We start from the raw sequence: 127,143 nt of genomic DNA, 5'->3' as shown, positions 1-127,143 counted from the left end.
GTTGTTCTTTTGTAAGATATACCCTCAATATAATGAATAGACTTTTCTTTATTCATGTTGGCCTCAAAATCTCCCCGTCTCCGCCGAAGTATTGCCTTGAATATCAAAGTATTAATGATAAAACTTATCACTTATCTTTTCATTCCTCGTCGAATAATGATCTTGTAGAAATATTGGAAGATGCGTTTCGGGAAGATACGTTAATCTTCCCCACTACTTCATTTATTGCAAAGTCCACACGTTTCCCTTCTGCGAAGTTCAAACGTTTTCTGCTTTTGTGTACCATTCCTGTTTCCAATGAATCGGAAATACATCCATTATTTTAATGGCGGTGCGACGATTGGAGGTTTCTCTACATCGGTGCTCGCTTCCACATGTTTCCATGTGGCATCCCTTCGACAGTCGATCTTGCTTTTTGCGGATTTCGAAGCGTCATTTCGATACGGGTCGTCGGTTGTCCTTAGCCTTCAACCGTCGTCTTATACCTAAGGCTATTTAAAGCCTTCGTGGGTACTCTCCATCTATCCTGACTTCTCAAGATGATTTGCTAAAGTGTCAAAGCAACCTTTCGTCCTTCGGCCTGCCTCCGTATTCCTCGTACTCCAACGACAGCTCTATCCATTTACGAACAAGTGAGTTTTTGATTTCTCATCTCTTTCCCCTCTTCCCCCCAAGTAAACTGCACGGTAGTTATACTTGGGGTTTAGTTTGTGGTCTGTCGGAAGCTTTAGAAAACTAGGGTTTCCCCATTGTTCTTTGTTGTTTATTTACAGTAACGATACGGCTGTTTTTTTTGTTGTTTTGCATAGTAGCTCCCAAGATCAACCCGGACTTTATCGAGCAAAATCTCGTAAGAATAGCGTTAAAGTCGGTGGTGATTGGGGCCGGTGCGGTGGTTTCAACTAGTGAATCCTCAGCGTAAGGCGGCTACTGGCGGTGAATCTTCAAGTCGGTTCCTTGACTTGTTGATGCCGTCCCTGCTCCTCCTTTGCCGAAGTGGCCGCTCGTCTTTCCCGGGAAGATCTTGATCACTCCGTTGCCGATGGTCCTTGCCGGCAATCCTGCTTGGTGAGCTTTGTCGGTGCATCCCTGAAGAAGACTCTTCCGGCATCCGAGGCAATTATGTTGGCGTCCGGGTGAAGGTGTGGTCCAAGCAGGTGCTGCTCCTATTTCTAACTCTAGTGCTTGTTTGGCATCCTCCTCCTCTCCTTCGAGTTGGAGGATTTTGCCACCGAGGAACGCCGTTGGGTGACAAGTGATGAAGCTCAGCCTTTGCTTGGTGTAGTTCATCCTTCTCATCCTTCGCATGAATTAGTGTCAAACGAGTTTGACGGAGGCGTTGGAATGGTGTGCTGCTGCTCGAATGACACGGGAGCGCAGTTCTTTCCAAACTTCCGGATGAAGTCTTTACTGAAGTCACTTTGGTGATGTAAGTCTTTCTTCATTATCCTCTGATGTTGAAAAATTACTTTTCGCTCCTCGCTAACTCGAAAGTTGTTTGCGGGAGTCTTGCTATAGTAACTTCCACAACCAAGTGGGAGCGGTTACTAGACTCGATAGGTTGAGCAATGAAGTTTCTAGGCTTCGGGAAATCTGCGAAGCTAAAGATGTTGAGATTGCTCGCCTTCGGAATCTAGCTTGGGAGGTGGCGGAGAAAAGAATTCGATGATTGGTCGTCTTCGGTCGGATTTGGATGATGCCGGGGAGAAGATCCGGCGGCTGGAGGCGGGCAGTTGGAAAGTTTGGAGCTAAAGGATCTGAAACATTACCCGAAAGGCAAGCTGTCGTTCACTTTGCCCGATCCCTTCAAGCGATGTTCCACAGGCTGCGTCTTCAAGTATTTACACGGTAAGCCTTTTGTTGATATGCTGAAATTGTGGGAGGATTTTCCACCGATATCGAATCCTTATTTTGTAATCCTCATTTCTTCTCTTCTTTTCCTTAACTCCTCACCAATGGTTGACTCATATGTTTGTTCTAGCAAAGTCGCGTCGATCTTGTATAACTTGTTTGATCCCTGCTAATGACTTTCTTCTTTGATCAAAGATTGTATTCAGCTCTTGTAATTATTTTGATGCAGCCTCTTTGGATCTTACGGAGAAATAAGAATTACTTTATCTTTGAACTTTGCTAGCCACTTGAATCGCCGTTGCATTAGGTCTTAGTTATGTCGAAACAATGCCTACACTTAAGGATTTCCGGAGAAATACAATAAGTGCGAGAAGGAACTCACTCGGGTTTTAAACCGATGCCTTATACTTAAGGATTTCCGGAGAAATACAATAAGTCGAGAAGGAACTCACTCGGGTTTTAAACCGATGCCTTATACTTAAGGATTTCCGGAGAAATACAATAAGTCTGAGAAGAAACTCACTCGGGTTTTAAACCGATGCCTTATACTTAAGGATAATTCAAAAATTCAATAAGTCTCGAAGGAACTCACTCGGGTATCAAACCGACGCCTTGCAAAAGGAACTCACTCGGATTTTCATCCGATGCCCGACTTAAGAAAGTTTGAAATAATTTTCCATATAGCGTTGAAGTGTTGAAGGACCCACACGAATTTTCATCCGATGCCTTATAGTTGGATCTTGTTCTTGAATGTGGTGTATGATGCCCCCCAATCAAAAGATAGTTTGTTGAAAACCAAAAAAAGCATTGATTGAGTTGAAAATGATTACATCACAAACAAAATCGAAATCATCCTCAAGGATAAAACTTTTTGAGATGCCTAGCATTCCACGAGCGATCCAACTCTTTACGGGAATCAATGTTCTTGACCTGTAAGCTCCTGAACCGACCGGTTTCACAACCATATAAGGTCCTTCCCGGGAAGGGTCCAACTTTCTTTGGTGTGCGGGTCGGAAGCTGGGTGTTTCTCAACACCAAATCCCGGCTAAGTACAGGCGATTCTTCACTCGAGTATTATAATGAGGCGCTATCCTTCTTTGATAATGTTGAGTTCGTGCTATTGCCTTTGCCGAACTTCGTCCAACAAATCAAGACTATCAAGCGAGTCCTTGTTCATTTTCTTTTTCCTCGAACTCACGATCCCGTCGTCCCCGCCATTATCTCCACGGGTGCCAATGCTTCGGATCCATATGCCAATCTGAAAGGAGTTTCTCCTGTGGGTGTTCGAACCGTAGTTCTATAAGCCCACAGTACATTATGTAGTTCTTCGACCCAAGAAGCTTTGTCGGCTTCGAGTCTTCTCTTTATTCCCTCCGGTAGTGTTCGGTTAGTAACCTCTACCTGGCCATTGCTTTGGGGGTATGCCACTGAGGACATACGATGCTCGATCATATATGTTCCACAGAATTGCTCAAATTGTGGACAGTCGAGCTGAGTACCATGGTCGGTGACAATTATCTTTGGAATCCCAAAGCGATATATGATTGATTCAAGCACAAATTTCTCCACTTTTTTCTCGGTAATTGTCGCCGGTGCACTGGCTTCTACCCATTTTGTGAAGTAATCAATTGCTACTATCGAGATATTCCCGTCCGCTTTGATGCCTTGGTGAATTTGCCCATGATATCAACTCCCCACATTGCAAAGGGAATAGGATTTAGAATTGAAGTCATAATTTCCGCCGGGCGCTTAAATCTTGTAGCATGAATTTGTGATTACTACATCGACGAACGTAGTCCATAGCAGCCTCTTGGATCTTGAGGCCAATATAACCCAAGTCTTAGAATTTTGTGGGCCGGGCTCTGCCACCCATGTGAGCGCCACAAATTCCTTCATGAACCTCAGCCAAAGCTGATTTTGCTCCTTCGGGGCCTATACATCTCATAAGGGGTCCAGCATAAGATCTTTTGTATAGTCTCCCATTCCGAATGACAAATCTAGTTGATCGAATCTTGATCAACCTTGCCTCTCTTGGATCCTCGGGTAACTTGTCATCTCTTAGATATTCAATTATTGGATCCATCCGGCAAACGTTCTGCTTCAATATAAGAAATTTCTTTCTCATGATAACTTGGAAAAGTTACCTCTTCAATGTAGACCGAAGGGTCTAGATTCTTTTCCTTGGCATTGGCTAGTCGGGATAGCTCATCTTGCCACTAAATTTTCATTCCTCGAAATCCGAGATATCTTCAAATTCGGAATTGGTTCCGAAATGCCTGCACTATCTCCCGATATTTTTGCAAGCGCGGTTCCTTAATGCCATACTCCCCCTGGACTTGGTTGACTATAAGTGCAGAGTCACTATAAATAGTAACATCTGCAATAGCTAATGCCTTTGACAACCGAAGTCCTGCTATCGGGCCTCATATTCCACTTCGTTATTACTTGCATCAAATGCGAATCTCAAAGCATATCGAATAATAAATCCTGCTGGACTTTTTAATAGAATTCCAGCGCTTTGCTCCATCTTTATTACTCGAACCATCCACATATACCTCCCAAGTGGTTGGTATAATGGGATCTTCAATGGTGGGTTCCATCAGTGCGATAGTTTCTACTACAAAGTCGGCTAATGCACGAGCCTTGATTGCGATCCTGGGCTTAAAGCTCACTTGGAACTCACTTAGCTCAACCGACCAGGATACCATCCTTCCGGACAAATCAGGTTTGTTAAGAACTTTACTAAGAGGAAAAGTTGTAAATACCTCAATTGGATGAGCACGAAAATATGGCCTTAGCTTCTGGCGGCCATCATGAGAGCTGAGCACTGCTTTTCAATCTGCGAATATCTCGTCTCCACATCTAGCAACACGTGGCTTACATAGTAAATCGGCCATCTGTTTCTTATCTTTCTCCCGAACAAGTCTTGCCCGACCTTGACCAAAGGGATATCGCTAGATATAGCTGTAATATTTCCCCCTTCTCCTGGCTCGGACGGATCGGTGGTTGTCCAAGTGCTTCTTTTAATTCCTCGAAAGCTTTACGGCACTCTTCATCCACTTTGCTTCCTTATTGCCCTTCAGGTCTTTAAGTGCCTTAAAGAAAGGCAAACATTTTCTCCAGGACTTGGAGATAAATCGATTTAAGGCAACGCAACTCTCCCTGTCAAACATTGTACATCCCGAACGGTTTTGGGAGCCTCCATATCAATCGAGCTTGTATTTTGGCAGGATTAGCCTCAATTCCCCTCTGTGATACCATGAAACCCAAGAATTTGCCCGAGGAGACTCCAAAGGCACATTTTTCGGGGTTCAACTTCATTTGATGTTTCCTCGATCTTGAGAAAACCTCGATCAAATCTGCAATGTGATTTGCTTTTGTAAAGCTTTTCACCAGCATGTCGTCAACATATGCTTCAACATTCTTTCCTATCAGCTCTTTGAAAATCTTGTTGACGGCCCTCTGATATGTTGCTCCTGCATTTTTCAGGCCAAAAGGCATGACCTTGTAATAATAGCTTTCACGATCAGTCATGAAAGCCGTATACTTCTCATCCTCCTTATTCATAAGGATCTGATTATACTACTGAGTAGGCATCCATGAAACTTAAAGTTTCATATCCTGCTGATAGCATCTATCAAGAGGTCAATCCGAAGCAACGGGTAGCAATCTTTTGGGCAAGCTTTATTTAGATCCGTATAGTCTGTACACATCCTCCACTTCCCATTCACCTTTTTCACCATCACCACGTTGGCCAACCAAGTTGGGCACTCGATTGGTTCTATGAAACCAGAATTCTTAAGTTTTTCAACTTTGTTCCGAACGGCTTCATACTTTTCAATAGAAAAATTTCTTCTTTTACCTGTATCACTTGGTTTCGCCTTAGGGTCTATCCGAGTTTGTGCTCTGCAATGGCCCTATCGATCCCCGGCATGTCCTCGGCAGACCATGCGAATACATCCTTATTCTGTTGAAGAAATAACTTCAACTCATCTTTAAACTCTTCCACTGTTCGGACCCGACATAAGTAATCTTTTTCTCATCCTCGGTACACAGCTGGATTTGCTCCGATTTCTCCACTGGTTCGGGCCTTTGCATCTCTGTCTCTTCCCGATCATCTCGAACTTCTATGGGGAGGGCGGTAACCTTCCTCGGACCCTCCTTGTCTTTTAAAAAGGCAACATAACACTGTGCCGAGAGATCTTACTGGTCGGAGGAGACTTGACCAATTCCCATATCAATCGGGAATTTTATCTTCAGTGCTTTGTCGAAACAATAGCACCTATCTTGGATAAAGATGGTCGCCCAAGAATCATATTATAGGCTGGTAATTCTCGAACCACCAGAAAATTGATTCGGACAGTTGTTTCTTTAGGAAAACTTCCAATGGAAAGATCCAACTGAACCGATCCTTCCGCTACTGCAGATGACCCTGCAAAGCCATATAGGTGTGTAGATGAAGGTTTCATCAAGTCCTGATCCACCTTCAATTTTTGATACACTTCGTAAGAAATTAAGTCAGCTGCAGACCCTGTATCAATCAAAACTCTATGCACTTCCCGCCGTGCAATCTCTACCTTGATGACTATAGCATCATCATGAGGTAAACAAACGTCTCTTTCCTCTTCTTCTCTAAAGGTGATAGAATCTTCACCATTCAGCTTCTTCCGCTTCTGCGCCTCTCCGGCTCCAACAAATTTGGATTTGGTTTTTAAACTCCGGAATGATTCGGGGCTCTGGACCCCCGAAGATGGTAAGGATCGGTGACCGAGTAGCAGACTTCAATCACCTCCTTGCCTTTTTTGGACTTCGGGGCCTCCCTTGATCGTTCCGAACTAACCGAACGATTCCTTTTAGGGGGCAGCCGCACGTGGCCCACGTGGCTCCTCCCTTCTCCCCGCTAACAAAGCGGACGAGATGTCCCCGAGAGATCAATCTCTCAATATCTCCTTGAGATGACGACAGTCATTAGTGTAATGACCATAGTCCTTGTGGAATCGACAATACTTTTCCCGATCCTGCTGCTCTTCGGGTTTCAAAAGAATTTTAGGCGGCCACTTCAAAATATTTTTTCTTTTGAGGATATTCAAAATATCAGCCTGAGGAGCATTCAATGGAGTGTACTCAATTCTACCGGGGGATCTTTGGCGCCAAGGCTGGGATTTTTCAACCCGATCACGAACATTCTTCTTTGGCTTCTGCTTCGCTCGAGAGCCTTTTGTTCCTTATTGGAGACTTTATTATCTCCTTGGCGCGCATCTAGAATCTCCATGACTTCAGCCGCTTCGGCATCTCTGTACCAACTCGGCATAAGTCGTGGGTATATCCCGTAGTAATAACTCCAGGAGTTTCCGATTTGTAAGTCCCGTGAATAGAGCGGTTCCCGCTACCTGTTCATCCAAGTTTTCTATCTCCATCGTCACTTTGTTGAATCTTTTCAGAAACTCTCCGATTGATTCGTTCTTTCCTTGTTTGACAAGAAACAAGGTTTCTTCCGTTTTCTTGACCTCGTATCCCACTCTGGAATCGCCCTATGAATTGGCGCGCCAATTCGTCAAAGTTTACGATCCTTCCCGAGGGGAGGTTAGAAAACCACTTTTGTGCCGCTCCGATTAGAGATGAACCGAAAACCCCGCATAAAATTTCATCGAATTACACGAAACCGCCATGGTCTCGTTGGTAATAGCCGATGTGAGCTGTTGGATCTCCTGAGCCATCGAATGTTGAGAAGGTAGGCAAACGGAAGTTATGGGGAAACCGATATCCCGCAATTGGCTCAAAGAAAGGAGTCTTCCGAATGACCGAGTAAATATCCTCGATTATTCTTCCCTTAGCCAATTGCCCTAACTTCTCATTGATGTTGGCCAATTCTTGACCAACTGGGTCGGGTGATCTTCACGCAATACGATCACGACCTCGATTAACACGATCATCACGTGCTACTCGATCATCACGGACAGCCCGTCCTTCAGAACGTTTCTCTCGTCACGAACTGCTCGATCATCACGAACGGTTCTTCGACGGTGGGTGAGTGAGTTCTTACCCCAAAGTATCCAACCTTGTATTTGAATCGGTTGTACTCTCTTGCGTCCGCCGTCGAACCGATCGCCTCGCCTTGGTTGATCATCAATCCTCCGAAGTCCTCGGTCTCCTTCACGGAAATTCGATCAACATTCCGGTCTTCAGCCATTTTGTGGTCACGTGGCAATGCACGTCTCCCTGAATCGTGTTGATCGGGTTCTTGTGGTAAAACCACTCGTCCGGTGAGCAAGCGAGTGCTTGGCTCACCTCCAAGAGTTGAATCTTTACCTGATCCAATTGATCTTGGATTGTATCGGGAGGAAGATTACGTCCTCCCCGGCCTTTATCCACCTCGATAGGATTTTGGCTTTCCCCGGGAATATCTGGATTATTCACCCCGTGTATCCGAACACCGGAATTGCTTTGTGCAGCGGCTGCCGCGGCTGCTGATCTAGTCACCATGGCTTTTTCAAGTCTTTCCCACGTACGGCGCCAATTGATGCGTCCAAAATCTGCTCAGCCCTTGGATCTCCACGTAATGTCCTGCAAAACGAAAGCGTCAGATGTGGCCCGACCGCTGGGGTCGGGAGTCCACCTCCGAAGGCTAAGTCAGTTGATGAACTTAATCACAAACGGCTCTGCTAGAAGCACGAGCTAATGAATGAAGAAACGGGAAAGGTGATCTAGATAGCGTAACGCTGATAGTTTAGGTCTATCAGTATGTATATGAATCTGAGTCTCAGATAGTATTCTTTTTGATCGATTGATCCGTCCCTCACCTTGTATGGTAGTGAGGTTTATATAGAGTGTACCTTCGAATCTCCTTCGTTCGATGCACTCGAGCCTTCTTCGGGTAGTCGTTGGATCTTATCAATAAGATCCGTTGAGCGATAGACTTCTACTAGTTTGGGCTAGTAGAGGACTCCTGAGATAACCGTTAGGTTATGCGATAGTTATCCCTTTGATGATGATTATCCGCAGCCGTCAGTTTGAGTCTGCTGTCATCAGGGTGATTACCCTAATCCATAAGTAAGATTAGGGCACGCTTGCAGCCGAATAATTTTTCTTCTTCAGCAAGCCATCTTCTGGATCCGGTTCGCTCGGGAGCGATTCGGTTTTCTCCGTCTTGACCGGGGTCGAGGGTCGGACCAGGTATGAACCCGGTCAGATCATAAACTCTCCATATCAGGAGGAAATAGGAGAGGTTGGCCAGTTTACCAACAAAAGGTTGGGACAAACTTGCTTCCCAAGTTGAATTGACAACATCAAAGAAAGTGGGGTGTAGATGCCAAGCAACATGGTAGTGGAAGAGTTTTCTGCCACAACACTTGGGAATGGGGGTTTGATGAGGATTGGATTATGATCAGAGCAAGTAACAGGAAGTTTCATTACTTGGATAGTTGGGAAAATAAGCAAGAAAAAAGGATTAGTAAACACATGATCAATCTTTTCTTTGACAAGGTGTGGAGATTTTTGTCTATTGATCCAAGTGAAGTAGGTTCATGGAGCTGAGACTTCATATAAATCCATCTCTGCTACCAATATTGGAAGTCCTGAAGATAGGGTGAGAGTCTAAAGTTGCCACCAAACTTATCAATGGGGCTAAGAACTTCATTATAGTCCCTCGCAATAATAAAAGGTTTATCAATATGAGACAATAATTCATGGAGTAAAAGCAAGAATGATTTTCTATCAACATAAGTGGGAGGGGGCATAAATGAAGACAAAATCTAGGGTGTCGGTGCTTTACACAGGATGGCAATGAAATTCTGTTCGATTTTCAACACAGTGAGTATGACGCATCTACGCCCATCACCAAAAATCCACCTTTTAGACCTTTCTTTTCAACACTGTTAAAGTATGAGATCATGCTCTAATTTTTGTACAACTTCTTTATTTTCTCCACTAGGTCAACATGATTAGAGCACTTGGTCTCACAAATGAAAAATAGATCAGGTTTGTGAAGATCCAGAATTTTGCTAAGGCATTGTTGTGTAAAATTTTCATTTACACCTCTGACATTTAAGCAGATGGTTTTAAACCTTTTATTTTTGTAAATAAGATCTTACCGCATTCCACCACTAGAGGAGTGCACAAGAAGATACATGAAAAAGGAATGTAAAAGAGAGAAGGTGAACAGTAAACGACAAAAGAGATATTGAATAACGGAAAATAAAACACTAAATATAAGATATAATCACAAAACACTCAACAGTTAGACTCAAAGATAAACACAGTAGACAAAGAAGGAAGCCTAAGATTAGCTAAAACAAAGAGTATACAACAAAATTAGCAAACAATGTGAAGACAGATTGATAAAATAACTAAGACAAAACCTAAGAGTTACACCATGGAATTAAAGCAACATAAGATGTAGCAAAGACAGAGACTATGCACTAAACCTATTGTGAGGTTTATAAGCCAATTTAGTTCAACAGTAGAAAATAATAGCCCATAGGGAAATAAAGTAAACAATGCAGAGATTAAAAAAAAAAAAAATCACAGTAGCAATGATAAGAGAACACTGAGGGGCGTTGGGTGCTTGCGGCATTATATCAGAGTGATAAGTCAGAGAAAATATTGGATCCGTCATTGTAGGACCAAAATAGTTATAGGAACGTGCCTTCATGTCTTCTCGAAAAATGAGGAATTGGCTTGCTGGTTGAGGTGAAATAGCAAGGAGAATTGATAGCGAACTGGTAGGAATCAAGTGGAGTGGGTAGGTCTTTGAGGAGGCTTCATCCTTAGGCACTTGTGGCTCAGGTAGGTTCTATTCTCCATATCCACATCTCTAAGCTTAATGTTTGTAGATTGAAGTGGTGCATCCGATGGGCCACCAGTAGTATGAACTTCTTCAATCTTTTTGTCAGAGTTGTAGCTGTTGTTCATATTGATTGATTGAATATGGAAAACCCGTGAGACTGGAGCAGTGTTGTTGTTGCTAGCAATTCCTTTCATTTTCAATAGATCAAATAGCTTCTTCACTTCTGGTCCACAAGGATGTCAATGGGAATTTGGTCGCCTGCAAATCCCCTATAAGGTGGTAGAGTCTCTGTCCGGTTTCATGTGTGAAGCACTCCCTTCAATATTGTCACCATATGCGTTGGTTTGATGGAAATAGGACCTTTAAGCACATCAAGAATGCTGAAGGGAGTGCTTCACAAGGATTGGTGACAATATTGAAGGGAGTGGGGTGAAAGAAGGATGGTGGTGGATGCAGGTTTTCTTCATTGCCTTTAGAGAGAATTAGTTTTCCAAAACTTCTTGGTGGTGCGTCTTTGTTGATGTGCCTTCACATGAACTTTGACAAGGATGTGCCTTCACAAGGATTCGTACTCTTCACCTTGTAGGAGTCTGGATCAGTGGATACGGTTTTCTTTACCAACTATTTGTTTGCTTGCTTGAATAAATTGAGTCTCGATCAGTGCCCGTTAGGGAAGAACAATGCTCTCCCAGGTGTTTTGAACCATGCAGTCGGAGTCAAGATCCTCACCCCTAACAGTTCGCTTGTTACCACATACTAGGAGGGCCATAGGGTATTGGAGATGGGTCCTACTTTTTTTTTAATATTATTTTTCACTTGTAAGCCACCATATACTTGTGGTTATAAAGCCGTTTGTGCTCCCGCTCAGGGGAGATGATCCACACTCACGCAATAGGGGGTGGGATCTACTTTTAAATATTTTAAAAAAATCAAAAGTAAAAGTCTCAATGGGCTCCATGTAGGTCCTACCCCCTATACTATGGTTCAAAATTATTAAGAGAGCACATTGTTCTCGCATGACGGGGAGCACATTAGCCATCTACGGTGGTCCTCTTCTTCAATGACGAGAGGATCTAAGGTTTTTAGAGGATGTTTTCTTGGATCTAAGGTTTTCACTAATGGGTTCTTTTCTAAGAGAAATGAGGAAGGATAAGATTGGTTGCACATAACCACTAATTTCTGTTTCTGCTTCTCTTTCCTTGCATCTTTTGTCTGCTTAGTGGAATCTAACAAAAGACTTGTTTATATAAATGAGAGCCGATAGATTATCTCCTCTTGTTTTTCACCGGAGAATGATAGGTATGTATTTTGCCGGAGAACAGAGGCGTTTCTCGGCAGAGAGGGAGAGAGGTTTAGGGTTAGGGTTCAACTTTACCAAAATCGATGGTGTCAAGGGTTATGTGAGTTAATAAAATGAATCCAGAGGGGTTGAAATTGTGAATTCGACAACTTCTAAGGCATATCACATAAATTGACAAGAATACCTTTTTTTTTTTTTTTTTCTTCTAACTGTTGGATTAGTTGCGAACACATGTGAACATTTCAACGCTGTGCGAAGATATCTGCGCAGCCGTAAACAAAAATCCAACTGACTTTCCTACTAGTAAGAGAGTCAAAGGCTTTTTTTCTTACGTGAGAAAACAAAAACACTTATTGTAAAGGCATTACAAACAATGGCATTTTCATCACAATAGATTTTAGTTATCACATCGATTTTAGAGCCATAGAGTGGTATTCGACCAAATAGTTGGTGCCTCATCCAATTGTGTCGATTGGGTTAAAGAATCGTTGGAGCTTTCTTTTCCCTTCTGAGGGACGACCAATTAATACTAAATTGGCTGCAAAATCTTTGTTAACTTCTTTAAAGCAACCCTTGCTTATTTGTTGATGGTGGAAGTTTTTTTTTTTTATTTTTTATTTTAGAAAAAAGAAAATTTGCAATTATGTTACGGTTGATAACAGTTACAGATATTGTGAATTGTTCTATTACAGTTATCCTGTAAGGTGGCTGCCATATTGGCATACCCCTCAAAAAACATCTGGAGCACTGGGTTTGGAAAAAGTTTATATTCCGACATTTTTGTCGATGTTGAACTTTATCAGAATTGGTAGTCCCTGAAGAGTCCATGTTTGTCTTGAAGGCCATGGTAGTAGGTCTGCTATGTCCGGATTGTTTGTCCATATTTCCTCTATTTTAAATCCATCTTTGGCTGCACTATTAATCCCTTGTTGCAAACCCATTATCATGTTCTCCAAGATCCTGGTTCCATTTCCTCTTCCAAAAAGGATAGACCTTAGATGTCCATCTCTGCATGTTCCAATGTTCCATCCAATCGTTCCTAGATGTCGGTTAAAAATCCCTGCACAATCAAGAATATTTTTGTTAGTCTGTGATATTGCCGTGCACCAATTTTCTCCTATATTGATATGGTCTGCATTAGAAGAAACAGTTAGGTTGAAATTTTCTCCCTGTTGTTGCAGCTTTAAATCTTTTATCCATTTCTGGATATTCCCTAGCACCATGAAAGGGTTAGGTGAATTCAGATTAAAAACTTTATTATTCTTCTCTTTCCAGATAAAGTAGCAAGAAATTATGAAAGTTGACATAAATCATCTAAACTTGTCCTTGGATAATTGTAGACACATATTATGGCACCAGTTCATGAAGGATGTGTCTCTCTAGTGTTCTGTTCGCAATCCCAATGGTCCTGCTGCGTGGATTCGTTTTCCCCATTCGCATGAAATGAAAAGATGCCACATTGTTTCTTCTTCGCTCCTGCATATCGCGCATTCAGATTGAATTTGCGTCCATTTTGCTAAATGTGCCCGTACTGGTAACCCTGCATTTAAAACACGCCAGGAAAAAAAAAACTTTAAATTTAGGATGAATCGGCAGTTTCCACATTTGTTTCCACCACTTTGCGAAATGGTGATCATGGTTCGTAAACCGTTGTTTCATCATTTCACGGTAAGCCAATTTTATCGAGAATTCCCCATTTGTTGAGATCGTGGTGGACCAAGCATCTAATTGGTTTGAGAGTTGTATTGGGAAATTGATTGCTGGGATTGCCGTTTGCTCCATGTTTTCTTGCTGGTTTAAAAGATCGTTTGCCACCTCTGCCACTGTTGCCTTCGGTGGCCATCTTGTAAAATTTTGCTCCCTTGCAAAATTGTGCTCTTGGTTTTGTTCCCATGGGTCAAACCAAAACGAAGTTCTTCTGCCGTTTCCGACAATCCTTCTCACCATGGTTCTCAGCAAAGGGATGATGGTTGTGATACTATTCCAAACCCATGATCCTTCCCCCGTCAAAAACAAAAAAAAAAAAAGATAAAACTTTTTCCTTGTTACCTTTGGATCAAAGAAACTATAGTCCTTAAAGTATTTTGCCTTGAGAACTTGAACCTATATCACATCTGGATTAGAAAGTATTTCGCCTTCCTTGTTTGAGTAATAACGTTGTATTGTAGTCCTCCATTCTTTTGGAAGCTCAAAGTGTGACCTAGATTTGAGGCTTTTTCTTTTCTTTTTCTGGCAGTAAATTAATTGTAGCGTTCTTGTTAAGCTTCATGTGGCTTGGTGGCTCAATTCAACACTAGTTCTATGTATGGGGATGCTGCATGGGCACCTTTTCATCGAGTCCTTGGTCTATACACATCGTGATCACCTTCCCCTAAGGGAGTAGTATGTGCTCCCACGTGCTTTTGCCACAAAGTGGGATGGAATCCACATCTGAGTGACAAATAGAAAAACATTTAGAGATGAGACCGCTAGTAGGTCCCAAATATATGTGGGCCAATGCGGGACCCACCATGGGTCCACAATTATACGTAAATAAAAAAAATATATATTAAAATAAAATAAGGGCTAAAATTATGGGAGAAAAACTTTAAAAAATCATGAAAGAAAAAGGTGAAAAAGAAATTGGGAGAGAAATTATAGGAAAAAAATATAGATTTGAAGTCTATTAACTAAATATGGGATAAACACTCAATTTATCATAAATTAATTTTAAAAAAAAATCAATGATTATGATTATATATAATAATATTAATGTCAGAAATTTAAACATCCAACTAACAAAACTTAAAATTTAAATGATTACAATTAGATATAATAAAATTGATGGCTGAAATCCTAAACGAGATATAAATTTTCATTAATAGGTGAAATTTTAGGAGAAAAATTTAGGATTAAAAATAATCAATGATTATGATTAGATCTGATAAAATCAATGGCTGAATTCTAACAAAATTTAAATTGCTATTAATAGAATAAAAAGCTTAGGAGAAAGAAAGAACAATGGGAAGAATTTTTTTTTTACTTTATGAAAAGAATACTAGAAAAATGTGAGTGTGTGAGAGAGAGATGAATAATTTGAGAAAGAGAGAGTTAATACATGATAACTATGGAGAATATTTAAGAAAATATGAGAGAATAAATAGGAATGAAAGAGGAGATTCATGAGAGAATAAATAGGAATGAAAATATGAAAGAATATATAGGGAGAAATTCATGGATCGTGAATTAGTTTTTAATTAGAATTTAACCTTTTATTCCTTAAAACTAGGGATTTAATGATAACCATTAGATAATAATTAAGAATGACATTTGTACCCATTATCTTTATCTTAAATTTTTATTTTTAATTTTTGGATGGGACCAAATAGTGGTATTTCACATTTAAAGGGAGAGAAATAACAAAAAATATAGGTATATAATAAATTTTCAAAAAATCCAGGGGGCCCGGCCCCAACATGGCTATGCCACTAGACTTAGGATCCTCTATCCATCGGGGTAGAGGGTTGTTTTCCCTTCACATCTTTACCCCCACATTTTACCCCCCACATGTAGCCTCCTATGCAGTAATAAGGTGAACTACAAGTGCACCCCTTGTTCAATATGCGGTGAACAAATGCGAGAGAAGCACAGTTCAATCCGGACTCAGTTTTTTAGGCCTGCAAACATATTGCTTAACCCTTCTTTGATATTAGATTTCTGTGTTTCTATTTGCTGCTCTTATGCTTGGCAAGAACAAAGCTCGAATGGATTTTTCTTGTTATTTTGATTACCTGCTACTACTTCCGGCGAGTGAGAATTAGGGTTTGACTGAATGAGTCCAAACCGGACCCTGACGCTTTGATTCACCCTATCCAATTCTAGTGTTTTCAAAGTGTAGATGGACTAGATCAAAATCTGCCTTGATTTCTGATCAACAGCATCACTCCTCCCAATCTTCATGGTCTTCTGAAAATAGGTGGTTGGCTTTTTCGTGAGGGAACGTGTTGATTCTGGGCAGCTGCTCCATTTTTCTGTTGACAGCATTACTTACAGGATTGCAGTCACCTGCAATTTTGAAGATATGAATTAATCAAGTACGCCCAAGTCGGATGACTTGAAAGCTTTTCAACGTAAACTTTCAATCCCATGGCCCCTTCACCTAGTAATTCTGTTGTTACAATTAACAGATATGAATCAGGCTTTTTGTAATCAAGCTAACCATGCGACCCGTGTTCAGTTACTTTTGATCTAGGAATTACAACCGGTAGACACTAAGATGGGTTCTTATTGTAACTGAAAATGGTTGAAGGAATTATATGATGAGTTTTAGTTATGTCATTGTCTAAAGCATATTCCTAAGCCTCGGAGGGCATGACCTACTTGTTCAGTAATAAAAAGGATATTAATCCCGTACAGGCAGAGTTAAGGAGAGTGGCAAGGCTAAAAATATACTGTCAGCCATCATTAAACTACAAAATTTCAGTTTTCTGGGTATGAGAAGTCCAGTTTTACTGGACACAAGATGAGCCAAACCTTGAAGTGGTTTACGTAAGCCGGTTGAACCAGTTTGCCTGAAAGCACCTGTAAATCATAAAATTGAAAGGAGGAAATGGACACAAACACACACAGGGCGAGAACAATTAATGAAAGAATGATCATAGAATCCTTTTACCTTCTCTCTTATTGCAAAATATGATGGATATGACACCAGCCGTGTCCGTCTCTGTACATGAATGAATGGCATTGTGATCGAACAAGACTAACTGTGCCTCTTACCAAAGATCTCTCTCTCTCTTCCTACCCCCTCCCATAACAATCATTAAAAGGAAAACCAAGTACAAAAAATTGGATGGATAGGTAAAAAGACCTTCAATAAATAACAATGAAGAAAAGATATCTACAAATAAATCCAACGGACTCCCTAAAACCTGAGTTTTCTACAAAATTGTGTTAAGAGAATCTAAAATGATCACAGCTTCTCTGAGAACCAGTCTGATAGCCGTCTCATCTTTGCTGAAAGCTCTATATTTTTCGCAAAGTAGGTTTGGGCATTGAAAAGCATTACCGTAACATCATGCCTTAATGCCTCCAAGCTACGATAATAATTGTTCTGCAACCTTTGCTGGATTATGTTCAATGACAGCGGTACTGGAAACCTACAAGAATCCCAGAAAATGAAATTTACTTTCCTTTCTACTGGAGGATCCATTAATTTAAAGTACAACCAGACTATTTGGCATGCACATGTTGTTTGAGCCATGTCAGTAAATTTAGTCCTACATACTAACAGGAACCTCAAGACCCAGTCAAACAGAGCAAACAGAATCACGGTTTATAAAAGAAAAAGAAGGGAAAATAATGCACATTTATAGATTTCATCGTGAAGAACAGACATAAGAACAACTTCAATTATTTCAGATAAAACCAAATTAAAAGAAAAAAATTCTGTTTATACCCAGACTTTACCTGATAGTTTTTAGTTTACCAAACTTTTACCAAGAAACAAGGAAAACCCAAGGGGAAAAAAGAAAAAAAAATAATAATAACTTTACTAATCACTACTGACAATTATTGCATAAATAACAGAAAGTACTTAAATTCACTCATTTCAACTATCCAAAAGATAGCTATTACCCACTGTGATTCTTTTTCCCTAAAAGGTCATTTGTATTAAAAGCGAAAAGATATATACAAAATCAATAAATTACACAGGTTAGAAGGAACCAAAAACACTCATTCCCGCAACATCACTTACCCCAAATACTCCCAAACCTCATCTGGTTCCTCTAATAAAAAATCCATGTACACACACACAAATCAGTTTAAAAATGAAAACAGGGTTGTCCAGAAGCATCCCCACTCTAATTCTCTTTGAATCATGGCCGACCAAAGGGATTAACTGCAGAAAATTCTGGTCTTGCTGCCGAACCAGCCAAAAAATCCAGAGCAGCGTTTGCCTCTCTGTAACAATAGGAGATCTTCCAAACAATTTCTCTCTAAAAGCCCTCGATCCTTCTCCATGTCTGGAGAACACACCAGGGGATACACCTCTATTGAACTAGATAAATAAATCACCACACTGAATCACATTCAATTGAGAGTTAAGTATATTTCAGTGTAAAAGCCCACTCTAAGAATAAATCACCACCACTGAATTACATTCAATCGAGAGTTAAGTATATTTCAGTGTAAAAGCCCACTCTAAGCTGTACATCAAGGTTTCAAACAACTTCAGAATTAGATTTCACTCCCAAGAAGACTTTGAAAGACCACACTCTTGCCATATCATCTCTAAATAGCCCTCCTACCCTCGCACTTCTAGGGTTTCCTAAGGAGCTGCCATCCACATTTAGTCTAACCCAAGCATGACACAGAGCAATCCAAAACACCTCATGTGAATCCAAATACTGCTGGTACATAATCTCAGCACCATTGAGTAGGATTGCGGCAGCATATTTTGGTTCATACGCCTACCATGAAGAGAGTAGTCCTACTGTCCCATACATGGTTTGAAATCTTGCGAGATATTTCGTTTTTTTAAGAAGGTGAGACGAGATTCCCACATCTCGCTCAAGATCTCGCCATGTCTCGCCATGTCTCAACATATCTCGCTAGAACTCTCAATTTTTGCCGTATTTTTTGAGGATTTCAGTTGGATTTTCACTTACAACTACTTTTAGCTCATCTACAACACCAAAGGAAGATCAGTCATTCAATGCTTGCCTTATGAACTTATGGATTATGACCTATATAGAACTTCTAATGGCTATATAATTTTATTATTCTATTATTGAGAGTCGAGATTGTGATACTCATGTGGATAAAATTTTGATGACATTTAAGTTATTTGATGTAGTTGGTACACTTGCTTTTCATTTTTATGCCTTAAAGATTCTATATTTAATATTGTATAACCTTGTATTCCCCAATCCTACAACATTTCGGTTTCACACTTAAGCTAGACTTAGAACTCATACTTAGGGTTATTTTGTCACAAATCCAAGGCCGCCAATGTGTTCAAAAGGCCTAAATGAGGCTAACTACCAAGTTTGAGCCCAACCTGGACCTTAAAACCCATCGAGTTGGCCCCCCAAAAAATTACCACATCTCAATTGAAATCTAGCCTACTTGGTTTTTCGGAAGAGCGCGAGATCTTGCTTGAGAGCCAGATGAACCATGCTCCCATATAACTAAGCACCTAGAACATTAACCATTCAGTCAAATGAGAACCCTCAAACCGTTTCAAATTTTGAACCATCCAAACGTAGTGGGGGAACCAATATACAACCATTCAGCCAAGCAGTAAGCAAGAATTTTTTTCGATTGGCTCAGCACCATTGCAGCCAAAACCAAAGAGCCATTAGCAAGCATTCTAAGATTTCCATTTGAATCCATCAACCTATTCTGTAAGAAGCTTGCCATAAAGATTATTTATGCTTGATAGTCCAAGCTAACTTACACAAACAAACAAAATTTACCTCCCTCAAGTAGCGAATGCCCAAACCACCTTTTGATTTTGGTTTGCAAACACTCTCTCATCGACGGTGTTTTTCTTATTAGACTCAATATCACCAGACCATATAAAGTTTCTGATTATGCTACTAGGCCACCAATAAACTGAAAAATTACAAATAGGAATACCTGCAGTAACTGACAAAAACAATTCCACCCTTCAAGCTTGAAAGTGTAACTTCCATATCCAGCCTTGAAATCAATTCTTGATCTTATCCAAGATTGGGAGCACCTTTGCACGAGTTACCCTGCCTTTAAACACCTCCACAACAAGGCATCTTGTTGGAGACAAAGCTACTGGAATATGCGATAAGTCCGCAATTCTTTGCTTCCTGTGAGGAGCAATTTTCCCAAGAAACAACTTACTCTTTTCCAAATTAATTTGCTGACCTGAAAACTCCTGATATTTCTAGAAAAGATATCAAGTCTTTGACATATTTCAGAGACGCATTTCCAAAAATAAAAATGTCCTCAGCATACAATAAATGAGAAGGCACCATAGTTCCTCTCGGTCCTGGTAAAGGACTCCACCTCCCTTCCACCACCATTGCCCTTAAACCCCCTACATAGAACTTCTGCAAGTAGAAATAGATGAGGAGGGATTGATCTCCTTGTCTAAAACCACGCTTAACACCAAAGAAACCCATTAAACCTCCATTAACAAGAACAGAGATCCTGGTGGCGACCAACACATGAATCCATCCTTGCCATCGATTAGAGAAACTGAAGAATGAAAGAACTTCAAATAAAAATTTCCAAGACAATGAGCCATCTGCTTTTTTGATGTCTAACTTCAATCCCATACCAACCCCTCTGACAAAAGCGAAAAACATGTTCAACAGTTCAGAGGCTACTGAAATGTTTTCCGAAATAAATTTTCCTTTCTGGAAAGCTCCTTTTTCTTAAGAAATCATCAAGGGCAGCAAAGAAACAGAAGCTTCTATCACGTACAGCCTGCACATGACCTCTTCTACCTCCAAGAGATTATTGGTCCAAGTTAATCTCCTTCCTCAAGACACTACCTCCAAGAGATTACATGCATCTTCCATTGCTTGGAAATCAGCCACCAACCCAAGTGAAATCAGACAGGACCCCTTCTTTCAGACACACAGAGAATGGTGTCAAAATCTTCTAAACAGCCCACGGAACTCTAGACATCGGCAAAGCAACTAGGTCCAGCCACAGCTCCCTTCAGTTGACTAGAAGACAATTAGTAAGCACCATCAAAATCCCAACAGTAGTACCATTCCATTGAAACTGAACTGAAATACGTTGATATGAAGAGGCCACAACAACTGGCATAGGGATATCCCTCTTCCAGAATGGGCAAATGTTTGGATTCTTATCCTTATGCTCACTATAAACAAAATGTGAATCAAAATCCAACCTATTTAAGAACTAGATAGGGCATTGTGAAGGCTCCACCCTAGGTTCAAAAAGACACAAGACATCAGGCTGATCTTTCATTAAGAAAAGCTTTAATGCACATCTACCCGCTGCTCTTCATATACCCCTAATATTCTGCTTGCGATTGAACTACCTTGGCCATTTCAGGCACCTCCCTCCCCTCCTCCGGCAGTAGCCTGTCCGGTTGTGGAGAGACCAAATCAGTCTGGACTCCTGTCAAACTGCCGCACATCACCAGTTCCTGGATAAACCTAGATGGCCCCACATTTTAAAATTCTGAACTTGGCACCATCTCCTGGACTCATTCCACTTCAGCAGTAGCCCCCCCCAATCTATTTCTGGGCCCACCTCAACCACTGATTTAGGTAGAGGTGTCTTACCTCCGAGTTGAGTATTTTACTTTTCTCTCCAGCACAAATTCCACCCAACTCCAACTGTCCAACCGAAATAGAGTTTGAGAGAGATGCACATTTGAATTCAATTGAGAGTCCTCTCCCAACTCTCCAATCAATTCAGAATTTAAATAAGGGTGCAAAATTTGATTCAAATTCAAATTTGTCCCAATAATCGGGTCTAGAGTCTGCTCCAAGGAAGGACTTTGAGTCGCCAATCACAAGCATGGCAACATTCTCCACCGACGGCTGCACTTTATCTAACATTTTTTTTGCTAAATGCCCCTCATGATGGCACACCCAACACTATAGAATTCCATATTCATAAATTACTTTCTGAAGAAATATAAAGCACGGGAAGAACAAGGTTCTAAGCGTTCAATCAGCACTTCTTCAACCTTGGTAGAATCATAGTCTAATTCAACAAGAATTCGGGCATAATGATCAACCGTACCATGTTTTGTTCTCTTATCCAATGACACAGGTGTGCCAACCGTCTTCACAATTGAAAGCAAGACTTTCCCATGCCACTATTCCAGTGGTAAATCTGGGAAAGCTATAACCTACTGTGATAGCAACTTGGTCTTTTCTTTAAAGAAGGTTACATCCAATCAGAAGCAGACAGTTTTTATTTAGCTAAACAAAATGCAACTTCATATACAGGTCCTGGCATCATAGTTTTGTAGAAAATTGTGGGGCAGGGTTCTATCAAGTTCATATCAAGATGGCACTGTAGAATCTTTTTCCTTTTTTGGAGGGGGAGGTGAGGTGAGGAGTGGGGGTACAATACTCTACATGCCAAATTTCAAACTTGTGAATCAGAACCTAATATTGTTATTTAAAATATTTATTATTTTTTATACTTGATATAGTAAAATATAGGGGTTTCTTGTACAATAAATTCTCTACAGAGAACATCTAACCTAAAACGATAACTTAATATGAACATACAACGCAAAAAATGTCAATCGCAATAAAGTTTTGGCTGTTGGGTGTTGCTTAATGCTTGGTCAAAATGACACATCATCTGGTTCCTTGGGTGCTCACTGGCCATTGTTAGAATATTTGAGAATATTCCACATATGATGGACTATATTTGATTGTTTTATTTGGGTTTCCTAAATTGGTCTGATATAGGAGATCTACAACTACTATAATTTTAATATGGGCTGGCAAGAGTGGCAAATATGGACTGTTAGATCTTAATGGAGAATCTAATGAGTTGCCTGTACAAGGAGATTCTAGGTCCCTTCTCTAACCCCGATCAGTAACATATCATTCTCTATGCATAAGGATAGAATTCAGAGAGAGTGGTTGTCCCATTGAGCTAGTGCCAAAGGGGAACTTAGACGAGAAGATCCAAATGTTGATAGAGATGGTTGGTCGTAGGAGACTAAAAGAATAAAAGAATAAAAGATTTTGCTGTATTCATGATAGTTTCCGATGGGTCCCTATATTTGTTGTGTCACTATTAGGTGTTTTTGATCAATCTAGCAATCCTGGTTAGATAATATCTTACAGCCATCACTTAGGCTCATGGTTCAAGGTCTTGGTTTGGACCTGGCACCAAGTTAGACCCTATTTTATATATATAATAATTCTAACCCCCCCCCCCTCGGAAAAAAAAATTGAAAACAGGATTTGGTGGGCAAGCATACAATTAATGTAAAATACTGAGATCTCGCCAAGATACCAAGATATTAGGGAGAAAGTAGATGCCATTTCTTTTAACTTATCCTCTCTCTCATCTTGGACCTTCAAAAAACCAAGATATCTTGGATATCTCAACGAGACCTTCCATGTTCAGGTTCCAGCCAACCTTCTAACTACAATTTGATGCAACGTGCTGTCTTAAACAACACAGAATTGAGGATTTTTCTTACCCACCAGAAACAGAGAAGGTATAAAATCTGCAGGAATGATAGAGATATACCTGTTTAAAAAATCTGATTTCTGTCCAACCTGCTTCAATTTTTGAATACCATAATAATCCTGCAATTTTAAGGATTGAACCAACAAATTAAATTTGAGAGTTGTTTGATTGTATTTAAAATAGACACTAAACTTCCATCAGCTAAAAACTCTGCATCAAAGCTGTTGACCAGAAACAGAAAATAATGAAATATGAAAAATTGAAATGCAGAGTCTAACAAGAATAGAAGGCCAACCTCTTTTCTATTAGATGATTGCTCCAATTTAGTGACAGAGTCTAAAAGCTCTTCTCTGATCTGCACATCAATATGAGGGTGTTCCCATTGGATATCAGGATCATGCAGTTCCCAAGGGCAATGTAGATGTGTGCCAGTAGAGTCACTCTTGTATGAAACAACAAATCTTTCCCATGGACTGTCTGGAAATTCAGAAGACTTGGGTTTCACTGCCAGAATCCGACCTTCCCACCAACTCCCACCTTCTTGATTTTCTTCTCTCCAATAGACTTGACATTTATCCCTGTGTGTCCAGTTTCTCTTCATTGCGGCATCATACCGTGTTCTTTCGACAATGAAGTCAGGAAAGTCATTTAGTTCAGGAAGAGTCAACTTGAATATTCTGCCAAACACACTGGAAGTTGAATCTACCACTTCAAGTGTGATTTTACAGCAGCTCTCCCCAGATCCTGCAAGAGTGGAATAATCAAGTTCATTAACTTTACAGAGTTCAGTTGCTCTCACATTTCCTTTGATTGATTTCCATGGCCCTGCTTCTACAGTATGACTCATTTCCATAAATTCTTGATGGCCCTGAAAAGAAAGTAAAGCCTTTGTTAAAAACTTCTCTTTCAGATGCAACTCTAGGATTAGACTACTTTAAACAAATAAAACCGACGGCTTGTCTTCTTATTTTCTTTCTCAGAAATACAACTAATTGCTTAAAATTCAAAAAACAGCATTCAGACTATCATCCATGGAGAAGGGGGGGGGGGGGGGGAGTTCATGCTGATCAGTTATCGATCTCAAGTTGTGCATGTACCTGTCTCAAGTATATGACTTCATCTCCCAACTGAGGAATGTATCTGTAGCCCTCTTCATGCTCTGTTAACATTAACCAAGAGAATTTTCTAACTGAATGATGAGACTTCATCTTATCTTGAAGATTCATGTCACCATCATAATAACTGCCTCTCCTGATTCTAGCAGACCTTAAGCCCACAGGCAATTTTGAATGTGATCTCCATTCTTCACATGGGATCTGCTCAGGCGTTTTCCTGGAAAACTTTTCTGCACTTTTGGATGTTTCTGCTGATCCATAATGTTCCCTCACCCTGAGGTTACAATTCAGAGAATTAGCTTCCTGTACGGTTGCATTCATTCCCATGGATCTTGTTCTACGAGGCTCATTAGGTGCATCTTCTGGGAAGTCTGTCCTTAAGTCAAGATTATGGCTACTTCTGGGAGAACTTTCTCCCCTAGCACCATCATCACCTTCTGAATCAAGTCTAGCATTATAGGACATTGACCTTTTATGAGCAACATCATACATCTTATTGTTAGAATCTAAATACAAACCCTTCAAATCTTGTAAAGCAAGTTGACTACAGCCTTTATCAATTAAACCCTCTGAGTTCCCTATCCCATTCATCAAGTCCCTGTGATCTTGATTGTGTCCACTTGAGCCTTCGTCCTCACCAGGCACTCCCGAAATTAGGCTCCGTTCCATGGGCATAGGACTTCTCAAAATTGAATCGCATGCAGAACTTCTACAATCCTCACTTGCAGTAGCAGGATTCTGCTTGGAAGGGCTTTCAGGTTCCCTCAAACTCCATTTTGTTCTTATCCTAAACTTGGTAGAACTAGATGGAAGCTTCTCCCTTGCTTCCTCAAAGTGATTTGTAAAGCATGAAGATTCGATTTTTTCATCTTTTACCACTTCGCAGTAATCTCTGGATTCACAAAGCTCGGATTGATCATCAGTTCCCCTGTTAACAAATCCATTACAATTAACGGGGGATGCAACTCTTCTATGATGGAGTTCATCAGAAGATGAGAGCTTAAATAATCCAGACTCATATACTAACTCAGGAGCAAGCTCTTTACTTCTTGCACCACTCAAACCTACTGACGTACAAGGAGATGCCATTTCTTGCTTGTTTTCAGATTTGATGAGTTCATCAACACCATCTCCTAATTCCTTTAGGCCCTCATGGCTCGCAGTAGATCCAGGGAAAGCATCAGTTGGCATGCCTGATCTCAACCGCTTAGATGTGCGAGCCTTCACCTCTCCCCATCTAATTTTGTTATTGTTGTATCCTGCAGGCAAGTCCAAAAGATCCTCAGACCTTTCATATAGTGTTCTCCCTCTGATTTTGCTTTCGCAGCAGTTTTGAGACAGCATAGTGTCAACTGCATGGCCAGAGGAAGAACCTGGCTCTTTAGAGCCAAAATGTGCTTGAACAGTTGCTGGAGGATTTTTGGATGATGAACCTACTAAACTGACCAGCTTTTCAACATCAGATCTTGTACCTTCTAGAGGCTTCTTTGAAAATTTCAGGACCAATCTCTTCCTGTTACCTGTATTTTCAACAGATCTAGGAACTTCAGGAGGTCTGAACATGCCTTCAGTTGTATGCAGAAATGATTCTTTCTCCCTAGGATGTTTCTCTTGCCCATTCTGCATAGATATGTCAGATCCATAGCTCTGAATGTTCATTAATTCACTATCTGATGAATCATCTTCTGAGCCAACTTCATCTTCTCCATCAGTTGACGCCCCACTGATTCGAGAAAACAAATTAAGAGCATTCCGAGCAGCAACTCTTCGCGGACGTGATGATTTTGAAGTAGAGGATTTCCCCCTTGAGGCTTTCCGACCATTTCTTGATTTCTTAACCTTGTTAGTCCTGGAAAAAGTACCATCCCTCTCATCCAGATTCCTCCTCCTAACAAGCCTCCCAGAAGAAGTCATAAACTCAACCTAAAAAGCAGTACAAGGTTCAGTTAGAACCAGGGCCAACCCAAACAAAAAGACATGGTATTTCTGAAAGCATCACTTACTTCTTTGTGTTTCTTTTTTCTTGATCTACGAAGGCTGTCTTTTTGGCTGTGCCCAACCTCATTGTCTTCTCCGCACTCTGAATCACTGAAAGAGCTGATACCTGCAGTTCCCTGCTCAGCTTCACTGGAATATTCCTCAGTCACATTGTATTCTGAATCAGTATCATCACTTTGGACTTCTATTTCTGGTTCCCAATCCATTACATCTATAAACTCTGGTAATGGATCAAACATTCTGTCCAAGTCCACCAATGGCAGCATTTGGAAATCTTGGAGGCCAATACTGGTGTCTGTTCCAACAGCATATTTTACAGGGGGAGGACGCCACTCTAAACCAACAGCACCTAATCTCCGTTGTTGGTACATACTCTGATAAGGTTCTGGGTAAGGAATCATGCCTGGCATACCCCAACAAAAATGACACAATAGAAATATGACAACGATATCATGAGAATAAAAACCCTACTGCTGAAAAATGAGTAATTTACATACTTGAATCACAGAGGAGATCTTGCACATTTCTGCAATAAGGAGCAAGTTGAGTCTCCTGCATCAAATTTTGAGAGACTTTGAAGTTTAACGACATACATTATGAAATATCTCCCAAATTATGAGGCTAGGACAATGACTAATAAGAACAAGATCAACATTTGCAACTCAAATTGGAATACCCAGTTTAACGAATAGAAATGAAATTTGATCTGAAAAAGGTTTCAAAGACACCAAAGGAGTTGTTCATGCATATGGTCATGTATTGGCAAATCCTCCTATGAACCATGAAGTATGAAAAACAAAAACAGTTTCCAATTCTTCAGGAAGTGGTTTCCATCCTGTGCCACAGGAGTAATTCAAATACAGAACATAAATAATATGTTTATGAAAAAAGAGAAATTCAAATACAGATGACCAACTCTCAATCATTTGATAAGACTTGGAAATCAATTTCCTTTGATGTAAGTTCAAAGATTTCCAGTCTCTCTTATCTTAATATAATGAGATTTTTACATGCCCCCTGCAAAAAGAAGGCGTTTACATGCACCCCCTCAAAATTCGTGGATTACATTTAACCAATGACTGTTAAAATTCAATTTTGTTTTTTTCTTCCAAAATGGGCATATAACACTTCTAGGGGTAGTAAGACCATTCTATCAAGTTTCTTCATCCCAATAAGAAGACCATTTTGCCCTTTTTCTTAATTTACATGCACTCCCCTTGGATTCCAACCCCATTACATGGACCTCCTGCAAAACATAAATAATGAGCGCTCCCCTTAATATAGGTACTTTTTTCTATTTTTGGTCTTCTCTAATTAATTTTCTTCTTGTTAGTTCTCACTTCCCTCTCTGTGGTTGAGAGGCCGGGAAATAAACTAAATGGTATATATTAAAAATAAAGCTTAACTGAAAGGGTATAAAGGTCATATTATCCCATTGAAGGGTAATATGGCCATTTTGATCAAAGTACTGATGATATTTAATGATCTGTATTTTTGAAAATTTAGGACCTATGTCAAGAGGGTGGTTGTAATACACGTTTCGCTGGGGGCTCAAGTAACAGGGTTGAAATTTGAAAGAGTGCACATAACTCATGTTTTTTACGCTGGCCGCAGGTGCCCCGCCTGCTGGTGCCGGGGGGGGGGGGGACACATAACAAGGTTAAACTCTGAAACATGTAGAAAACCCATAAAGGTATCGTTTTCTTTTGTACTAACAACTAACAGAGTCTTAACACCATCAAGTTTAGAGGGGCTAAATGTAATTTTCAATTAGGAAGGTGCACTAGTGAAGGAGTTATTTTCTGAGGGGTGTATGTGAAATGCTCTAATAGAAAAGATTACCGAAGCAACAGGCTCATTGTTGCCACCTGAGTCTACCTGTTTCTGTTTTGCAGCCCCATGCAAATGCCTCTTTATTTAAAGGGTGGATTCACAATTGAACGTTTAGTATTTAAAGAAACTGAAAATGCCTCTTAGTTTGTGTTCATTCTCTTTAACTCCTGTATATTCTCGTAATCTCGTGCACACTCATGTGAACATGAAGCAGTTAAAGAATATAATTATCAATGGGAAATTTTCAAAGCTATGAGAAGATATAGGATTATTTACATTTTATATACCAATGTGTTATTCATGTAACTTACATTTTTCTTATATAATCCATATGCAAAGTTTATAACATACGGAGATTATACTGTGCATGTATCCTGAATTTTGGCAGCCATGAGTGCTGTACATGTATTTTGTGGCAATAGCTTAAGAAACCATGATAATATTTTGGCGAGTCAAAGAAAAAAAAAAGATAAAGGAAGAAGCAGCAAATCATTAATGGAGGGAACAGTGTGTTGTAGACCTAACTTCGAAATTTGGGTTTCTTGGGGAATCCAGAAATTCTATTCCTGCTTTTCTTAATGGGAGATTTGGTTGCAACTGGAGGGAACAGCGAGGTGGACATATGGGCTTAATCCAAGGACAACTTAATGGCTGGTCTGATTTTTTTTATCATTATTATTTATTTTACTTTTTTGGAAGGGGGGGGGGGGTTGTGTTGTTTAAGGATCTACAGGTCTGCTTGAATGAGGCTTGATGGAGGGTCCTCAAACGATCAGGAAACAAGTAAAAAAGGGAAAGCAACGGTAGGGATGTGTGCACCTGCATCTGCAGGCTTTTCTCACTGTTAATCTGATACTCAATGTAGCAGTTTGCAGTATAAACAAAGATGACTCCTCAGTCACAACAGGCCTGGCATATTACTCGCCAAAAATCCCATCAGAAACTAGGACACGACTCACCATGAGTTCATGAGGCTCCAACTTACAAAGTCTCAGCCTGGATATGACTCACCAAACCAGTTAATTCTCACGCAGGAGAAGGCAGCAGCATCAATGCACTCAACAGTTCTACTTTTTCACGTCTGAATATTATTCTCTGTGATGAGGAATATTTCAAGGGGACTGTGACAGCATTGCACGGTCCTAAATATTCAAGGAAATGAATTTCAAAACAAACAAAACACAACTCTTCCTAACTAATGCATGGACGAGCGTGAACAGCTAAATTACATGCTAATAACTCTCAAGTCATGTGAGTTACTTATGTAGTCAGATGACAATTTGAATTGGGCCAAACTACTAACTTGAATTGAACCAGATTTGAATTTCGAAACACTGCTTAAATTGATTTGACCATTGTTGTCAAAGCATCCGCCTAGGCAGCAAAGCGGTTTTTCAACCGCCTTGTTTTGAATTGCTTAATTGACGCACTAATTCTCCCCCCCCCACCCGCTTTTTTGCCTACGTGCTACCGCCTTGTGCACCTTATTGCCGCCTAGATGGTAAAACAACCGCTTTTCGCCCTGTGTGCCTTATTGCCGCCTAAACACTAAAGCAACCGCTTTTTTTACATTTTGTACATAATCTTTTTTTTTTTAAATAAAATTTATTCTACAAAGCGGTATATAAATTCAATAGCTTAGTCATTTCGGAATCAAGACCCATATTGAAAAGGAACTCCAAGGCCCAAAGTGACATAGGACCTCTACAAGCTCCGGGGGTGATGTCCCCACACCCTCGTCGGAGTAGGACCCATGTGCCCGTCGGCAACAGAATGTGAAGCATGAGTCATACTCAACATCGAGAATCAATGAATCATTAAATGGACAATGACTTGGAGATCGGAATAATGAGATCTATTAATTTATCATGTTGGCCCTATTAGTACATAGTCATTGTTATGATGCTTGATGAGATGAACTTATGTTTGTGTTCTTTTTTTGGATAAATTTTCATAATTATGCTTCTTGAATGCTTTCTTTTTTGTATGAATGTGACTATTGAATGTTTGTTTAGCTTATTATAGAAAGTAGTTGTTTAAAAAGTAGTTTAAAAGTAATTCTATTGAAAAAATTTGACCCAACCGCTTTGATCGCCTTATTGCCGCCTAGGCGCCACTTTGTTGCCTAATCGCCTAGGCGAAGCCCCAATCACCTTGGTCCCTTGCCACCTTGACAACCTTGGATTTGACTAAAGGATGGGGAAAGAATAACAGATAGAGGAGAAGAAGAGGGTGTGTGTGTGTGGATTACAATTGACTGGGCAGCAAAAAAAGAACCCAAACCCCAAGTACAAATCATTAGTCTATTCCTAGGGGTATCAAGGAGAAGAGGTTGGGGGAGCATTTGGAGCCCTAGCAGATACATCAAAATAGATGGCTTTCCAAATCAAGTCGATAGATCTACATTTGGACATCCATCTTTTGAGGTTCCTTTCCCACCACAAGTAAGAGATCGTAGCACCAAATGCTAGCTGACCTACCAAATCACAAATAGACGAACCATAAAAGGATATAAAAAACTAGGACCAATCCCTCTGAAACCCAAAGGAACATCTAAGGCGGGTTCAAATGGAGATAATGGCTTTAAACGTCTAAAGCGGTTTCAAATGGAGATAATGATTTTCTCTCAAATAGAACGGCAGAAGGGACAAGAAAAGAAGAGGTGGTTAGCATCTTCAAGGCCATTCTAATAGAAAACATAGTTGGGGCTAACTGAGAGGTGTCGGTGGATGAGGAAAGCTTGGGTGGGGAGGCAAAGAGAGAAGGCACACTGATGCAGAATTGGCAGCATATACAAAAAAGAGAAAAGCCCAATGGTCAAGCCCATCAAAGCCTAAGGATATGATCCAAAACAGCCCATGGCTTGCATGGGCTAGGACTATTGTAGTGGGATAAAATGAGCCCATGGTTTTATGGGCTTGGATTACTTTAGTGGGAGAAGATTAGCCCACTATTTTGAACTAACCCCAAGTCTAGCTTTGAAAAGTCAACAAAAGGAGCTAGTAGGTGGTGTTGGTTAGTGGTGGGTGTAGTAAGTGGATGTTTCCATTATTGTTTTGACTAGTGGTGTTGGGTAGTAGTTGGATGTTTCCATTAATGTTTGTAGTAGGTTGTGTTGGGTAGTGGTTGGATGTTTCCATTATTGTTTTAGTCTCTTTAGAGTGCTATATAAGAGACTTATGTAAGAGTTGAAAGAAAACAACTCATCAATTGAAATCAAATTGCTTTGTTAGCATTCCTTCTCTATAGAGAATCCTTGTGTTTGATCACGGTAGGTTGGTGTTCGATCCAATCAATCCACCTTGTGGTGTGAAGCCCGGATGTTACATTGTTATTCTCAATTCCCTCACATTGTCCTTTCAATTTCTTCATCATAGTTCTGCCCCTGTTTTGAAGATCTATTCAGCCCGTATTGTTATGCTATTATTCTTGTAATACCACTCTAGTTTCAGCCCTCTTTCATATCTAAATTCTGTTTCATCTTAAGTCTATCAAATTTGAACTTGATTCCCTGTGAAAGGTCCTAATTGGCTACTGTTTTAATCAATCAAATACAGTACTACATTACACACCAAATGTTGACAGAGTGGCTGGGTATATGACCATTGAACTAGACCAAAAGGGTGCTGGGTGATTTGGGGACCAGTGGAGTGAACAAGGTTCCAAGCGGAGGAAGTTGAGAAGGATCCAGTGGAGGAGGGGAGCCAAATGATGCGGTCATGGGGTGTGAATTTATTTTTTTTGGGGGGCGGTGGGAGAAGGAGGTTGGACCAAACTTTTTAGTTAGACTTGACTAAAGGACTTATTTTTAGACAAGTAAGTTTGCCAATTACAATGGAAAGCCTTGGTGTATGTATACATATCAACCCTAGGTTGATTCTAGGGGAGAGAAGCACTTTAGGCTCTGCAACTATATCACCTGGATTTTCAAGCATATGAATTTCTCAGACTCCTTGGTCCTCTTCCCTCTCACTACTCTCATTTTCCATTTCTCACTTATCCCATTTCTCCATTTAGTTGGGTAAAACTGAGTTGTAGTTATTCTTGAGAATGGAAAGTTTGATTTCAACCTTCACTGATTCAATAGCCTCTCTGCTGTGGTTATGGAGGATCCAGTCTTCCAGGGATGGGTTACTGGTGGTAATTCTAACCTGCACACCTGGTGGTGATTCCTAATCATAACTTTCTTTTTCGTACCACTTTTTATATCAGTCTCAGTCCATTAAGTTATTTGGTTCTATCCCTATATCTGTGATCCTGTTGCAACTTGCAACCTCCTACTAGACATCAATAATTCAAGATTAGCACTGCATTAACAATCTAAGGTAAGATCCAAAATATATACATTATGCCTGCAATTTGAAGGAAGTTTCGTACACAAGACTGTGATGTTTACTGTAGGAGAATGCAATCTAAGGTAAGATCCAAAGTTATATGCATTATGCCTGCAATTTGAAGGAAGTTTCACACACAAGGCTGTGATGTTACTTTAGGAGACTATAGCAGATATCTGTCTTAACGTGGAGCACATGAATCTACCAACATGAAAAACTATTATGAAACAAAGCACTGTCAACCAACCTGATCAACAACATTCCCATGGGTGTCTTGCATGAGAGGACGGTAATCCCCAAGGAAGAACTGTTGGAAACATCGAAAAGTAAGTATATAGGCTGAATTTCATGCACCAGAATGTGCTAATCAACAAAACAGAGAAAGTCAAAATTTTGCAGTACCTGATCATATTTGGCATCCTTTTGAGACTCCCCTTGGCCTGTGTTTATTATGTATATTTGGCCAACATCATCTGAAAGTACAATTGATGTCCCGTCCCTGTAATACAGAGGGAAATACATTTCACTAAAGATCAAATCCATTACTAGAGTCACAAGATTGGGCAAAGGACATAGTCACAGAGGTTTTAGGTTTTAAAAGAAATAGGAACATGAAGTGTAATAAAACATGTCTTAATAAAGTTGCAGTGGTGAACTCCCAAGTAATGTTAATGACAATCCAATTGGGCTGCATATGCAGGTCAGAGACCAACCCAAGCTAGGCTAAAAGATAATCCGACAAGACCTCCAAACCAAGTCTGAGTATGTGGACTGAAGCCGGCAGGCCCAACGCATAGCATTGGCCATGGTAGTTTCAAGTTCAGCTTTCTAAAAATTGAGCTAGTCTCAACATAGTTTTAGTCATTGCAAACCAAATTTGAGTTATACGGAAGCAGGCAGGCCCAACTGTAGCAATGGCTAGGGTGGTTTCAAGTTCAGATCTCTAAAAATTGAGCTAGTCTCAATCTCAACTCTCAACCAGATCACGATTGCATGCAGAAATCAACAAAAAACATCATTTCCAGCTATAGTAGGTCATCATAGACATACCAGGACAGCAATTATCCCCAAACTTCCTTTCTACAGTGGTGCAAGATTAATATGACTAATTAGTAGGATCATTAGAAGCAAAGAAGTCGGAATCATATCTCTTTTATTTTCACTGGAGAGGAAAAAGAAAAATAACAAGAAACACTAGTCAACTTGGCTGTAGGATGGATTTAAAAGGGTAAAGAGCTAATTCAATACATTAATCACAGAGATAGTTTAAGGTTAAAAAGATTTACAATTTTTTAGTATGTATAGATCAGAGAAAACAAGGAAACAAGGTCAGAGGTATCAACTTCAGAGAACTTAAATGTGGGTCTGAAAGAGTATTTAGTAGGTAGTACAGATCAATGAAAACTGTCTTCTTTTTACACTGACATGACTGCGTTTCAGTGCTGGTCTTGGAATAAAGGATAACAACTACATGCTAGGGATGGGGAAGTGATGTGAACCAGGATCTAGGGTTTAATTGGTTGATGCAATCCCTAGATCTATTCCACCCTCAGGATCCTCTTCAAGTAACTCAGCAGCTCTCCAGGGTTTGTAATACCCTACGGTGGAGAGAATTGACTGGGTAGGGGGTTCTAGGGTGGGGAATGGGGGTAGGGTAGTTTCAGCTAGGGATTAGAAGTTAGGGTTGCAATTCCTAGGCTAATCCTTTGCTGTAATTTTACTTTCAGAATGGAATTCTAAGTCTTTAGGTTTTTCTTTTTCTTTTTTTAATTTGATTCCTTTAGAAGAACTAAACAATCCCTTTATAATTGAAACAGAATAGTAGATCAAACCAGACTAGAGAATTCTTGTTTTTAATTTTCCTAAGTTGTTTATTCAGCTGCAGATACATCATACATGTTTGTAGAACCATAATGCAGTGGATCTGTTGAATAGTAGAGATATTCTAGAAGGTGATTCTTTATTAATTGATTAGTTATTATGATTTATTGTTCTTAATTAGTTTCCTTATTCAGATTTATCAATGGAAGAGAATACTGAACATACATCTACTGGGCCTGGGGGAGGGGATGATACAAGTACCAGTGCATCATATGATCCCATGAAAGATCCCAAGAGGAAGACGAAGTCAAAGGACCGTGGGTGGAAATATGGTTACTAGCCACACCTCACAAATAAAAATATGGTCAGGTGTAACCTATGCCAAAGAGATACCACCAACAGGATGAAAAGGTTGAAGGCTTGAAGCAACATTTGGCTGGTGGGTTTGGTGATATAAGCAGGTGTCCTAAGGTGACTCCAGAGATCTCTAAGGAGATGTTAGAAGCCCTTTTGAGCAAGCAAAAGAAGGTCTCTACATTTCTGAATGAAGATATACAGGAAGAAGATATGCATTATAACGAAGGAGAAGAGGCAACTGTTGGAAACCAAAGTGAAGAGATTGGATCAGGAGGTACATCTGAGACTGGTAGGTCACAAACTTCAATTAGAGCTCCTTTGCCCAATTCTGGGACAAGTGCTAAGAAGAGGAAAATTGTCTTACCACAAGTAAGGGGTCCCATAGATGCCAATGTGAGAAGAACACCTAAAGAAGTAGTTGCTGAGAGGCGTAGAAGGGTGAACATCAAACTACAATAGAGAGTCGGACTCGACCTTTGGAAGAGAAGAAGAAAGTGGATAATGCGATTGCAGATTGGTTTTATTCTCTGGGATCCCATTCAATGCATCCAAATCACTTGATTTTGAGTTGATGCTTTAAGCAATTGCCCAGTATGGGCCAGGTTACATATGCCCATCTTATCATGAACTAAGGGTCCCATTGTTGCAACAGCGACTGAGAGAATCAGAGAGATGAAGAGAAGACATGAAAATTATTGGAGGCTATATGGATGTACCCTCATGTTTGATGGTTGGACGGATCAAAGAGGTAGACACTTAATTAACTTCCTTGATAATTCTCTTGAGGGGACTTCCTTTTTTGGCTCCATTGATGCATCCAAACATATTCAAGATGCAAATATATTATTTCAACTATTGGACAACAAAGTGGAAGAAATTGGGGAAGATTATGTCATACAGGTGGTCACTGATAATGCCTGCCAACTACAAAGCTGCAGGGAAATTATTGATGGAGAAGAGAAAGAAGCTTTACTGGACTCCTAGTGCAGCTCACTGCCTTGATCTTATGTTGGAGGATATAGGTAACATTAAATCTTACAGGGTTGTGATAGCCAAGGAAAGGAATGTGACTAAGTTCATCTACAGGCAAACTCACCTTCTTGAAGCAATGAGATCCAAAACAAATGGTCGTGATCTTGTAAGGGCTGGTGTGACAAGATTTGCAACATCAGTTTTGACAGTTCAGGGTCTGCTCAGCATAAGGATGCTACGCATTGTGTATAAGCGTTGAGAGAGCCAGATGGACCATCCTTTATATGCTGCTGCATTCTTTCTTATCCGTTGATGAGGATAGTCTTGTTTTGTCACTTGTCAGATGCACAGATGGCTTTCAATGAAGTCATTTTAAGGCTAGTTCCTGATTTAGAGACACAAGACAAGATCTGCACCCAAGCTGAAGCGTACAGAGAAAGTCGTCTTTCCTTTTCCATGCCTATGGCAACTAGGCAAAGGGTAATATTGAGTCCAAGTAATATCCTATAAATTATACAACTTATTAATATTTTTCAACTTTGTCTCAATATATTTTTTTTTTTTCTAAATTTTTTTTTTTTCTTTTTAGTTTCTTGGTGGAAAGCACATGCTGGTTCATGTATAGAGCTTAAGAAGGTTGTAATGCCCATAGTAGGTTTATGCTGTTCATCTTCTTCTCGTGAGCGCAATTGGAGCATGTTTGAATTTGTACTAACTACTATGTACTTTCTTTAATGTTTAATCCTTAATACTAAGTATTAGAAATAACATACTACTTACTACTTTCTATGTTAATGCTTACAAATTCAAATTCACACCAAGAGGAGGAATAGGTTGGAACACAAGCGCTTGAATGACCTAGTATATATTCAATACCATTGACAGCTTGATGAGAGGTTTAGGCTTTAGCGGCTTGGAGTAGTGAGTGGATGGTTGACCTAGGTAGCAATGATCTAGTGCATCCCAATGAAGATCTTAGGTGGAGTGATGTTGATAGAGCAATGGGGGCATCCACAAGTGTTCAGGGCAACTGACCAAGTAGAATGATGACATGTAATTGTAGAGGCAGTGGGAGTACCAGTGGCCCTAGTGGGGCAGCTGATGTTGATGCTACCGCTGGGGATTCATCAGATGGAGAAGGTGATATAGAAATGGATGTTGAAGATGTGTGTGATGATATAAATGTTCCAGAGGACCTCGAAGTTAATGCAGTTAGAACATCTACTACTCCAAGACAATAGCAGAAGGAAGCAGGATTGCCACCAATAGCATTTGATGATGACTTTTGAGTTTTGATTTTTTATTTTATGACATGTATTTGACTATAAGAATATCTGGAAATCGGAACTTTTGATATGTGGGGGAAGAGGCCCTGTAGGGTTGTTAGTTGTTCTAATATTTTGGTCGTTAAACTTTAAAGTTTGATTTGTGACTTCGATGTTGTTATATTTGAAGTTAATGACTATGTTACATTTACCAACCTTATATATTGATTATATGAATGAACTTTCCATTAAATTTGCAAAATGTTCCATACTTAAATGCTAGGAATTTAATGTAACTTTTAATATTTAGATCAAATATAATAAATATAAAAAAATTAACACTAGAATGCTTTGACCGCTTAATCACTGCCTTTATTGGCGCTTTGTCGCTTTATTGCCTTGGAAACCCTACATCGTTTTGGTCGCTTTGTCACTTTGATAACCTTGCTAGTGTCACTACAGGAACTAGGGGTTGGGGGGATGGAGGATGGGAGCAAGAAGGCAAGAGGCAGGGATTGGGGTTCAGTTTTAGTACTTAATTGGAGAAGGGTTAGGGAACTCAAGCTTCACAAATTCCGCAGAGTTATCACTCAATAGCAGGCACAAGTCCCCCCCTCTAGGGAATCCATGACGAAACTTTATTCAATAATCACAATCAGGATTTTACAAGCTAGAGAGGCTTACTTACAGCCTTTAGGAAGAAAATCACGCTAGGACTCAACTTTGGAAGATAACTCAACCTAGCACTCCTACTTGGACTAAAGAGACACATTCATACAAGGACCATATCATAACTTATCCTGGGATGATCCAAATTGCAAAACAAGGGTATATCTGTAAGAAGTGGATTGTAACTCGAGAATCCCTTATTATTTGGGAATCCAACCTAACTAGGACTCTTCAAGCATTCAAGTTGCTGCTTTTACTCTTAACATCAGTTTGATAAATTAATCCCCAGGCCACAATTCTAATTCTAACCTTCTATATCCCAATCCCAACTTTCCCCCTTGATTTTCATTTTAACACACCATCATTCATCAACAGAGTTTCAAATAAATCATAGATCCTTCATGTAGAAAGAATCACACCATGAGTGGGTATAAAGAACTCTTAGTGAGAGAAGAAGTGCTCACGACCAAGAGATAAAATCAGAGGGATGAGGCTGAGACCTATAAGAGTCAAGAAAAGGAGGTGGAAGTTAGAGAAAGGTTCTACAAGGGTGGCGATAGGGTGGGGAGGGATGTGAACCCTAGGGGTATCGCTAGGGTAGGGCAATACCCTAAGGACTCATGGCAAGGTGGCAGCAGGGTCGCTGGGGGTGTCAAGGCCCAAGGGGTGTCTCTATGGTTGGGTGATGCCATAGGTGTCTTGCGGCAAGGTGGCGGAAGGTCTGGTGGCTAGCGGGGGTTGGTGGTGTGCTGTGGCTAGAAGACAATATCCTTAAGACACACGGGATATCAAACTCTGAAGACCTTCGGCTTTGATATCATGTTGAATGGTATGAAAATTCCTGAGGTGGGATTATTACATAATAGCATCCTAAAAGTCTTAACTCTTATACTTAGAATTACAACAGTAACACACCCTCCACTTTCTAATATATGTAGGTGATAACTCAAAAAAGTGAGAAACATAATCAAATTAGAAAAGAAAAAAAAATCATACAACTATTGCAGAATACATTCATTTAAACAAGGGAAAATATAGATCGTCAGTATCTTGAAATCTGCGAAGTTCAACTTACGGAGAAAACTTCCCATCTACCAACTTGAAGCGTCCAGTTTCATATATGCGAATGGGTGTTCCCTCCCATATCTAGAAACATAATAAACCAAAACATTATTGTGGAATACTCAAAGGTACAAATGTGGTAGAAAAAAGCATATAGAACCACTTAACTTACATCCCACAGTATGGTTTTCCCATCATAACCGGCACTCATAGCCATCCGGGGGTTGAAAGGATGGACATCCAAAACATAGGTCTGTGCATAAAAGGAAAATGATAAGCATATGAGTGATAAGAAGACAAATATTGTGGAAACTCACTTGAATAACCAATAGTTGAAGCAAACCCAAGAGCAACACAAAGCAAAATTTGTAAGGTGAATAAAGAAAATAGAGAACTGGAAACTAAAGTTAAAATTTCAGGTATATTAGAGAATAATTCTACTCAATACCCGCCAACCAACTATGAATACGCATCAAGTTCAAGGAAAAACAGGTAATAAAGCTCTTTTAAGAAGAAAAAGTTGTTAAAACAAAAAAGAAAGTTTATAGCCACATAGGACAATATAAATTGGAGATCATAGTTGGATTAACAGTACAAGTATGAACATATCATAGAGTCAGGTGTAAACCATTGTATAACAGAGCTTAACTTTTTTTCCTTTTCTTGGGTACACAAAGAGCTTAAACTTTAAACAAACTGGAAAGGGTAGACCATTGTCAACTTAACAATCCAATAGGAGAAGTTGAAGAACTGCAAAAGTAAGAACGTGAATTTGATCCCGATCTCTACCTGCTGGGTTTGGCAACCTAATGATTCGACTTTTGTCTCAGAGTTTGTACAAAATTAATTGCGGAAGAATGGTAGTCTTGCTCAGATTTTGCCTCCTCATTTTGTTCAGGCTATCTTTAGTATTCCTCTGTCCCATTCCGCTGATGTTTGGGTATTTTCTCTAACAAGAGATGGTAGATTCTCTACTAAATTGGCTGCTAAATCTTTGTTACCTTTGGTAATTCTTCCCAGGACAACTCCGACATAGTGGTGCTTCTTTTGGAAGATTCAAGGCCTAGATGCAAGGTCATTCTTCTTTCTGGAGGATTCTCAGATGGTATCCCTCTTAAAGCTGTGCTGGCTCCCTAGATGATGATGCATATAAGGCCTGTGTCTTTTGTAACCAATCAGATGGATCAAGTTGGCATCTGCAGTTTAGTTGTCCCTGGATTAAACATATTTGGGTGGCCAGCCCTCTTGGATTGCATGTGGAATCCCTCTATTCTTCTTTGATATTAGATCTTTGTGTTAGGGTTTGTGGTTTGTATAACTGGGATATTTATACTTCAACTTGGATTTTCAATCTTATTATGGTCACTTGTTATTATGCTCGGCAATTGAGGAACCAAGTAACGCTTTGCCATGTTAAACCAAATCCTATGAAGTTGACCAAAACAATTTATCAATGGATTGATCAGTTAATCTGTCTCTAGGTCTGTCTACTTATCGATGGATGGATACCTGTGGAGTTTTTGATCAACATTACTCTGTTCTCTATCCAGATTGGAAAATCTTGTCTAATACAACTTTAGTTATTGTTGTGTGTTTATCCCCACACCAATTAAAGCCTGGTGGGTGGATTTTCTTGTCTTGTAAATATTGATTTGTGTCATGCACTTCCGCTGGGTTACACTTATTTGAAGGATCAGCTAGATATTTTGGTTGTAGCCCTTCACCAATTGATGCAATAGGCAGGCTACACTAAAACTGGATATTCACATGGTCAGGTCGGATTTTCTTCATTGGGAACTTTCGTTACCTCAACCAACCCATGGCCATTATTCTAGGTGCCTTTACTCTTGAAGTTGTCCAGTATGATCAACAGTTTCACCTTTTGTAACCACTAGACTCATGTTAGTTGTTTAACTAACCTGCTTTTCTTGGGAATACAACAGAATACTCTATCTGGTTGTACACCAAGAACCTGGAGCACTCTTGGAACTGTATGATGTATGTAAACATTAGTATTTGTAACTTGTTTCTTGTTTCTTGTTTCCCGAAAAGGAAAAAAGGGTGAATTTGTAGGATATTAATGAAAGAAAAGAGAACCAAGATGACAGCATATTTGAAATGGTAATCTAGAAAAACCTTAAACTTAGTAATAACTGAATACCCAGAGGATGCTCTTGAGTGATGGGGTCGCCATGTGCAGTAATGCAGATATTTTCTGATACAAAGCAACTATATTTTCACCATATAAAAGTACTCCCCACAGACTCTAAATATCCAGAACAAAAGATCAATACACTTACAGATTCAGAATGACCAGTCAAAGAATGGACCAGGCTACCATCAGCAGCATTCCAAACACATATTCTGCAATCTAGAACAAGAGAGAAAATCATGGGTCAGTGTCGGTGATATAAAAAATGCCGAAGTACCTGAAAGAATGTGACAATTGCCCAGTCCTGCCTAGCAACACTCACTGATGGGTATTGTATTTGATGAAGGATTCCAGAAGAAAAGAGGAAGGTTGGTCTGGTTCACTTTTGAACCACATTCCTGATTTAACTTGATCCTGTGATTCAGTTCTGGTTCACCCAAGAAATCTAAAGTCATGGGCTAGGAATATTCGTTTATTTATTTGAATTTTCATTGAAGTGTCTCAGAAGTTGGATTAGGTCCCTCTGAGTCCAGCCTTAATTGAAGTTGACTTTCCTATCTTTAGCTGGTGTCCATTTGTCCAGGTGACATAATGTCAACCATCCAATACAGCAATTGTCTGTGGGCCTGAGAGTAATGTATTGTTTCTATTTTGTTTCCTGATAAGCTTAGACCTAATTGAGTCCAAGGCGGTCCGGCGAAACTGTATAAAATGTCGACGCAGATCCATGGAACGACATTCAATAGAAATCCAAGAAGCCGCTGTACAGGTAGTAGCATAGCAGTATAGTAGTTCCCATACATAGTTTTTTCTTCTCCTTTTTCTTTTAAAGCTTTTTAATTGTTCAACTGAATAATAGTTCAACTTCAATCTGGTTTTAAGTCATAGCAAAAGGTAATTTTAGATGTTTTGTTTCTGATTTTTTTGATGTAAAACCAGGACATGTTGGAACCAGCCAAGGAATGAACCAGGTAGGACCAATTCAGACTAACATCAGGGGCCAGCTTGGACCAGCTGGAAGGTCTCCGTGCTCCATAACTTTTGAGTTTTGACCAGACAACTTTGACTGCTGCAGTAGGACAAAACATGAAAAAGGGAGGCTAAAGCACTCTTCACACCACTGTTCACATGAACAGTGTCACAGCCCATTATTGGGAATATTTAATAGAGGATTTGTGGGGCCAAAGATCGAATTACATAAGGATTTTATTCTTGAGAGATTAAGGATCTTACTATAGTTTCTATTTTGGTTGTTTATGTTTTATACTTTTATCTATTTATGCATGTGGCTGAAATATAAAGCCTAATAGTCTTTGATTTTAATTAGTTTCTATTTCATAACTCACTAGTTATCAACACAATACTAAATTTAGCAAAAATTAGGCAAAAATTCACTAAGTTTCCAAAATATCAAGCTGGTCGAAATGAAATGCCACTCGAAATTGAAACTTACAATATTTTGGAAATTACGATGAAATTTCGGAAGTTTCAGGGAATGCCGAGATCTTGAAAATTTTGGAAACTTTGAGGGGTTGTACCATATGGGGCTTATGGCTATGGATATGAATATGGTGGAGCACATGGTGGTTTATCTACTGATTCTAGTAGCATGTCTACATACAAGTATGGACATAGATCAAGTGCATCATTTGTGGACTCCAACTTTGGATATCCATAAGGACCAGCATAGCCAGTTATGCCAATTCCACAACTGGGTACCAGTCCATGTCCGTACGACACATTCCCTAGGGTAGTATATCTATTTTACGTTGATGATGCTACTTATAAAAGGGCAGTGACGGAATACTTGGATAGCTCTATATGTACAATGTCATGGCTTGCTTCTATCCAATATACAGAATACTCCATAACTCAAGGGATGGATCCAGCCCGATATAGCATCTTTTATTAGATTAGACTAGGTCTCATTCATCATGTATATTTCTTATCGTGGACTTTTGATACCTTAAATGATGTATCCTATTCATTCATCCATTGTAATTTGTAACTAACTTAAGTTCTACACCACTACTTGTATATCGAATTCTACTTGTTATTGTTTTGTTGTTGCATTTTAATGAAAACTTTAATGTTCTCTTGTATAATATCCATATCTACATTAGTGAAAATACACGTTCCAGACATTCACAGTTTAAGGTCATAAATCATAAACAACCCTTCTATCTATGAGTTATGTTTAAATCCATTTGTTTTAATGAGAAATAGGGGCCATAAATCATATCAAATGCATCTACTGATGTTGACAGGTCAAATAATAATAAATTTAAACTATACCAAAGAGAGCTTAAGTTTTTACTTTCTATTTTCAGTTCTATTAAGTTTATATTTCTTGTAATAGCATTACCCAAGCTATAAATAGGCCCTTACATTGCAATACAAATGGAGACTTGTGAAGAAATTGATTTGTGGCCTAGTAGCTTCAGTTCTGGAGTAAAATCCATGTTCAACTACTGAGTTAGGTATAGTGAGAGACCCAGGGCTGAGATAACCCATCCCCTACCCCCTTCTATCTATCCTGATGAGGACATCAGTAGTCAGTTCCGAGTTTACCAGCGACGCCGGTGTAGAGATCATCCTGCAACAACATCTATGTGGATGGAAGAGGAGTTCAGAGGCTATCGCACAGCTAGGTCCTATGGTTCGATGAGAAGCATTGCTCATAGACAGTTTGTCATGTTATTTTCTTTAGTCTTAGTGGGTTAGGTATTAGTTTGCTATTGATTTTTTTATTTTTATGTTTGAGTCTTTGTGGGTTGGGCCTAGAGTATTTTTTCGGCCCACTTTCGAATTAGTTTGGGTTTGGGTCATATTTGCCACTTTATTTGGGGTTATTTTGGGAATTCAGCATGTAGGGTTGGGAGGGATTAATTCTACTATTTAAATCTTGTATGAGAATCATTTTGGCAGCATGAATGAATGAATGAAAACAAAAAAAAGATTTCTTTCTCTCTTGGCGTGAATTCTTTCCTCTCTCGGGTAAGTTCCTCTTCTCCTCTCCTACCTTCTCTCTTGCATGAATCAGGTTCTCTTTCTTTTCCTTCTTCTCAAGTCGCTATCTTCTCTCTTCTTTCTTTCTATTCTTCTCTCAGTTTTTTTCCTTTTCTTTCATTCTTCTTCTTTCACTGCTATTCTATCCGTCAGAATTCTTTTTCTTTCTCTACCGAATCCTTTTTATTGACTACTTCTCTTTTTCTCCTTCTCTGTTCTCACTTTTTGAATACCAGCTTTCCTGTCTTTCTCCTTTCTAACCCTACTGTCCATTCTTGGGTTTCATCATTGTTTAGAAATATTTTCTTTCTATTATTTCTATTCCTAGATGTTTTCTAACCCCCTATTTTGGCAACTAGAACCAGCAGGTAACTTTATCTATCCTTAAATATTTCTCGTTTTATATTTATTCCAAGGTTATTAAAGCGGCAAAGCGACCAAAGCGATTGGAGCTCCGTCTTGGCGATTAGGCGACTGCGGCGCTGGCGGATAAGCGACGCGGTTTAGTCAATATTTTAATATAACTACTTTTAAATTACTTTTAAACGATACTTTTATAATAAACTAAAGTACTAAACAAACATTCACAATCACATTCATAAAAATGAAATTATTCAAGAATCCAATTATGAAAAATTATCCAAAAAGATTAAAAACATAACTTCATCTCATCAAGCATCATAAGATTCATAACATAATTATGTAATATGTACTTATCGATCATGGAATGAAAATGGTAGTAATTTTACATTCTTACTTCTTCATGTGGTGGCCAATAGTGTCTTGTATCTGCTGTCGTTAGATTGTGTATCCTTTTTCTTTTTCCCTGCCGTGTATTAATAGATCTCTTATTCCATTTTCAGTCTTGTTTTTTAATGATTTTGATTATCTGTTGAATATGGCTAGCTGACCGGGCCGATTTGAAATGGCTCACATATTTAAATTTATATCGGTATTGTAGATAATTATGATTAAAAATAATAATATGCACATTCAAATTTAAAAAGCGGTTATTTTGCATTTGGCGGCATATGGTGGCGTGTGCGGCCAATTTGCGGTTCCACTTTGCCGCCGTTGATTTATTCTTTGGCAATTGTTTCTTTAAAACAAAACTTCCAAGGATTCCCTTGGCATTGTTGATTGCAGAATTTTTTGTTAGAAATCTGATATTGACTAGGACAGCTCTATTTTCTTTAAGTTTCTTAATACTCTTGCATTCAATTTAATGTTATGCTGCCAAGATCCCCATCCCCTTGTTTCTCTATTGATTCTTGTTTACTTGTGCTCATCTGTTGGGATTTATTATGTTTCTTTCTCTGCTTTAACTGTCTTTATATGCATGCTTAATCAGAATTCAGGTGCTGCAATTCACTTTTTCTTTTACTACCTGTCAAGAATAGATGTCTCATTCTAAGAGTCTACTTAAAAAAGCCCACTTTGTAGGTCCCCTAGTTTCTAGGATTTCCCCTAGCATCATATCCTCTTCAATATCCCTTCTTCTTCTTCTTCTTCTTCTTTTTTAATGTTCTTCTTTCTTATAGTTCTAGATATTATATTTGGAACTTGAACAACACAATGGGACTGTTACACTTGCATTTTCAGACTTACATTTCTTTTTCCATTGTATAGAACTCAGGATTTAGGCCTAATGCCTCTCTATTATAAAAACCATCATGGGAAATAAAAATCAGCCTGAATTTTTTAAATTTACCTGTTTAGTGCGATTCGATCTGCTTCAGCTGTTTTCTTCACTATTGGATGAGATTCTGAGCTTAGTGAACCATATCTAAGGTGATGAGGTTGGTTGGTGGGAAGTTCTTCAAAGCTTTGCCTCCAACGAATTTGAGAATTTCTCCCATTATCAAGTTTTAGCTTAAGTTCAGGCTCAAAAGAAGCTGCTGCCATTGAAGAACTGCAACTACAGTGAGCACACTAGAAGAATTCTGCTTCAACCTAGCCCTAGCTTCTTCCTTTTTGTTTTCTTCCATTACCCACAAACTAGCCTAATGCCTGCAACCCTCTTGCATGCAACCATAACAATAAGGCAGAGCACAGGTAAGATGTTCTGTATAACTTATAGGGGTGCAATGTTAAAAATTTCATTTCATTTCATTATCTTAGTCCTACCAAGATGACTGAAGAATAAAAAATTCAGTTAGATTTTCTCAAACAATGGTTTTTTTCTGCCAAGTTTCAGTGGGTCATTTTAGTTTGTTTTACGCCAAATTAAGGCCTGAAACTTCATGGACACCCTATTTAGATGATGTTCATGCATTTAAACAATCATACACCAACAATAGTTACCTAAATTGATATTTTGTATTTACACCCATAATTGGCAGTATATGGTTCAATCTTCATGTGTAATTACACATTAAATACAAAAGTACATAAACAATAATGAAGGAAATCATTGATACATATTGCCAAAGACTCATAATAATTAAGTACATCATTTTCAACGACATACATCACATCATACTCTCCTAATGTCTCAATGGCCAATGCTATTGTTTACTACTAGGTAACAGTCTAATGGAACTAATGTACATTGTTCTCCAAGTACTATCATAGGATAAGTATCACCAAACTTTGGAGAAACCCACTGATTCATTGTGATACAGGTCCAATGATGCTGTCGGTAACATGTAAGGCTGGTGGACTGGGTACTAGATGTCTCCCACAAAAATTGATCTAGATGTCTTTTGGAGCAGCACTCATAATTTATTACCAAAATTTCCAGATTTCATCTGAAACTCTCAAAATTTTGAGATAAACCGAAAGAATGCATGTTCTGAAGTTCTGCACTTCCTTATTTTGAAAGTTCTGTTTCACTTTTGCGCAGCAAAAATTTTCAAAATTTTGATGAAATTTCGTAAAAATTTTGAACCGTGCCAATTTGTAGCCCTAGTGCAACCAAGTTCAAAAAAACTCATCTCAAACAGCAATCTTGAACAGCTTCAGGTACTCGCCGTGAGATCTCGATCTTGGGGGGTTTGTGAATTTTTTTTCCCCATCCTGAATGATGTTTCAAAAGGTAAATAGCTGTAGTTGGTCCCAAAGCTACTTTTAGGTATATTAAATTTATCTTAACGTACAAAAAGGGGGCATAATCTGGCTTTTTTTGTTTTGCATCTTTGGTTCATATAAAATGCCAAACCCTGGGAATTAAAATTGTCTATTATGCACCTTCCATAAGTGTTATGGTATAATAATTATGCAATAAATTCAAAAAGACACATTATTACTTCAGCGATAGCTTTAGACTTAAAAGTTTCTATTACAACCTGCAAGATACGGTGTTCACAATACATATGCCACGGGCATCCAGCCCAATTATCCAAGTACAAGGAGAAACATATAGACCAGAGAATTCTTCCTAAAAAATAAAAAACACATAAGTTAGAGACACCAAACAACCCTAGTCTCCAACACCTCAACTCCCAAGTCCAACAATACAAAGCCATGAGTATGTAACTGCTTACTAAGGATAATGCAGGCCTAAAGACCCACATTTGTAAAAGAAGCCCAAGATGAGCCATTGAAGTTGCTGCCTAGTAGCAAAGTACTGGTAATAGCCAACCTGGACCAACATAGGGTCTGGGCTCAAAATTCTGACACTTGAGAGCCAGTCAGGGTTGAGTATTTGACTTGGCCCATCCCAACCAAGCCACCTTGTTGAATACTTTGGTAAATGTAGCCAACATGCAATTTAAGGATTCTTTTATTGTTTGTGGTCACAATCAAGGTATTACATTTCAGTGAAACTAGGCAAAATTTTGGCATCTTGGTACTGGGCAAATCAAAAAGTTTCAGATTTTGGTAATATCGGTGAACTTTCGTTCAAATTTCGGAAATTATGCTGAAATCTTGAAAATTCCAAGGGGTTGTACCGTATAGGGTTTATGTCTATGGATATGGATATGGTGGAGCATATGGTGGTCCATCTGCTGATTGTAGTAGCATGTCAGCATATGGGTATGAAGAAGGATCAGGTGTATCATTTGAGGATCCATCTTTGGATAGGACCAGCACAGCTAGTTATGCCAGTGACAACTATATGGATAACTTTATCCATACCATATCATGGCATGCTTATGTCCAGTACTCATAGTAGTCCATGACCCAGGGGATGGATCCAACCCGACACATACTTGTATATTGAATTTTATTTGTTGTATTTGTAGTTGCATTTTAATAAATAAAAAAATCTTGGGATTTCTTGCAAAATATCCATATTTACATTGGTTAACATTCATGTGCAGACTTCGAGTTTGGCCCACATATAGTTGAGCATGTGCCGATCAAAAATAATATTTTGGATTAGGTTTTAGGAAAAACTAACACTCCTCATGTGTTTATTGGCATCAAAATAGCCTGGACACCAAAAACCAGGCCAGAATAACCCACTGAAATTAAGGGTCAAACTTTAAAAGAAGCCTATGAAACTTCAAAGAAATTTTGCCAAAATTCAGCAAAAATTTCAGTATTTCGGTCATCTCGGGACCTCAAAAATTAGTAAAATTTCGTACCTTGGTGACAATCAGGGTCAAATCAGGGATGATTGTTTGATCAAAAGCCCGGCTTGGCTCAGCCGGCCTGTCAAGGTCAAGGTCAAAGTATTAAGAAGCCCAGCCCTACCAGATCCTGTTGGTGCCCAAGTATAAGTGATTCTATACTTGGTTCTTTTTTTAAAACTTCATTAAATTTTGGTCGGAAATTGCTCCAATTTTTTGTCAAATTGCTTTATTTCTGGTCAAAATTAAGTCAGGAGCAGGATAATCTTCTCTCTGTCTAGACCCTATAGTCATAAAAAATAAAATTCTTTTTTTTTTCGTCTTTAAAGACCTCCACTCATAGAAAGGAGGTTACATTATCTCTTGTTTTAGCTCTTGAATCCCAGTCAAACAAGACTTCTGTAATCAGGGCTTATTAAAACCTAAAAACTGCCCCTTGAGGAGAATAGAGACAGAACTCAGTTTATGAAATTTTGGTGGCTCGAACAGCTAGTCTTTCTCTGTTACAGAGATCTATTCCAGTGTTCCGAAAGCAGACTGAGGGATTCTTGGTGTTTCACGTCCAGATCTGTGTTTAAAGTTAAATATTCTTGTCAGAACTGTGGATTCAATCTTCTATTTCATCCTACAGCTCCTCTCTTGAAGAACCAGATCTAAAGCAAGTAAAGTCTCTCCTCTTTCTTTCCTTTTTTTTTTTTTTTTTTTTTTTTTTCAATTTACTTGAACCCAAGATAACCCCATCAAATAACCATAAAACCTAAGTTTCCCTCTACTCCCTCAGTTTGAACCCAAACTTCATACGCAGCCTCCCTCCACATACCCTGGCCTAGGATTCCAATTGCAGCCTTTATCAACCCCCCCTTCTTTCTCCAAACACTAGTTCTAGCCTATTGTCGATTGAGATTCATAACTTTCATAAAATACTAAAAAAATAATAATTTCCCATCAATCCACTCACCTGAACACTTCCAAACTACAGGAACCATCCCTATACCTACACATCTAAGTTAGATCTAAACAATATCCCCATTCCATGTTGAAAACCATCCCCATCTGTCAAGAACGCCAAGATCTAATTCAAAAGTCCTGTTCTAATATTGTATTGATTCCATAGTTGAAGCCGATCCCACCCCATTAGCCTCCACACATTTTTTTTTCTTAAACAAGTCGTCCAATACCCTTCTGAAGATCTCCCATTTTCCATCCCACACACTGACCGGTATTCCAAGAAACCTAGTATTGTCCCATTCAAGCTCATACTGTCAAAGGAATCTTGGTCAGTGGAACCCCTCCTCTCATGAGGCTAGCAAAGGTGGGTGAGAGCAGCAAGATTTTCAAAATATTTGATATTTCACTGAGATTCTCGAAATTTTAAAAATTGGATTGAGTTGTTCGGGGTCTGCATTTTTTTGTTTCTTGTATGCCATTCTGCCTAGAGTATGTATAGATTCTCAAGTTCTCTAAGATCTCACCGTCATTCTGAGCCACGAAAGTGACCATATGATACATCAGTGGCAGGAATTCAGGTTGAACCCATCGACACAAATATCGCAGTTCCTGAACTCCTACACAAGTCAAAATCAAGGGAAAGGATATCTCCAAAACATCTTAGGGCCTGTTTGGTTACATGATGAATCCAGAGATTTCAAATCTCTGGATTCATGAATCTGAGAATTATACCCGTTCGGTTGTAAAAATCTCTAGATTCATGAAATCTAGATATTCACCTTTTTACATTGAAAACATGAATCTGTAGATTTATGTGTAAGGGGTGAAATCCAGAGAACTAAAAAAAAACTACACATTTGCACATCCACAAAAATCACGTTGATCAAATAGTTTTTTAGGATGAATCCACAGATTTCATTCCACAACCAAACATCTAATTTTATAAATTATAACTCCATAGATTTGAAATCTATAGATTTGAAATCTCTAGATATTTGAAATCTCCAGACTCATGTAACCAAACAGGCCCTTAATCATTTTCTAGTTTTCCAGGACTCCAAATGTTAACAAATGTTTCATGATGAAAGAACTTGCTAATATCAAGGACAACCATTCTTGCTCTAGAACTCAAACGAACAAGAATGACTCACCCATAATGGCAGCAAGCACAAAACGGTTATCCAGGCTCCAGACGATCATATTGACACCACGAGGAGTAGGAAGAAATCTCTGACGTGGACCTCCACGTGGGCCTCCACGAGGAGGCTGAGGTGGCATTGGTGGGGGTGGAACCTTTAGGTGATATGCCCTTGTCCAGCGTCCAACCTTCCCCTGTGACCAGGACAGGTAAAGTTAGCATCATATTAAACATATTCTCAGTCAAAAACACTAGCACATAAACAGCTTGAGGATTGAACAAATATGTATCCAACTAAAATGATATTGAAAAAAATCTTGTCTGGAATAAGCAAGGTTTGAGATTTCGTTTTCAATCGGCGTTCACAGACTTACCGAAATGCCGAAATTGTACAATGATTCCATATTTGGTGTACAGTGTCGGGGATGATGGTTTTGGTTGGTTTTAGATGGTTTTTTCGCCTGGTTTGTTGTGTACAGCCTAAATTAAGGCCAATAAACACAACGGGCAACATTATTTTTACTAAAACCTGAAACAAACTGGTCGTCTTGATTTGCACATTCATGGTTGTATGTGGACAAAACTAGATCATGTATTTTCCCAAATCTAAACATGGATATACAATAAAAGACTGAAACTTTCATCCAAATGCAAGAACAAACATTGAGAATTAGTCAAATCTCAATTACAAATTACAAACTACAATTTACAAATTACAACTACAACACCTTGAAAATCTTGAAACTTCACCAAAATTTCTGAAATTTCAACAAAAATCGACTCAATTTCATTTGGGAACAGATTTCTTACGGTAGGGTCAAGAGAACCGAAATTTCAGCAAAATTTAGGACACCATGGAAATAAAAGTTCACACTTACATGAGATCTACGTGATCTTGGAATCCAAATGATAGCACTTCCATCACGAGAACAGGTGACTATGTTGTCATGAGTAAACCTAAAGATATGTAAATATAAAGTACATAAAAACGTAAGTCAATAACAGGGTAGGCAATGGTTCTACCCACAAGAATTAAGGTACTTGGATTAGAAAAGGAAAATCATCGCACCAAGAATTCTTGAACTTCGGAACATTATCTTCCTTCAGAGCATCAATTGTAGAATATCTTGATGGCACAGCACAACCACTGGCATGGGGAGATGGCAACAAGTTTTAGAGGTAAAATTTCATGCTAAGCAGATCCCCATAACCCCATAACTGACTTACCTAAATTGCACGTAGTTCACATCATTTTCATGGCCAGATAGCACATCCATTTCATGATTTGCTTGATCTGAGTCTTCAGTGTTTGATTTACAAGCATTCCAGACCTGCAAGTAACTGATCCTTGGTAAAAGTAAAACACTATAGATATTACAGCTATACTCATTTTAGGAATGGACTTGAAAATGAAGAAGCATCAAACACTAAAGTAAAAAATGCCTAGATATACCCGGGCTAAAGTGTCTGAGCTCCCAGTGACAAAAACAGTTCCATTAGCATTAAACGCACAACAAAGTATTTGATGGCTCGGGGGACCAATACTAGAAGCGGGAACATTGCTCTTTCCTGCACAAGTTACATAATCCCACATAAGCTCCAACCAGATGAAGCCGAGTCAACCAATGTAAACAGCAAATGAATAATAGAAAGTAGAAATTACCAGCTGTGACGTCCAGAGGCCTTGGAATATAGACTCGTGGACTGAAGTTCGAGTATCTAGCATCCCACATCCGACATGTACCATCATCCGATGACCTAAAAAGGAATAAGAAAAAGGAAATAGTTTAAAATGCCAAGCAGCAGTTTGAATGAGTGAATTATGTAACAGTGATAGTATGAACATATGAATGAACTTTACAATAAAAAGCACCATAATACGTATACAAGCACCTACAAGAGAATTTAATAGAACAGACAGCTTATTCTGTAAACTGATAAACATTCTTTCGCCTATAAACCCAAACTACCCAGATGGTTTGGATAATCCCTATCTCTATCTGGACTTTGATCCAAAGCTCCTGCCCTAATCTACCCAAAAACCTTAGATACCATCATTTTTCACTTTCCATAAACCCAAACCCTAGCCTTATGTCGCTGCAATTAAATTTCAGCAATAATCCACCCTCAATGATAGACCAAACCTTCACGGACAGACTCCTCCATCACTTGACTCCATTCCATTGTACAAATTGCAGTAAAAACCGACTGAAAATTCGGGCCTGACACCAAACAGAGATGGAACTTACCAACTGAAGAAAATGTACCAAGTTTCGGTCCATCTCAATTGCTTCAACCAGTATGGACCATTTTATTCCATCTTCTTTTTTTAAATTACTTAGTTTCAACAAGATATGACTATTTCTCATATCTCATCTGGATGCTGCCGCTCCTGTTTCGTAAATCTCAACCAAAGACCCAATTTTTTGGCTTCAAATCTCTATTTCTCCTTCAAATTCCTAGTATCATTTGTTAACAAACATCTACTTCATTGGATAGCTCCAGATTAAACACCACCTTGAAGTTACATATGTATATTCATCCCAAATTATTTCTTAATAGTTAATGCATCGAAACATGTTTGTTTCTTTTCAAACCAATACATATATTTAGCTTAGGAACATGAGCCATGAAAGTATGTTGTTAATCTTTTTATTGAAGTGTTAGTATTTGTTAAGGAAAAAAATTGGTATTCATAATACCACATCTCGGTCGAGATCTCGACTCGTCTCAACACTCCTTTTGCATTTGCTGGTTTTGATGTTTTGATCGGATTTTACCCAAAAGTTAGCTAGATCTCTACCCAGACTGCACCAACAAGCTATTTAGCTCACCTACAGCAAAGATCAACTGACTTTAAATCTAATCTTGAAGCAAGGTGAGTGTACTTCCCAGGCTTCATTTTTTTCAAAACTATATTCTACACTGGTGGATGTAGTGCTGGTGGAGTGGACTTAAAGAAGCAGCTTAGTCAATGATTTTACTCTTGTACGCTAGTGGTGAAACATATAAACACACCAATGTCATGTGAAATTATGAACAACTTTAAATGTTTTAATGTATTATTTAACTTTAAACCTTTATGTTTTTGTCTGTATCAAGTAATGGTTATGTATTTCATGATTTATAAGTCTACATGTTCATTCATTCAAGTATCGATTTCAAAGCCAGGATCAAGTTGGAACTCATATATTCACTTGTTTTCTCACAAATATAATGTCACCATTGTGTTTAGAAGGCCTAAAATAGACTAAATCCCAAAAACCAACAAACACTGAGCCCTCATACCCACCATGATGAGCGCTCAAGTTGGATCGGATTGACCGGGGATTTTTACCAACTTTTGGCAGAGATCTCATGAGATCGGCTATCTGAGGATCCGAGATCCCTCTCAAAGATCGATATCTCAAACCATGTGATAGATGACATCGAATCTAACATATGTGAGACACCATCACTCGATTTATGTTGCGATGGTGTTAAAATATTTTTTTGTGGTCAAATATTTAGTTAATTTATCTAAAAATTATTACGTATTTGCTTAATTCTTTAAGAAATAAAAAAAATACCAATTATTTTCCTTTATTTCTCCTCTGAAAATTGATAAGGAATACCAACTATTGACAAGAAAGAAAAAAAAATTACAAAGTTTTGCTTATTGTGGTTATCATGTTGTTTAACATTCCATTTGATTGTATGAAAAATTTAAAGTACATTTGTTACAATTTACAACTCTTTGTATTTATCGGACCGATCACATGTGTCTCTCAATTAGTAGATATGAATGAGTACACTTTTCATTTATCTTTTTTAATATAAAACACTTCTTCCATCGTATTAATTATGCTTCAAATAGGGTATGTGCACAAAAACCAGGTCAAAACACATTGAGATATGGCTGAAACCACTCATCAAAGTTTCCTCAAAAAAGAACCAGGTCTCCATTGAGATGGTCCAAATTTCGACACCATCTCGGTTTTGAGGCTGATCAAAAACAGCTTCGAACTAAGATTTTGAACCTTGCTCAATTCTACCATCAAACCCTAGATCTTACCAACAACCCTATGTGACTTAACCAAAGCTTTCCAGTTCATCCCAGACCCTGAATTTTGACTACTAGTTGATCTCCAACAATCTATGTCTAGATCACTCCCACTTCTCCCCATGTCTCGCCCAAGTTTAGGTGTCTCTCCCTCCTCTCCCCTTCCCCTCACTTTTTTTCTTCTCAACTGTACATTTTTCCCCCCCTAAGGTAGGATTTTTTAACTGTAGTTGGTCGCCCAAAATGAAGAATTTCTTTTCAATGTAAGGCAAAACAATAATAGGAATGGGAAGGGAATGAACGAAAATTCATGGGTAAGTAGGTGGATGCTTCAATCTATTGCTGTTAAGGTTGGATGCAGGAAGAGAAAATTTGTATGGAAGGGGGAAAAAAAGATTGCATCAAAGAGAGTCAAATTCCTATCCAATTAGACTATGAAACTGAATCACTCAAACTCAATCCCCTAACTCCATCTAACTACTACCCAAGTAATCCCCAGAAAAATAAAGAACTGAAATAAATATACACCCTATCCAGTTACAACCCTTGTTGGAACCAAAACAATTGGACCGGGTCTTTTCAGGTTTGGATCTGCAAATTATATCATGGTAGTCCAATCAGCCAAGTGATACTGCACCAACCTGGGTTTCAACCACAACAGAAATGAGAAAACTGATAGAATGCAGAACTTGGTGATGGTGGACAGTTTGCAAATGAAGATGGGATTCTAACTTGGCGTGTAGAACAGACCCCTTGGACTCCACAAACCCAAACTAGGCACATTTAAATCACTTAAGTTCCACATTCTACTCTAGAAGGAACACAAGACATAATATACTACGTAAGTACAATTTAAAATTTCAATCTTGAAACTTGAATAAATCTCTGCCAATTAACCGAAGTTCAATCTTACTTCCCCAATCAGGTCATAAAACTATATCTTAGTGGAAAATTTTCTCCATCTCCCTTGGTTCCCCCATAGCCAATTACTATTCGTGGTTGCAACAACTTCCAGCCACCACTATTCCTTATCATTTAGTAGAATTTTCCTGAACATTCTATTCTACATACTTAGTGCTGTAAAATTTATAAATCATAAAACCAGATCCTCTCAGGGATACTAAAAGCAAAGGATACATGTATTGCTTGATTTGTGGACCTCTCAATCCCCAAAAGTGAAAAGCCTATTTCTTCTTTCCCAATAATAAATAATCAAGTCTTTATAAAATGCTTATGCTAACAAATCTAGAAAAAACACTACCAAAGAAAAGTCCAGTATGCAGCTGATTTTCGAATTTCACATCCCCCGCCCCCAATTTTATCAAAATAAAAAATTAAAAAAAAAACCCAGTAAGAATCCAACCTTGTAAAGCAGTAAAATATACACAATAAAAAGTACAATGAACAACCCAAAGCAAATAATCAGCCTTTATAAAATTAAGAACAACAGACTTTAATAGAGAAAGTAGTATTCAAATTAGTTCAGGCAGAAAGAAGACCAAATTGAGTTCTACAGCATGCAACCAAAAGCAAGGGAAAGAGGCTCACGATAAAAGCTGGTAAACAGAGCCAGGCCTAGGACTAAATGCAATGGTAGTGACAACTCCGGTATGCCCCCGCAATACTGAAATTGGAAACCCATCCGGCAAACGCCACTGCAGTAAATCACGAGAAACTGTTAAATCATCAAAACAAATTAAACTAGAAAACATTCAAATAAATATAGTTAATTGAAATCTTACAACTCGAATGACAAAGTCATTTGATGAGGATGCCACCAAAGCATTGTTTGAACTGACAGCCAAGTCAGTTATGTCCCCCTATCAAAACCAAAAAACATAAAATGTAACCACACTAAAAAGGTGGAACAAAGACAAACTAAGATGTGCAAAACATAGACCATTTTAAACTCACTTCATGCCCACGGCAGCTAGCCAAGCAAAATGCAGTTTCCATAGACCAAATTTTTACAAGGCGATCATCAGAACCTGTAATCACATATCTCCCAGCACAATCGAATGTGGCTATAGGATTTTCCATAAAAAATAAAAAGAAATTCTATTAGGGACCAAATAATGACATTACAAATGAAATTCATTAAAAAAAAAATGATTGCAAATGCTTCTAAATGGACTAATTCAATGCCACAATTCGAACTACATAAAAATAAAAAATAAAAAAGTAAATCAACTGGAATTATAAGATAAACACAGTTAAAAAATGGATGCTTGACATGATTCGTGTTTAAGCAAACACCATGAAATAGCGAATCGAAAAAGAAACAAAGCAAACACACACAGATTTAACGTGGTTCACACACCAATGCAGTGTGCTACATCCACAGGCAAAGAGGAAGTACTTTTTCACTAAGAGAAGAAGTACATAAACAGATCTCACAACCAATCGCCAAGAAACAGCGTTACAAGAACTCTCACCCAAAACCCTAACTAAAAATCTCAAATCTCTCAATATTATGGTATGCAAACATAATATACAAATATAAAAACTCCAATTGGGTAAACGGGTCGACCCATTGGTCGGAACATACCATACCACAAGGGCTACATCCCCCCCAACAATTAGATCTATTCCAAGCTTTAGGGAACTAGAGCACAATTAGACCTAAAATTCAGGGTCAGATCTATGTCAATCCAACCTTTAATTTGTCCCAAACTTCAAGAACCTCAACCTCCCAACCCTAGTGACCTTCCATCTCATTTTCAGCCCCATCTGACCAGCCAAACCCTAGATCTGCCCATCCTTGTTATTATCACCGAATCTTCCCTCCAAAATCAAGAAATCCAATATATCTTAAACCACCCATCCAAAATCATTAGAACTTGAAAAGGTTACTCTAAATATCAAAATATAAATTCCTTTCAAGTTTTATCCCATTCCCCTAAGTTTTCATCCAATCTCAAATCTACCCCATATCACGGAATTTATCAACCTCCGATGGGATAGGCCAAAGTATGCTTCATACTCTAAATATCCTTCTATTTCCCATCAAACAAACCAGACCCCAACCAGGGAACTAGAGCACAATTATTAGGGAACCAGTTCAGGAACAAACGCTCATATACAGTAACGCAAACATTTCAAGAAACTCTTTCTTGGTCCCATATGAGTTGGCTCTATTAAAACTGATCTTGGAAGAAGTAGCCATCATTGAACTGGGGCTGCACCAATACCACTGTTGCCAAACAAATAGTTACAAAAAGGCCCCAGTTTTAAGCCACGGTGGAAGATACCTACAATAATTAACCACACATGTGCTTGGAATGGGATGAAGGAACAATGAAGGACATCTGGCCTCCAAAGTATAGGAGCGATATCTTAGGCTTCAATAGAAGAAGAAGAAGAAGAAGGAAAAAGAATATATATATATATATATAATGACACAAATGAGGTGTTTTTGAATACAATTTTTTATTTTTAAATTTGTATTTTTTTCTTTGAATAATTTCTAGATCAACTAATGATAATTATTATATTATTCTATTAATCAATATTGTGCTTATGAGTAATAATTATAATTTTGGACATTATTCTTAAATAATCTAAAAATCTAATGAGTTGAATAGAGAATGGTATTTTGGGAAAGAGAAATGTAACAATGTCTTTTGAGTTCATGCTCAATTAATGATAATCATTATATTATTTTATTAATTAATATTGTGTTTATGAATTATAATTACAATTTTTGACATCTTTCCTAACTGATTTAAGGATCTAATGAATTGAATGGCAAGGGTATTTTGGGAAAGATAAATGTAACCATGTCCTTTGAGTTCATACTCAATCAATGATAATTATTATAATATTCAATTAATTAATATTGTATTTATGAATGATAATTACCATTTTGGACATCTTTCCTAAATGATCTAAAATCTAATGAATTGAATAGGCAAGGGTATTTTGGGAAAGAGAAATGTAGCCGTGCCTTTTCAATTCGTGCTTTTATAATAGTAGTATGATAGTATGATATATGAATGTATATAATTTTCCAAAACCCATATGAATGCACCCAAGGTATAAAACCAGCTATCAACAATTATGGGATGGTTGTTACAGAATCCAGATGAAACTAGCAAATCCATATTCAATTAGAAAATAGTACCACAATACACAGCATCCCGATGTCCCCTTAGCTTCTTTATATTTTGCATCTTTTGCACCATCGTTGATGGTTTAGCAATAGCATAACAAGCTGCACGAATGGATGGGGCACGATGATGTTTTGTAAAACCACCTCCAAGTTCCCTCAAACTAAGACCACGCACCTGATCGGCCTGAATGTGAGGCCAACGCAAGTATCTAGGCATGCAATTGATTTGCTTATCTTTCTTCCTATCAGCTGCACAAAAGGATTCAGAGCATCATTAATAGTCAGAGACTGAAGGAAATTTCATAGAGAACAGCTTTAAGTAGAGAAACAGGAAGCATAAAAGAAACTATAGTTGTCAAGGCAGAACCTAGGTATTTTTTAGCAAGGTTTAAAGTATCCCGCGATACCATATGATATGAGCCGATACGTAACCATATTTGACCAAACCGATATGATACATTTCGATACGTCTCTCCATTGAATTACACTAAAATACATTAGCCAGAGCGATACAATACTCGATACAGGACGATACTTCTCTTATAATCACCAGACCAATACGATACCGATACTTTAAACCTTGTTTTCTAGATATCCAGGCTCTTTCTCAGGTCAGAGGCAACAAATCTTATTGACAAAATCGACATTGTCTTTCGTTTATTGCTTCATTTTGTTGTAGATATGCTTATATTGTTTACATATACTTTCTTTGTTATAAGCTATTCTTGTATTAGGACATCTCTAGCATAATTCTATCATATTGCATAATTTTGCTTCTATGCTGTATGTAAGCACATAAAATTATCAATTCTGTATTAGAGTCATATACTGCATTTCTCCAGTGCCTTGGGTGACATAGTCTCCTTGACAACTATGCAAGAAACTCAATGCAATGATGAAACCAGGAAGAATCAGAAGTGAAGTAGTTGACCTATAAATTTTACATATTGCAAATTCCACAACCACAATAAGATATGCAAAGTAAATTAAATAACCTAAATCTCACATACATTCCAGAAGTGAGAAGTAACCAGATCCTAAGATTGTTGGAACATCTGCGGCTTTTGGTGTGTTTCCTCCAACCATACCATGCAATGGTGGGGCCATATTCAGCATCAGTTGTTTCAGAAGCTTCACCAAATGATCCTTTCCAATGTGGGGATACCTAGGAATACAACAAAAGAAACCACTCGATAATCTAAATTCTCCAGAAATAAAAAATTAAGAAACAAATCTGAACACAAACATGTAGGCGCTGCTTGATCCAGAAACCTAAGGAAATACATGTGAACAAGGTACAAGTTTCATGAAACATTGGCAGTACTTCATGAAACATTTGATTTCATAGGTTATCGAAATGAAACATCCTACAATATACATTTTTGTCCAATTTTGTTGCCATTATTTTGCTCTCATGTACATCATACATAGTTTAATTTTTACAGCCTTGATTATAAATAGTTAGATATCAGGTGCCTGGGAATCACTAATTACACACTATGAAATGACTCACATATGCTAGTTAAATTGACACAACTAATTGATGTGAAGGACACCCCCCCCCCTCCAAAAAAAATTTTTAATTGGGTTCCAGAATCCATATCAAAATGGCCAATCCGAGCTAGCCGAATGCCCCTCAAGGGTATTTTTGTCATTTTCCTGCCCCTTTTTAGGGCTCAACATGGGTCTAGATAGATTCCCCTCGATCCAAGGGTCATGGTTCAACTTTTTGGTTGTTTTTGTTTGAGTAGTACTTTGAAAGGTATTTGAGAGTTTAAGTTGTGTTGAGTTAGTTGGTTGTGGATAGGATAAGATTCCTTATCCAAAGGAGTTCTTATCCTTGAAGTTTATCTTCATTTGGAAGTGTAGTTAAGTCCCAAGCTAAGTAACTTTAAAAGATTCCAATCTAAGGCTTGTAATCTCGTAGTAATTTGATTCCTCTTAAAGATATTTTAGTGTAGTGTTGGGATCCTTATCTTTTAAGTATTACCAACCACAGTCAAAGTCTACTATTTTAGGCTATAAATAGCCTCTTCTTGCATTATAATCTTCAGTCTGAATTATTGAAAGAAAAGTTATCAAGGACCGGGGTTCCTGTTGTGAGGAAGCCTCAGCGGGTTTTCAAAAGTTTCTTCAATGTTCAGCATCTTCATCATCTTTTCAAGCTTGCAACAGTTCAAGAACTTTCAAAATTCCAGCAGCCTTCAAGTGTCCTCTCCTATCAAGTAAGTACAACCCCAACCCCAACCCCTTCCCTACCCTTAGCCACCCTCCCACGCCGTAAAGCCATGGACCCCAATGCCCTCATCACCCCTTTTCTAATTTTCCAGAATTTTTTTGCAATTTTCAGACTTTTTCCTAGGCGTAAAATTCTAGGTCAGATCTAACGCGGTCTAACCATTAGATCTGTCCCAAACTTTAGGGACATTATCCTCCTAGCCCTACTGACCTTCCCTCCTAGTTTCAGACTTTCAGCCCAATCTGACCATCTAAACCCTACATTCCCAAAAGTCTGAAAATTCGGCTCTTCATCTTCTTCCTGAGAAGAATTCTGCAGAATTATAAAAGCTTCTAAAACCCTAAGTTTAGATCATCCAGTGCTCCTGAACCCTCTGACCCATTGAATCCTAATTCTGAACTGTAGAATCAGCAAAGATAGGTTCCCATCTACCCCAGCCAAACCTGCTAAAAACCCTAATTTCAGTTTTCAGATCAAAATCAAAACCCTGTTCACACTATGAATAATTTTGTGAGATGAAAATACCCTCTGAAACCGTAGAATTCTCACTCTTCTTCGCTGGACCTTCCTGGGCAACCATAAATCTAGGAAAATTACAGCATTACCCTTAGCCCTAGATCCTGGTTCACATCACCCATTCTAACTTATTTGAACCAGTTAAACTCTAAAACATGAAAATTAGTTAAGCTATTTTTGTACTCAGCCTTGGTACCTTTATTCTAGGCCCAATATAAATTCAACCTGTGGAATTAAAGCTCCATAACCTATTTAACACAATCCTAGGCTTAATGTAAGGGAAAATAAACCCAAATTGGTGAGGCATCAACATCAACTGTACGCCAGGTCATGGGGTTCGGTCAGTGGTTGTGTTACTCAGCAGTTAAATGCCTCAGCAATAGCCTGAGCACTCTTGTTGAAAAACATTACGTGCTCAATGGCACCTATAATGGCACAACCTCGTTTATGATTTTCATTCTTCACAGAAGGATTGAAGGGTACCCACCACAGCTACTTGATGTGTAATTATGCCATCTGGACCCTTTCTGTTTGGAGAAATATCAATGACGGGAGATAATCTAGCCCATTTACTTGACGATGGAAGAGCTCACAGTGTAGCCTCAAGGTAACTAAAGGGCAGCTGACCAAGATCTTGATCAGAACTAACTTTGAAGCCAAACATAACAAGTAAGGGTGCCTAAGAAGGATTTTGAGGTGTGATCCTCAAATGAGCTCTTCCCTATGGCTACTGATGTAAATGATGAAATGGAAGGTTCAAAAGGTTTAAGATGCACTAGATTAGATCAGGTTACAGTTAAAAGGTAATAGAAGGTCTTTTTTTTAAGGGTGAAACAAAAGTAAATCTAAGTGATGGATTTCAAGGATTCAGAGGTTTCAAAATAGGTTGAAATTTTGAAAGAATGGGGAGTTCAGGACGGAGGTTATGTCCTCCAAATTAGGTTAATTTTGACGGTTAGGTAAGAAGTTACGAAGTTTCTTGATTTTAGGTAAAGAAACTAGGATTTCAATCAAGAAAAGGTGGACTATAGGGAAATGATGTCCAAGTTTGGTCAATGATTTGGTAATGTAAGAAGGCCGCCAACACCCCTCCCCCCCCCCCCCCAAAAAAAAAAAAAAAAAAAACCCTAATTTGATCCAGGGGTATCTTGGTGATTTTGCTCAAAATTGTGACAATTACAAATGGGTCCCATCAAATCCAGTATGTTCTCTACACTTAAGACATTTAACTTTTCTGATTATTATTTGCAAGCTATTTAAGAATCCTTGTCTATTCATCCAAAAAAAAAGAATCCTTGTCTAGATGAAATTTCCAATTAGGCTGTGATGTGAAGACAAAGACCCCCTGGCTGAATGCACAAGTTGGGGGGGGGGGGGGGGGGGGGCATGATAGCTCCAAGAAGCCCCCATAAGCTAGCCAAACCCCTTTCATGGGGTACTTTGGGCATTTAAGCCCTTATTTTATTTCTGTAATTATTTTAAGGAATTTCCGGAATTTTGGTTGAGTCCAGTTTGCTAATTTGAGTTAAGTTTAGATTTGTTTGGAGGGTCTTACTTTTGAGTTAAAGTTGTTTTGAAAGAGTCCCAAGTTAGTTGTGATAAGATTCGAGTACCTATCTTAATTATTAAGAGTCCAGTCCAAGATGTAATTGGACCCTTATCAGTTAGGGAGTCCAAAGTTGAGTCAGACTCTTTTCTTAGGCTATAAATAGCCTCTTCATGCAATGTCATTTTCAGTTTGATGAATAACGATTTTGATTGTTAATTGCCTGAGTGAGTGGCAAGTGTTCTCAATTTGTTTCCAGCATTCAAGCAATTAATATTTAAGTTCTGAAGATCACTTCAACCTTCCAGCAAGCCCAAGTAAGTCACAACCCTTCCCCACCAACCCCCTCCCATGCAAGCTCATCCCCCACCTCTCCTATGCTGCACAACCTTCCCCAATCCCCTGCCCTGCTGCTGCATCAATTCAGCAGCACCCCCTAGGTCCCACAACTCCCTTAACCTCTTCCCCTGAGCCCCATGACTCCCCAAGCCCCTTCCTTCCTTCCCCCAAGCATCCACAGGCCTCCCTCCCCCTCCTTCCCCACAGCAGCATATCCTACTCCCAACTAGAAACCCTGATTCCCAGCCTTTTTCAACCCCCTTTCACCTCCATTAGTCGCAATAGATCCAAGAAGCATCCCCTAATGTTACATTGTTACCCCTCTCTTCCCTGACTTAGAAAATCTGCACTTCATCTCCTATATGAAGAAGTTGCAGAAATTTTAAAGGTGAAGAATTCTGGTTCTATTAAATTCTGTTCATCAGCTTACCTTCTGAGTAATAGAATTTATTCAGAGATTAGTCCCACAAGTGCCAAGGACCCCCACCTTACTCGAATCCACCTAAAACCCTGATTCTGACTTATGAATTTAAATTTCAAATCTGGAATTCTGATTATAATAGGACTCAGATCTGGAATTCAGTTTCAGCAGACTCTAAATAACCTAAGAAGCCCTAAAACCTTCCCCCCTTCTGCTGGAATTTCTTGGGCAAACCCTAAGTGTAGGGAAATTACTAAAATACGCCTAGCCTAGACCTGGTTCTCATTAGGTTCGGATCCCACAATTTAAGTCCACTTTAATTTCCTTATTTTTAGGACACCAGGTTAGGATCCCACAATTTGAGTCCACTTTGATTTCCTTATTTTTAGGACACCAGGTTGGGATCCCACAATTTGATTCCACTTTAATTTCCTTATTTTTAGGACTACATATATATTCATAGAATTTAGATTGAAGTCCTCTAGAGTTAGTAATTGAATTTTCTTGTTTGAGTTGAAGTCTTAGTCAAGAGTAGTTGAGTTAGTTATGGATAAGCCAATTAGAGTTTTGGCTGGTTTTCGAACCTAAAGTCCTTCTCTATTTCTTTATTTGAGGCTATAAATAAAGCCTTCCAGCCATGTAATCTTAAGATGAATTGAATGAAATTAAATCTGAGTTTGAATACAAGTCAAGTTGTGGCTTCTTGTGAAGGCCATGGCGGTTGTGTGGGATCACCTTCAATTTCAGCAAATGCTCTTCAACTCAACCATAACAGCAGTCTTTAACCATATCCAAGTGAATATCATCCCCAACCCCATCCCTAGCCTTCCCTCTACTTTCCCCATCCATCCTACCTTTCTTTTTTATTTTCTTGAAATTTCCGACTTTTCTTGAGACCCAAATTTCAAGGTCACATCTACACTGATCTAACCATTAGATCTATCCCAAACTTTAGGGGGGCTCATCCCCTCAACCTCAGTGGCCTTAGACCCCCTTCTGACCATCCAATTTCAAGATATAATTATTTTCTTGATTTTTCGTACTTCCCAAGACCCTAAAAACGAGAAACTTCATATCTATTAATTTAGCCATCCAAACCCCACTAAACTTGGGGAATCATATCACCATACTATTTCCTACATTCCCTCCAAGTTTCAATCTCAAACACATTCAGACCCTAGTTTCCCATCTCAAGAAATTTATCCCATCTAGATTTTTGGTGAAATTTATCCCATCTAGATTATTGGTGAGCCCTAATTTTCTCCAATTCAATCCCACAACTTCCCTTAGGTTCCATATCCATTACATCATCATCCAATTAGAGTTGGTTAAAACCCTAACACATCCCATATTTCTTTGTTAAAACCCCAACTGATTTCCTTCTCAATTCTTCTGATTCATCTAGGTTTTTGTTAACCCAAAACGCTAACCACCCAAAATTTCACCATCAGACCCATCCCATCTAGGTTTGTTAAAATACCTAATTCCCAGATTTTGTTCTTTACCACCAGTTCACAAAGGAGAGGATCCCTATGAGTAACCATAAATTTAGGGAAATAATTACACAACCCCTAACCCTAAAGTCGTGGTTACATCATTTGAATGGCTAAATTGGAAGATGTGGATTTTCTTGTCTGAGGGATCTTATGCAGCCCAAAGATTATCATTATTATTAATTTATATTTTTTTGGGGATCAATTCTCCTTACCTGAACGGTGAAGGATGAAGGTAGAACTTGTGTAGACTGCTTCCACAGTCAACAGTAGGGGTTAGGGTTTCAATCCTAAGCACTTTGCTTAACCTTCTTGAGCTTCAGGCCACTAGGGCAAGATCACAATCATTCCTACAGTTTGCAAAGCAAAGTCTTAACAAAATAAGTTACAAGCCCATTCTTCCCTCATAGGGAGGTTTAAATAGGCCTTAGGCCATTCAATTACACAAAGGACTTGAAGTCCTACTTTACAAGTTAATAAAAGCCAACTTAAACACTGAAAAGGAAACTAAGCCCTGACATAAGGAGACTTGAACTAACCTCCTAAAAACATAGTAACTTGTCCCAAAATAACAAGGCTGCAGTGCCAAATCAAAAAGGCTGCTCCTAATACAATTAATGATTTAAAATTAGAAGACCTAAATGCCCCTGACTTTAAGACTGAATTAAATATTGAAATAAATAAAATTAAACCCATGTACCACCTTGGTACACATCTTTTAGGTCCATAGGGAGGAGCCCATTATAGGGTAAAGCCACAGAACAAAGGTCCAAACTTTGAATTACATTACAGAAATAAATAAAATTAAGCCCGTCCGCCAACTTGGTACACGCGTTTTATCATGTAATCCCTTTCACCACCTATGTGATCAAACCTTATGCTAATTCCACTATTTAGAAGCTCAAATCGGTTGTGGATCTGCACCAGCATGGAAATTGTCCAGGACTGTTTTGTTCTTGGTAATGTCACAATATGAGACCATATTTCACTTTGGGTGTGAAGACGAGATTATTATTGAAGACTGTTCGTACTAGAGTCCAACACAACCAGGCTTTGTTATTTTACATTTAGTTCGAAAACTGTTACAATCATTTAAAATGGTACTCGGGTATGATTTGCTTTCTGTGGATTAGATACCAAATCCTGTGGCCATCTTTCTGTGTTCTCCAACCGGATCAATTTGTTCTTTAGAGGTACAGATGGTTGATTCTATCTTGGTTCCACATTTGAGAGTGAGTCAGATTCTCTGGGTAGTCTATTCTTGGTGTTGTAGAAAAAGTTCAGTCTTGCCTAAAGTTTTTTGTTAACAACAAACAGGAAGCCCGTAGATCCTGACTACTTGCACTCTTTATTATTAAAAAAAAAAAACAAGAGTATCAAGAAGCATTTCCAAATGACAGGAAAAGGATCCTAAGAGTCAGCTAGGTTACCACAAACTAAAAGCAGATAGAAATTCAAAATATCAATGAAAGCAGAACCAAATAATCAAACTCCAAAATATTATACCTCTCCACTAAATTACTGTAACTCAAGGGGAAGGACAATCCACTATCATTTTCATCACCACTGCGTTCCCCACTCCTTGAATACCAAGCATGATATCGTCTTGGTAGAAGTTGGTGTTCCAGAAGCTCATTCCAAAACTGTCCAACAGTTCTACGACATGGCCCCGCCGATAGAAAATGCATAATCAGAAAGTAAACTTCTCTGAGGTCAATATCTACAACAGCTTCAACAGGAGGGCATGAGGCTGTTTCTGCATCTGCTACGTATGGAGCCTCCTCATGCACCTTATTTGAAAATTTTGAAGGTGCCATATTAAGAGAAGGCACATCACCAGCTGGGACCCGTTTTTGGAGGGCCATGAATTGTCCAAAGCCTGCCAATACCAACAGAGGGGGGTGAAGAAGAAGAGATCCACATAAAACCAGGAGAAATAGAGAAAGCATACAGTATTACTTTCATAAGTAACAAACAGTGTCTCCAAATGTAATCAAGTTCTCGTTTGAAGTGTACGGAAGGTCAGGTTTTGAGAAAATTAAAAACATCATCCAAGCTAGAATGCATAAAAGGGAAAATGTCACAGCAAGAGTTCATATTTAAAATTTAAGATAGAGACAAGGAACCAACGTCAAAAGACAATTCATGAGGACATCAATCTTAGGCGACAGTTTTGAGTCTACCAGCAAGGACGGCGCAGAGATCAGCCCACCGCAATATCTATGTGGATCAGCAACAAGTTCAGAGGCTACCAGATTGCCAGAGACCTATAGTTCGACGAGGAGCATTGCCCATAGGCAATCTTTTAGATTTCATTTGATAATTTTTTTTCGAGTCCTTGTGGGTTGGGTATAAGTTTTTATTAGTTCAATTTTGAGTTATTTTAATATACTTAGGTTTGGGGTAAGCCATGGGTTATACTTAGCCCATAGTTATTTATATTTAATTGTACCTTGGGAGTTTCCAAATTTGCCCCAGAGGGGATTTTGCTGCTGAGACCAAAACAACTCATTTGTTGGCCTCTGACTCCTATAATAAGTGCCCAATACTCATAAATCCCTAAATATTAGATCTACGAAAGAGAATCACTTAGGGTTTTCTTGCAATTTCAGCTGTAAGGTTGTGATGGATTAATATCTTTTGTATTGAAAGCCTTGTATTGGTGAACTAATCATTGAATTATTGAATAAAAAAAACAAAAATTAGTCATCTCTCTTCCATGAACTGTTTCCTTTCTTCTTAAGGTAAGATTCTTCTTCCCCTTTTCTCTCTTCTTTGAGACTGAAACTCCCTGCCCCGACAGCAACCTAAAACCCGTCCCCTACCCCACTACGACACTTCCCAGCCCCACCCCCACCTCTGTCCTACCCTATGGCTCCCCCCATGCCCTCACTTCTATCTATCACACCCCTTCCACCCCCTTCCTGACTTGTGGCAGATCTAAAACAAGAAAAGAAAAGAAAAAAAAGGAAAAGAAAGAAGAGAAAGAAGAAAGTAGATGAAAAAACAAGAAAGAGAGTTCAAGATTGCCCAAGATCTTTCAAGATCCAATTATTCCAATCCATAGCCCTTCCAAGAGACATTCCAAAACCCCTCCAAACCCCAACTGCAGACTTCCTTTAACCTTCCCAACTTTGCTAGTATTATCTTGGACATCCTACAACCAAGTAAAGGATCCCATCTTGGGTTTGGATAAAACCTTAATTTTCCCTTTTCCCAAATTATTCCATCCCATATAATTTTGTTAAACTCATCACCTCCACATTTGGGATCCATCCATATTCAACAATACTATCCACCCCATAGCATTTGTAGACCTATTTGCTGGAAAGTTCTGGGCAACCCTTAATTTTATGGCATTAAGTCAAGAAAACCCTAACCCTAAAATTGGGTTCACATCACAAGGTTCCCTCCATCAGAACGGATATGTATTATACACAAATACCAGACCACAAACTGGCGCTCTCACCCTCTCAAAGATATGCAAAAGAATAAGACAACCATTGCTAGTGTTTCTAATGGGTACGGTATAATAGTCTCACGCCAAACAAAACCCCTGACACTAAATTTCAAGCATTAGATAGGTTATTCTATATCATATAACCACTGCCACCCACACCCTGCGACCTCTGAAAAGTCAGAAAAATGACAAACCCACCTAGAGATGCAGCTGTAACCTAAAAACAGGATTTAATTTCTAGATTTTTCAGAAATTTGAATCTCTCTCTAATGAAATCATTATCAATTACCAAGAGATAATCAAGATCTGACAACAAAAAAAAAAATTTTAAAAAATAGTAAATCAGAAAAAACCATGAATTCAAGAAAACCACCAGTAAAAACTGAAGAAAAATTCAATAGCAGAAGCCAACAGCAATAGCACAAATACCATTAGGTTAGAGCTAAAAACTACCAACAACTAAAGATCTCACTGACAGAGGAAATTCCAACTATTTGTTGGCAGAATGCCTAAAGTCCCACTTTACAAACTCTCTTGAATAAGAGTCGAACCACCAAATTGAATTTGAACACTCTTGATTTAAGAGTTCACAATACACTACATTCCATATAAGTAGCATCTCACTTTAACATTATTTGCCACTTTCTAATTTAAAAGAGAGAGAGTAAATGCTTCTCAGCCCCTCATTTTATGCATTCTGCTGCCCAAGTTGAATTTCATTTCTGGGCAGAATGCTGTGACTTTTTCATTGAAATTATTTACTTTATGAGTTAAAAATGTTTCTAAAAAATACAACTAAAACTCTCCAAGTTTAGGTAATTCGGTGGAGTTCGCCCAACTGGGTAAATTGTGCCTCAAAAGACTTATTTTGGCCCATAGCAAGGTTCTATAGTACTAAGGTTCCTAAATCTTAGATTTATTGTGAGCCTAATATACAAACCCATAAATTGGGGTAATGTCAATGCATGGGATTAGTAGATAAATTGAGAATTTGAATTAGATTAGGATATTTAATAACTAACTACAAGTCTGTTTTGAGTTTGGTGGTTAGGAGTCATTTACAAGTTAAATTAGGAATTTTAGAAGGTCTGGAAAATTTTAATGCGTCTCCCATTCAAGTAAAGAATGCAAGTTTTTTCTAAAGAGTTCCGGTGGCCTCAAGCAATGCAAACAGGATCGACTTTCCAAACCTGATTTTCTCTCCTCTCTTCTACCTCCCAAAAGATCAATATCATATTTCCTCCCTCACTTTCCTTCAATTTGATCTCTTCCTTTAACAATGCAGTTGCTCGCCTTTCTGACCATTAGAAACGCTAGATTCTTCTTCATCACCCTTTCAAATACCATAGCCCTAACTTGCTTCCGATTCAATTCCACCACACTTTCAACCATAACATACCCCCTTGGTTCTTTGAAAAGAAGGCTCCTAGACTTGAAGATTACATCCCTCGTCCTATCACTTTTCCAAAGCATTCTTGGAGCAGTACTAGCAGCAACACATATACTATTCTTCCCCATTGCAATATGCGAGGACGAGTTTACACTTTACACTAGAGATTTTCAGAGGATTAACCCAAGAGCACATGATTGGCATATTCATCAAGAGATGAATGCTTTCAAGGAGAGAACTGATGCAAGCACAGGCCCTCCCCTGGCCAAAACACTGGTTTGGGCCCCAAGGCCCAACCAAGATGGCCCAACTAGGGCTGGCCAAACCCCCCCTAAAGGGGCAGCTTGGTCATTTTCCCTTTTAAATTAATTGACTATTCTATTTTCAAAATTTTTGTTTTTGTTCAATTCTATTTTGAAGTCCAAGTTTGAGTTATTTTATAATGCCATTAGGAATCTAATTTAAATAAAGATTCCTTATGAATAATTAGGTCTTTTACTTCAAGTTAAGTTCTTTTATTTATGTGGCTGTTATTTAATTAGGTGTAAGGAGTATCCTAACCCATAAAGGAAACCATAGTCGAGTTAGTTTCCAACTCCTAGTTAGAATCTAAGCCTATCTTTATTTATGTAAGGCTATAAACAAGCTATTCCCCTCATTGTTAAAATTAGACTGAATTGAATAAAGATTGAAGACTCTTATGGAAAAACAAGCCATAGCTTTCTTGGGAGGGCCACAGCGGATCTCAAGCATTCTTTCTTCAAATTCAGCAGCCATCTCCCAGTTCCAACAGTAGTTCCATCTTCAACAGCAGCTCCTTCAAGTAAGTTCAACACCCCACCCTCCTCTCTATCCTTTCTTGCGCAGGCCCTAAGAACCCATTCCCTCTCATTGCAGCCCCAGGAATCCCCTTCGCCACCCACCACAGCCTCCAAGAAACCCCTTCCATCCCTGCCATCCCTCTAGACCCCTTCCACCTCCCCAAAACCCAGCAGCACCCCTCTCCCCATTCTTTCTCTCTCAGCCCCTTCTCTCTCCCCCTCTTTCTGACTTGCAGCAAGTCTGAAAACAGAAAAGAAAGAAGAGAGAAAGAAAACAGAGAAGCAAAGAAAAGAAAAGAAAAGAAAGAGAGCAAAGATCCAAGGAAGACCGCCCAAGATCCATTCCAAGAAACCCTAAAAATCCCCCATCTTTTGATTCCTCTCAATAATCATCCCCACAATCTTCCCTAAACCCTCCTATACCCAAACTGCAGGCTTCCCTAGGAATATTAGGTATCACCAAACACACCCCATGCTTTTTTTTTTTGCAACCCAAATTGATTCTGACTCTGCCAAATTATCCCTTGGGAATTTGTTAAACCCTAACAACGTTCAAATCTACTCATAATCCTCCCCATAGGTTTTCAATTATCCTAAAATCACCCATTAGATTTTTGTTAACTATTTGCTGGTTTGATTAGGAGATTCTAGGCTAACCAGATTATTTCAAAGAATCCTTAACCCAAGAGTTGGGTTACATCACAACCATCATATGCCTTCAACTCATATGACTTTGGAGGGTTACATCATTCTCTTATGTCTTACCTAAGACGATGAACTTGAGAATATACTTGATGTCATTCTGTCCGCCTGAGGGGCATATAAGACGTGAGTTTTCATTTTTTTCAGACACGTGTTTATTTATTATTTAAAGGTTTTTTTTTTTACACGTACCCCACTTAAGTTGGGCCAAAATACTTGTTGGCCCCTTAAATGGCCTAAATTACGTGTAACCCACAACCAAATTACGTCTAGCCCACAACTTAACAATCTCAATTAGCCTCAGCTAACTCCAATATGAAATGACCAAAATAGCCTCTTGCTGTTAAATTACTAACCTAACCTTGTGTCTCATCCCATACCCAAACCTTAGGTGGGTGAAGAGATATATTCCTATACCTTACTGGAAACCACCACAACCCCTCCCCCGGCTGGCCACCACCGCCCCTCCCTTCCCCCCTTCCCCGTACTACTCCAATCATAATTAGGGGCCCATTCAGGAACCATCCCATACACCGTACCTGAAGTCAAGATTTGGGGGCCTCAAAACTAGTCTAGCCTTGGAGATCTTGGAAGAGTAAGCCTTATTCAGAGATCTTGGAAGAGTAAGCCTTATTTAGGTAAGGCCAAATCACCAGGTGTTGCCTAGGCATGCCCAAACAAGTCTAAGGCAACTAGTAACCTTATGTGTCTAGGTAGCCAAACCAACGTTAAAACCAGGTGGGAATGAAAGGGAAAGAAGATCAAAAGAAAATACAGAGAAAATTACTTAAAAGGTTAAAAACTGAAATCAGCACAAGAAATGGTGCATATTTTCCTGAAGTGTGGAACTTGACACTAGCGAAATGGGAGTCTTGGCCTCATCCAGGCACCTAACAACCACCCTGCACCAGCAAGCAACCAGGCTCAATAGTCATAGAGTGCAAGTATGCACTAATTAATGGCATTATGCTTGGACCATAATCCAAATAGATTGCATATGATGATGGTCCAAGTGCACTTGAGATTTTATCAATCACACGACAGATATCTCAAGAAATGAGCAAGGGGACAAGTACATGGATTTCATCAAGTACAAGAAAGTTTCAAGTATAAAGGAATGAATGGAAGGCAGCCTATGCATCTGTCGCTTGTCAAAGTATCTTGCAAATGCCACCTGATTCATGACAAGGCTCTTGCATCCCCCAATGGACCAAGCTAGAGTCTTTCGAACATCAGACCAGTGATGAGCAATCTCATTTTGGTGAAATCTTGAAACAATTTACAGGGGCATGGAATTACCAGAAATTCTTAAGAAAATAAAGGAACCTAAGAATACAGTAATCGCCAACCATTTTTAATCCAATTACCTAAAGCTTTATTAGCATTCAAAATATCGAGGGGAAATATACACAATACTAATAAATCCAATCCTAAGGAGCCAAATCCAAACAATTAAAAGCATTAACAAGATTCATTAACAATTCATGCGACTATAATAAACACATTTTTGCGTTTCAATAGAAGTATTCTGAGAAAATTGAGAAAAAAAATTCACATTACTATAAAAATCAACCACAAGAAGGAGAAAGGAGGAAACAATAAAGAAAAACACAATGCCAAATCAAACTCAAACCTTGTGATGCTCCAAGAATGCTAACCAGATGGGTAATTGGCGGTAAACTGCAACTCGTCTTTACAATTCCAAAACCCTAACAATTCGGAGTGCATATTGCGTTACTCGTCCACAACGCGAACCCAATTTCAACCTCTTATCTCGAACCAGTTCCAACAATAATAAATTTATCAGAGAAAGGAGGAAAGGGACTAGCAAAACAATCTGAGATCCACTCCCAAATATGCAAAGACCCAACCCAATATATCAAACGGAGTTTTTCTCCAATTGAAACTGAAATATCTTCATGGAGTCGGTTCCAAGTCGAAGAAATATGCACTTTCAGAGAGTTAATGACACTCCGCGTAAGATTTGTGAATTGGTGGTTGACGTTGAGTATGGATCAATAAAATGCAGGATTGCCTTCAGAAATAAATCAGGTTGAAAGCGTCGTGAGAGATATTGAGGGTGATGAAATGAGATTGGAAGGAAGCTCTGCTTCTCTTTGTTCTTCCTCTATTCCTCTCTTTTTTGGTTTTCCCGTCCAGAAAGAGAAAAGAGAATGGAGAGAGAGAAGGCGAGACTGTCCAAGCCGTTTTCGAAACCTCTTTATACCCACTCCCCTTGAAAAAGCCTTCTAATGGTAATTATATAATAAATAATAACAATTTGTACTTATTAGGAAAAGAAGTGGTAACCAATACCAAAAATCGAGGCATTCCTATATCAATTTCTGCATCAGATTACCTGTATCCGCATCGTCTTTATCCGACACCGATATGATACCATATCAGAAGCGTGAAGGATAAAATGGTTCAGAAACGAGGTTTCGGTATTTTGTTAGGCAAATGGGCCCGATACATGTGGGAATATGGGACTTGTGCCGCATGGGGTTTTTTCCAAGAAGAAACAAAATCGCTGGAAATAGTTTTATGACATATCGAGGAAAACAAATTAGAAAATTCATTCGGGCTAGTTGTGAATTCACAATCTCATGAAATTCCCTTCAAAAAGTTGAGGTGTACCCTCCAAAGATTTTTGAAAATAACGGCTAGGAACCTTTTCTTCTCCTTCACATCTACCTGCCTGGATTAGTCACCACACTCTCCATACAACTACACTAGTAAATGAAGAAAAAACCTATTTCGAGTTAGAGGAGTTAACTAGAGTCTGGTTAGGATAAAGATCCCTGCTTCCCTAACACCTTCTACCATATATTAAAAAAGAGATTTACATAGGATCTACTGAAGTCCCCTTTCTAATTCATTTTATCAAAATCCCACAAAAAATTTTCTTATAATATATGATAGAAAGATATGAAAGAAACACAAACCTCTATCCTAACATATAGAGGATATGAACTCTAAACTATTGCTCTTTATAAATATAGTTATTAAAAAGTAGTGTTGTTTATACGTATAAACACAGGGGTGTAACATAATCGCCTCACCCCCATGAAAGGCGGAAATCTCACTTTACTGATACTGCACGCTTTGATGACTCCCCATACAAGGATAAGACCATGTTGCCTTTTAAGGAACCCTCTCCCATGATATGCATATTATACATGAAAAAAATGTTTCATGTAGATAAACATGGTCCTTGCACGTGTTGAAGCATCAAATAAATAAATGGATATTTCCACTTTTCATAAGGGTAAGGCGGTCATTTGACCACTATGTCCGGACCTGGACACTACACTCCTCCACAGACTCCCATATATTACTCTACTAAAATGCCATTGAACAATTTCTTACACAAGAGACCGACCAAATTATTTCATATCACGAGAGAAGTGGAGCATTTGAACGCAGGTTACAATGACATCCATTACACTTTAGGACCAACCACATGAAACATACCGTAGGGTCCACAACTAGTAGACTAATACACTAGATTCCATGAGATTTATTTTTACAGTGTCTTCAATATCCTTGTATAGAGACATGATCCGTTTACCCCAAAAAAATTTTATATATATATAAAGACATGCTTCAAGGCCTTATGTTTATCATAACATGGTATAATCAGTGAACAATCTCATTCGGTCTCAACAATAGGAGCAAGATTTAAAAACAGATGGAATCTTTCTGGTTTCAACAATCAAATTACAGTTGGAATATAACCGGTAAAGCCATCCAAAATAAAACCGAAACTCAGTTTCTATTGTAAGATTTAGTCCGAGGCAAATGGGAGTTAGTAGTGAGACAGAGGGATGCACAGTATCAGTGGCTAGACAGAAGTCACAGAACATTGGCGAGGGTTCCTCACAGCCACATCACTCCTGGCCCACCCAATTCAACGAATCTGAGCTTTGGTCGATTAGCTTGGTCCGTACCACTCCAAAATTCTAATTTATTTGGATATATTTTCAAAAGGGACCTTGCTTCAGTCCTGCGCATTAACTGGCACTGGCAGTTGAGCGAAGTGCCCCCTGAACCGCACCAAATGGTCGCCTATTACACAGCTCGCTAACTTTGCCTAGGGTGGGGGTACCTATTATTCGTCAGCGGTTCGGTACATGTAGGACCTCGGTTTACTACAAGATTTAGAGGACCATCGGAAAGAGATTTTGGTCGAGATCAAATCTCGCATCCAACGACCTCAAATCTCGCAGGATGGTCCTGCGCATTTGACTGATGCTTGGTTATTTCAAGAGTCAGGACCAGATAAGCCGATCTGACCCGTCCTGTTTACATTTGTCCTAGTAGGAAGAATCCTAATCCTAAGATGCATTAAAAAGCATCAACCTTAGGTCGAAACCAGGCTGCTGCAGATTCAAGCGAGTTTTGGAGCATAGGATATTTGCCGCTGTGAGCAACCTTAATAATAGACAGATTCGAAATACCCCAAATTACTCACTGAAGGCATATTCTGCTTATGTTTTAATCCAGAAGGTGTGAAAGACTAGAATCATTTAATGTGATCTAAGACTTGTTCTAGATGTTGTACCACTGTAGCTCTCATCTTGACTTGATAGAGACTTTCTAACACTAACCCCTGATTTCAAAGCTGGACCTTAAAAGAAAAGGGTGCACCTATCAAGCAAACTTGATAATGGCTGTTTCACTATTAAGGCCCCAGTTACAGGATTCAATGAATGACAAGTGACAGTTTCTATAGTAATACTGAGAACCTCAAAATCAAATTGCGGAAGGGAATGACCACCCTCCTACGGCATGGATGCATATAATTAATTAAATCAACTTATTTGTTAAAGTCTAGCAACATAACCATGAGATTATATGTGGTGAATTACAAATGCATGATCAGAATTGCTTAGGGCCTGTTTGGTTACATGAGTTTAAGATTTCAAATATATAGATTTCAAATCTATGGAATTATAATTTATAAAATTAGATGTTTGGTTGTGGAATGAAATCTATGAATTCATCCTAAAAAGTTATTTGATCAACGTGATTTTGTGATGTGAAATGAAACTTTTGAAATCTCGGATTTCACCCTTACCATAATCTACATATTCACGTTATGTGGTGAATTGTTTCTGATCTGTTTTACAACCGGGTATATTTTGATTCTGTCGGTTTAAATCTCTGATTCGTGTCCAACAGGCCCTCGGGATTGTTGCTTGGGAGCAGTGCCACTCCAACGCGAACGGCCAAGATTCAAAGTCGTGAAAAATTAAATTCTGGCCATGGATTTCGCGCATGTGCAAAAATTCAGATTTTAAGTGCACAATACCAGTTTACTAGCTTAAACTTGAACCGTAAACCGATTCGTTTTGAACCATGTGAACGAAAATGAAAAAACTAAAACAGCATGGTACCATTTTGCATCAGTGTGAAAAGGCACCATGTCTTTTCATCACTATGACCACAAAAGTGAAACGACATGATGCCGTTTTGCAAGTTCATGAAAAGGCACCATGTCGTTTCATCACTGTGACCAAGGTTTAAAGTATCCCACGATACCATACGATATGGCCTATATGTATCCAATTTGACCCAACCGATATGATACATCTCGATACGTCTCTCCATTGAATTACAATAAAATACATTAGTTAGAACGATACAATACTCGATACAAGACAATATGTCTCTTAAATTCACTTGACCGATACGATACTCGATACCAATACTTTAAACCTTGACTATGACCACATAAGTGAAACGGCATGGTTCCGTTTAGCAGGTGCATGAAAAGGCACCATGTTGTTTCATCACTGTGACCACAGGAGTGAAACGGCATGGTGCCATTGGTGCCGTTTTGCAAGTGCACAAAACGGCATCATGCCTTTTCATCACTGTGAACACAAAAGTGAAACAACGTGGTGCCATTTTGCAGGTGTGTGAAATTGCACCATGTCTCATCACTGTGAACACAGAAGTGAAACGGCATGGTGTCATTTCGCAGGTGCACAAAACGACATCATGTTGTTTCATCAGTGGGACCACAAAAGTGAAACTACATTGTGCCGTTTTGCAGGTGCATAGAACGGCACCATGCCGTTTTATATGGTTATGATTCATTTGGTTCGAAATGTACCAATTCTACGGTCCGACTTAAAACCAGAGCAAACCAAGTCAATGCCACTAAAGAGCATTTGTTGCACATACAAAAAAACGACGGTCCAAGATTAAATTCAAGCTTTAATATTAAAATTGAGGTGTTCGCTGCTAGGAGTGGCACTGCTCCCAAGCAAAATCCGATATCATGGGGTTAAACATTCAACTTAAGGAGAGGTACTCATTTTTAAATAATTCATAAGAAGAGGGTCATAATATGCAGAGTCTCACCCCCACTTCTCAAAGAGGTGATTTACTAACTTGAACTCAAAACCACTTGATCAAAAATAGAGCAACCTTACCATTGCACCTAGGTCTACCCCATATAGAGACATCATAAAGTGAAATTTTAGGTAACTAGGTCCAATCATAAATAAATAAGGAATAAAGGATGATGTTATACAGAGACCTAGAATAGGAAAGATGAAGTGAAGATGTGCATTCAAAGTGTTGTATGATCAAACATATTTCTCTAAACAGTAGTTCCAATACAAAATAAGTCATAAGAAAACCGTTTGAGGAGACGTTTACATGTGCAATGGAGGTCTTTGAATGCTCTAGTGTGAAGGTGATTTGACACAAATGGATGAGTTAAAAAGCCAAGGATAAGTTCAATTGACTCAGGAGAAAAACTGAAGATATTTGATTGGAGAAAGATAATCCATGCAGCCAAACCTATTTGCTTATGATAAGGCTGAGTTAAGTTGAGCTGCGATGGGAGTGAAACATAAACAATATAGTGGATGAGATGCTGAGTTGTTATCTTCTTGAACAGTCTTCTGTGCAAGCAGTTGATAACTCACCCATGTAACCAAAGAAACTTTGAACCAAGAACAATTTAAACCAGCCAACTCGATTGGATCTCATTTAAGGTAAAGGTAACTGAAGAGAACTTGGTTAATTTGGTTCTTGTAATTAAATCCCCTACTTTTACGAAGTACAAACAACAACTAACCTTTTTGGAGATCCAACCGAGTGCAGGAGCCATATCTCACATCCAAATTGTTCATCCTTGCAGCTTCATCTCAAAGAATTCAATAGCAAAGAAATCATCCAACCAGATCTTTGACAATCTTCTGAATACAGTGAGAACCTTCACATTTTCATCATTTAGAGCCAGTTTCTGGAAATCTAACCCTTGCTCCTGCAGGCAACTAATCAGCAATTACTTCTGTTAATGTCACCATTCTTTTACCGTAGCAAACATTTGGATACTTGGATGAGTAAGTTTTATAAGAGTAAAAAGAACAACTTACGTGGGTGTCCATGGAATACCGAGTAGGGAACTCACTACTTTATAGGCATGAGTAGCTCTGCCTCCCCCGGCAAATGTCAGAATATGGATTTAGCATGTACTCATCCAGCTCCTTTGACACACAGAGTTTACTCTTGTGGCAGAGAGATATATGCCCTGAAAATCAAGGGAAAATATGTATTCAATCAGAAAACTATTTTTGAAATTTAGGCTAAGATCAAAGGTGTATTCACTCATCCTTAACCAATAAAATTAAAACTTCAATTAAAAGTACCATAAAAATAGTAAGAGAAGCTTTTGAGCCAAATCAATTATCTCCTATAAAGTTATTCAAATTTAAGTCTACAAAAAGTGAACCTTCCAGTTGGATAAGCTAAAAGAAATCCACAAACAAAAATTAAATCTAATCTATATTCTCCATGCAGGAGTAGGCATTTTACACTTTTGGCACACAAGGTATAGATAGATGCATATCCATTATCGGATGTCAAGAATATTATAATGGACTTGAACATGATGATACAAGAAGATGATTAGTACCATCCCTGCAAATTGTTGAGTGTATGAAGAAAGTAGTACTTTACCTAAAACATTCACTTGCTGTTTTGGTATCAGTGATTTAGCAACCAATGGTGCTGAATCCTGAAACCATGCTGATGTAATGATTTATTGCTTTTCCATCAGCATTGATTTATTAACATAGAACTTATACAGATGCATAGAAGTAGCCCAAAAGATATTAAACAAAAATTGGGTCTAGCACACAAGATATTAAACAAAAACTTGGGGGGATATAAACTAGCCAATGAAATATACCATCTTTTGTACATAACACAAAGGTGCTAGTGTGCTACCCTAATCATCATACACCAAAAGAGTATTGAAAAAGCAAAATATAGTTAAAAATCAAAATAAATTGATATGTCAGTTACTGAAGAACAGATAGCTCAAGCATAAACCAAGTGATGTAGAACCTGGGCAGATTTAAAAAAGCATTAGAGGCCAGCTCATTATTTTAAGACAGCCCCTATTTAACTCAGTGGGAATATTCCTGAAAGAATATGATGCACAATCTGCAGTTACCGTAATATTAGTTTCAAATTTGCATTGTTGGCACGATTTGTAAAGCATAGTTTCTAAATTCAGTTTAGCTTCTAATTTTGATAGTTTCTACTTTCTACTTTATTTCCTATGTAATTGTTGACAAGATCATTCCCCACCTGAGTATTTTCGAATTCTGAAATTGCAGTTTCAATTTCTTGCAAAAATTCACTATAAGGTAAACAGAATTTAGAGAAATCAAACTTGCAGCCCATGATAAGCAGCTGAGGTAGCCATCCATCTGCCCCCTTTCTTCTATCTTCTCTTCTTCTATTTTAAGTTCAATCCCCCCCCCCCCCCCTTGAGTACTGTGTTAGTGACCAACTCTTGCAATCTCACGATTCTATCTGACAAAGAGAGCTGCTGCAATTGATCCCCTGCAGCCGTGCCCCATTCAGGCCTCGAAGAAGCTCCAAATCGGAAGTTATTGTAGCTGCTGTGAAGAACCAAAAGGCCACCTTGTCTGCTGCTGCTGATCCAAACCATAAACAATCTCCAGAAGACCATACAGTGCACCAGTTTCCTTCCTTTACTGATAGCCATCAAAGGGCCATAACTCAGCAACTGTTCCTTCAAATACTGAACCCTTTTGAGGGTTGCATCAGGCCTCCAAAGAGACCATTTGATTCCATTTTCAACCTCCACAGCTGGCCGCTGTCCTATAGAACCTTATTTTTTAATTTGATTCCACCCTCACATCTCCCATTCTGCTGACCAGAACTGCACCAAATGTACAGCAAATTATCGCCTCCAGTAAACCTCCGTTGGATCCAAATTTGAGTCCCAAAGATTGTGGCTGGTTGGACTAGCAGAATCTTAGTTTCTAATTTTGGAACTGTTTTCATATCTTTTAATCACAAAACCAGAAGTTGGAAAAACTTTCAGCAGTGCTTTATCTACAGCCTATCATCATTCACACCATATATCAGTGCTGACACATTTTAACAGATCAAAGCTCGGATAAGGCAGACAAAAATGCAGTCAAACACATCAAGAAAGGTAAAAAGAATGAAAAGAAAAGTACGCATTTGAAGCATTTATATTTGTTAGTAAGGGATCAAAAAAAGAGCAATATGTACATTCAAACCATTGTCTCACATCAGTTTATACAAGAAATCAAGTGTCTATATTTAAAGTGGAGCACAAGATTCCTTTCAAAGTTGCTCCTTGTTGTTTGTAGCCAATTCACATTCTCATGTAGTGGAGTCATGGACCAAATCCATGTAATTTCAAAAACTAAAGCTGGAATTTTTTAAAATAATAATAATAATAATATGTGTTTAAAAGGAGTTTTAAACGAAATTATTTCGCCAGTCATACATTCTTTTCTATTGCTCTCAAACCAATTCGGCAGTTCACATTTAAGCAGGAAATTCAGTACAGTTGTTGAAAACATGAATTAACTAACATTAGTTTGCCTAGATAACCCCTCAAATTTCTGAACTTGTTTCTAATCTGATTTAGTGCCTGAGGCTTTTAACTGACTTCACTGGAGCTCGAACATCATGCTTGGGACTGTTATATTTTGGTTTACATTCTTACACAACCAACAGACAACTTGCTACCTACCCATATCTTCCAGTCCAGAAAGATCAAAAAGTGACAGGATTGCCAAAGGGAGGTTAATGTTTTCATTTGGATCACTCCAATAGATCTTCCCCTTCAACACAAAAACAAAGTCTCCATTCTGGAAACAATTAGTTTTATTTTCAGAAACCAACCAATTAAAAGAATCAGTCCATATCCAACAGGAAAAAGAAAGCCACAATTACTCTTAGGAAAGGAAATAGCACCAATTTAATCTCCAACAAATTTGAAAAGCAGTGGAAACTTTATCTTATAAATGCATGAAAAATGATGAATTATTGAAGACAACAGTAGGTCTATATCAAGCAGGGTTTGAAGCAGCCAGAACAGCAGTTATTGCAATGAGAGATGTGGTAATTCCAGCCTTAGCATTGCTGAGTGTCAGCTGCTCCATCACCTAATGGATTGATGTCCAATCCAATTCCTCCATTTTGTTGAACTCATCAATAGAACATATATTCATGTACACAAAACACCTGAAACAAATTCTTCATTTTTTTTAAATCCAGAAATCATTCAGAAAACATGAACAATTAAAACATATTAAAGGATCCTTGGATATTTACCATTTTTCTTTCAGTAAAAATTAAAGCACATGATCATGTTTCCCATTAAATCCAGCTTAACCTTATGACTATATTATTATATTTTCTGACTCAATTCACAGCTCATGCGAAAATTATTATAGATGACTAGATGTTTTTGCACTAAGTATGATACAGCAATATTTCTACAGTAAGATAAGAACATATGTGCAACATTATCTCAGCCATAGAAGTCAAAGCTTATGGACAACCAAAGGTGTTGAAAGGGCCTTGGATGCGAAGAGACCTAAACAACCAATGCCAAGGTATCCCCTATCTTAACAGCATATGGACGTTCCACTTATTGCTTTCTTGTTTTTTCAGGGTTGTGATGCTGGACACTTGGTTTGGACAGAGCAGACCACGAGTGGCTGTGTGTCTTTGACATAAGCTAGGTCAACTTGATCCTGTTTTGATATCTGCCGATTGTTTTCTTGGACTAGCATTCCTGACATGCATTAGAATAAAGACATAAATACATGTATTTTTATCTGTTTCTTTGGTTTTACGTGTTCTACTATCTATTGCCTTGTTTATTTTCTACTGATTCACCTTTTCAGTCCTCATATTTTTCCCTTGAAATGGGTCACAGGTATATGGGCCTCCTAGTAAGTATCTACAACCAAACAGATTGCATATCACTATAACCTATATAGGGAGAAGGAAGAAAACTCCTGGTAATCCAACATCACTTGTGGTACTTGGTCAATACCAGAAAGAGAAAAAGAGTAAAAGGAAAATGAAGAGGCAAATCAAATAAGCATCATTTAATCAGGGAAACTTAGGGGTTGGGGGAAGCAAATTAAATCTTCCAAGCAGGTAATATAATAGCGTTCAAATTGTTATTCTCTTAAGAAGGCAATTTAAATCCAAAATTCTATGTTAATCTATTGTTGACAGTAAACTTGAGAAGCATCTATCTTTTTTTTAGGGTAAAACTTAAAAGGCATCTAAACCAATGCAAGAGATAATGAAGAAAGAGAGTCCATCAATATTGTTCTTCCTAGGGGGTTCTCCTCTACAAGGAGTGGCTGTTGGGTTCATCATAAGCGTTTGGAACATGTTCGGTTTATTCTTCGATTTCTACATGAATAAATTTCGCTTTAGTGGTTTTGTGTAAAAGAAGAACAAAGAATACTAGATGCATGACATTGTAAGAAAAGAAATATCAATCACAGATAACTTTTTGACTTTAAAACCATGTAGATGAACTTCTGATTTACTTAGCTTCGCATGAATTCAAAGCTTTATGGAACAGAAAGAGGATGCAGTGCCTAAAAAATTTGAAGCCTTAACTGAAGATGAGATTCCCTTTCACTTTGTTGATTTGACATAGTTGGATGGGCTCAAAACCAAAGGCATGAATTATTCAACAGTCATTGTGTAAGATGATGCTAAAATGCACTTCAGTGCAGCTACAAATAATCACCTAGCAGATTTCAAAGCCACATTCTTCACATGAATACACCACTACTTGCATCAATGGATAAACATCTGAATGGTAAATGGGTCTTCTTTACAAGAAGATTTACATATAACTCAGTTTGGTACAAGATAAAACAAATTCAGCGAAAGTAGCATATCATATAATTGCTCCAAAATGAAGGACATGGTGCTTTTTTCTTTTGAAGGATTCTCCTTGTGCATCTAACAAACAAAACAATAAACTAGTGTGATTCCTTTTATGAATAAAGCAATGAGAACCTTTGTAGAAGTCAACTCAGTTAAGCCCATCTTGGGAAGAGACAAATTCCTGTCCTTGCAAAATCATATGCAAGACAAGATGCAAAACAGAAATTTAAAAAGGAAAGAAAGAGAAAGAAATGGAACAAGTGAACACAAAACTGAAACAGCACAGGATTTAACATGGAAAACCCGTCAAAGCGATGCGAAAGATAAGAAGAAAGCAATCCACTAAAATCAAATAAGGATTAAAATGTTTCACCTCTCAAGTTTATTCCCAAAATTTGGGATTAAAAAGAAAACTGAAAAGAAAAAACAACTTGTGATTGAAGGCTTATAATATCATCTCAACATGAACAAGATGTTACTGTTCATCCTCATAATACCCCCCCCAGTAAAATTTATCTTCTAAGCTCAAAGAAATCAATCTAACATACAAATTCAATGGGCAAAATAAGACCATAGAAACATGACGCAAATAGCTTCAAGAATGACCAACCGTGAGAATAAACCTTTTCAAAAATTCTGTACTTCTCCAAGAACTTCAACAATCTCCTCTTGACTTCACTATCAAACTAAACTATTCTTCTTCTCTAACCTAATCACTTTACAATCATCAGAAAGACCCACTACAGATCCTACATATAGTGACATTTCTATGAATACAAAGACCACCAAACCATTGTAGTGCTTGTCAACTCATATGGCACATGACTACATATACCCATCAAACAGCAAATGAGATTGGAACCCAACAAGGTCCAACACCCAACAAAATATCACCCTACTCCTATGAAGAGGATACCCCCATGCTAAATGCTCATACTGCATTCACGCCTACCAAAATTCTGTGTTATTAATCCTTCTCTTTGGCACTTACTTTGCCATCATATACGGTGGACTCTAATCAACATAATTTTGTTATTCTTCGTTATCCTACTTCAAAAAACTTCTTTAATCCAATGGCACTGGACATTGATGTGCCTTGGCTTTTTGGTTGAACCTCAACGTGCTTTAACTGGAATGTTGCTTTCTTACTCAATAGTAACTCACTTTCTTTCAAACCCAAAGTCATAAAGAAAAGTCTTCAATCATAATATGTACTTTGAAACTTCTGTGGTGACAATTTATTTTACCTTTGCAATTAATAGTGCAATACATTTTTGCAGCTTCAAATGTAAAGAGATGATTCCCCCCAGCAAAAATAAGCAAGTAACCTAAAGTAGACTTCTTTATTGTCAAGTTCTCTAGCCATGATAGAATCTATATGGCATCCATCATAAATGATGAATTTCCAAAACATAAAGAAATATCAGATGTGCCTCTTATTAGCTTTAGAGCTCATTTTACAGCTGCCCAATGTTGTTTACCTAGATTTGTTAAGTGAATGCTAACAACACCAATTGCATATACTATATCAAATCTAGTACATATAATAGCATATGTTAAACTCCATCAACTAGGCTTATTGGATATTTTCCATGTTCTTTTTCTTTTCTTTAATTTTAGTTGATGATAACTTAATAATCAACCTAAAATGGCTAGTTAATCATGTACTCACGGCTTGGCTCTTATGTAGAATCTATGAAGTATTTTCTAAATTTACTTTTCTAGTGATAGCCACAATTTCTTATTTCCACGTCTTTGTTGACTGCCATACCAAGATTTGTTTAGTAACATTTAGATACTTCATCTCAAAGACCTTGTTCAAATTGCTTTTAACTAGACAAATCAAATTAGCATTTTGACCAACAATGAGCAGATCATCAAAATATAACAAGAGAACAAAAAAGGGAGAACCTAAACATTTTTTTAAGGTCGATATAATAGTCAACAATGGTTCTACCAAAACTATTTCTCATCCTAAAGGAATCAAACTTTATATATCATTGCTGCTGTGCTTGTTTAGTTTGTACAATCTCTTCTTTATCTTGCATACCAGATGCTCCATGCTTTTTAAAAGGAACCCCTTTGATTTCTCCATGTAATTTCTTCCTTCAAATCTTTATAAGAGAAAGTTGTTTTCACATCCAACTCTTCAATGAACTCCAAGTCTAAACAAAAGGCTAACCAAAAATCTTGCGAATATATTTCAGTAATATCCACACCTTTTATATCAAAATAGTTTGAAAATTAATCTTGCCTTGTAATTTTTCTTCTTTCCATCTTCATTTTCAGGTTAGGAAACTCATTAGTTCTTCAAATTAAGCCTTTTGACCTTTTGGTAGCTCAACCTAGGTCTTGTTATCCAAAGAACCAAGATTCCTCCATTCAGCAATTCGAGCTTTTGGTAGTTCAACCATCTTAAAGTATTGTTGATACGAGCAAGAATGTTACATTCCATGTAAAGACCAACACATTGTGGTCTGGTAACATTGGATCCAAGCTGTTCTTGAAACTTCAAAGTAAATTGATAAAGAACAACAAGATTCACAATGATCGGAATCCATTAGATATGATGAAGTAAAGAGTGTCGAAAGAGAAGTATGAACTATGAAGATATTTGGCAAACATGATACCATGTGAGACATCAAAATGGGAAAGTCCTCTACGTGGGAGTGGGAAGGAGTTTGTTAATGTTAGACATTGTTGGATTAAGTCCCATGCACAGTTTGACGAGTGTCTGTGTTGGGTCCAGCCCATAAGAAGGTCAATTGCCAAAGGAGTTGGCAAACATTATCTTGATTTCATAGTTTTTTTTTTTTTAGTCGTATAAAGAATTGCTATCAGCAGAATGTGTAATCTCTTTTTCTAAAGAGAGAAAGAAAATAACAAACGTAAAAAAATAATATTTTAACTTGGTAGAGATGTTAAGAAGAAAAAAGTTTTTGAAATATTGGGAGAAAATTTTAGAACACTTTATAGCCTCGTTCAGCTGGTTCACCAAAGCATAGTTTGTCTTCAATTAGTTTCTTCAAATTTTAGTGATGTATTTTCTTTGGGCTATTAAGGTTTGTATGGTAAGGATTCTATCTTTTTTTATGGTTTCTAGGTCGCACAGATTTTCTATTTGTATCATTTTCATATTTGTGTCCTAAATTTTTATATGTAACACTTCAAAGAATAGTGTTTCTGTAACAACAAAAGAAACACAAATCCTTCTAAGATTAACTTATGTTTTCTATACAAATGACTATTTTCCTTTATGAGAACTTACATCTTGCACCCGACAATTTTAAGAGAAAACATTTCTTCATGGAAGAAACAACAAATTTGATGTTTCTATAATAAGGCTCAAGTATGCTAAACAGTTGGTTCATGACAGATAATCCAAAAAAAATTTAAAAAAAATTTGAAACACCCATACACAATTTGGCATGATTCTATTCCAGACATTGAAAAACAACAAAAACAATCTTTTTGAACGTTACCATACAAAACCTACTAGGTAGAGGAGTAGCATCTTGATAACTCTATGAAATAGAGTTAATTCTAGTAATTTTATACTTGAGATAACTTGATTCAAAAGTATTTTATCTTTGTTTTAGTGTTAGTTGTCATTAAATTTCGTTTTAGTGAGACTTAGTGTTTTAAATCTTGTAAAGGTCTTTTATGTCATTCATGCATGAATTTCTCTTGAATTAATGGATGGATTTGATCAGCCTTCTTTTTCTTGGCATTGTAGAAAAAGAATCATTAAGGATGAAGATATGACTCGAAACATAAAAGAGGAACAAAGAACATATCTTCTTAGCTTGCTGTAAAAATGTTGTAGCATCACAGTAGCAAAATATTCCTAGATTGAACACACGTGGTACCACCTAGTGAAATGACTGAAAATGGCTAACTAATTGGACATTCTTCTTGTCACTACATGAAGGTTCTCAACCTTTGATATCAGAAAGGAATGTTCTAATCCTACAGCCCATCTCTACCCTATCACTTAAGGAAAATTTGGGAAAATGGAAAAGGAGGTGGATGAGCTACAAAAGAGAAGAGGAGGAAAGATAAGAACCACAAGAAAAAGAAAGAGACGGAGGTGGAGCTCGTGCATGAAGAAAACCAGCTGGAGATAGGAGGTTAGAGCATTGTGGAAGCATCTCCCAGTTTTCTATTTGGTTTTATAGTTCTTACTTCTTCATATTCTAACTGAACTATGTTAATGACTGCATTTATTTCTCTGCTTTTGAACTTTAATATGAACTAACTCTTTACTTTGTTGAGATGATAAGAGTAACCGAACCTGTGATTTGAGCTATAATTATCCAGTTTGTTGTAGCATAGTTTATTATCAATGTATTCACCATATGCGTTTTTAATAATGTCATTTATTGATTGACCATTTGTGAGTGAATGTTGTGGTTTTAGTTAATTGGAAAGTTAATTAGAGCTAGATCATGTTGAATAGCGTGAATTAGCTTAATCCTTATGTGGGTTTAACTAATTAGTGGGTAAGGTTGGAATACTCACCTGCTTCACGTAATCATTATTGGAAATCGGGCGCAACTTGCATTCTCAATTCAATTCTCCATAGGAATATAAGAGTTTTGGAATAGGATGTTAGTATATGTGTGGATTGGAAGATATCTGTATACAATTTTGTTCCAGGTTCTTTGATATGCCTTGTGCTAAAGGTTGTAGCATCCACAGCCCAAATTCGGGGAGGGGAAATTGATTCCCAACATTCATACCACTTCTTATAGTTCTTTCTATTGCATTTTTTCCATTTAGTATCTTTAGTTTAATTTACCTATCCTTTGTTTATTTAATTGATTATTCACAAAGTAATTTTGTTAATCTTGTTTAAATTAGCCTTCCTTTTACATTGATAGTTAACGATAAAATTCTCCGTGGGATCAATACTCTACTTATTATTTACTACTTGATTGTGACACGTGCACTTGCTTAGCATTTTTAGACACAAGCAAACACATCTCTCTTTTTTTCAAATGAATGACGAGTAGCATCTTATTGATCTGTAAGGTAACATTACGAAGTCTCCAGGATTCTTTCTTTACCTCAACCTTGTTATGAATCTCACAATTTTACATAAAGTTGATGGGTGAAACATTATAATGCTTACTTGAATTAAGCAAATAATTTTCAAGTTGCTCCTGGTTTTTTCCTTCACTTTGAAGCGTTCTCTTTGTTAACTCTGGTGTTCCATTGGTTCTGCATTTGCTTGTTCTATTTCAATTTCTGTTCTGTTTGTGTCATGTGCTGCAGACTATGATTTCCTCATTTTCATGTCTTTGTGAGCCGCCACATCTTTTACTTGCAAAAGTTGGAAGGTTTTGTTTTCCACATCTCCTGCCAACAGTCTAACCTGATATAAATGACTCTACAAGACTAGATAGCATTTCAGGTAAAAGATTAGTTGTATTAAAATATAAAATAGAATGTACAATTGGGTTACATATACGAAATCAATGTTAGGGTACATAAGTTGAATATGACTCAAATACCTCAACAATCAATTCGTCCACAAACAAAGAGCTACATTCACCATCCACCTAGTCAGAGAATCCAAACTGGGTTTGACCCATTGCATCCTCCTCAATCTATTGAACAATCACTACCGACCAAGATTAAATTGAAGCAGGTCTTTGCCGCTGATTTCGTCAAAAAATCAGCCACAACGTTTTTAGGTCATAATAAATATATCAAAATACAATATTACATAGCACTAAACTATCAAACGCCAACAATAAATTATTAATATATCATAGTTACTAACGATTTCTTCCCCATAAATAATGAGTTAAAGAAAGGGCTGTGTCTATCTACTTACTCGCAGCGCTTAATCTCAGTGGACATCCTCTAGATCGAACCTGAACCATCTGCATTCTCAGCCCCCGCCTCCATTTTGTGCCATCAGAATATCACGGTGCTAATCCGGTAATCCCTTAGCTGTTTTTGACATGAAAATGTCGAAGATATCGCCGAATATTTTCTGTAACCCATTACCGGTGAGGGAACAGGGAAGAAATAAGAAAACAATACTATTAGGGTTTAAGAACTCAAGATCGATTTCTATGGCTGGAGAACTGTAGCTGAGGAGCAAAGAAAGACGTCGAACACATGTGTACGGAATCTCATTTTGGATCGGGAGACTTACGAGGATATTGCGGCATTTGGATTCGCCATTCACATCAGCGAATTTTATCGGTACATCCTTGGCAATGACTGCAATATATCGATTAGCTTGCGAAAGAAAAGAACGGAGATGTGATCTGCTAGATCAAGAGCTCACCTTCTTCAGCGTTTGAATCAAAATCCTTCTGTGTGTACTAGGAAAGAAAGAACAATCAGAACATCATAGAGCGAATCTAAGAATGATAATAGAATTTTTGTTGGCGGGAAAAATTGGGCCATGAACCGTAAGACATTCATTTTGGCGGGAAGAATGTAGTAACCCACAAACCCAGGGACCAATATCATTTCTAACAAGTTACACATCTAGAAGGAAATAGATGTCCAATGGACCATGGACCTAATAAATTTCCCAAACCCGAGAGCCTTAGTTGTGATGCGTGAAGTATAGGCTTGCCTGGGGCTCTGTTTGTTTCTAAAGGTGAGGTGGGGAAAAAAATATGTAGGCCCTATATGTAGTGTGGTGAGCAAAAAAGAAAAATATGAAGGAATTTTGTAAAAAAATGTTAATTATGGGTTTTACTTTTTACTTTTTCATAAAGTCCAACACATTTTGTGAGGTTTTGAAAAAGCTTGAGGTGGGAAAGTTGTTTTGCCACCTAACCAGACAAATTTTCTTATATTCTTTAGTTTTTTCACCCCAAACAATCAAACAAACTACATTTTTAGGATTTAAATGAAAATTTTACTTTTTCAATAATTTTCTCACCGTTTTTTTCCCACCCCACGTTTATTCCAACAAACAAACCCAGCTTTAGTGAATCCAACACATGCCAATTCATAACCGAATTGAAATAGACACTTAAAATCAAACTTAAATAATGTGGTTTGGTTTGGTTTTGAAAAACAATATTATATTTAGCTCGATTCGGTTTTGATTGGAAAGGTCTTATACACACATATTTCTTCCCAAGAAGGGCACTTAGAAAAACTAGTCCTCCGTTTTATCTTGTTGCAAAACATTCACAGTACTAGCTAACAAACATGCTTAGTAGCATAAGTAATTGCAATAGAGTGAAAGTACTCATCAGGAATTGATAGCAAATGTACCCACAAAGGGATCACCTCAAGACTGCATTTTTATGTTATAGAGTTTGAAAGAACTTAACATGGGTTCAAATTAAGTTAGTTTTAATGGGTAACTTAAGTTAGGGTATTTTTCTTTCCCTAGTATGTGATTATGAAACAACACCTTTATTAATGGAATGTTAGTGTGATGTTTTTTTTATTTGGTTTTTTTGTTCTAGTTAGACTTGGACTTATAATTTGGCTACTTATAGCCCCTTTACATACCCCCATGGTGGGAAGACTGGAGTTAGCTTGATTGTGGAGTCAGTTTTTAAAAGTGAAAAAGAGCATTTCTATCCTCTTGTACTAATTGGCCAGCTCAAGTGAGGCTTTTATTCATAGGTGAATTCAAATTTACTAGTTTTTAGACGGGTTTGGAAACTTTTGAGGTCCCCACACAAAGCCCCAAATAGGCAACTGGAAAGTACAGTAACACGGTAACACCAACCATTTAAATGTGGGGCTCAGTTTTCTTTACTTTTTTTTTTTTTAAATTTTTAATATATGCTTCTTCTTTTTTCCCTATTTTTTATTTATTGGGGAAGAACTAAAAACATCAAAAGGATTTTGTTAACTAGCAGAAGTTATCCACAGCAAATAGACAAAGTTTTTTAGGATAGTTATAAGTAAACCATTGCTCCTAAATACTATCCTACCATTAGACTTAGGCAGTCTTTGAAATGATTTTTTTGTAAACCCAAATACATAAAATGGTAGCGTTGGTATAATTTTATATAGCCTATTCTATTTAAAAAGGATTGGAAAAAAAAATTAAAATTAAAAAATAGGTCTCAACTTGTCTTCGATTTTTCTATGAAAATTATTTTCATCTACTTTTGCGGTTGTTCTTAAAATGCATGTGCTTACAATGAATATAAGTGGAGTTAAAATGGTAAATTCATACTATTTTATAATATTATCTTCAAACCTTATTTATCTTTCCTCTTCGTTTTTTTACTTTCTCCCTACGATCATTACTATTGGCATTCTATGACTCTTCCTTGAGGACAATTCAAGGCACCTTGCCATTGGTTTCTTCCTCTCACTAAATTGTGTGAAATGTAAATATCTCCTCTTGTTGGGGATTCTAATATTCTCCAGCAAATAGAGCACGACTTCATTTCAATTTTCTAGTGCTTCCCAGTAAGCTCATCGGACTCTATTCTCTGAAGCATTGATGAATGAAACCAAGAACTCTGATTAGGTTTGAGTTAATGATCATGTTCTTTAACAAAACATCAAATGATTCAACTATACAAAATAATCTTCTATGGTCCGAAACTATTTATTTTTTTCTTAGGGATTCACAGTTGGAGCTATCTGAATTCCACCAATAATAGTGTGAATTCAAACATATAGCCCTCCAAAATAGAATATCTTTTCTAGTTTGGTTTTACAACAACATGATTCCTATTCTTATAGGTGCATGTTTCTGATAGAGCAAGACCATTTGTTGAGCTTTTATCTATTTCATTTGTGTTGGGGTAATTGTATTACAAATTCTTCAAACACACAAAAATGAAAATGCAATACAATTGAGATATGAAGATCTTTAGCAAATCCGAAGAACTTGTAGTCGCAACCGAACGAACCACCGATCGATGAGGTTGAGTCACACCTTGAGTGTTGTCTTTAAGGTAATTGATGCACCCTACTACCAAGGGTTCTTCGCACCACCACCTCCAAGATAAAGCAACCTCCAACTAGAAGATGAGGTAGTTCTTCTAGTCCCTTCAAGGAGCCAAAAGCTAGAGCACAACACTTAGACAACTCAAGAAAGAAATGAACTTTGTAAAACAAATAATGTGAGTGAGGAGTGTCTCTATTTGCACCACAATATGCAAAGAAGGGTTGGGTTTATATAGGCCCAAACCACACCTCCTCACAAGGGGAGAATCAATTCTCCACTAATGGAGAATCAATGGCTTGTCCCTCCTCCACTAATGTGAATAGGAAGTAACTCTCATATTCATTTCTTTGGAATGAATAGGATTTAACCCATTCAAAGACCTTAATCCCCACTCATGGTAATGGCCATGAATGGTCATGAAGTTGAAATGAGAAATGAAGGTCAAGAGTTAGAATTTGAGTAATTTCCACCCTTCAAGTAACCTCACCACACCACCATGATCAAGACCATTAAGACCCATGACCAATGTTATGAGGAGCCTCATAACCAAGGTCATGAAAGGCCTCCTTTACTCATGGTGCCTCATTACCACCCTTACCTCATGGGTCCCACACACTAACAAAATAATTAAATAAAAGAAATGCAAAAGCTAATTTTGAAACTTAATATAGATTTTTAATAAAAAAACCTAACAATTTGCAAAAAACTATGGAGAAATAACAGTGGGATCAGTTGTACCAATACCCGTCTAAGAGACTGATCTACCATCTCAAATTTCAAATGGTTTTGTTCAATTGCTACTCTATGTTTAGTTTTGGTATTTTCCATTGCTAATTCGATATTTTAGATGCAGGTTTGCTTTGCTATTCCACCACATAGTTTAGGTACCTTTTGGTTGCTCATTTCACAAATTAATTTAGGTGTTTTATTTGATATTTCATGATCCATCTTGATTGATTTGTTGTTGTTCTTCCCTATCTTCTATTTATTGTTTGGCTGTTGTGTTTTCTTAGTTTGTTTTGTCATGCTTCCATTATAATTTTAATATTTTCATTTGTTGTTTCATGATATTAATTTCAATGTATTTGTTTTCTGTTTCATGATCTCTCTATTTGATTTTGTTGCCTCACCAAGTCACCAATAACATTAGTTGGTTTAGTTGTTTTTTCATATTCTTACTTTGTTGATTTGTTTAGTTGTCTCATATTTCACTTCGGTAGCTTCATTTCCTATTGCATCTCTTGATTGATGTTGTTCATCCCATATTTTTTTATATATTGGCCAGGGACCTCAAATTTATGATTAGCATTTGTTATTTCTCTATATTAGACTAGTAATTTGATGGTGAAGTTTTTTTAGGGTTTTTAATAATTTAAGTTGTTGTTGATCCGAGTGGTGATAACAGGATCATTGAGGCATTAAAGAATTATTATCATCCTAAGAACAGTTTTCATTAGCATGAAATGTAAAGTTTTGTGTGATTTATGGATTGGATGATCTAACATTTTATTACGTATTGAAAGAGTTTTAATACAAATTTTAAAATATATATAAAAAATCATTTTTTACGAAGGTATGTCAAACGTACTTTTTAGTATAAAATCTATTTTACTCATTGGTTGCCAAACGATTTTTGCATTTTGACCCAAAATGGCTTTTAGTACTAATTTTTGACAAACAGGTAAAACTAAGAAATGAAAATTATGTCAAACCCCTGCTGAATGGAACAACAACATGAAATATTCTGCATGCCATGGCTTGACAGGTTTGGACAACAATAAGTTTCATTCAACAAAATTAGAACATACTACTTCTATTCTGAGGTAGTTAGATTGTCCATGGTTAACCCCAAAATAGAAAATAAGAAAGAGCATATGTAGATGATCACAAACATAAGTCTCCCCCATCTTCATCACAACCACTCTTGAGTTATTTACAAGACAAAAGATCCAGCGATTTAGATAATTCCATAATCTTGAACGGCCTACCAAAAGCAACGTTGTATTAATAAAAGTACTCCATTCATAAGACATAAGAGGCAAAGGCAACAATGTATCAAAAGATCTATTCTCCCATACATCATCCCACAATAGCTTACCAATGAATAGATATGTGCAGAAATTATCTTAGGTTTTATTTATTAAGTTGTGCCAAACTAAGATGAAACCACAAGGTTGGCCATTCTTTTTTTTACTTCTTGAAATGTGATTTACTCGGGCCAATTTGTGCGCACCTTGACTATGAGTCTGGGTCATCTGTACTCCCCTCACATTTTTCTACCACAAATTAAGAGGGTCACATAGGGGGGTCTCACATCTAATTCATCCTAATGGAGTTTATAGACAAATCTCCCTCCAAATATGTGGTAGACAAGTGTGAAGAGAGCACAGACCTTTACCATGATGTGTAGAGGATCCCAACTTGTTGACTACATCCTCAAGGGGATAACTTTTACAAGTAATTTAAATATATGATAGGGCTTCGCCTTTGGTCTTAAGGGGATTCAAACTCTTGGCCTCATACTATGAGGCATTGGTCTTTTGCTAATTGAGCTATCACTCGAGATTATAATAGAATATTTTATAGGTTAAAACCCAAACTCGTTTCACTTACCTATCAATTTCTACGAAATTTGACTCAAATTTAAGTCTTGTTGAGAACTGCTCAAAAATAATAGGAGTTAAATAAGTTGAGTGAATTGGAGTCGACTTAAGTTGTTGCACTAATTAGTTTCCTAATTTTTTTTTTCAAATATATTCCACATTAGGAGTCCCTACTATATTTTTTTTATGCTCGTTATTGGCAATTTAAGGTAGTTCTTATCCTTTTTTGTTTTAGTCTTATTTGTAGGACAATTGATCCAAATAAACAGTGAGCCAAGTATCCTCATAAGCTTATTGAGTGTCTGTTTTGCTATCATTCAATTTGAAGAATGATATATTTAAACTAGGCTAGGCCTTTACCTGAGTGAAAAATAAAAAATAAAAAAAGAAAAGAAAGGGAAAAGAGATTGAGAGATCGTGTGCAACAAATATTTCACCATCGCAGTTGTCAATTCTCTTGTGCATTGGGGATAAATACCAATTAGAGTATGAGGATGAAGACCATAATCAAATTGAAGGATCTATGGATAGAATAAGGTTTTGTTGATCATGATAAAGCGACAAAATTGAAAGAAAACAAAAAGAAAGATGCAAACCTCCTACAACAAGCTGTTCATAAGGAATTTTTATTTTAAACAATCATGATTACAACAATCTCCAAGGGAGCATGAATGACTTTGCAAAAGGAATTCCAATGTGATAGTAAAGTTATTACTATTATGTTGCAAAAACTTCATTAAGAATTAAAAACTACAACAATGAATAGCGGTGACTATTAAGTGCATGAGTACCTTTATAGTGTAAAGTCACCAGTGAGCCAGATGGAATCTATGGTGAAAAGTATAGTGACTTCAATGGAGTTATTAAAATATTAAAAAATCTAATTTCTTGCTTTGATCATATAATTGCAGCCACAAAAGAATCCGAAGGTAACCATATCATTCTTTGATGAACTGATGGATTCCTTGTAAACATATGAAGCTCGGATCAATAGACTAGGTGAACAAATGAAAGAAAAAAAGAACTTCAATGTAAAAGAAAAAATCTTAGAAGAAAGCATACAAAGTGAGAGCAAGTAGAGTATTGGAAAAGGTATTGGCAAATCTATAGTTTGAGGATGAAGACGAGGTTAAGTGGTTTAATGTCATTATTGCAAAAGATATGGTCATGTCAAGGCCAATTGTTAGAAAAGGCAAAGTAAAAAAAACTAAAATGGAAACAAGGTTCAAGATGTAAGTTGAAAATGAATCCAAGAGTGCAAATTATTTAGTGTGTGGTCCCACAAGCAAAATTTATTATAGCATAAAGACCTCAATGAACTAAATGTATCTGGTTCTTAAAAAGGTGTGGCAGATTTTAACTCAAGTCGAATAACTAGAAAAAAACAATGTTTAAGGAACTAGATAAAGCTCCAAGATGAATGTTGGAGGTGATGAATAAATCCACAGTTCAAGGGGAATTGAAGTTACAAATCTTAGAACAATTGCAAGTGAGAACAACGAGATTGGAAATGGTAAGGAGCTATAGTTGCGGAAAGCTGGTCGTGGTTTAATGTTCCAATATGGCATGATCACTAAATTTAAGGAGCTAGATAAAGCTCCAAGATGAAATGTTGAGAGTGCAAATTACTTGGCGCATATGGTCCTGCGGCAGCCCGCGTTGAGCGATAAAACTCGGTGTGGGGTTTCAAGTTGAAGGAAAATGCACAATTGCACTGAACAACATTGATGGTAAAGCTTTTGCAACTTCTTTTATGTTCCTAGCTTATCACTAAATTTGTTAAAGTGCTAGACAATTGTTGTCAAATGGACTTACCTGGTTATTCGACAATTCATCATGCTTGATGAAGTGTAAGAAAATAAAAAAAGTTGTAGCAAAAGCGAGCATAACAAATAACAAATTTTTTCCATTGAAGATTACAATTTGGAGAGCCATGCAATGATAGTCAAGGGAGAAATAGAGACAAAGCATTGATATAAGAGGTATGGACATCTTAGTCTTGGTAAGCTAAGACAGTGGCAACAAATAGGACTGGTACGAGACATATCAAAGCTTGGGATTCTAAGAGTATACAAAGCTTGTGTGTTTAAAAAGGAGCACAAGAAACCCTTTATTAAGGGAAAAAAGACATGGACAGCTGCAAATGTTTTGAGTTAATCCATGTAAATCTATGTAGGCTAATGAAGACATAAATTTTTGGAGGCTACATGTACTTTATGATAATAATTGATGATTTTAGTGGAATATGTTGGGTGAATTTTTTTTGCAATGTAAAGTAGAGGCTTTCAAAGCTTTAAAAGATTAAAGGTATTAATTAAAAAAGAAAGTGGGAAGTGCATAAAGAAACTTATAATATATAGAGAGGGAGAATTCACTTCAAAATCATTCAATTCATTATGCAAGGAGAACATTTATAGGAAATTCATGATGCCTTACACTCCATAACAAAATGAAGTGGCCGAGCGAAAAAATAACACAGTTGTAGAGATGACACAAAGTATTCTTCAAGAGAAAGGTTAACTAACCCAATTATAGGGAGAAGAAGTTGCTATATCGGTCTGCTTGTTGGAGATTGCACCAACATGAGAAATTATAAGTAAAACTCCCTATAAAGTGTGGATAGGAGAAACCAATGATGAACCATCTAAAGATCTTTGATTGTGTTACTTATACACTAATTGCTCTTCAAATGCGCATTACATTAGAAGAGAAAGCTAAAAAGTGTGCTTTTATTGGCTACTACACCAACTCTAAGGCATACATATTTTACAATCCAAGAAATGAGAAGATCACCATTGGTATAGAAACGTCATATTGGATGAAGAAACAAGGTGGGCTTGACAAAAAACAAGTGAAGGTGTAATCCAACTTGAAGAATCTATAAAGCCATAGCAACAAACTGATGAGAACCATCCTCAAGATCAGTGATGAGTACTCCAACACCAACAATATTAATGGTGACCCTAAATAGAGCTCAACATGATACAAGATCTCTAATGATGAAATAGACGAAGATGATACAAATCCATGACAGACACATGAAACAACTCAAGCACTGTATGTAGCTAACCTAAGCTCACTTGAGGAACTGTCAAGCAAGTTGAGTGGAGACAAGCCATGGAGGAAGAACTAGGGGTGGAGCTCCATAGCCCTCCCAACATTTTTAAAAAATTTGGCTTAGTTTATTTGATTTTTTTCATCTTTTTCTCTTTTCACATGCAAAATATCATTATTTGCCCCTAATATTAGAAATGATTTTCAAAGGTACAAATAATGGGTATAAATATCATTCTCAATGATAATCTTTGTGGATTGTGTGAAGATAAGATAGAGACTTTCTGGCATGTTTTCATTTCTTGCAAATGGACCAAAAGAATCTGGGTAGTGAGACCACTTGGACTAAGAACATAAAAACTAGCCCAAAAAACCACTTTGCATCTTTGCAATGGCTTCCTAGTTGATTTCAAACTGGACAAGTACAAAAGTCGATGGTTTTTCTATGTTTGTAATCACATGTTATTTTATACGGGTTGAAAGAAATAATGTAATTATGGGGGCAAACTTAAACCCAATTCTATTAAGATAATAACAAGTATCAGCAGGTGGCTCATGGAGCTAAACATAATAGCTGTCATTGATAACTGTCAAAACACCCCTTGCACAACTTAAAAAATACATATTGTCATAATTCTCTATTTTTATATTTGTTCACTCTTCTACCTTATTGTGTGCAGGGGTATATAATGAATCTTTAAAATATTTTATTAATTTTTTTAAATTTTCAATCGACGTTTTACAGTTTGCAGGTACATGATGTGACTCATTGAAGTGCTTTTGTTATTTTTTCAAATTTTGTATTAACGATTTGCAGAGAAAAAAGTCAGATTAATATTATTTTATGTTTTTAAAATTTTACATACTGTTTGACGTTGACGTGTCTGAATGTTGCATTATATATATAATATATAACCAAGGAAGTAGGAACTTTTTTCCGGCGAATTTCGTCGAAATATTGCTGAAATTCGCTAGTTTCACCTGGTTCATCGCCCAGTGAACCGGGAGAAATGAACGAAAGTTCGTTCCTTGAGTTGGAGTGGGGGACTTAGGGATACTGGCAAGCTCATCTATTATAAGGCAAGAAGTTTGGGAAAAAAAAATAGTTCGTTAGATGTTTTGTTGTGGGCAATAAAGGAAAGTTTACAATACTCCAAATCAGAAACAATTCAAATTTAACAAGTTTGACTTAATGATGAAGAGACATTATTTTTCCTACACGGCCCACCAAAGAAGCAGTGGCCTTTAAATTTAATTATAATTTTGAAAGACGTCAAGTTTACATTGTTTAATGCCTCTTTTAGTAACTTTTAGTAACTTTCACTAATATGACAACTACTGTTATTCCTACCAACACTATTAATATTAGTAGGACTACCTCTAACATCTTGAACAATACTGATGATCTTTGTATACCTATTAAGTTTTAAGCTTACTATATTTTTCTTTATTATAAAAAAGAAATATAAATAATGACTCAACGGTAAAAACTTATTTTTAAGGAAAAAATAGTTAAACCCAATTAGAAATCAACTCATGAATCCGTAAAGTTTCTCCCTATTTATTCTTTCCCCTTTCCTTTCCTATTTTTTTTCTCAATATTTATAAATCTTCTTGATAATGAATTATTTCTTTCTCTCTCTCTCTCTCTCTCTCGCTTTCTTTTTCTTTAATTCTTTTTATTTGATTTTATATTGTCTTTTTTCTCAATTCATTTTATTTTTTATTTGACATAATGAATGAAATATGTATAATTTATGGGGTAACTAACTACCATGATTTGTTTAATAATTTATCTATAATTGATGTACATATATTTTAATCCTCCTAATTATTTACTTACATTTTTAATATGTGTCAGTGGGGGGCTCACGTCCAATGTGCAAAATGGCTAATTTGGCAGGTTCGCTGGTTGCCGAAACCAGCGAAATGGTGAGATTTCGTTAAGATTTCGCCGAGTTTTAAGTTTGATTTCGTCCTAAATTATAAATTTATAATAATGTTTTAGACACATGATAGGATTGCTACGTGGGAGACATGATGGGAAAATGATAAGTGTGTCACTTGTAAAAAGTCTTAAAAGTCTTTAAATTCCCATTAATAATTCATGTAAGGCGGTAAGTAAGGCAAGCCATCCTTCATATTAAATGCTTTACCACGTTTTTTTACCATATGTGTGGTCAACAAAGCTCAACGTAAGTCTTCTTCTTCTTCTTCTTCTTTCTTTCTTTCTTTTCTTTTCTTTCTTTCTTTCTTTTTTTTTTTTTTTTTTTTTTTTTTTTTTTTTTCTCGAAGAGTTGTAGGGTTCCTGTCTCCGACGATCTACGTCAAAAAGCTCGAAGCCATTGTATGATGACCAGTATCTCCGGCAACTGTGAACTCACCGTGCTCTCCTCAGTCTCTCGTCTCATTTCTTTCTCCTAAAATGATGCATTTATTGTCTGTTACAATTTTTTCTCCCTCACTGTTTCTCTACAAAGATGGTAAAGGTTCAATTTGTTTTGAGGATTTGAACAAAAGCAAAAGATACCGGCAACTTTTTGGGGCAATTTTTAGTGTATTTCGCTAGTTTGTCGAAGAATCGTTGGCGATTTTTCGGCGATATTTTGAAAATTCGTTTTCGCCCACTATTTTGGCTCTCCATTCTCTGAACGAAAGGTAGAACATTGCTCACGTCTGAATATAATAAAATAATGGGATAATCACTGTTGTCCTTTTGTACTTTAACTTTATTACTTTTAATCCACTATATTTTAAAAAATTACTAATCAAATCTTTAACTTTGTCTATAATTACTAATGCCCACACCATTAAGCTCTATTAGTTTACTAATGACGTGACATCTATATTTTTTTCAAAATCACATAAATAAGTAAATAACCCTGGAGTTATCTCTTTACTTATTTAGCCTTTTGTCAAGTAATAATACTACCCTTAATTAACTATGAAAAAAAATTAAACTAAATCCATTTTTTCTCTAAAAAGAAACCACCAAATAAAGAAAATATGTGATTTTTCTTATCTAAAAATAAACTGTGGCATAAAGGAAATATGTGATTGAATAAAACTCAAAATAAAAACTAAAGATGTGGAAAGATCAAATATAATCCAAAATTGGAAGTTGAAAATCACCTTATATATGCTAACTATTGTGCATGTCAACTAATTTCTTGTCAATTAAAAATCTTATATGCTAATTTGCTTGTAAAACTTCCATCATTGTGATTGTAGAAAATTTAAGTCTTGTTTGAAAGTTTCAATAACCATAAGTGTGTGGTTCTACCAATCCCTAAATTAAATTCTTAAAAGAAAACAAAAAGAAAAATAATTTTAGGACAACATTTCCATTGAAAATGAACCTTACCTGAAAATCCATGTGTTTTGTATTTTTTAGTGCAACAGTAAGTCACTCATCAAGATCATTGTTATTTTGTTCTTTTGTATAAATTCCAAGAATTACAACACACACACTGAAATTTATTTATTTTCTCCAAATCACTGCTCCTGTTGTTTGAACTTAAATTTATACTGCGAAATAGTTCGTCTTCACTACAATGTACATTTTGATGGACTTAGGGACAAAGAAGCAAGATTTCAAGAGATAATTCATTCATAAACTTTATTGATTTAGGTCTTCATCACATTTTAAATGAAGATGACTGGTACTCTTTCAAATTCAAAATTGATTATAAAATATAAGATTTTAAGTATATAATTGGCATTCAATATGATTTTTATAAATGAGGGTAATGTCATTTTTTTGACTCCTTAATTTTATTGAAGGGCAAAATAGATATTGCATTTTCAATGTTAATAGCCACTTAACACCATTAGAAGTGAAGGGGGGGGGGGAGGAGGGGGCAATAGTAATTTCATAAAACCAAAGTATAGGGGACAATAGTAATTATCCCTAAAATAATTTAAAGGTGAGACCCTCATGGGTTTCACATAATATGTGGTGAAAAAACATCAATGATCCCTTGAGGCCCTGATAGGTGCTCTTATTACCCCCCCATGTTGAATCTTGGCTTTGCTCTTGAGAAGAGCTAAAGGCAATTGAATGAAATGAGACTTGAGAATTGGTCACATTACCAAAATAAAAGAAGGCAATCAGAGTTAAATGGTGTTCAAAACCAAGTACAATGTTGATGCCAACATCCAAAAGCATAAAATAACATTAATTGCAAAAAGATATGCTCAACAATATGGCATCAACTATAAAGATACATTTTCCCATGTGGAATTACTGGAAACTATAAGGACACTTCTAGCCATTGCTACTTAGTTGAGATTATCTTTACCAATTTGACATGAAATATGTCTTTCTTAATGACGTATTAAAAGAGAGTATATAAAACACAATCTACATGTTTCAAGGTTCAAGGAGAGGAGTAGGTGTACAAGCTGGAAAAAAAAAGGTGCTTTATGGGTTGAAACAAGCCCCTAAAGTATGGGATGATAGATGCATATTTCAATAAAAACTATTTCTAAATAAGCAAATATGTGTCTATGCTCTATGTAAAAATACAGGCCTCTTCACTATTGGCTTATATGTAGATGACATTATTATTATGAGTTAATATCTTGTTCTCATTGATCAATTTCGAATTAGCATGAAAAAGGAGTTTGAAATGTCAAATTTAGGTCTCGCTCTTTTTTTTTTTTTGGGATCAAAGTGAAGCAAGTTGATAATGGAATCTTCAGTTCACAAAATAAATATGCTATAGATTTGCTAAAAAAAATTATATGACAACATGAAAAGTTGTTGCTATACTCATGAATACAAATGATAAATTATAACTTGAAGACGACATTGAACCAGCTACTGAGCAGAAGGATAGAAACTTGGTTGGGGAACTAATTTATTTGACTCATTTCAGATCTGAAATCTCCTATTCCGTTGGTGTGATGTCCAAGTTTATGCATAATCCATAAAAAAATCACTTTGGAGTAGTAAAACAAATCTTATACTATGTAGCAGGAACTCTTGATCTGGGAATTTGGTATGAATATACAAACTATAAGCTTACTGGATGCACCAACAGTGATTGGGCAAGATGTTTGAAAGGCCGGAGAAGCACCTTGCACCTCAAGTTATGTGTTCAACTTTAGCTCTGGTGCAATCTCATAGAGCTTAAAGAAACATGTCATAGTTGTTCTTTCATAATCAGAAGTTGAGTATATGGAAGCATTAGCAGCAACATGCCAAGCAATTTGGCTGAGAAGAGTGTTAGAGGAATTTACGGCAACAAGAGGGGGGCATTGAAATATTTTATGACAATAAGGCAACTATAACCATGTCAAAAACCCTATGTACCATATAGAAGAACTAAACAATGTGATATCAGAGTGTATTTCATTTGAGACATGGTTGCTAAAGGGAAATTTGTTCTACAACATTGCTACACAAAAGAACAAATTGTAGATATATTAACTAAGCATTGCTAAAGCACACGTATGATTATCTAAGAACTTTGTTTGGTGATTAAAGAGAAAAACAACCATTCAATAACTACATAGGCACTGGTTCATAGAATCAATAGAAGCCTCACTTCCCACTACATAAGCTCTAGCTCTTTGGCTCTCATCCTCCCTGAAGATTCCTTTTATACCTTGTTTGAATAAGAAAATGACCCAAATCACTAGTTTAGTACAATTAGACTCAATTTCAGTTAATAGGCTCTAAGCATGCTTTAGGAGGAGGGTTTAGTTATGAAAAGATGCTTTTAAAAATTTTTATTTTTTAGGTTAAACAGAGTGTCTCACATTGTGGGTTCCACCTAGATGTTTCTCATATATTCATCAAACCATAATTAGTAGCTATGTTTAGTGCATTATAAAAAAAAAGAATAATAAATTTATTTAGTAAAGTAATTAGGTACAGTACAACCCTCTTGGCATAATTTATGTTTATCTTATGACCTATTTATGAATAATCAATCATGATAATAGGTTATAAGTATTAAGTAATAAACAATTTTCGCTTTGGTTCCTACTAGACATAGTATATTATAGGGATAATTACTATTGTCTCCCAGTACTTTGATTTTATTATTACTATATTTCTTCCCTGTACTTTTCAAAATTACTAATCCAACCTTTAACTTTATTTACAATTAATATTGCCCCCTACCGTTAGGTTCCGTTAGTTTACTGATGATGTGGCATCTTTATATTTTTTTAAAAACTCCAAAATACCCTTATACTTATTTTTTTACTTATTTACCCTTTTGTCAAGTTATAGTAGTATCCTTAATTAATTGTGGAGAAAAAAAGCAACTATAATCCGTTTTATTTTAAAAAAAAAACCACCAAATAAAGAAAGAATGTCTGAATAAAACTCAAATAGAAATCGAAGAGGAAGGAAAATCGAATTCAACTCAAATTGGAAACTGAATATCACTTAAAATATTTTCAAAATAAATGAAGTTTAGTGAAGGTGGGAAACGAAATTGGATTTGAATTTTTCCCATTTCTTTAATTCAAAATAAATAAATTCAAAATAAATGAAGTTTAGTGAGGATGGGAAATCAAATCGGATTTGAATTTTGCCCATTTTTTAAATTCAAAATAAACAAAGCTTGGTGAAGGCGGGAAACCAAATCAGATTTGAATTTTGCCCATTTTTTAAATTCAAAATAAACAAAGCTTAGTGAAGGCGGGAAACCAAATCGGATTTGGATTTTGCCCATTTCTTTAATTCAAAATAAATGAAGTTTAGTGAAGGTGGGAAGCCAAATCGGATTTGGATTTTGCCCATTTCATTAATTCAAAATAAATAAAGTTTAAGATAAAATTGACATTTAATATAGTTTTGTAAATGGAATAGCATCGTCTTTTGATTTCTTAATTTTAATGAAGGGCAAATTAGACATTACATATTCAAACTTAATGGCTACTTAACACCGTTATAAGGAAGGGGGCAACAGTAATTTCATAAAAAACAGAATTTTATTAATAATAAAATCAAACTACGGAGGCAATAGACATAGTATATTATATTATCAAGAAATAGGTTTGGTATTATTGGGTGAATAATATATTATGTCTCATTAGTTTAGTTTTCAATTTAGCTTGGAAAACACATATCCATTGTAATTTTGATTTTGGCTCACTTTTCTAAGAGGAAATGGGAGCAATATGGAGGTTTAACTAGAACAAAACAAAGTTGTGTTCAAAATTTTTGTAACTTTATCGTTTTATTGCTTATTAAGTAATTCTACACATATTGCATAAACAAAACTTTGACAATTTATGATGATAATTCATAAATTTATAAATTATATTTAAACCGATTTATAAATTTATATTTAAACCGATTTATTTTTAATGAGAAACAAGGTCATACATTATATAAAATGCATCTATTTATGCTTATAGATTAGATAATCATAAATTTAAATTATACCAAACAGAGCCATATATATAGAATTGCAATAGAACAAGATCTACATCTATAAGACACCATAAAATACATGTGTAAATAAATCTTGTAGAAGAGATCAGTTAGGATGACAGTGTGGTAGGAATATCATAAAACCCTAGGAAATAGAGGAATTTGAGGATGTCACACGGTATAGTGTTAGTAATGTGGTATGGAGCAAAAAATCAATACCCAAGCAATATGAGTTAGGATGACATAGTGTGGTAGGAAAGAAATGACCGTCTCCACAATCAAGGTGAGCAGTTGGTGGAGCAAGTGACTCGCCGGATCGTGAAGGCTGGTTCATTTACGGTTCATGGAAGAGTAGCCCATAGTGAAGGATTCAGCTGCCAATCGGGTGTTCTTTAACAGATGGAATATTGGTTGTAGCTTTGTGTTGGCCATGGCATCAATGCATCATTGGTTGAGACCCCCATAGGGATGGTTGGCAATTAATAGTGATGGTTCGATGGCTATTGGTAAAGGCGGGTACGGGGCAATTGGGAGAGACCACGAAGGGAAGGTTATATTTGTTATTGCGGCTGGTTCTTTGGAAGACAATATTCTCATCTGTGAGTTACTTGGCATCCGAGCTGGGCTTCAAGAAGCGATATGAAGTGGGTTCCATAGTGTGGAGGTTCGATCTGACTCTCTCAATGTTGTCCAGATTGTGAATGGTGATCTCAAGATTCCATGGTATGTATGGGTGTTGTTGAGGATATTTGGGAGTTGAAGGGTTCATTGGTTCAATTTCGCGTGCTTCATTAAGTCCGTGAGACGAATCGGTGCGCTGACCTTTTGGTGAGCTTGATTTTAGTGCCTATGGAGATTCGGTTGGATACGAACGGTTTGCCTTACAAGCTTCACAGATTGGTCTCTGAAGAGGTGCAAGGTAGACGGTTCTTCCTGCTATTAATATTGTAATCCCTTGACTATTATATATATCATTCTCGCTTTAGTCCCCCCCAAAAAAAAAAAAATCAATACCCACAACCGGACCCATTACCTTCAATACTTATTAATACAATATGGAAACAGTAGAGAACATTATGGACACCCAAAGAGGAATTGGATCTGTTCTTAAGACACAAGCCCATCATACTTTTAGTGGGCTGAGACAGAGGCTAAACGAGGCATTCTTCAGTTACAAAGAATGAAAGAGTGAATCACTTCATTGAAATTTGATGCTATGATCAACAGAAACTTTGGCTTCATGATTCTGGTTGAGAAGCCATTTAATTCTTCTCGACTCTAGAATTCAGCAACCTTAGGTTGTGAGGAAACCAAAAGGGTTCAATGCATAACAAAGAAATGAACAAGTGAGAAGAAACATCTGAAAACCACATTTCTGGTTTTCGACTTCTACAAAATGATACAGTCAATCCTAAGTAGAGGAGGAAAAGAAACAAAAATCAAATGTATTTACAAGTGGTAAACCATTAGTCTTAAAATTATCATAGCCACTGATTGATTTCATTGCCTGAACAATCAACAGATGAAGAATCTTCCATTGCAGGATCCGCGATGAAGTACGAAAATGAAGGGCATGTCGCGAAATTCATTAATGGGTTTTCATTAGAACCTTGGGTAGCAAAACGATCCAGAGGCTGTGGACATAAAGATTCACTCCCTCTAATGGATTGCTCCATGTTACTAACCATATTTTGATTACCAGAGAAGCTGAAATTAGCTTGACTGGTGTTGGCATTCCCTGATGTTGGAATTGATTCCTTTGAATGGTCAAGGAGATTACCCATAGATCTCACCTTGGCTAAAACTCTTTGTTCATCAGATGATGCCAATGCAAATGGATCGTTCAGCAGCTGCTCGGCGATCTCATTTAGTGACAAATTGTTCGAAGATTGACCTCCACAAGGCATATGACGATGATAAACTTCCTGTTGAGGAATGAGAGAAGTATCTTGTCTGGTGTGCATCATCAATGGTAGTTCTCCAGTTTCTGATCTCTTTCTGCTATAGAAGTTTTGGTCATTGCTTATGCCTTGAGGCCATACTGCAGGAGCCCTTTGATGCTGTTGCCCATTGTAACTAATCCCATTCTCTTTGATTAGAGGAAAGTCCATAACTGAATCACCAGAATGAATTCCTATATGAATGAAAACCTTTCCAGAAATCTACTCCTAAATGCAAACAAAACACAGCCTTTGGACGAACATATAAGAAATCAATGAATTTACCTGACATGGGGGAGGTTGAATCAGTGACAGTGAAGGAAGGTGTGATTGTATTAAAATTCTGAAGTTGATGCAGAAGCATTGCATTTGGTCTAGTAACACTAAAATGGGGAGTCTGTGGAAATAGCTGAAGACCATTGTATCCGAAAGAGAAATCTGGGTACCCATAAAGATTTGAGTGGAAGTATGGTGAGTTCAATGTTGGGAAAGGCTTCTTGCTCAACATCATCAATCTGTTGTCACATTTCAAAAGCTTCTCAAAGTGCCTCTCAAGGGTTCCTTCAGGGAATTGAACATGGTGCCTCCTAAAAAAGAGACCATCACATATCAGATCAACAACATCAAATTGAATGACAGAAGATCATTGAACTTGTATGAATTTGGAAGACATAATTTTCAGATCGAAGTTATTTGTTCCTATATTCAAATTTCACTTTCAAAATTAGGTATTATGTTGTTGAACATATTCGCATTTAGAAACTTGGATGTTCGATTTTTTCTTATACTACTTGGCTTCATCAATTTTGGTTTAATCCACTTTCTAATGTTTGGCAATAGAACTGAATGGTGGGAAAGCAGGAAACAGATTTATTGCAAACCAAACACAAGGAATTCTTCTACTACACGTAACTGCAGACCCAAAATGGGATTATCACATTTCCGCAAATGCCTCTAGGCTTTTGTATTTTTTCAAACCTAAACCAGCAAAAACTCTCATGGGTTTTTAAGTTCTATGGTTTTGGAGGTTAATTACCTGTAAATGGGAGCTTGACCTCCGGTGAAATCTGAAGAAGTTTGCCAGAGAGTGTGCTTTCTGGGTTGAGGATTTGTCTCTCTGAAGAACATTGGTGCACGGCATAACTGTAACATAACAAATTACTTTTGTTAGCTATTGATTTGATTTTAAAGAAATGGGAAGATGAGAAGAAGAGAGTGATGAAGATGATTAACCTCAATTTCAAGAATGTCAGCTTTGTTCTTTTGGAAGGTGGCTCTAATGGCAGAAATATCTGACCATTGAATCTCAATTTTACTCTTTAATCCACGATCCAAAACTTCCCAAACCAGCTTACGTTTCGCATAGTAACACTTAGAAACCAAGTCTCCTTCATATACAGTAACTCTTTCCCAGGTTCCAATTCGAAGTAAATTTGCTGGAAAATTTGCAGCTTTATGCTTCTCAGTATTGCGTTGCGCAAGAATCTCTTCACTTGCTGCTGTGCTATTCTCTGTAATCGTATGTGCAGAAACTTCTTCGCTCTTATCAGAATCTTCATCGTTTTGTTTAAGATTCCTTCTCCGATTAAGCTCCATCTCAATAAGGTCTAGAAATGATGGGGTTTTCTTGAGCGTCAATCCCAAAAGACCAGAATTTCCGGATACATTTTCTGCTCCAATCTGCAAACGGTCATGAAACAAAAAATTTTCAAATTTCAAATTCAACTCAGAAGCAAATAACCCAAACAGAATCAGGGAGGAAGGAAAATCTTCTCTTTCTGTACCTCTTCAAGAGAACCCATGAGTTTAATCCGTTTGGGATCAGTTCCAGAGACATGTAATCCCTTATCATGATCGTCTTTATCATCGATAAAGAAGTGAATCTTCCTAGTTGCAGGTCCCTGAACCATGATGTTTTGTTTCTGTTAATCTCAAGCAGCTCTCTGTTTCCGTTTCCTTATATATTTCTGTTAATCTAACAGAAAAGGGTTATTTTCAAATCAGATTTTCAAATTGGTTTCGAAAAGACAGAGAGGATTCCATAGAAAATGATCAAAAACAGGGGACGCGGAGAGGAAAACAGAGAAGCAGAAGAGCGGAAATTAACAAAAACAGACGCGGGAGAGGCGAGAGAGATAAAGAAAGGAAGAGAGAGAGAGAGAGAGAAAGAGAGAATTTAATGGAAATTATTTTGCCAGACTAATCATCTCTTATTATTGGCAAAAGAATCCTGCTTGACTGCAACTTTACAAAGACTCCTGCCAGATGTTATTTTCTGGCCACGTGTGTTTTTCAGATACCCTTTTTTGCCATGTGATTTTATTTTTACCTCACTTCTATAAACCGTTCTCAAATGGTTTTAAAATCTACCCAAAAAAGGGTTTTCAAACATTTTTTAGGTTTTTTTTTAGGGTATGGGTATAAAAAAAGATTTTACAAATTTAAAATGCATTTCGACTAGCCTCCGAAAGATTCACATCCTCTGTAATTCCTTTCCCTACAATTCCCTGTAATTCCCTCATAAGATTGTGCCATGTGGCATTTAAGTAATCCAACGGTTACCCAATTTAAACTAAATTTGAATTTTATTTAAATTCACCTATAAGTTTGAATTTTATTTAAAATTTAGTTTGTTGGGTAACCTTTGGATTACTTAAATGCCACATGGCACAATCTTATGAGGGAATTACAGGGAATTGTAGGAAAAGGAATTACAGAGGATATGAATCCCTCATTTTCCATCTAGGGTTATGATTTTCCTAAACTTTAATTATGTTAGATTCTAATCTATTCTCTCTCTTTTAGTTCGGTATCCTCTGCTTTCTCCTTTTTAGTTCCGACACGTTGTTCTCGGAGTTTTTCTTTTCTTTTTGATGAAATTTGTTTTTAGGATTTCAACTCCTACTCTACTAAGATATTTGCCCTTGTTTCCCTCCCGCTAGTTTCCATTCAAGTTATATCTTTTTTGGGCTCATGGCATATTTCATCACTTTACATAAATTTTCAACACAAATAGCTTTGATTAGTTCATGTGATTAATTCCTTAGATGAAAAAGTGAAGCAAGTTCCTATTTGAGGAAAAAGAAAACCCATTTGTTATTTCAATCTATTGAATGCAAGGTCAAATGTTTCAAAGCAGAGCAAGAACACCTCAAGCCTCCAATATGTACTAATAAGGAAAGAGGTGGTAGTCACAAGAACTCAAAAGTGTTCATCATCAAATCCAAAGAAATACCATCCACGTCATGTTCTTCTTTATCAATTGAGAGTGAGGAGCTAGAAGGCAAAAAAGATAGCAGGGGGTGGTGATGGTAAGGTCGGTTTTGCCGGAGCCTAAGAGGGAGAAGGAGGAGGAGATGGAGCCAAGAAAGGAGAGAGAATAGATTAGAATCCAAACACAGTTAAGGTTTCGGAAAAATTATAACCCTACGATTAGAATATGACAGATGTCCTTCATTTAATAGTGCACAGATGAAAATTGAGGGTGTTACAATGACTGAAGCTGATAAAAATCCAGTATTAGGCTCTTACTAAAAGAGATAGACATTTAGAATTAACTATAAATTTTGAGGATGATTTCTATTATCCCCTGTATTATATCTTAATTATTAATAAAATCTATTCTTTATGAAATTATTACTATTAATATTTTTTTGAAATTGAAGAGATTATAATAATATATTAATATAGGAAAACTCTAATTAAGAGGCCAGAAAATACATATTACAAATGCAGAAACATTCTTTCGCTAGCCTCTTGGATCAAAGATCACTTCGGTATTCACCATTATTAACACTGCAAGAAGAACAGCTCTATGATTTGTTTCCTAGAGTTAATAAGCCAAAAGACAATATTACTTCTATTTAGAAGAACCAAATGGAATACCAATTTTTTACCCTTATATTCTTGTCATTTTGGATTTCAAAAAGTCAGATCCTATGATATGTATAAATACTAACAAACATCAAGATTATTTGAAAAGTACAATGATAGCATGCTATTAGTTAAAATATGGGTAATTTTCACGGACCCCCGAGGGGCAGCATAGCCAAAAACTAAAACTTTCACGCCTCCCGTCTAAAAAGTCATTTAGGACAATTACCTTCTGCTTTACTCTTTTTAATTTACAAAACATAGAAAAATGAAAATTTTGTTTATCTTTGGTTCCCCGTTCTTGCGGGCCCCAACACCGCTGACTCCCTTGTGTTTTTCTTCACTCTTTAACTTGCCCGCTGCTCTCTTGCTTCCCGGCTCTTTGGCTCGTGTGGAACGTTCGGTTTGGGTTTTTCTTGTGCGGTCCGGTCGGGCCCTGTTTTGTTTCTCCGGGTTGTGGCGATGCCTGCTGTCGGTGTTGCCTTGGGTTTGGGGGCGTGCCCCCTTTCTTCCTGCTCTGCCTCCCCGTTTCGTTGCTCCGTCCGGCTTTGTGATCCTGGCTCGTGCTGTGTTGGGCTCTCTTCCCGTTGTGTTCCTGGCTCGGGTTGCTTCGTGGCGGCTTCCGCGGTTCGGGCTGTGTTTCGTCTTCCTCTTTGTTTCGTGGCGTGTTTGTCTTCCTCTTTTGTTTCGTGCTCTCGTTTCCTCGTTCGTTTGTTTGTTTTTTTTTTTCATTTTTTTTCGTTTTGTTTTCTGTTTTGTTTATTGGGTGGGCTTTGTCATGGTGTTTGTCCTTATTGCTTTTCTTGTCGGGCGCGTTGTTTTTGGCATGCGCGCGCTGAGTTCCCATATATACTATATATAGATACGCTACAAATAATACACTTAGCTTGAGTGTCGAAAGAAAGGAAATCTTTCAATGAACACCAAATGAGTTTGAAGATTCAACCACTTGTAACATTCTAATTGAAGGACACTCGTTAGATTTATCCTAGCCCTACAATTGTAACATGCTACATGCTAAATCCTATGCTCATTGAAAAAACCCGTCCAAAGAGAGAATCCGAAGTCGATGATCTCCTTTCTCACTATGCAAACATAACTAGAAGAGAGAATTAAAATATGGATGCGGTAGCGGCGACATAGAGCCTCCCCGCTACGCAATGTTCGGACTTTTTATCGAATGCGACCTATGCAAGCATTAGCCCTGTGCACTGGCCCCGTCAGCGGAGCCCCACCGGAGGCCTAGTATAATCCACAGAAGCTAGTAGCACTCATGCTCAGGCTAACTAGAAGAGAAATTAAAATATGGATGCGGTGGCGGCGACATAGAGCCTCCCCGCTCGCAATGTTCGGACTTTTTATTGAATGCGACCTATGCAAGCATTAGCCCTGTGCACTGGCCCCGTCAGCGGAGCCCCACCGGAGGCTAGTATAATCCACAGAAGCTAGTAGCACTCATGCTCAGGCCAAAGAGCACACAACTGTTCATTGCAAGAAACAGAAGAGCAGAGGGGATTCAAACTTGGAATATGAGGTTTACCAAACTACTTGAGAGTGAGCTTGGGGCCACTAGACCACCACCCCCGGTGGTAATTTATTTATTTTTACCACATAGAAACAAGAACTATATCAGTCCCTTCTACTTCTCTTTATTTCTCACTTTTAATATATCAATTTTCTTTTGCCCTAAAAAAGTAATTTCCCTCATTCTATATTTTTTCTATATAATTAGAACAAACCTATGCTAAATCTGACTAGTCCAACGGTTATTAAAACATGTCATACTCAAGTTATGGATGATTGGATGGTTTATACTATTAACCAAACGAAAACATGCTCATGTTCATGCTTTAACTTACATAGTTTATACCTAAATGTCTTTTTTTAGTAAACAACATGTTTGGGCTACTTTAAACACATTTCAACTAATTTTTTTATAAGAGCTTATGTATCAAGAGGAGAAGTCTTTGCCCCATTTCAAAAACTTTTTTCCCGGTTTCGACATTTAGGTATTGGGCTATGTAAGTTTAGGCATGAATATGTTTTTGTTTGATTAATAATATAAACTGTTTCATTTTGGGAATGACTAATATGAATTGACTGGTACTTGAGCATGACATGTTTTAATCATTAATTAATTGACGCGTCTTTAGAAATACCAAAATGCATAAGGAAAGCAAATTTAATTTCTTTTTGAAAAATTGGATTTGTTATTGTTTGAATTTGATTTTTGAATTCAAATTTTGGATTCAAGTTTTTAATTTTGAATTCAAATTTGAATATTGTAAACGAATCTTATATAACAACCATGTTTATTTATAAATATATAAGACTTACTTACCCATTAAAATAAGTAACCTACTTATCAAAATTAGAGTTTTTATTCACATTCTTTCATGGTATTAGAGCTAAGATTTTGAGATCCCCCAAATCACTACATTTTCAATGGCCACTTTTAACACTTCATTCTCCATTACAAATCTCTTCAACCTTGTTTCTGTTAAGCTTGATGGAGCAAATTATCTCATGTAGAGAGAACAATTAGAATCCACTTTTAGATGTCATAATGACTATGTTTATTTTATGGGTAAAGCATATGATATACTTAGTTGACAAAAGTATTTGAACCAAGTTTTCCTTCTGAGGGATTTCACCAACCATTTAGGGTTTACCAAACTCTATTATACCAGGTTTATGTATGTTTCAGAACAGTCTTCTGCTAGTCACTTTTGTCTACTCAATCTCCTTTGTAAAAATAAACAAACATGATTTAGGGTTTTTTTTTTAAACAATTCTCATTCTCTATTTTTCCTATTTAAAAGAAATGAAACTTATTTTTGGTCAAAGGTTTTTTTTTCCGTCCATAATATATTATGAAATAAAAAATCAGTTTGGTGTGTAAAAAAAATTAAAATAAGAAGGGATTATTAGAGTTTAAGAGTGAGAGAGTAGAAACAATTAGGGTTTCAAAAAAAGCATGCATGTTTACTATTATATCTTCAATTTGCATTTGAGCTTTAAATTGCTCCTGCGAAAATGAATAGAATGAACTGTTGAATTTGATGTAGAGTACATAATAGACAAGTCTATTATAGATTTTGGGGGTTTTTTTTCTTCTCAAGTTCGGATTTGTAAAACATGAATAAGTGCCCTCCTAATGAAGTAATATGGATGAGATTTTCATGGAGACAAAGTGATGAATGAATTTAATTACTTCAGCATTTGGAAATAGCATTTAGCATATTACAATTATACTTCCTAAATTACACGCACTGTAGAGAAATACCAATCCTATAACCATATTTTGGATAGATTTGTGATTAAGAAATATGGTCATAGCCAATATAGCTCCAAAATAACAGGTACCTTGAAGATCTCACTCAAATTTTATTGCAATGAAATGCATGCCAGCAGTTAAGAGGGATTCTTGCCATTCTTCTTTCCTAGTCATTGTTGTACTCAAGAATATTCATCGATGTAGCTTGGAGAGAGAGAGAGTATTAGCTTCTTGGCAAGTCAATGTATTGTTGGCTTTGCAAATTATATGGGTTTCTCTTTCTTGCTGTTCTGGATCTTAGACGGATTTCGGTTTTCTCGGATTTGTCAGCAGTGGTTATGCTTTGTCTTACTAGGTTTTCAGCCTAGAATGGGCTTCTATTGTAGTTGTTGTAGACACCTTTTCATTACTTCATAAATGAAAGACCATAATGGATCTGTATGGTTTGAATTTGATTTTTGAATTTAAGTTGTAAATTTTGAATTTAAATTTGAATATTATAAACAAATCTTGTCAACAGCTATGTTTATTTATAAATACATAAGACTTATTCATTAAAATAAGCAACTTACTTATCAAAATTAAAGTTTTTTTTTTTTTTTGTATTTTTTCAATAAATTCATTGAGGTTTCAACTTTTTTTTACATGCCCATCCAACAATGGAGAAGCTCACTTGGCTATGAACATGAGAATTTTTGAAACGTGATGGGGTTCTTGATGCTTGATTAATTTAGTTGATTGCCTTCTTAACAAGGTCTTCTTTCTTTTGGCAAAAAAATAAAGATGCATGCTAATAAAAATGGGTTAAAGGTAATTTAAAAAAAAAATAAAAATTTGAAATAAAAGATCATTAACTACTAAGGCGGCATGACATGTAAGACAATCTTAAATATGAAATCACTATCATGAGAATGAAAAACTTGAGTAGATAATTAATTTTCTTTTCATATGGAGATTGAGTAGTTTTTGCAATAATTAGTCACGACTAATGATAGAAGTGGAAATTCCATCAAGGAAAACCAACTATATACGATAATATTCAAAATTCTGATGCATTAAACCCATTATTAAATTTCTTTATATCGTTAAAATAGGTACTTTTAGTTAAAAATAAAATAAAATCTAACTTTGGCAAAATAACTAACATATTTGATCATTTTTCTTGTATAAGCAAGTAATTAGTCATATACACTCTGATATGGGAAAAATATCGTTGAACTGGGTCCGCCTGAGGTTCAACCCTCAACCCCGGTCGGGGACGAATCGACCGATTCAGACTCAAATCAATCGGGTTCAGGAAGAAACAACGGCTATCAGTAGGTATGCAAGAGTCCGAGATTCCTAGGACGTATAACGGGTCAAAGCCACGGTTATCAACTCTCACGGAACGGAAGATCATGCCAGCTTGAGTAACGGTCATGATCATAGCATCAAGATCGTGCGATCAGAGGAAGTTATTTGTACCCCATCAACGGGTCTAATCGTTTGGATTTGACGGTCATCAGAAGAAGTCACGTACGAATTCAACGAGTGGGATTCAAAGGTAAACTCTATATAAGACATCACCTACCTATGAAGAAGGTATCTGAATCGTATTCCCAATTATTGTATTATTACTTTCGCTCTACATCTAGTCAGAGCTTTTGTGATTAGTTCATCAACTGACTTAGCCATCGGAGGTGGACTCCCGACCCCCACGGTCGGGCCACATTTGACGATTGTTTTGCAGGTCATTCTTATGTGATCTAAGGACTGAGCAGATTTTGGACGCATCATACTCCAATTTCAAATTCCCTTCCTCCCCGTTTGATCTTCCAAGCTTTATCTCTATCTACTTATTTATTATTATAAATATTGAAGCTCCTTTTTGAGTAAGCTATGACTTGCAAATACATCTTCACAAAAACAATAATTAGCAATGCCATTTTTTCCTTTTTGGTTTTATAATGGAGCTATTTGATTATTTGTTGATCAATATGTTTCAAAATTTTTGCAAGTATGATTAACTATCTAACTATGGGGTTGTCTGATTGAAGTTTTTGTAGTTGTGTTTAGATTCTTAGAACCTGTAACTTTCTTTTGCCATCTTTTGTTTTATTTTCAAATATTTTCAAACAAGAGATTGGAAGGACGTCGCTTAAAATTATATATAGCTATCATCGTCTTGTATTTTATGTTGAATTTTGATAAGACTAAATTGGATTATTTATTTGCTAGGAGAATGATCTCTATTTGGTCTTCTATCTTCTAGGGAGTTTTGTATTAAATAATATATTAATTAGTTTTAAGATAGAACTTACATATAAGATATGGATTAGAAGATTTCTAATTCAAATCCTTGATATGATGGTGTGGACTACACTCATTCTCTAAAATTGAAATCAACTACATTTTCTCAACCGTGACTTTAGGAATTGGTTTTGCATCTTCAGTTGCATGGCATGAACATGGAATATCGAGTATCATATCGATCATGTGATCTCAAGAGACTTATAGACTCGTATTGAGTATTGTATTGATGAATGCATTATGGTAGTGCAAGCCAATAGAGAGATGCATCGATTTGTATCATCTCGATTATATCCAACATAAACATGTATCGACTTGCATGGTATGACATTGTGAGATACTTGAAACCTTGTAGTCTATATTCTAGAAATTGTTCTTTTTAGCCATATCATCATCTTATGCCTGTAAAAAGCTTGTGTTTTAACCGGTGATTCTACTTGTGGCTTTCATTATGTATGTTTGGAATTATCTAAAGTGAAAATATATATATACCATATGATGATTCCACCACATGACATGACCCAAATTAGTGAAGTAATGATAAACTCATGGAGTCAGCCACCATATAAACAGCAAGTCATGTTAAATTAGATTTATCCCTTTGAACACACTAGAATACTAGATTCAAGATGATATCACCTCCGCATATGAGACAAAACCCTAGATACTGTAATGTAATGAATGATCCACCGGGTAGCCTTCACACGCAGATAAGATAGAGATACCCTCAGCTGTCCATATAATGGGAATTTGGTTCTCCTCGTCGCCGCCGCCTCCTCTTTCTTTCTTTTTTTTTTTTAACTTAAAAAGCACGAAGCCGTCACGGCCATCACTTTCAGGAATTAATTAATATATGATTGGGAAGGCAATTGGCAAAGCCGCCGCCGCCACCGCCACGCATGCTCGTTAGGTGGGATCCACTTTCAGACCTGCACAACGTGTCAACCAATAGTAAGTTTCGCATACGTAATCATGAGATGAGTGTTCAATTTTGTATCCTTGTCAGACTTTTTGAGAATCTGAGTCCGTCCGATCCCACTTAACCAACTCCCGCAAATAAGAAGTTTGTGGACGTTGAAAGCATATGATTGGAGTTTGACATGAGAAGTTTCTCTTTACACGTCACTCGTCAATCGGGACTTTGCCGACGCTTTCTCATCCCTGCAGGCAGGTGTGGTGGTCTTCACTGATTTTCCTCGTCACGTCCTTATCGGCAATTGAGCCAATCAAGGTTCAACGTTCAAAAAAAATCAGCATTTTCAAAAGTCTGGATCAAGACTTGGAATCCAAATTTTTGATTCGCAATGTTTTTCCATTCTTCCGATTGTTTGATCATTCTTCTACACTCACAATAAGAGTATAAAAAAAAGACAACTGGATAGAGAAAATATATATTAGGGTCTTGACAACCATATGTGTTCAATACAAATGTGTTAACTTAGTATCGAAATCATACATTCATATATCATAAATCAAAGTCACCGATATAAAATCGTATCATCCTAGTCCATTTTAGTTATGGTATTGTATGGTTTTTAAAATTGATTTCTATTGTGGTTTAATATAATAATGGTTTGGATGCAGCTTCGAGTAGTATGTATCGTACCATAAACTTTGATGCTATACATATATAACTATATATTAATTTAAATTATATCGTACCATGACAATATGCTAATGGTTTTGTAGATGTAGACACAAAATGGAAAGACACAATTTTGATTTTTGATATTCATTTTTTGTAACAATATTGGTTGACATGCTTAGTTCAACATTGTTAAGATTTGATCTAGATTTTAAGTTAGGCTTAGACAAGGAGTGTGTTTGAGAGAAGAATGAAGTAGCTAGAAGAAGATGAACAAAAGAGAGAGAGAGTGCAATTTATGTGGGTTAATTGCAGTGTACAAACCTAGGTCCACGAGATGGAAGTGTGAGAGTCTAGCAATTTACGTGGCTTAGTTGCAGTGTGCAAACCTAGGTCCAGCTCGAGTATACCCTATTAATGAGGATTAGGGATTTTGAGTATGTAGTTTGATGATGCATACAGTCCTTGCTAGCGAGTCAATTACTACTAGGGTTGTTGAGCTTGCATTGAGCTAGGGTAAAGAGACCCTTCTAAAATGCAAAATAGTGACCACTTGGGATTTCATTGCTTTTAGATGTGGAATCCTTTATTTACAAGATTAGTGACAATTAAAAACTTCACTATCAAATGTCCATATCAATCAAATTGAACCAAAACATGCTTCCAAGTTTATCTTTATCATTAATTTATATGATCTATCGAGGCTCCAAAAGTAAAGGTGATGTTTTTTCTTGGGAAAGTTGTTGTGGTAGGTAGTCAACGTTTTTAGTTTTATTTAATAATCACGTGGATAGAGGTACTAATCAAGCTTACGCTAGCTAATAAGTAATAACCTAATCAAGAAAAAGTAATTAGCTCATGTTTCTCTTTTACAAAGATTTGCTCTTTGCAGAGGATTTTGGAAACTTTAGGGCACCAATGGAATTGCAACACAAAGTGGAAGTGTGCGTGGCTTCCCTCTTTGATGACATGAGCTGATCAGTGCATGCAATATTATCTCTCCTTATCCTTCTACTTTCTCTCTTCTTTGCCATACCGTACACCCTATAAGTGTAAATAAATATGCTTCCCATGTCATTGGTGGGGACATTTGGATCAGCTTATCCATGTTTTCCTTCTTTTTACCATGTCATTGGGTATTGTATGATAAGCCTCCACATCATCTTCCCTAGTGAAGTCATGGGTCAGCCCCACAAAAACCCTTAGAAGAAAAGTTGTAAACAAAGCATAAAGTAAGATCATGTACACACATCTCTTGCCAAAAAAAGAAAAGACCATGAACACACCACGTATTAAAAACATTACACATAGAAAAGAAAACGTGAATGTGAAGGGAGGGAAAAAAAAAGAAAAAAAATAATGCACTTGCATAACCATTTCGATGACAAATGGATGGCACCTCACAAAATTGTCGAGTTAGGATCTTTTCACTAACCCACGAAGGCAGAAGATTATATTTTCTTTATATTTCTTCACTCGTACATTTAGAAAACAAGAATTCATTTTTACTCAAAAATATATCCTTATCTTAAATGTGTGGTGGAAGAATGTGAGGGAATATGATCTAGTACCTGTGAAGGTAAAGATTCAGACTCAAAATTGTATATCTAGAATGAAGCAAGTTAGACAAAAGCTGGTGTTTTTCAACAAATGAGAAGAAAAGGAGAATGTCAAATGAGACTAGTATCAACTTCAATAATAGAAAAAACATAAGTGAAGCTCAGGGAGCTGGAGTATGTCTATTTGCTCATATATTACTGTTGTTTTAACTTGAAATCCTAGCATATTAATATGGAAATGTACTTAACTCGATTGTTGTTTTAACTTGAAATTATAATACATTAAGATAGAAGTGTACCTAATTAGTACGTGTAAATTGTAAATAGATGTAGTGGAGCCGCTTTAAAATGAGAGGTTGAATCCTCTATTCTCGAGAGTGGCGGAGACATCGCAATTATGTATTGGGAGTCTAGATCGTAAGTGTGTATTCCTAACATTGTTCCACTAAACATTTAGAAGGGAAGTTTCTATTTGAGCATTGATAAGGTGGATCAAAGGTGAAGCTTCTCCTAAAATATAGTGGAGGCTGTAAAAGGAGCAAAGTCCTCTACTCGCAAGGGTAGAGGATCTCAAATCTATATTAAGGGGTCATATCTGAGTTGCGAGAGCCATGCCATGGCTGTGGGCCCCAACTTAATGTATGGTCTAGATACATCCAATTCATTCCTTTGTAACTAATGGTTTTTATTATAGGGATATTTTTGGAATTGAAAGAAAATAATTAGTGATTTAAGGGTTTTCAGTGATAAACTGAACTAATGTGTCCAATGAAAATCTAATTTTGAGGTCTCTATGTTTTTCAAACAAAAAGTGGAGTGTGTTAGTGCTTTTAGGCCTCCATTTTGGGTCCCGGTGCAATTTGCCATATTTCTTTTAATGAAAAAAAAAAATCCATTATATAAAGCCTAAAAGAGTTATTGTGTAAGATATATCATACTATCATACTACTATTATAAAAGCATTTACTCTACCTTTTTCGCAAATCTTTTTTGTCATTTTTTATCCTTATCATTGTTCTAAATACCAATAATGTTGTACTATTTGTTATTTCTTTACTTATTTTTACAAGGATAATTTAGACATTTTAGTCATAAATTATTATTAATTTATCATTAATTTTAATCCCTCCCTTAATTTCTCTCTCGATTTATCTCTCGATCTCTTTCAATCTCTCTCAAAGTTTGTCGCTCTCTACATCCCTCTCCCTCTCGAACTCTTTCTGAATCTCTCTCTAAATCACCATTCTCTCTGAATCTCTCTGACGACCTCTCTCAATCTCTCTCAAAGTCTGTCGCTCTCTATATCCCTCTCCCTCTCGAACTCTCTGAATCTCTCTGAATCTTTCTTTTTCCATTCGTCTGATTTTTCTCTTTCATCTAATTTTTCCAAATTTCCAGCTTTCGATTATTGTAGAATTTACCTCTGCAGAGGTTCGGAACTCGAAATTTGGATTCTTTTGAATGTTTTCACCGATTTAGAATTCACGTCGTCATTAATTTGATTCGTCTTTAGGCAGGGGCGGACATAGAGGGGCCGAGGGATTTTTTAAAAATAATGTTAATTCTCTTATTTTCCATAATTTTCTCATTTTTTTCTCTTCCCACATGTGAGATGTCACTATTTGGGCCTTCCAAATATTGAGAACAGTTTTTAAAGGTAAAATAATGGGCATAAATATTATTCCAAATGAAAAACTAACTCCTCAATCCCTATTTATTCTTTTCTCTTCTCTCTCATCTTTTCTTCCTATTTTTTCTCTTCTCTTTCTACAAACGTGGGTTAAGGAAATTTTTGAAAAAAAAAACCTTATTAGGTATTCAAAATTTTATTCTTCATTAGAAACGAACTCCTCAATTCCTATTTATTCTCTCCTCTCTTCTCTCTCATATTTTCTTCCTAATTATTCTCTTCTCTTTCTATAAAAGTGGGTTAAGGAAATTTTTGAAAAAAGAATCTTTTATGTATTCAAAATTTCATTCCTAATTAAAAAAAAACTCCTCAATCCCTATTTTTCTCTCCTATCTCCTTCTTCCTCTTTCCTTCTTTTCTTCCTATTTATTCTCTTCCCTTTCTATATGCTTGGGTTAAGAAAATTTGGAAAACAATATACTCTACAATTATGTACCCTTTAGCTTCATTCTTTTTCAGTTTTGATATTGAACTTTGTTTCCCTTGCCTAATAGATTTTTTTGTTTGTTTTGCTCTTAGTTCTTTGTTTATTTTCCCTTTCATATTATTGTTTCAGTTGCTTGCAGTTCGTATGATTCCTTGGGCAAAGTGTAACCTTAATTATACGATGATTCTACATTATATGCAGCAGAGAGAAATCAAGTTCATTACTGTGCAGAAAGCTGTCATTGTTTCTCTTTAACAAACTCAATGGAGATCTATACATAGAACACTTGGGTTTCAGTGTTTTCACTCTTGTTTTTTGTGTCTTCATCATTCCTATTGAACAAAGGCACAATTATATTGTCTACTATCACCCAAATGTCATTTTTTCGAATATTTTAACCCACCAATCAGAGACCATTTCTTTTATATTTCAAAATTTTATTTATGAGATCAAATTTGAAAAGAGTTTAATATTATCTTTATAAAAAATTATCACTTCAACTAATGATTTTAAGCTCTACAAAGAGTCAATTAAATGTCTAAAATAGCAATAACAAGAAACTATCAAAAGAAATTAAATGAAATTTTAACAGATATAAAACTTCACAATGGTTGCAACTTCCTTTGTAGAGATAGAAAATCTTAAAATGTCATGAGTTCAAATTTTGTGTATAAATAAAAGAATTTATGGGTCTGTCACTATAATTAGTTGATAATGACCCAAAAAATAAAAGAATAAAAGTTGATAAGGACATAAATATTTGTGTATAAAACCTTAATGCTAAAGGCATTCTAAATCAAAAGAAATTAGCATTCATTTTTTTTTAGCTGGGGATTTTTTGCATCCACAAGGATTTGATACCAGAACACTGCTTAAGCGGACCAAGCTGCTTACCACTTCGACCAACCCCCGTTAGTGAAAGTGACATTCATTGCATAACATAGTTTAGGGGAAAGAAAAAACATAAAACTAATAAAAACAATAATTGGATTCCTATTTATGTGCAAAATTCAAATATATTTGTTTTAATAATAATCCTCTTTATCTCTTTTTGTTTTTGAAGTTTTTGAATACTCTTTCTTGTACTTATTTTCCATGTACTTACTCTCCCTCTCAAAAGTTTCACTGATTATTCCCTCACCCCAAAACTTGTCAATTGTTCTTCTTTCTTAATATAATTTTTTTCTTCTCATTTTTGACGATATCTTTTCTCTCTCATATGGCCACGTGCATTTGCATGTGTCTTACTAGTATATCAGTGATCCTCACACAATATTTGCAGCCCCACCATTGAATATGACAAAATAATTCAAATGTGGGATTCCCAATGGGTCCACACACTGTGTAGTGCTCCCTCGATGGGGAAGTGACTCCTCTCTCATCATTGCCTTTGGTTTTATCTCTGAATGTGGATCTTGTTAGGTTATAGGTGGTGTCTATTTGTAATAGGATAAGCATTTGAATTCAAATTCAAATCCACCTTAACTAATCCTATTATCAATTGATCTTATCTCCAATCAATCAAGAAGAGTTTGAGTTATAGTTATAGTATCAACAAGTTGTAGAGTTTGATTGTAAACAAGTTGTAATTCAAATTCAAATAATATTAACAGACGTCTCTCACTCGCTAATTTGAGTATGAAAGATTTCTCTCTCAAACAAAATTATAACTGTGAAGAACCAATTTCTTGTTTCTTTGCACTGAGACTCCCTCAATGAATGTCAAACCATGGTTTCTCTGTCGTATTACCTGCTTCATTTTCTCAAGCAAATGGCCTCACGATCTCGTGATAGCCGACAGTGACTCTTTTTCTTCGTTTACTAGTTGATATTTTCCATTTTTTAGACACGTGATTAAAATCTATGTTGAAATTTGACAACAAAGCGTCTCATCTGGGTGCTTAATTAATTATAAAGACTCGACTCAGAATCTAAACAAAATCATCACTTCACGAGTGGACTCATAATGGACGACAAATACAATACACAAACAAAAACGTGCTTAAAAAGACTTGACTTTTAGTGACCTCGGCCTTATCGATTTTCTTCACACCTACAAAAGAAAAGAATCTCTCTGCTTTGGGTCTTCCCGTCCAGTCACTTTCCAGTTTTTATATATGTCCAAATCCTGAAATCCACTCATATCATTAAAACTAAAAGAAAGAATGTTCAGTAAATTGGATCCACATCAGCTAATCTGATGTTAATCTTACTTTCAAAAAGTCATTTAGGATTTGCTTTTTAATTCATATAGATTTCTGATATAATTATTTATGTTGTCGTAGATTTCATGCTGTTTCATAAAAAATGGGATTGTTTGCTGGGTTAGTCTGGTTTAAGGTGGAACCTGTCATCAAGAGAAACAATGAGAGTGGGTTGCTGGCTTGGTTGGTAGATGGGTCTTTCCGATGATCAAGTCAATAAGTGGAAACAACATTTTGTTGAAGTTTGTATTAAGAAAGGCTTCGGAATGAAGAATCATAGAGCAATGGAGAGTAAGCATTTGTTACCTTGACTGAAGTAGGTTTAGGGTTTAAATAGAGCGATCTGACATTTAGGGATCACTTTGTCTTGGAATTCTTTCTTTTCGCAATCGTTGGATTTGAGTTGGCTAAAGCTTTCCATAATGGGTTACAGTCTAATTCCAAATTAAGCTTTTAAAATCGTTAGTTGGTTCGAGAAAATGGTGAATATAGGATTAGGGTTTTGAAAATCCCCATCTAACCCCTCCTGTTGATTAATACTCCAAACCGAGGAACCCTACATCATTGAATATTGAGATCAACCTCAGCCAATTCTTCTTTAGATGATTACATGGTGAGAGCATCATTACCCACAATGTGAAAAGAGAAACCCTAACTATTTGATGTAGAAATTCATATGACTTAAGCATATGCAGATAGAGCAGGAGTCTTATCAGTCTTAGTCACCACATCTATTCCCAAAAGGTGGAGATGTTAAGCTTTTTTGTTTGCTAGTGTAAGGTTGGTGATCCTGAGAATCACATCTTCTTTGCCAAAGTCAAGCTTCCACCGACTTGGAAGGATACTTGGTTTGTGGTTTTGTGCTGTGTCTGCTGTGGGGCTCATAAGAAGCATGCACAACTATCATGAGAAAAAGAACGGTTGGTCTAAACCAACCATGTCTCTCTCTCTCTCTCTCTCCCTGCCTTGTTTAAAAAAAAAATTCAACTCTTGGAATTCAATTTGGTGGTCCTCTTTCGCTTTTCCTTTTTAACTGATCAAAATGGTTGTTTTGTTTGAAGATCATTGGTCGTTTAAGAACCTTATCTTCTTATATAATGTTAATATCCATCAAAATCGTGAATGTAAGAGTGAATAACTCAACTTAACAGTGGATAAGTTTTGGCTTTTTGTCTTTGTGGAACGGTTATTTTTCTCTATCGTTCTCCTTGTTTTCTTTTTTCTTTCATGTCTGCTTCTTTATTTTATTTTAATTATTTATTTATTTGTTCAACTCCGGTACCAGAGGGGCCATTGTTCTTATCGGGACACAAGAAAGTATGATATTTGTGGTTTCAACAAAATAGATTGCTATCTTGCTTCATCTTTCACAGTTTGCTTCTAAGAGTATGTTTATGCCATTATAGCGTTCTTAGACGTGCTCGTTATTGTTGAGACACAAGAGAAAATATCACCTTTGTGGTTGCTATAAGATGGATTGCTATCTTGCATCCATGAGTGGTGTGATCTTGACACAATCTGCTTCCAAGAACATGTTGGGGGTAATTGTATTACAAATTCTTCAAATACACAAAAATGAAATTGCAATACAATTGAGAGATGAAGATCTTTAGCAAATCCGAAGAGCTTGAAGTTGCAACTACGACTACCGATCGATGGGTTGAATCACACCTGGTGTTGTCTCTAGGTATTGTGCACCCTCTCCGGGTTCTTCGCACCACCCCTCCGTCACCTCCACTGGTGGTGTTCTTCTAGTCCCTTCGGTGGGCTGCTTTGCAATCCCAGCCCCTATATGGTATAATTTGGCCTTCCTCGACCCTGTTCGGGCCTTTTTGTCCCTGTCCCTGCCCTCGGCGCCGCTCATTCCCGCCCTTTGCCTTTGGCCCCGTCCCTTGTTGCCTTGTCCTTGGCCCTTTGGCCCTTTGTCCTCGATTGGCCCTGCCCCTGGCTCGGCCTATTGGCCTTGTCCCTAGCTTTAATTGGCCATATCTTTGGTCGTAAATATCAAATGTAAGACAGGTAGTAATTAAAATGCATATTAAAGTAATTAATACTTAAATTCCAAACTCAATTCTGGAAAATAAAATATTAAAGATGTCAACAAATAATCCAAAACTTAGATTCAATATGTATTTAACTATTTATACCCATTTAGATTTTAGAGAAATAGAGAAATCCAAATTTCTAGGGTTTTTTAATTTGCTCAAGGAAAACACAGAATAAAAGAGAGAGAGAGAGAGAGAGAGAGAGAGAGAGAGAGAGAGAGAGAGAGAGAGAGAGAGAGAGAGAGAGAGAGAAGAATTGTAATTAAATTTAGGCATATTTGAAAGTCAAGTCAATTATAAAGAATGTCACACAAACTCTTTTTGTAAACTTAGAAACATCAGAGATTCATAATTCAAAAGGAATTTGATAAATGAAAATTTTATCTTCAAAGTCAAGAATTTAAGCCGTAGGTAGGTATGTTTTCATTCACAACTGTTCAATAAATTGATATCTTTATTCAATACAAAAAAAATCATATTCAAAACCTTGTTAACAAGTAAATCGACAATAATTTAGTATTCAACAAAAAAAAAGTATTTTTTTCATAGTTAAAGAAAATGATGTTTTAGTTACAAACATAGCTATATGTTTTTAATAATTTTTTTTGAAATATCACAGTAGATTTGTTAGATATTCATGATGAGAAGTTAGGGTATAGATTTGTTAGATATTAATTCTTTATGTAATAG

The 127,143-nt window shown here is 37.1% G+C and overlaps 2 protein-coding genes across 2 annotated transcripts; both read right to left on the bottom strand.

Moving 5' to 3' along the window:
• Positions 1-15,173: 15,173 nt before the first annotated feature.
• Positions 15,174-90,093, bottom strand: LOC149011166 (uncharacterized). The gene is made up of 27 exons (XM_089160771.1): positions 89,779-90,093; positions 89,452-89,613; positions 78,767-78,921; positions 78,466-78,664; positions 66,503-66,875; positions 59,453-59,607; positions 58,455-58,691; positions 56,246-56,355; positions 56,074-56,151; positions 55,880-55,986; positions 51,953-52,047; positions 51,743-51,858; positions 51,517-51,620; positions 51,359-51,436; positions 51,168-51,246; positions 50,303-50,483; positions 40,826-40,896; positions 38,698-38,778; positions 38,539-38,609; positions 32,782-32,878; positions 32,627-32,686; positions 26,710-26,764; positions 26,218-26,615; positions 24,197-26,137; positions 23,395-23,967; positions 23,160-23,218; positions 15,174-17,071 (listed from the first exon to the last, which is right to left on the bottom strand). The coding sequence occupies exons 4-27, from the start codon at positions 78,518-78,520 to the stop codon at positions 16,885-16,887; spliced, it is 5,361 nt and encodes a 1,786-aa protein (XP_089016897.1). The 5' UTR covers positions 78,521-78,664; positions 78,767-78,921; positions 89,452-89,613; positions 89,779-90,093; the 3' UTR covers positions 15,174-16,884.
• Positions 90,094-106,815: 16,722 nt separating this feature from the next.
• On the bottom strand, positions 106,816-109,180 carry LOC149011165 (uncharacterized). The gene is made up of 4 exons (XM_089163933.1): positions 108,738-109,180; positions 108,541-108,647; positions 107,790-108,091; positions 106,816-107,677 (listed from the first exon to the last, which is right to left on the bottom strand). Exons 1-4 carry the CDS (start codon positions 109,098-109,100, stop codon positions 107,046-107,048), a joined length of 1,404 nt encoding a protein of 467 aa, XP_089020059.1. The 5' UTR covers positions 109,101-109,180; the 3' UTR covers positions 106,816-107,045.
• Between the last annotated feature and the right edge of the window lie 17,963 nt (positions 109,181-127,143).

Source organism: Hakea prostrata, chromosome 7 (assembly GCF_041222555.1).
Source record: "Hakea prostrata isolate BN-2017 chromosome 7, UWA_Hpros_2, whole genome shotgun sequence".
Lineage (NCBI taxonomy): Eukaryota > Viridiplantae > Streptophyta > Magnoliopsida > Proteales > Proteaceae > Hakea > Hakea prostrata.
This window is presented reverse-complemented; position numbering and strand designations above follow the sequence as displayed.

Excerpts from the sequence above, each read along its gene's own strand:
- LOC149011165 (XM_089163933.1), bottom strand. The coding sequence starts at position 109,100 with ATGGAGCTTAATCGGAGAAGGAATCTTAAACAAAACGATGAAGATTCT. Across the intron at positions 108,648-108,737 it reads CTGACATTCTTGAAATTGAG|TTATGCCGTGCACCAATGTT; the intron begins GTTAATCATCTT and ends GTTATGTTACAG. Across the intron at positions 108,092-108,540 it reads GGTCAAGCTCCCATTTACAG|GAGGCACCATGTTCAATTCC; the intron begins GTAATTAACCTC and ends TCTCTTTTTTAG.
- LOC149011166 (XM_089160771.1), bottom strand. The coding sequence starts at position 78,520 with ATGAACAATTTGGATGTGAGATATGGCTCCTGCACTCGGTTGGATCTC. Across the intron at positions 51,437-51,516 it reads GTGAACTACGTGCAATTTAG|TGGTTGTGCTGTGCCATCAA; the intron begins GTAAGTCAGTTA and ends TCCCCATGCCAG. Across the intron at positions 23,968-24,196 it reads AAGTCATATACTTGAGACAG|GGCCATCAAGAATTTATGGA; the intron begins GTACATGCACAA and ends CTTTCTTTTCAG.